Below are 144179 nucleotides of genomic sequence, written 5' to 3'. Positions count from 1 at the left end.
ATAAAAGGCACCACAGACAGAATCAGCAAGATCCTCCACAAACATAACATCAAGACAGCGTTCTGCACAAACCAAAAAATATCCACCATCCTAAGAAACCCCAAAGACAAAATTGAGTTAGAAAATCAAGGAGTATATGAAATCCCATGCACCGCTTGCCCCACCACATACATTGGACAAACCAACAGAAGAATAAGTGCACGATTGAAGAACACAAGAACTCATTCAAAAAGAGGAACCAACTTCTTCCCTGGTCCAAAACCTTAAAGCCACAGGACACGATATTAACTTTAAAAAGACCAGAACTATCGCCAAAACTGAACACTTTAACAACAGAATAATCAGAGAAGCCATCGAGATAGAAAAACGCCCACACAGCATGAACAAATGAGATGATACCTCCGCCTACCAGCCATTTGGAAACCCACCCTTATTGACAAATGAGTCCCTAACACGAGGAATTACACCAGACCCACTCACGAGGTCCACACAGGATGTCACCACCACACATCCACCCAGAAAGCAGACCCAAATCCACACTAATCATGAAGCATGACCAAGGACCAGAAGCCAGACTGCAGCTGCAACATTAGCCATTTCAAACCCCTCCAATCCATACATGCAGCAGACTGACACCCACTATGTAGCACGACCACAAACATGAAGCCAAACAACAGCAATGCAGCTCACCAGCTCAAATCCCCCTGCAACTCAGACTAATCTGAACACAACCAAGCCCCCACCCTAACAGGACACATCCCCAGCCAATCAGAGCACAAAAAACCCCCATCCAATCAGAGCACAGCCAAGCTCCCACCCAATCAGTTCAAACCCCCACTAGCAGTTAAAAAGGAAGAAACAGCTGCAATCACACATTGCTCCCAGAAGCACGAAGCTGAAGCCTGAAGATGACGAATGAGACTTCGTCGAAACGTCGCCAAGACACTTCCAATTTTACATGGGACAAAACCCGAATAACTGAAGACCTACATATATATATATATATATATTCGTAGGTTTTCAATGTATAGTCTTTTTATGAGTTGATGTTATATACAAGGTCTCACTCATGATCTTCAGGCTGGTGTCTTCAGCTTCGTGATTCTTGGCAGCTCCGACCACTCTTCGCTTGAGAAGCACGAAGCCAAAGACACCAGCCTGAAGATGATGAGTGAGACCTCGTTGAAACGTCGCCAAGATACTCTCAACCTTACACGGGAAAAGACCTGAAAATGCCAAGACCTACACACACACACACACACACACACACATTTAACTTGATCGACCATAATACATATAATCTTAATTTAAATCTTGTATGTTTGGATTGGCTCCTAGGAAAATGTATATGTTAGTCTTTGGGGGGGGCTGTAGGATTTGTAAATTTGGACAGCTATAGAGGCCCCTTTTCCAGCTGTACAGCAGCTCCTTTTCCACGTATAGTTCCAGCACAGCTGAAAGAACATTGACATCATCTCCCATATAGGAATAACCTGACTAGTCTGCTCCTTTTTCATGCCGAATCAGCATAGCAACAGGAAGGGGAATGACTCCCTATTCTCAAAAATATTTTTGATGTAGGTGCAGACAAATGATGTTCTGGTAATTTCATCAGCAGGGAAAGAAAAAAAAGGGGGGGGGAGAGAAGCATTATTAGCTCAGCTGTCTTTTTACTCTTCTTTTGATTGCTTGTCTAAAGAAGAAGGTATCATCTTCCCCTATTTCTTTTTGCTTATCCAGGAGACCTAACAACCTTTTTGGAACTATGCTGTGGAGGAAATCTATGTCCAATTCAGTGACGGAGGGTGCTGTGTCAATGAGAATTAATTCTCACTTGACATCCATCCTTTGCTTATTTCTTTGTGAAGGGAAATGGTGGTTGCATTAACAAAATTCCACAAATGCTTTATCCAAGTGTCAAAGCAAGCCGTTCCAAGAGCAAATTGACAATTTGTAGCCAACAGTAGGACTACTTTTGTTAGCAAAGTAGAGAATATATACAGTAGCTCCGATAACTTCTTCCTATCCAGTGCTAAGAGCTTTCATTTTAATCCTAAAAACAAATTGGATTGAGGTCAAACAATGAGCATACAACATGCAGGCGAACTGCCCTGTAGAGGGAATCCTGCAATCCTTACATACAATATACAGCAGTGGTGAAATCTGAACCAGTTTACTACCGGTTCTCTGGCTGCCCATGCACGCATTAGTGCTGCATGCGTGCATGCACAGTGCACATTATGCGCTAAATGCAAGGTGCACACCAAAAGAAGGCATGGGGTTGAGTAGAACAACGCGCGGGGAGGTGATCAGCTGTGGTGCGCGATCTTTTTCTTTTTCTTTTATTTCTTTTATTTGGCCGAATAGGTTGTAAAAAAATGCTTTTAAAAGTAAAAAAAAAGAGGCTCTGATGATTGCGCAGCTCAGCTGTGATCATCAGAGCCTTTTTAAAAAAAAATTAAAAGCATTTTTTAAAAGAAGTGGCAAGCGGGCAAGCAGGTGACTGGGCAATTGGGTGGGCATGAGTGGAGGGGCCAGGGATTTTTGCTACCAGTTCTCTGAACCACTTACGGCCATCGCTACCAGAGCGACCAATCCAGTCCGAACCAAAAGCATTTCACCTCTGCCACACAGTATATCCATAAGCTATCCATAAATTAATATTAATTTGTGAAGACTTTGCTAGGAGATAACCTTATCATGTCTTGAAAGCATGAAAAAATCTCTTAAATGTTGTTTAAATTAACTATAAAGAATTTCTGAGAGTCAGGTGGCATATAAATTCAATAAAATATTGTTACCAATTATTATTAAAATCTGCATACATTAACTTGTATTTTATTTTGTTTGTAATATTTAGAGTGTACCCTAATCCCAACCTACAATGGGCTGGGTACAACAAAAGGGGAAAAAAGGAAACATTAAAAAGTATATCCAGATAACAATCATCAGTAAAAAAGCCTGAACATATCATATGCACCATTTAATTAAACTACTAATTGCCTGGTGGAACAAGACTGCTTTGGCTAGTTTTCAGAATGTTTATAGAGTAGGGATCATCCATACCTTCAGAGATAGTGTATAACAATACAGGGTATTATTAAGGAACGTCTAATTTGGAGTAGGGTTAAGGCATGAAGCTATAAACCGCCCTGAGTCCTTTGGGAGATAGGGCGGTATATAAATATGAATAATAAATAAATAAATAAATAAATAAATAAATAAATAAATAAATAAATAAAAACTGGGAGACCATGAGTTTCAGTCTCACTTTAGGCAAAAATTCACTCAAATAGGCAAATGACCCCAGCAGTGTAATAGTATGTAGCAGTGGTGGGTTGCTACCGGTCCACCCTGGATCAGGTGAACCGGTAGCGGCAGCAGCAGGAGGCTCCGCCCACCTGCCCAGACGCTTCTGCGCATCGCAGAAGTGTTGCACACACACGCGAGCATGCATGTGGCCACGAGCAGACTGGTAGCAACAGGTTTTGAAACCCACCCCTGGTATGTAGGAATGATCTTGAGAGAAAGGAAGAGTCATAGACTAAAAAACAGTGAGAGAAGCAGCAGCTGAGACTACAGAAGAAATGGGGGCGTGGCAAATGTCTCAGAAGGGACCCTCCCTAGTTTGTTGCAGGGAGTCGAGCTATTCTCCAAAGCACCTGAAGGCAGAATAAGAAGCAATAGACGGAAATTAATCAAAGAGAGAAGCAATTTAGAACTAAGGAGAATGAGCTGTGGTGGCACAGTGGTTAGAATGCAGTACTGCAGGCTACTTCTGTTGGCTGCCAGCTGCCTGCAGATCGGCAGTTCAAGTTTCACTGGCTCAAGGTTGATTCAGCCTTCCATCCTTCCAAGGTCGGTAAAATGAGGACCCAGATTGTTGGGGGAAATATGTTAACCCTGTAAACAACTTAGAAAGGGCTGTAAAGCACTATGAAGCAGCATATAAGTCTAAGTTAGCCTAAGCTATTGCAAAGGAGAGATTTCCAGACAGTTAGAACAATTAATCAGTGGAATGACTTGCCTCCAGAAGTTGTGGGTGCTCCAACACTGAAGCTTTTTAAGAAGAGATTGGACAACCATTTGTCTGAAATGGTATAGGGGTTCCTGCCTGAGCAGGAGGTTGGACTAGAAGACCTCCAAGTTTCCTTTCAACCCTGTTATTCTGGTGAATTTTAAAGGCAAGGAAGGAGAGGTGTACTTTCAGACTTGCAAGATTCTGCTAATGTAAATTTACAATAAAGTTGGAATTAGTACTTTTGGATATGCTTCTTAAATGTATATAGGGGATATATGTGATGTTCTGAACAGAATTTCTATTTTGCTACATCCTACTGTACATAAGAGGGGTGACAAGATGAAAACAATCCATTTTGAGATGGGAGGCACGTAAACAAGAATGAATGAAATTACTTTAAAAAAAAAAAAGGTTCCAAAACAGCAATGATTCCAGTGATGCATTTTTATACATTATGAGCTTATAAATTAGAGGTCAGCCTGGTGTAGTGGTTAAAGCATCAGGAAGAAACTGGGAGTTCTAGTCTCAACTTAGGCGCAAAGCCAACTAGGTGACTTTGGACCAGCCACTCTCTCTCAGCCCTAGGAAGGAAGCAATGGCAAACCACTTCCAAAATCACATTAAGAAAACTGTATCCAGGCAGTCACCAAAAATCAACACTGACTCAAAGCCCCCCACTTCCAACTTATAAATTATATATTTATGATAAACAGATAAAGCAAGTATTTAAACAAAATGCTTTTTAAAAAAATCTAAAATATATATATTTCTGCAGAATTATTTTATATAGTTTTATTTACTTATTTAATTAAAGTACAATTCTTCAAAATGTTGTGGTAATGATGTTCATGTCAGTCAACACATTGCTATTTATCATGGCTGTAGAATGGATCAATTCTAATTCAGTGTAAACCACAACCACAACCACAATACATGAGCAAATAATAGATACAAACGCAAGGTATGCTCCAAACTCAATTGCAGAAAATATGAGTTCACTGGGCCTCTGTGGCTCAGACTGCTAATGCAGTCTGTTATTAACAGCAGCTGCCTGCAATTACTGCAGGTTCTAGTCCCACCAGGCCCAAGGTTGACTCAGCCTTCCATCTTTTATAAGGTAGGTAAAATGAGGACCCAGATTGTTGGGGGCAATAAGTTGACTTTGTATATAAATATACAAATAGAATGAAGACTATTGCTAACATAGTGTAAGCCGCCCTGAGTCTTCGGAGAAGGGCGGGATATAAATGCAAATAAATAAATAAATAAATAAAAACCAAAGTGGTCAATGCCTGAAATGCATTACCTGACTCTGTAGTTGTTGTGACCCAGGCCCAAGTAGGTAGTAGGAAACTCAGTCCATGAAAAAAAAAACTTTACTTGAACAGCTGGGAATTATTTCATTCCCAGCATAGTTCAAATTAAAGCAAATTCCTCCCAACACAAATTCCTCAGTCCTATCACAAACCTTGGTCCAATTAGGCAAACTGTCAAAGGCCTTTCTTGGCAAACGTTCAGAAGTCACAAAAATAAATGCAAGACGTAGATGAAGAAGATGACAAAGCTACCAATGTTATTTTCCGGCAAAGCCCAAACACCATTGCTGGCCTGTTTTAAGCCTTTAATCATCTCTTGGCCCTACTCCCAAATTGTCCTTTTTGCTTGAGCTGCTCTTGCCTTCTGGCAGCTCTTCTTATGCAAGCATTAGGAACAGGCTCCTACTGTTCCTCTGCCTCACTACTATCAGTCTCTGGAGGCTCTGGAGTCTCCACCTCACTTCCCGATGGCCCTGGCCTCACCTCAGCCTCATTGCTGTCTGACTCCATTGCCAGCTCCACAGGCTGCTGGCGGACCACAACAGTGGTTTCTTCCCCAAATCCCCAAAACTTTAACCTTAAACTGCCCACCATTGAGCTCACCTCATTCCTAAGTGGTCTGTAAGGGGCGTACATAAGTGCACCAGCGTGCCTACCATTCCTGTCCTAATATTTTTTTTAACTCTTACTCTTTTCATGTATTCAAATTATGTTTATACTTTTACCTGTTATCTTATACTGTATATGCCTGACAAATAAATAAATAAAATAAATATTGATTTCCATTGGTACTGAATTTACGTATGCAGCAGATGCATTATACCGACTTTTGTGCGCACCAAGCACTGCATATCCAAGACTGTTTCAAGGGCAGTTAAAAATAAAGCACACTTCTTACAGCCATTGAGGGGGAAATACTTTCACTTCTAAAAATGGGGAATTCTCAAAAATCTCAGTGTTCACAAATGGCATTAGAATTCTTCTAAGACTGTATTACATGACTTTCCCTTATCATGTTGGCATACTTACTGCTGCTATCAAATATAAGTACAACTTGCTATGAACCAAGTCAAACACAGCCTTTCAAGCCTTTCAAGTACATTTATTTTTTTTTATTTTGTCACACAGTATACATAAGCATAAGCATGAAATAACTATACAATATATGAGCATATATATAAGCATGAGAATGTAATAACTATATTAATTGGATATAACAAAAGGAAACAATGGGACAGGAACGGTAGGCACGCTTGTGCTCTTATGCACGCCCCTTACAAATATCTTAGGAATGGGATGAGGTCAATAGTAAACAGTTTTTGGTTGAAGCTTTGGGGATTTTGGGAAGAGACCACAGAGTCAGGTAGTGTATTCCAAACATTAACAACTCTGTTACTGAAGTCATATTTTCTGCAATCAAGATTGGATCGGTTCACATTAAGCTTAAATCTATTGTGTGCTCGTGTATTGTTGCAATTGAAGCTGAAGTAGTCTTCGACAGGAAGGACATTGTAATAGATGATTAAACTCAGGTCATGTCAAAGGCGGCGTAGTTCTAAATTTTCTAAACCCAGGATTTCAAGTCTGGTGATATAAGGTATTTTGTTGTTTTCAGAGGAGCAGAGAACTCTTCTTGTAAAATATTTCTGCACACGTTTAATTGTATTGATGTCAGAAATGTGTTATAGATTATTACGAGCCTTTTTTTGTGCAGAAGAAGAACCAGGACTTGTCAAGAACAGCACCAAGAAGACAACAACGGTGAGCTGTTGAGCCATGTTAATTTAGGTGGTCATTTGCTGTAGAGTTTTAGTTTAAGTCCATCAACAGCTCCTTTTGCGATAGAGGTACCTTCTATTTTTTGAAAACAACTCATTCTCATCTCCTTTTTCTTCATTCAATTGCCATTTTTGAGAATATTTTCCCCCACAAAGCATATACAGATGTTGTGTGTCTGCCACAATCAGTAGGTTCAGGTAAATAATGGGAACTGGCAGCCCTTGGCATGTACTTGTTTGCCTTAGTGCAATTTCCCCATAATTGCACTTCCTAACTTTTCAGCATCTGCGAAAGATCAGTTTGTGACACAGCAGAATCTGCCTCACACTTTTTTTGGTATTTTGGTCAAGACTGTCCTTTCTGTGCCTTATACAATTTAAGTACAGTTCTGGAGGGTGGTGAGAGGTGAGAACGTTCATCTTTTATGCATAGGACTTAACTCTGAATTTTAAAACCAAGCAAAGGCCAACCCTTGAAGCTCGCTTGGGTACTAGTCAATCTAGTCTTCTGCAGTTTAATCATACTGGGGTAGAGGTGAATGCATACAATAGAATGCATAAAAGGGAGAATAAACCTCAAGTATGGGCTGCACCAAAAACAATTGCAAAATAGCCACTATAACATAATATGTATGTAAAATGTCCGTGGAGGTTGCTTGAACAGGTATCTTTGTTTATGATGTAAAGAAACAGCTGTCATTCCTAGAAGCAAACTGAAAGGAACTAAGATTCAAAGCAGAGCATTGCCATTGCTCCTTGAATCCGGAAATATGAGAAGTACATGAAAAGAATTTGTATTAAAATGTATGGGCAACCTATAGTCACATGCAGAGGGAGGAGCGCATGCAGGAGTGCCATGTGCACATGCGTGGGGCTGCCTGTGGGGGCGAGCACACATACGCAGAGTGGGACACATATGGGAGGGATCTCTCTAGCCTGTAAAATCTAGAGAGCAACATTATGATAAAGTATAGAATCTTTCAGATATAATATCAAAACTAACTTAGGAATCCAAACATAGCACATGTCTAGAAATCCCTAAAGCAACCATATCTTTTCATTTGATTGCAAAGACTGCCCTCATTAGATGTTTTCAAGCGTTCGTGACAGGTACTACATTCATATAGAGGAGGACTTTTGGTAATCAAATACAAAGCATTGCCCAAACCTAGGATATAATCTTTTTTTTTCCTTGCCACCTCATTTATCCTTAATGATCATTCCAAATTTTTGTACAAGTTTCATGGCTGTGAAAAGACTTGAAAATAAGTCTTCCCAGGCCTACATTAAGTCAAGTTTAATTCCAACCACTTGCTAGTTGAAACACACATCTTTTCCTTGATTCTAATTATTCTACCTGAAATTCCATAAGTGTATTAGTATGCCTTAAATGCATATGCCAGTTCTATTGAAATATATATTTCTGATCCTACAGCTTTATAATATTTGGAGAAGTACAAAATCTGAGGAACAGCTAACTTCTGCCTTCTGATGGGGTTTTTGTTGTTGTTAGTTGCGAAGTCGTGTCCGACCCATCGCAACCCCATGGACAACATTCCTCCAGGCCTTCCTGTCCTCTACCATCCTCTGGGGTCCATTTAAACTCATCCCTACTGCTTCAGTGACTCCATCCAGCCACCTCATTCTCTGTCATCGCCTTCTTCTTTTGCCCTCAATCTTTCCCAGCATTAGGCTCTTCTCCAGTGAGTCCTTCTTTCTCATTAGGTGGCCAAAGTATTTCAGTTTCATCTGATGGGGTAGATGTAGTCATTCTGGGCAGCAACAATTCACAAAGAGCAGATTACTCAAGTAGTCTTCTTCTTGATATTCCATTCATTCTGTAAATGGCTTGGTTGCCCATAATTGTGATGTTAAAAACCTGGGCCTTCCACCAGGTTCACCTGGTTCGGCAGTTGCGCCCCTTCCTTGATCGGGATGCCTTGTGCACGGTCACTCATGCGCTCGTTACCTCTCGCCTGGATTATCGTAATGCTCTCTACATGGGGCTCCCCTTGAAGTGCACTCGGAGGCTTCAGTTAGTCCAGAATGCAGCTGCGCGGGTGATAGAGGGAGCTCCGCGTAGCTCCCATATAACACCGCTCCTGCGCAGACTGCACTGGCTGCCTGTGGTCTTTCGAGTGCGCTTTAAGGTGTTGGTTACTACCTTTAAAGCGCTCCATGGCTTAGGGCCTGGGTACTTACGGGACCGCCTGCTGTTACCACATGCCTCCCACCGACCCGTACGCTCTCACAGAGAGGGACTTCTCAGGGTGCCGTCCGCCAAGCAATGTCGGCTGGCGGCCCCCAGGGGAAGGTCCTTCTCTGTGGGGGCTCCCACACTCTGGAACGAACTTCCCCCGGGTTTATGCCAAATACCTGACCTTCGGAGATTCCGTCGTGAACTGAAGACGCATCTTTTTATTTGCGCGGGGCTGTCTTAAATTGAATTTTATTTTTTATCAATTTTTAAACGGGGTTCTTAGTATGGGAATTTTTTAATTTTAGGCTAATTTAAATAAGTTTTTAAAATGGTATTTTAATCTGTATATTGTATTGTTTTATCTTGCCTGTACACCGCCCTGAGTCCTTCGGGAGAAGGGCGGTATAAAAATCAAATAAATAAATAAATAAATAAATAAATAAATAAATAAATAAATAAATAAATAAATAAATAAATAAATAAAAGACAGTAATCCTTTTTTTAATTAACGATTTGTACCAGTTTATAATGAATCATACAAAAAAAATACAAAAGTAAATAATAGGAAAGAGGAAAGGGAAAGGGAAAGAGAAAAATGGGGAAAGAAAAGTGGAAAAAGAAAGAAAAGACATTGACTTCCAACTCCCTTTGGTGCAGTAGAACGAGGTATTAAGATCAAACCTCAACTTTTTACTTTTACATAATAGTTTCTATTAGGCCTGGCACTATTATTCTATCAGATCAAGGGTGGTATTCACTTACTTTCCCTACCAGTTCACAAATGTGCGCACATGCACACACCATCTTCTGTGCATGCACAAGGAATTCTGCACATGCCCAGAACCTCAAAAATGTCAAAAAATGGGACATGATGATGTCTGCATGGGTGGGCAGGGCATCCTGCAGTCACCCCTACCAGTTTATCCGAACCGGATAGAACTGTCTGAATACCACCACTGTATCGGATGCATGTAACTAAACATTTCTATAACAACAAATATATCTAATCGATAAAACCCAAAATCACAGTTTCATTTTCTTTTCCACCTCAAGCACAAAATCCAGAAGTGATTTCCAAGTAGAAATAAAAGTATTTGTATTTTTTTTTCTTTAATCAAAGCAATCAATTTAGCCATCTCTGCTAACTCCATCAGGTTTTGCACCATTTGTCCATTCTGGGGATTGAGGTTATGTTCCATTTCTGTGCATAGAGTAGTCTTGCTGCCATCAACATGCATAACATCAACGTTCCAAATGTTTTTCCAAGTCTTTTTCCATTAAACCCAAAAGAAAACTTTCTGGTTTTCTGTTTATATTCACTTTAAGAATTTTCTGCATTAAGGTATGACTCCTACTCCAATATTTATCACACGTCCACCATAAATGATAAAAAGGTCACTTCTTTACATTTACATTTCCAACATTCATTGCAATGTTTTCTTTATACATTCTTGACAACTTGTCTGGAGTTAAATACCAATGATGCATCATCTTACAGAAGTTTTATTTTCAGTTATAATTGAATGTAAATTTTAGACCTTTCTTTCACATATTCTCCCGTTGTTTGAGCTTTACATTATATCTGTTAAGTTTGGGTATTGACGAGGCAGGAGACCAGGTTAGTGACAACAGCTCTTTAATATAGTGTGACCCAGCAAAACTCTGGAGAAAAACCTCTCCTTATATACACTTCAGCCAGAGGCTGTATCCAATCAGAAGCGAGATACTTCCCGCCTAAAACTCCCGCCAAAACTTACAGTAATACATTACACTCCTCCCCTCCCAGAAGGCACTTTGCCAATATTTGCATATTACTTCTCTACGTAGTCCCGCAGGTACGTGGGGCGTCTCCTGACTCTCCCGGACCTGCGCAGTTCACTTTCTGGAGTTGAGTCGAGCTTGCCGGAGGGGCTTTTCGTTCCTCTGAGCTCCTCCTCCCGGCCATCCGGCCCTGGATTATTCGCCGGCTCGGACCTGCTGTCCTCTAGAGGGACCTGAGGGTGTCGCTGGACCTCGCCTGACTCAGATAAGTCTCTGTTTGGTTCTCGCTTTCTGTTTGTTCTCGGCTCCAGTCAGCTGTGGGGTTAATTAAATCATAGTCAGGGCTGGTCTCGCCTAATTCTGCCTTATCGCTCAATCTGTTTCTTAATTGATCTATGTGGCGCCTCAAACTCTGCCATCGTCTATTTCCACTAGATAAGATTTGGGGCCCGTTTGTCTATGACTATCCCCTCTTCCAGCTTGGGCCGTCGCTGTAATTATGTGCCCACACTGAGTCTCCTATGTTTAATTCCCGGATTCTATCTGGTTTTGTTTTGAACCCGTCCTGCACGTAGTTCGGTGTAGCCGGTCTAGCGGGCACCGTAGCTTCCGCCCCATTAATAGCTCGGCTGGGCTGCGGCGGTGGCCACACAGGGGTCCTGTGTTGGACGGTTAGGAATCGTCGATCTGTGCCTGCCAATCGCGGGGCCGCTTCGTGATAGCGCTTCTTCGCACTCCGAACAAAGCGTTCAGCAAGGCCGTTCGGCGCAGGGTGGAACGGCGCTGAGAGGCATGTCGGATGCCCTCTTCAGCCAGGTACCCTTCAAATAATGCTGCGGTGAACTGTGGGCGTTATCGGACACGAGGGTGTCCGGTAGCCCGTGCGTGGCGAAAAGGTGTTTTAGTGCTGCAATGACAGCTCCGCGGTTGTGGATTTCATTAGGATGATCTCCAGCCATTTGGAGAATGCATCCACCACAATTAGAAATGTTTGGCCGTGGAAGGGCGGCAAAATCAATGTGTATGCGGGACCAAGGGCCTTGGGGTTTCTCCCACTCCAACACTGGGGCCGTGGGTGGTAGTGGTCTGGATTCCTGACATACCTGGCATCGGCCAACCCTGTCACTGATTTCCCTGTCCATTAGGGGCCACCAAACATAGCTCCTGGCTAGCCCTTCATCCTCACAATTCCTGGGTGACCCTCATGCAGTAGTTCCAGGACTTTTTCTCAGCTTCTCTGGAACTACCACCCTATCCCCCAGAGCAGGCACCCCTTGCACAGACAATTCCCTTTTTCTTTACAAACTCTCTAAAACGTCGCCCGGCACAGCGGCCATCCCTTGAACCCAACCGATTACAGTTCTTAAAACAACGTCCCGGTAGGAGGCCGAGCCACTTCCTGCGATGTGACTGGGCCAGAGTCCCAAGAGTCAATTAGTAGAACGGGGTGCCCGGGTAGGGTCCTCGATTTCCCGGCAATGGGCATCTGCTCAATCGTCCGCATGCCCCAGCTCTTTCCAGGTCGATGCTGCAGTTTGTAGAGTAGGCGGCCAGAAAAATAGTCCATCTGGTCAGTCTAGGTGATAGTGCCACTGGCGTTGGGCGGTCGCCAGCCAGTAATCCCAATAGCGGTCTGTGGTCAGTGATAATTTCAAAGTCTCTCCCAAAAACGTATTCGTGAAATTTTTTCACCCCTGACACTATTGCGAGAGCCTCCCTATCTAGCTGGCTGTAATTCCTCTCAGCCGGGGACATTGTTCGTGAATAGAACGCTATAGGGGCTTCAGTGCCGTTTGGGAGTCTGTGGCTAAGTACCGCTCCTACTCCATAGGGGGACGCATCACAAACCAATACTAACGGCAGTCTGTTGTTGTATTGTATTAACAGGCTATCGCTTGATAGCAAACTTTTTACTGCCTCAAATGCCCTATTCTCTGACTTCCCCCACGACCAAGCAGTGTTTTTTCCAAGCAATTTATGCAGCGGTTCAGCAACGGTTGCCTTGTCTTTTAAAAACACGGCGTAAAAGTTTACCAGACCCAGGAAAGCCTGGAGTTCTGTCTTGTTTTTGGGTGCTGGGGCTCTCTTTATCGCCTTGACTTTGCTCTCAGTGGGGTGAATCCCTTTTTTGTCTATTCTATAGCCCAAAAATTCAACAGATTCGACCCCTATCTGACACTTGCTTGCTTTGACTTTTAATCCTGCCGACCTAAAAATGGCCAAAACTTTCCTTAATCGCTTCCCCAGTTCTCTTAAATCTTCCCCTGATACCAACACATCATCGAAATAGGGTACGACTCCCGGTAACCCTTGTAGGAGCCGCGCCATCAAATTTTGGAATAGCCCGGGCCACACTCACCCGAACTGTAACGGGTGCACTTAAAGGCACCCGGTGCGTTACAATGGTCTGGGCTTCAGCTGTGCTAGCATCTACGGGTAGCTGTTGGTACGCTTGTGCCAAGTCTAATTTGGCGAAAACTTGTCCATGCCCTAGTGAGTGCAATAAGTGTTGCACTACTGGAACTGGGTAGGCGCTCTTTTGCAATGCTTTGTTCAAGGTAGCCTTGTAATCAGCGCAAATTCTTATGGACCCGTCTGGTTTTATAGGGGTGACGATTGGCGTCTCCCATTTGGCATGGTCAACTGGCACTAGTATCCCCTGGCTGACTAATTTATCTAACTCTTTGTCGATTTTAGGTTTGAGTGCAAAGGAACCCTCCTTGCCTTTAACCTAATGGGAGCTATTTGGGGGTCTAAATTGAAGGAGATAGGGGTCCCCTTGTACTTGCCTAAACGGTCCTCGAATCGTCTGCAATTCCTCCATTAGGGCGTTTGCAGGTTGCATCCGCTCGGTGGGCGCCAGTCACCCCATTCCCAACGCCCGGAACCAGTCTAGCCCCAGCAAGCTTGGCAAGGTTCCCTCGACTAACGTGATGGGCAGGGTCTTTTCGTATGTCCCGTACTTGACCTCGACGGTCGTTGTCCCTCGAACAGGGATGCGGTTGCCCTGGTAATCCTGCACCCGGAGCCGTTGTTTCTGTAGCTTGCGCTTTGCGATGTGCGGCAAGGCTTTCACAAAAGTGTCCCAGGACATGATTGTGATTGCTGATCCTGTGTCTACTTCCAGTCGGCACGTGCGCCTTCAATTGTCGGGTTTGTGAAGATCTTTTCTTCGATGCGGGTGGCTGCGTGGTCTATGGTAACAGTCATTCGGTTTGACTTCGCGCTCTTTCTTTCCTGGCCAATCGCGGGTCGCCTCGCCGATCTCGCGCTCTGATTGGCTGGTTTGAAATTTCGGCGGGAATGTGGGGTTTGCGTCTCTGACTCAGAGCCGCTCTGATTGGCCGATTTGAATTTTCGGCGGGAAGGTTGGGGTGCTCGGCAGACTTGAGCCAGGTGCCCCTTCCTTTCACACCGCCGGCAAATGGCGTCCCTGAACTTACATCTTTGGCGCTGATGCCGCCCCCCGCACCTTCCGCATTCCTCCGGGTCTTCCCTTGTCGATTTTCCGGTGTAGTGGACTTCTTCCTCCTCTTCGCTGGTTGACTCACGATAGGTTTCTTCGTGGTGGACTGTGCTCGGCTTTGCGCCCGCCATCGGCGTGAGTCGCTTTTGTAAGGTGTCTGCTGCATGGTTGGACATCTCATGGGCTCTGGCTTCGTCCAGGCGTTTGCCAATATCAGGTTGCTCTTGGCTAGCAACCGTCTCCTCAAACGGATGTCTCTGACCCCCGTATAAGTTGTTCCAGCAGCTCTTCGTCCAGATCGCGGTACTCGCAATGCTTGGAGGCTTGTCTCAGGGCTGCCATGTAGTCGCTGATAGACTCGCCTTCTTGTTGCCTCGCTCCCCAAACTCGTACCGTCGAGCGTATTTGGGCGGGGCTGGTGCGTAGTGATTCTTCAGGAGGGTCTGAAGGGTCTGCCACGATACGGAGTGTGGCGGTGTTGGCTCCGCTAGGGCTTCTGCGACGGCGATGACTGCGGACCCACAGTGGCTTATGAAGTAAGCCCGTTCGGTTGTCGGAGACTCCCTGTAGCTCGTTTGCCTCCAGGAAACTTTCGAAACGGGTCATATATATTCCCCATGTCTCCTGGGCAGGGTCAAACGGAGTGGGTGGCGTGTAGCCGGTCATCGCTGCATTCGCCGTCACCTTGCTGGGTTTGATTCTCGTAGTGAGTTCAGCTCTGTTCTGGTGCTCTGCCTCAATATCCCACCTTCGTCGCCAATGTTAAGTTTGGGTATTGACGAGGCAGGAGACCAGGTTAGTGACAACAGCTCTTTAATATAGTGTGACCCAGCAAAACTCTGGAGAAAAACCTCTCCTTATATACACTTCAGCCAGAGGCTGTATCCAATCAGAAGCGAGATACTTCCCGCCTAAAACTCCCGCCAAAACTTACAGTAATACATTACAATATCCATTATATCCCACTCATTCTGTGAATCGCTTGGTTGTCCATAATTGGTATGTTAAAAGCCAGTAATCCTAACTTGAAATGAATTTAAGAGAAATGGAAGCTAGATCAACACCTTAGTTTCATTAGTCTATGTTCCCAAGCAATAGCTGAAGTAGTTTCTAGATTCTGCTTCAATTCTTAGATGAAAAAAAAATCATTTGAAGCTTAATTACTACACATAACCTTCAAGTTGGATAAATAAGCTTCATGAATGTCCTCAGTGTTTGCAACACAAACAACATCACCATCTGCATTTTAGCTGCTGATCAGCAGTGCTGTAGCTTGAAAAATGTGACTTTATTGCCAAGGGCAGGCAGAGAAATGATACTGAGATGATACTGAGCAACAGCATGATGGATTAGACATGATTTCCATTATTTTCTTTGCAAACCAAACCCTTAACATAAAATATTTACTAATAGCCACGTAATAAGAAAACATTAAGGTATATCAGCTTCTGGGGATACATTATCCACTTTGGGATAGACCTTAGTAGAAACCTATATTCTGCCATGTAATGATGTGCCCATGACAAGGAAGAAACCTTAAACTCCCCAATTAACATTAACATTTAAGAACATAAGACCAGCCATTCAAGATCAAACCAAGTCTCATCTTAGCTCAGCATTTTCTTTTTCATGTGGCTAACCAAATGTTGCTGGGATGCTCAAAAGTAGGAGACGGAGACGGAGACATATTACCCTCCCACCACTCTTCCCTATAATTGGCATTTGAAGGCGTGCTGCCATCGCCCCAGAGGTAACAATTAGACTTCAAGACGAAGTGTCCTTGACAGTACGTGACTTTATTCCGTTCCCTTTTAAAGCTGGCCAAGTTAGTGGGCATCTCCACATTATGTGGTAATAAATTCCACAGGTTAATTACGTGTGGGTGAAAAAATACTTCCTTTGGTCTGTTTTAAATCTTTTCCCAGTCAGCTTCATTGGATGGCCGGTGGTTTTAATATTTTGAGAGAAGAAAAAAAAAACCTACTTCTCGCTGTCCACTTTTCCCATGCCATTTCTGCTTTAATGCATTTTGATCATTACTACTTTATTTGCCTTTTTTCCATGCTAAAGAGTTCCCACTTTATTTTCTGATGGGGTTCAAATTCCCCAATCGTTTTGGTTGTCTATTTTGTACTTGCTCCAATTCCATGACATTCTTTTCATGTTTGAGAACTAGAACTGTACAGTGTATTCCATGTATAGCCATAGTGTGGATTTGTATAAGGGCATTACAATGATGGCATTTTTGTTCTGGCTAATTAACTTAGTCAGTTTTCTGCTTAGCGCTAAATCAAGCTCACTTATGGACAAGTTAAAAAGTATTGTTGCTAAAAGGTTGGGACAGAATTTGCTTTTGCTTGCACTTCCTTTTTCCCTCCAAGTGACTAGAATTTTTTTAATCATTTTACCAATTTGCCTGAAAAGAATATTTTTTCCTGACTGACCCATAATCTCCTGGAACTTCCCATGATTCATTTTTAAAAATTGGTGAGATGTTGGCTACCTTCCAGTACTCTGAGAGAGAAAGAGAGGGATGGAGGGAGGGAGAGAGAGAGATGTCTTGCTAGGAGACCATACATCTTTGGCATCGGAATGGTTGCCACCAGTTATTTTTACAGTGTAACTTTTAAGACATCCTCAGAATATATTTTCTTGTTACTTCAACTTGTTTTACTTGATCTGAATCTTTTCCTGAGCAGGCTCAGGTATCTGTCTATTTTTGCTGTAAAGACAGATGCAAACAATAATTACTTTCTCCATATTCTCCTTAAGTATCTCTTTCAATCCATTGACCCCCGGACAGATTTCTTACTTCTAATATGTTGCGTTTGCATTATCACTTGTACTTTTTCTGCCAGATGGTTTGCTCTTTTTTGTTCTCCTCATTAAGACAGTATTTCCATTTCTTCAAATAAATGTTCTATGGCTTTTTCTCCTCTATCAAAACCTTCTTAACTATGGTGGCTCAGCAGACTAAGTCTGTCTGTTATTAACACAGCTGCTTGCAATTACTGCAAGTTAAAGCCCCACCAGGCCCAAGGTGGACTCAGCCTTCCATCCTTTATAAGGTAGGTAAAATGAGGACCCAAATTGTTGGGGGCAATAAAAGTTGACTTTGTATATAATATACAAATGGATGAAGACTATTGCTTAACACTGCGTAAGCCGCCCTGAATCTTCGGAGAAGGGCGGGATATAAATTCAAATAAATTAATTAATTAATTAAAGCTTCCCAGATACTACTAGAAAACCATGCAACCTTTTTTCTTGATTTGGATGACACTTTCTTACACGATGGAATATATTCAAGTTAATCCCAAAAGCTTTAACCAAAAACTTTCTAATATTGACCTCACCCCATTCCTAAGAGGACCATAAGGGGCGTGTATAAGAGCACAAACGTGCCTACCGTTCCTGTCCTATTGTTTTTCTTTTTCTTCTTCTTATATATATATATGCTTATACCTCCTAATATTTACTCATATATATGTTTATATACTATATAATCTTTTTTGTATGATACTTATATATATTGTTGTGACAAAATAAATAAATAAATAAATAAATAAATAAATAAATAAATAAATAAATAAAGTTGCTCATCGGTGTAGTATGGTTTTGAATATCATCCAGGCTCTATGAAAAAAATATGCCTTTTTGTCTTTTCCTTTCATTCTTTTTTTTCTAACAGTCTTTTCACTGGTATTATCATTAAATCTTGAAAGCAATTTTAATCAATTTTAAAATTACAATGTGTCTTAGGGAATGAAATCATTTGAAACAACTCTTTAGGTTCAGTTTCCCAGCCTGGTGTTCTCTAGTATGCTGGATTCCAAAGCTCATAATTTCAGTACCTCCAGTGACCTCACTGATTAGGGATAAAGGAAATATAATTTAATATATCTAAGGAACGCTTGGTTGAAGGAGTCTGTCTTCAAGCATCATAAAGCATTCTTTAAAACATTTATCTATCGTGATATATATATACATGCAAGAGATCCCTTAAAAGTGCTTCTTATTGTATTCTTTCAGCAGCTCTTTTCTAAAGGACGGAGCAGTGCTGATCTGATACAAGTTTCCTGGTGGTATTCCTATTATATAATTGAAAGAGAGATTGGGGGAAGGAGATAATTGTTCCAATTACGTTACAGGTTCCTCCTAAGCTACTTGGCCTATAGTCCAGTACTAACACAAGACACTGGTCCATCCCTTTCATCTTGTTCTCTTAAATCCCCACCAGACTGATTTGCTCTATAAGAGACAGAATCTTGAGTTAGTCAAGAGTCACCTGGAAACAATCTCTCCTAAACCCAGCTCCTTAAAAGCTACAGTCATTCACTTTGATAGTCCCAAATTGCATCTCTTGCTCTCTTTCCAGCCCCCCCCCTTCCCAGAAGACCTGCAAATGGTAAGCTGACCCTCGCTAGTCTAACAAAAGGAGACACAGAGCCTCTTAGGCTATCAAAATGATATTATTCAGGCACAGGTCTTGGACTTGCAGTAGTCAGCTCTAAATTGTGGTCTGGAGAAATACAAGAAATTTCGTACAAAACAAAAGTGATGGGTTTTACTTTGCTTTCTTTTTCTTCTTCTTTTTCTTCCTTTGATATTCAGGAAACTGTAATTTGGTTTTAAAAGTGTCCCAAATTTGTGACTGGGGTAGACTGTGAAGATCAGAAAAAGATATGTATTTAATGTGCGTATTTGACTGAACACAGAAAAAAATTTACAAGACCCATTTCTAGCAGGAGAGCTGCCATTCTGCAGCTGAATAATTATTTTCAATGCAGGACAGATAGCCACACATATACCATGAACACTAAGCAGTAATTGGCCTTCAGAAGAGAAAAAGGCATGTGGTAAAGGAACAACCAATCTTTCAAAGCCACCCTAAAATCAGCTGTCAACATCTGAGTTTGAATTATGACCATTAAAATTCAAACTCTTTTAAAGATTCATAGTAGTTGCCAGCAGATATGATTTCATATCATATAAAATCATTGATATCATATAAAATCATCGAAGAAAGTAACGGGTCCTGTTCTAAAGGTTAAATTTATTGAGTTTTTATTAGAATTTACCTCATCCATAGGAGTCATTGTTCTGGAAATTCCTGACAGAAAACAGTGCTCTAAATTCACAACTACCGACTATTCATGTAATTTTTTTTTTATTCCCATCATCCCTATCTTCTCTATTGTATCATAAGCTACTGAAGGGACTATATATACAACCCTGTCATTTTAATATTTAGTATGGATTGCCTCAAAACGTCTCATATTATCTTCATAGTTCTCTACAGCTATCTTTTTTTTGGATTTGATATCCTTCATAATAAAGACATTACTCGTATTTGTACCCACAGCCCTATACCGAAGAGAAGGCATAGTAGCAGGGGTGAAATCCAGCAGGTTCTGACAGGTTCTGGAGAACCAATAGTGGAAATTTTGAGTAGTTCGGAGAACTGGCAAATACCACCTCTGGCTGGCCCCAGAGTGGGGTGGGAATGGAGATTTTGCAATATCCTTCTTCCAGGAGTGGGGAGGGAATGGGGATTTTGCAGTATCCTTCCCCTGCCATGCTACCAAGCTACACCCACCAAGCCACGCCCACAGAACCAACAGTAAAAAAATTTGGATTTCACCACTGCACAGCAGGTTACAAGGACCCTCTAAGCAACCCTAATGCTATCACAATTGTGTCAGGTACCCTAAAATTTAGAACTATACCTCATGTTATCTTTTCCATCCCCATCTTTTTTTTTCTATGTTTTGTTACTTGTAGACAGGAAGACTAACAAATTGTAGAACCAAGTATAAATACTTAAAGGAAACTTTTTCACAATTCAGTTGCATGCTGAAAATGCTTTGGGGCATTTTTTTTCCTTTGACATTTGACCACTTATGGCCATTATTAGACACTTTCTTGTGCTTTGTTGGTATAGTTTATGTCTCTTTACATTAGTGTATGTCATATTATCTTTTTTAATACTGTTGCAAATTGGCTGAGAAAGCTGTGTTATCACAGGTGGACAAACAACTTAGATACATTTCTATTATTCAGCCATTCACTTATGAGCACTGTATGGTGGCCTTCAGAAGCCACCAGTACTCCTTGTGATAATGTTTGCTATTCAGATAATTGGACAAGCTGCAAGAGCCATGGTGGTGTGGTGGTTAGAACGCACTATTGCAGGCTAATTCTGCCAACTGCCAACAGTTTGATTTTCACTAGCTCAAGGTTGACTCGGCTTTCCATCTTTCTGAGATTGGTAAAATGAGGACTCAAGATTGTTGGGAACAATATGCTGACTCAATAAACCACTTAGAGAGGGATGAAAAGCATTATGAAGCGGTATATAAGTCTAAGTGCTATTGCTATTGCTATAGAGTAATAGTAATGATTGACAGACTGTTTTTGGAGTTGCAGTATCCACATCCCAAAAAACTGGTTTGTTATTGCTGAAAGCATATCAGTATATTATTATATTATTTTTATATATATATATATATATATATATATATATATATATATATATATATATATATATATATATATATATATATATATATATATATATTTGTTTTCTGAGGTTTATATATGTATTGTAGTTGCGCCCCTTCCTTGACCGGGATGCCCTATGCACGATCACTCATGCGCTCGTGACCTCTCGCTTGGACTACTGCAATGCTCTCTACATGGGGCTCCCTTGAAGAGCACCCGGAGGCTCCAGTTAGTTCAGAATGCAGCTGCGCGGGTGATAGAGGGAGCCGCTCGTGGCTCCCATGTGACACAACTCCTGCACAGGCTGCACTGGCTACCTGTGGTCTTTCGGGTGCGCTTCAAGGTTTTGGTTGCTATCTTTAAAGTGCTCCATGGCATAGGGCTGGGTTACTTACGGGACCGTCTACTGCCACCGATTGCCTCCCACCGACCCATACGCTCTCACAGGGAGGGACTCCTTAAAGTGCCGTCCGTCAGGCAATGCCGACTGGCGACACCCAGGGGAAGGGCCTTCTCTGTGGGGGCTCCCACCCTCTGGAATGAACTTCCCCCAGGACTCCGCCAACTGCCTAACCTTCGAACCTTTCGCCGCGAGCTTAAGACACATCTATTTATTTGCGCAGGACTGGCCTAGAATTTTAGTTTTTAAATTTTAGCTTTAAATTTTAGCTTTTTAAATGGGGTTTTTTATTATTTTAATTATAATTTTAAATTTGGCCTAATTCAATAAGTTTTTTAAATGTTGTTTTTATCTTGTATTTATTCTTGTGTTGTTTTATCAGGCTGTAAACTGCCCTGAGTCCTTCGGGAGATAGGGCGGTATAAAAATTTGATTAAATAAATAAATTGATTAAATAAAATCAACCAAATGACTACTGTAGAGCTGAAGTAGATCAGTGGTAGTAGTGAAGTAGATCTGATTGGGTGAACCGGTATCAGTGGCAGTGGGAGGCTCCACTGCCTGGACATCTCTGCACATGTGCAGAAGTGTCGCGCAAGCGCACGAGCACACCCACACCCACACCCACGAGCAAACCAGTAGTGACGGGATTTGAATCCCACTATTGAAGTAGTTGTTATTTAAGCCTGAAGGAATGACCCAACAGATAAAATAACTTTATCACTGATTATATTTGCTGAAGCAGCCAGATTTCAGAAGCAAGATGAGTTGCAACATGCATCCAGGCCTCACTGGTTACTATTCTCCCTCTATTTTGATTTGTTGATTTCTTTGCAAATCTTAACACTCTTAGTCATTCTTTGAAGTAAAACCGTATCATTTTTATACAACAGTTAGGGACTTGTTCCAAGTTACAAATTTCAGTTCCTCATCCAACCACTAATTCGTATAGAGATGTTTCATCCCTTTAGTAATGGGAACCTTGGCTCTGTGCAAGGGAAATGTGGCTTGTTCTTTGTTAATCCAAATCACAACCAGTTTGTATTGGTTTTTACCCTCTCTTTGCGAAGAGATCTTGGCTGATGTACATTTTACAAGCACCATTTTGTTGTTAAGGCAGCTAAATATATTGCTGCAATAAAATAACACTAGGTGCACACAATTTCTGCATTAAAATTTAATTCTTGGCATGAGAATAGTTGTTCAGAGAAAAATTGTGACAACGCAATTTTATTCATTAACTATGATCAGTGATATATACAGTAAATTAATCAGTACTTCTATTTCTACATAAAATCAGTGTACTTCTCAACTGATATTATGTATTTATCTATATAATAAAAAAGTTGTGTATGTTTATAGCATCTCTTTTATCATTAAAACCTCATAATCATTAGGGGGTACAATGACCACATTATCCAGCTCAGATTCTAATGTGGCTTTTTGAAAAATAACTTAATGTGACTCACACTGAACTTGGAATCAATCCATCTAATCTGATTCAAATGTCTCAAGCAAGGTTTAGAAACTGGAAGCTGACTATACTGACTATTGTGATAAATCCAATTTGTGTGTTTTAGTGAGAATAAATCAGGGGTGAAATGCTCCCAGTGCGGACCGGATCGCGCGATCTGGTAGTGATTGGGGCAGGTAGTTCAGAGAACCGGTAGCAAAAATCCCTGCCCCCTCCCCCAATGCCCACGCCTCGCTGTTTCTCTTCTCTGTCCCTGAAGCTCTCAGTGGTGATATAGCTGCAAATGGCCTTAAATGACTGCCGCGGCACTTCAAAGGGCCGCACTACAGCTGATCAGCGCTGTAGGCAGCTAGTAGACCAGTGCCTATTTTTAAAGAAGGTAGACCGGTGCCTGCCAAAAAAGGCACTTGGTAGACCAGGGCCTCTCAGTAAAAGGCAATTGGTAGACCAGGGCCTCTATTTTTAAAGAAGGTAGACTGGTGCCACCCAAGTTTTGTATACTTTATTATTTTTATTATTTATTATTATTGACCATGCCCATTCAGTCACCTGACCACCAAGCCACACCCACCAATTAAGCCATGCCCACAGAACCGGCAGGGAAAATTTTTAGATTTCACCCCTGGAATAAATGCACTTTGTACGCAAAGTATAGTTTTGAGAAAGTAAAACTTGCTATCTTTCAGGTAAATAGGGTTTGGAAATTGTTCACCTTTCTTTAAAAAAATATTCTTCAATAATACAGTTCTAACCCGTTTTACTGCAGATTACCCCCTGCAAATACACTGGGAATATGATTTTATTGAATAGGAAACATCCGATATTTTAAATTAATGAATTTGGACATCCTATTTTAGAAGTTGGTATCTGATAAATGAAATAAGATTAGTACTATGAATGAATGATAACTGGCACATTCCAAAAGCTGCAGAACTTAGCTGCTTAATATTTTATTAATTAACTTATTGAACATCTATCCAAGCCATGGTTTAGAGTGACTAGATGGGGGCTGCCAAAATCCAGATGTTCACTAAGCAAACAGTTACATTTTTTCCCCATGATACCTTGAATTAAAAAATAGTTGGGATTAGCATAAAATTTTAAATCAGAAAAAAATAACCATACTTAACACTAACCAAGTTTTGCACATTGCAAATGCAATATTTCAGCCTTTACCTGGCCTGATTAACCTTGTTGTATGAACACAGTGACTATTACTAGAATTCTCTTGCAAAGCTAAACACCTTGGAGGAGTAGAAATGTACACCTATTCTTCTCACCCTCATAAGACTTTTCTTTGAAAAGTTTCTGGTCACTGTCTGAACCTTGCTTTGTCAAGATAAATATCACAAGCTCATGATTTATGAAGCCTTGCTCTCCTTTTGCTTCAGTTCAGCCCCTATGCAAAGGGCAACTTGTTGAAGAAGGTAATGATATTCCCATTTTTAAAAAAGCTGTCAAAATTGCTGGCTAATTAACCACCAGGCTTCAAGGCTATACTGTATTCCCCAGGTTATACTCTCTTTTTCTCACCAACTTATAAAGAAAGTGAAACTAAATGAAACTCTCCACTCATTTCCTGTAGGAAGTTGTATTGTACTCATTTTACTTCTGATCAAACATGCATTAGGAGTTGCAAGGCTCTGATCTATGTTCCATCTGCATGTTTCCCAAAAATATAACTCAGATGTGGCCCCCAGCCTATTCACAGTGACATAAATGAGTTAATTTTCATTGTATGCTAGGACTAATGGGAAACAGACCCCTGTCTCTTGTAAAACATTAAGTCAATGGGCAAGCGATAATGGTTCACCTGACACATGGAGTCATAAGAACATGTATTAACTAGCAGAAGGTCTTGGGCTCCTTTCCTGATCTTGCAACAGGTGGGCTTTCTGTACTTGCTGTTGCTTTGCCAGTTTCAGAGGATGTGCTGTGTATCACATTGAACAACGGCAAACGTACAGAGGAAAAAGTCATTCTCATATTGATTCCATAATTATCCTTAGCTATGCCTGCAAAAATATTTTCTTCTCTTTGAAGGAGCATGAAAGAATGTCTGAAGAACCTTGCTTAATTTTATAAGGATGGATTATTCAAGATGGTAATAGCAAGGGAAGAGAACTTTCCCACACAGATGTTATAGGGAAATGTCTACCAATTCCAATGTCTTCAATGGAATTACTTCTGTTTAGAAGGCATCCTGGCTCCCTGTTATTAGACTAGAATGTTTTCCCTGTGGCTGCTTCTAAGAATTGGAAGGAATGTTCTGCTAAAGGATGTTAGATAGCCCTTTCTTTTTTATCCTTCTACAGGTAATTTTTTATTTACAATCACAATTGGGCTCAACATTTCTGTTGCTAAGTAAGACATTTGTTAAGTGAGGTTTGCCCCATTTTATGTCCTTTCTTGCCACAATTAAGTGAGTCACTGGAATTGTTGAGTTAGTAACATGGTTGTTAAGCAAATCTGGTTTTTCTCATTGATTTTGCTTGTCAGAAGGTGATCACATGACCCTGGAACACTGTAACCATCATAAATAGGAGTCAGTTGTCAAGCGTCTGAATTTTGGTCATGTGACCATGGGGATGCTGCAATGGTCATAAGGGTGAAAATTGGTTATAAGTCACTTTTTTCAGTGCCGTTGTAACTTTGAACGATGACTAAACAAACTGTTGTAAGTCAAGAACTACCTGTATTAGAAGGCAAAAATCATATTTATTTAGAAGTTTAAAATAACAGAGTTGGAAGGGACCTTAGAGGTCTTCTAGTCCACCCCCCTGCCCAGGCAGGAAACCCTATATCGCTTCAGACAAATGGTTATTCAACATCTTCTTAAATTTTTTTAGTGTTGGAGCATTCACAACTTCTGCAGGCAAGTTCTTCCACTTATTAATTGTTATTAATTGTTAATTAATTAAAAAGTATTTAGATACTTATACATTTATTTGCTGAATTGGTATTAGATAACAGTGGTAAATGATGTAGCCTTTGTTTTAATGTTCATTCATTCATTAAATCAATTTCTATAACCACCTATCTCAGTCAATGTTTCTGGGTGGTTTACATGGGTGGCATCAAGTGGTTTTATTTATTTATATATATATATATATAAATATATATATAAATAAATAATTATATAAAAATATATATAAATTTATTTATATATATATATATATTGTTTACATTTATATCCCGCCCTTCTCCGAAGACTCAGGGCGGCTTACATTGTGTAAGGCAATAGTCTCATTCTATTTGTATATTTTTTACAAAGTCAACTTATTGCCCCCAACAATCTGGGTCCTCATTTTACCTACCTTATAAAGGATGGAAGGCTGAGTCAACCTTAGGCCGGGCTTGAACCTGCAGTAATTGCAGGCTACTGTGTTCTAATAACAGGCTCTAACAGCTTGAGCTATTCCGGCTATTTAGTCTCTAAATATTAGTATCTGAGATTTAGAGACATATGCAAAGGCCTAGCTGTCCAGAGAATGCTGAAAAGATAGAAGAAAAGAGAATAAAAGCATGATTGTCAGTAAAATGATTGGACTTTATTATGGTAGTGAGCACATTATTGGAAGACTTGAAGAACCAGGTTAAGAACAGATCGTTGTGTAGAAAAACAATCTATGTGGCAGCTAAGAGTCAACACTGATTTGATGTCACATAGGCAAGTATGTGGTAGGGAAAGCAGCATATAACATACAGGCACCATGATGGCATGGTGGTTAGAATGCAGTATTGCAGGCTAACTAACTTGTCACTGCCAGGAATTTGATCCTGACCGGCTTAAGGGTGAATCAGACTTCCATCCTTCGAAGGTTAGTAAAATGAGGATCCAAATTGTTGAGGCAATATGCTGAGTCTATATCGCTTAAAGAGGGCCGTAAAGCACTATGAAGCTAAGTGCTTCATAAGTCTAAGTGCTATTGCTATACATATCTTGTTTTGTCCCCCCAACGCTCCCAAGAAAATAAGCCAGTTGAAGGCCTTCTGCCAACAGTTTATTTACACTTGGCCGGATTCCCTTTGGCACAGAAATGTTCTGGCCACGTTTCCCCACGCACCTGCCAAAATCTCTTATCTTGTAGAAGCGAGCTGAAACAATCTGTTACTGAGGTAACCAGAAAATTACAGGGAAACCAAAAGTCACTCACAAAGAGATTCAGTCTTCAATCCATGAAACAGATTGTCCGAGAAGTTTGCAGCTTTTTCCAACACAAAGAGCCACGGAGCTCCTCCTCCTGCTTTTATCCCCTGTGGGGTGTCGCTCCGTGACTCAGCACTCCCTGGGCCTGCCCCACCTCTTCCTCTGCTGCGCGCACCTATCACGTCTTCGCAGTCTTGCATCAAGCCAGGATTGATCCTCAACAACTGACTCTTGGGGCGTTGCCAAGGAGGAAGAGGGCCCGGGGGAATCAGGCCTTGTCAACCACTCCTCTTCCTCCTGGGATGGTGCCAGGGAGGAAGAGGGCCCGGGGGAATCAGGCCTTGCCAGCTCCTCCTCCTCACTCTCTGAGTCATCCTCCTCCAGGAGGCCAGGCCCGGGGGCCTGGGTCACAACATATCTAATGTGTTCTCTCTCATTTCCTCTCCTACTTGACTCAGGCCATCTGTGGAGATGGAGGCCAATATCTGAAGTACTCTAATTAGCTATGACACAACCTTCTTGGGAGTGGCACCATATCACTAAAACGTCTGAGAAGCCTGTAATTCAGGAGAATTCTTACCTCCATTTAGAAAAAGATAAGAGAGCTTTGGCTAACTTTTATAATTTCTGCAATTGTTTGCTTTTGCTGTATTGTTTTTCTATTTATAGGCTGTTTTCAAGAGCTTGTAATCTGATTTTTGGTAGACTGGAAAAATGGACAGAAATAAAGAAGCAAGCCAGGCATCCAAGAAAACCTATGGCCGCATACATTGAGAAGAAGAAAACAGTTTAAAGACTGAAAAACCTAACAATGGTTATGTGATAATCTGTCATAGCTGTGGAGTCAACTCCAGACTGTTGTTGAGTGAGCCAGAGAATCCTATAAGCTATGACTGCATGGCCCACCTACCCATAGTTAAACATCAAGTAACTTAATTTTCTAGGTTTGTCTGCCAGACAAACATAAATCACACTGCCTAGGTTCACACAATAATCTAAGACAAAATGTAGTGGTAATTTATAACAGTGTGCAATGCAAACAGTCAAAATAATGATGCTAAACGCAAAACCTCACAGTCTTTGTGGCATGGTAGCCATTCCTGACATGCTGCTTTTTGAAAGAAAATCATAAATGCCACTCTACATCTCATACATCTCTACATCTCATACAATCATAAATGCCACTCTACATACCAAGTGCCTCTGGTGGCTCAGCAGACTAAGTCTGTCTGTTATTAATACAGCTGCTTGCAATTACTGCAAGTTCAAGTCCCACCAGGCCGAAGGTTACTCAGCCTTCCATCCTTTCTAAGGTAGGTAAAATGAGGACCCAGATTGTTGGGGGCAATAAAAGTTGACTTTGTATATAATATACAAATGGATGAAGACTATTGCTTAACACAGTGTAAGCTGCCCTGAGTCTTCGGAGAAGGGCAGGATATAAATTCAAATAATTTAAAAAAAGTGAACCTATTACAATGAGGTTCTCAAACATTTCAGATAAGTCTGAATTTATCTTTCGAGTATTAATTTTTCCCCAAAAAAATATTTAATTTATTTTTATTTGTCACAACAGTATATATAAGCAGAATATCAATCTTGTTTAGATAGTGGTGCCTAATCCGGAATTTGGCAATATTACTATGTGCTGTAGCAATTTCTAATGATATAGTCACTGATCACCTCAAGCTTTTGACCACTGTATATAAATATTCTGATGTTTTATCCCCTCCATAGTTTGCAGACTAACATTTTTAGATAATTGTTACCATTGAGCCTATGCTAGAATTATACCAAAGCCATAAGCTTTTTAGAAATTATTTTGCAAGCTTTTTTACTGGTTTATAACTGAATAATATGTTGCTTTTACCATTATGTTTTACACTGATATTTAACATTTCCAATTTTCTTCAAAGAATACCTGTCCTTGTTATTTAAATGTGTGCCTTTTTATAAGAAATGAGCCTCACTTGGTCTATTGGGCTTATTCCCATGCAAGTGTGAATAAGACTGTAGTAATAAGAGGTTAGTAAAAAGCCACAATCAAACAGCATGCTTAATTAAGTCAATTAAAGGCGTTACAATGATTTTTTTAAAAGCCATGTAAGCCTAGAATTAATTTTGGTTTGGCTCATGGTGTTATATGACCATTAATCATTACTTTGGTGAATTATGGGATCAAGAACAGGAGTGAATGCAGTAATCAGATTTAGGTTCTTGTGTAGGAAGACCTAACAGTAACAAGACCTAACTTAACAATTCCAATCTAAATTAAAACATCTCCTGCAGCCCTGTGAGTCCCCCACCAGTCGAGGAATGGGGTATAAAAAGCATTTCTTTCCATCTGTTGCATCTTTCATGATGAAGTCTTTCTTCTCCAGAGAGGACCGGGAGGGGGAGAAGGACACAAAAGCACTGATTGCTGCCATAATATAACAAGACAGGAAAAACATTGACTTAAAACATCTTCCTTCTTTCTGGATGAAAGGAAACAGAACTTTCCAGCATCATGGAAAAAGAAAAGTTTTCAATGGGTGCTGGAGCAGGTGAGGAATCACAAATAGAGGCTGACAGCTAGAGCAATTGAAGCGAAGCAGTCCTGCCTATTGAAGAATTCAGATGGGAAACTCTCTTACAATCAAGAAAGTTCATCCATTGTGGCATGCTCTTGAACACCCTTCCTCTGAGACAGAGTTTTCCCCATCCCCAACTTTCCTCCTAAGTTAAATCTTAGTTCAGCCTTTCCTAACCTGGTATTTTCCACAAACCAGGCAAGCCATCTGAATACAGGAATATGTGTAGAAATGACTCCCAGCTCAATGGATTACTGGTATTTCTCAAGCAAATGATGTATAAAGTAGTAGTAAAAAGCTGTTGGTCACCAAGCATGTTTAAGTGAATCAATTGATAACCTACAGCCAAGAGTGCTTCAATAGTGAGATAGGTGCAGGGATGAAATCCAGCAGGTTCTGACAGGTTCTGGAGAACCAGTATTGGAAATTTTGAGTAGTTTGGAGAACCGGCAAATACCACCTCTGGCTGACCTGAGTCGGGTGGGAATGGAGATTTTGCAATATCCTTCCCCTGGAGTGGGGTGGGAATGGAGATTGTGCAGTATCCTTCCCCTGCCACGCCCACCAAGCCATGTCCACAGAACCGGTAGTAAAAAAAAAATTGGATTTCACCACTGGATAGGCGGCATATAAATTTAGTAAATAAATATTTTAAACACATGCTAACCATAATGTCAAACAGAAATGATTATATTTTAGCCTAGCATGTTGGTTTATGGTTCAAGGTGTCTTGCAAAGCTAGAACACTGGCTTAACTGAGTTAACCATTGTTCAGTTCACCATGAAAAGTGTATCATTCATTCCAATGATGCTGACCAGTGGAGGTATTCAGCTGGTTCTCTCCGGCTCAGGGGACCCAGTAGTAGCAACTGTGGGAGGCTCCGCCCACCTGCCCAGATGTCATGACGTCCCATTTTTGACAATCTGCGCATGTGCTGAAGTCCCTGTGCATGCACAGAGATGGGGGGGGGTGCTCATTTTTTTTTATTTAATTTTGTCACAACAGTATACATAAACATTGTCATAGTAAAAAAAAAAGAAAAACATATCATGAAATATATATATATATATATATATATATATATATATATATATATATATATATATATATATATATATATATATATATATATAAAGGATATGCATAGCTATATTAATTAGATATAATGAAGAGAACAATAGGACAGGAACGGTAGGCACTTTTGTGCTCTTATGCACGCCCCTTATTTGCAAACCCCTTATTTGCAAACCCCCCTTTTTTTTTTGCTCTTATGCACACCCCTTATTTGCAAACCGGTAGTGAAAGTAAGTGAATACCACCCCTGATGCTGACCCCAAACTTCCAGAATGGTGATTCCAGCACATCTTGATGCACCAGATGGAAACAAATAGCTAAGATGTTTCCTAATCTGCCAGAACCAAAAATGTTACCAGCACTCAGCAATATGGCTGCCAGGAGATTGTAATTCACTTTAAGAACAGTAATTTCTTCTATGAATATTAATAAAACTGCTGATCGTTTTAGGATAAAAATAATTTCCCTTATTCGGTGCTGTTAATTAACTATTTGCCATGAATGAAAGATAATAGAATAGAATAGAATAGAATAGAATAGAATAGAATAGAATAGAATAGAATAGAATAGAATAGAATTTTTTATTGGCCAAGTGTGATTGGATAAACAAGGAATTTGTCTTGGTGCATATGCTCTCAGTGTACATAAAAGAAAAGATACCTTCATCAAGGTACAACATTTACAACACAAATGATGGTCAATATATCAATATAAATCATAAGGATTGCCAGCAACAAAGTTACAGTCATACAGTCATAAGTGGAAAGAGATTGGTGATGGGAACGATGAGAAGATTAATAGTAGTGCAGATTTAGTAAATAGTTTGACAGTGTTGAAGGAATTATTTGTTTAGCAGAGTGATGACCTTTGGAGAAAAACTGTTCTTGTGTCTAGTTGTTCTGGTGTGCAGTGCTCTATAGTGTCGTTTTGAGGGTAGGAGTTGAAATAGTTTATGTCCTGGATGTGAGGGATCTGTAAATATTTTCACAGCCCTCTTTTTGACTCATGCGGTATATAGGTCCTCAATGGAAGGCAGGTTGGTAGCAATTATTTTTTCTGCAGTTCTAATTATCCTCTGAAGTCTGTGTCTTTCTTGTTGGGTTGCAGAACCGAACCAGACAGTTATAGAGGTGCAAATGACAGACTCAATAATTCCTCTGTAGAACTGAATCAGCAGCTCCTTGGGCAGTTTGAGCTTACTGAGTTGGCGCAGAAAGAACATTCTTTGTTGTCCTTTTTTGATGATGTTTTTGATGTTAGCTGTCCATTTTAGATCTTGCGATATGATAGAACCTAGAAATTTAAAGGTTTCTACTGTTGATACTGTGTTGTCTAGTATAGTGAGAGGTGGAAGTATGGAAGGGTTTCTCCTAAAGTCTACCACCATTTCTACGGTTTTGAGTGTGTTCAGTTCCAGATTATTTTGGTTGCACCACAAGGCTAGTCATTCGATAGAGTTCATCCTTTCTGCATTTTCTTATCACCTTTTTTTAAAAAATGATCAATTTGGAAATGTTGATGGTACTCAGTGAGGACATAAAAAATGACCACGATAGATAGAATGAATTATATTTGCAGCTTAATATGAACCACAGCCCCAAAATAAACAAAGTAGCTGGGTATACTGTTTTCTCCCCCCACTCTCTTTTTTTTTTTTTTTGTTCATTTACAATGTCTTCTTCTATTTCCACCCAATTTTGGCTTAAATTTCTTTGCCGTCCTTTGTTTGTTGTTCCTTTCTCTTATCAAATTAACTTTAATGAGTGAAATCAAAATCACATGGAGAAGAAGCAAACATATCAAATTCTAGACTGATTTTTAAAGAAAAATGAGATATGCTGGTGAAAAGGCTTTTAAGACAGAACTTGATGCTCATCCACAAACAATAAACATCTAACTAGAGTTTAGCGGGACAAGAAATTTCAGGCAACTTATACATCCTCTCAAAAGTAAATGTTTGATATTCCAAGATCAGAATTTTCTTCATCTGCCATTAAAACATATTCTCTGTTTTTCCTGATATAAAGTGTGTACTTATTTTCTAGGCTGGGGCTGTCAAACTCCCGCAGGGCGGATGCATCATGTGCTGGCCACGCCCATGCCCAGTTTAGTGACGGGGAGGTGAAGTCCCAATATGTCATGTGACGATGTGAGTTTGGCACCCCTGTTCTAGGCAGTTTCTTTTCAAATGTCAGTCTACTATTAATCATTTCATAGTTCCCATCACCAATCTTCTTCCACTTATGACTGTATGACTATAACTTGTTGCTGGCAATCCTTATGATTTATATTGATATATTGACCATCAATTGTGTTGTAAATGTTGTACCTTGATGAATGTATCTTTTCTTTTATGTTCACTGAGAGCATATGCACCAAGACAAATTCCTTGTGTGTCCAATCACACTTGGCCAATAAAATTCTATTCTATTCTATTCTATTCTGAGTTGATCATTTTCAGTCACATAAAAGTGGATAGTTTTATATGAATTTAATAACTTTAACTTTAATATGTAAATGCGTCTGTCATTAATATACAAAGTGCAATGTTTTGTCAATGAACTGTTATATAATCATAGATGAATCAACTGATTAGAATCATTGAGATCTCACTTCAATTTTGTCCAAGACATTTTTGAAGTAGAGCCACTTTAGCCTATGGCAGGGGTCACCAACCTTGGCAACTTTAAGACCTGTGGACTTCAACTCCCAGAATACCTCAGCCAGTCTTAAAGTTGCCAAGATTGGAGACCCCTGGTCTATGTGGACAAAAAGTTAGGAGGAATTGGATGTAATTTTTTCGTACAAACAGTTTTGTTAAAAGACATTGCTTTTGTGAGCTACAGCTTTACTTCATCAGATGCATGGAATGGCTAAACTGACATAGGATTCATCTCCCATCTTACTTTCATTTAAATCCCGTATTAGTCTTGATCTGCTGTTTTTTTTAACAATCTGTAAGCCACCCAGAGTCATTCAGTGAGTAGGAAGACTTAGAAGTTGAGCTAATAAAAATATTAGAAGAAGAAAATACCTTCTCTGGGGAATCTTAAGACATCTCTCTGGAATAGCTGATGACAACACTGTTTGACATAATTAATGTGATTGGCAGAGATACCTTAAAATACATTATCTCTTTTACAAGTGTAGATATCCGCATCCCATTTATCAGATTAGGATCTACTTGTCTAACCTCGAGGTTTTCACAGGTGCATTCCCATTAGGAGCACAGTAGCAGCCCTCAGTGTCTCCAGAGAAATCAGTCCCAGATGTGAAGGGCAGACATTTCCTTTCCAGGAAGTCTGCCCTCAGGTATGGCCCATTCGAGGGAAATCCAAGACTGTTTACAAAATGGTGAACCAAGGTGGCTGCATCATGATTAACTTTGCTTTTCTGTTGCTTGGCGCTTCAGAATTATATATTTGTTTGTGCATTCAGCCTTTGTTGTTAAGATCTCTTGTTGTTAGACTCAAGTTTTGTAATCAAATACTTTACATGGGGTTTGTAATCCATCAGTCATTTGTCTAGTTGAGATATCAGTATTTGTATATTCAGGAGCATCATCATGTCATTATCTTAGCACATTATTGCTATTCTGCTGTATCAAAGGGTTCTGGCAATGCTACACAGCAACATCAATGCTATCCCAGGCGCCTTACCCATAGGTCCTAAAATGAAAATAATTCCTATTTTATTCGCAATTACTGTAGTTTTAAATTAAATATAGAAATGGAACATTTTATTTGTATTCATTTCAAGATATCTACAGTCAGGAGAATGTTACAGAAAGAAGGTAATAATTGATACCTTCTGTGTCTTAGAGATGTCTTTCCCTTTCTCTGCAAACATTTTTCTGTCTCTCCCAATATGCAAACACAAGAGTACAACTCTTGTATTGCTCTATGCACTGAAATGTTGTTCATTAGAAAACAATGTCCTTAGAAACAACAGATTAAAATGCTAATTATATTCTGTAATAGAGAAAGCTATGGCCTATGATTCAATAATTCAAAATCCAAAAACAGGTCTAGCAAGAATATAAAACAAACTGAGATGGCAAACTGATTGTTTACAGTGAATAAACAATTTCAAGAAATGTACTGCTTATTTGAAAATAATTATTTAAAAAAATATCAGAATAACAGACTTGGAGGTCTTCTACTCAAGTAGGAGACCCTATTCCATTCTGGACAAATGGATGGCCAATCTATTTTTGAAAGCCTTCAGTGATGGATATCTATGGAGATTCTCAGTCATCCAGGTCATGGTTATCCCAATTTAATGTAATATAAAAAGATTTTTAAAAAGTTTTTTAAAAAAATACATAGCAAAAAAGAAGATTGATTCTTATATAAATGGCCGAGTTGATCAATACAGATCAATTCAAATTCTGAAATATTTGGCTAGGTACATTCTGATTAATGGCATCAGTAACTAAGGGTTGAATGACATGATAATTCAGTAATACATAGCTGGTGCCAACATTCATATGTTATGAATGTTCATCAGTTATTTTTCATCAAAGGAGAAGGAAATAAGTTATTTCTCATCAAAGGAGAGGAGGATTCTTAAATTCACTCTTGGAATCTGTACTCCTGAACAGTTTCATTAATGATTTGTATAAAGAAATAAAGAGCATGCTTAATAAATCAGTTAATGAGCCCAAATTGGATAGGACAGATACATTAAAAGGTGGCAATAACATTCAGAACAATTTTCACTGGTTAGAAAGGAAGAGTGAAAATAAGAGAATTAAATTTAATAAAATATGAATACAACGTTTTTAACTTAGGAAACTTTTGTGAAATCAAATATGCAAGTAATAAAATGTGGCTTGCTAACTAACAATTCTTATTTAAAAAAATGTTGATAACAAATTGAATATAAATCACCAGTGTGGAAAATGGCATTTCAAATTAACCGTCAGTAGAAGCATTCTGGCCAAAAATATAAATCTATTTATTTTATTTATTTATTTTTATTTATTTATTTTGTCACAACAGTATATATAAGCATAATCATGAAAATAACTATATAATATATAAGCATAAGTATGTAATAACTATATTAATTGAATATAATGAAAGGAAACAATAGGAGAGGAACGGTAGGCACGTTTGTGCTCTTATGCACGCCCTCTTAGGAATGGGGTGAAATCTGGGATTTTTATAGTGATTAGCTTTAAAGTAACGTTTGATTGTTTATGTGCCATCAAATTATAGTCAACTCCTGGTGAGCACATAGATTGGTTTTCTCCAAAATGATCTGCCCCTAGTCTGGTTTTCTTAGGTCTTCCATTGTTAAAATAATTTGGCCTGAAAACACTCTTGCATGAAACGTTTATATTCACAAAATTGATTTTTCTTTTACCTTAATATATGGCCCTGTTATATAAAATGGAGCAATAAGTGAACACTGGTTTTGCATAAAAGTAGCAGAAAACTAGGGATAAAAAAACCAATGTGTTTTAAATTTCCTTTTTCAGTTAGGAAGAACAAGGAAAATGTGACTTTGAGGTTTTTTGGATCTCGGAAGAGAACAGACTGAGTAGCTTCCATTCAATATTCTTCTTCTCTTGTCTAATTTAGATTAATTTAGAGCTCTGCGTTGTGCCTGGAAGGAACTGAATCAATACTGAACCAGCCTTGTTTGAACAATCCTATCTCTGTCTATCTGCAGCGTGGAAATATATGACTAGAGCAAATCAATTCCACTTTATATCCCTTTCTTTTACAAGACATGGAGATCCGCTTTAGTGTTACATAAACAGCACTGCACAATTGCATTTTTAAGGCAAATATTATGCCTTTAGGGTTCCGCTAAGGGGAAGGGTCTCCTTAGAAACTCATTAAGAGTTACAAGTCATTTCCTAGAAAGGAAACAGAACAGTACATTTTAAAGGAAACAATTTTCTTAGCTGGTTCTGCTGGTTGGCACGCAGACCTTACAAATAACATTACCATCTTTTATACCAACCTCACACTCTCTTGAGATGTTGGGATTGCAGCACCAGCATTTCCCAGAACACATCTGGAAATTCCCATACTACAGAAGACTGATCTATCCTTTTCTGTGGCAATTGAATTCTGGTGGATCAAAATAGCCCTCACAAAATCCTTAGCACGTAGACAAAGAGTGGGTTCTCTTTTTTAAAAAATTTATTTATTTTTATTTGTCACAACATTATATATAAGCATAAGCATGAAATAACTATACAATATATAAATATATATATAAAACCATAAGTATGTAATAACTATATGAAATTGGATACAATCAAAGGGAACATTAGGACAGGAATGGTAGGCACGTTGGTGCTCTTATGCACGCCCCTTACAAACCTCTTAGGAATAGAACAGAACAGAACAGAACAGAACAAAACAAAACAGAACAGAACAGAACAGAACAGAATAGAATAGAATAGAATAGAATAGAATAGAATAGAATTTTATTGGCCAAGTGTGGCCAAGTGTGGTTGGACACACAAGGAATTTGTTTTGGTGCATATGCTCTCAGTGTACATACAAGAAAAAGAAAAAAAAGCCTTCATTAACACAAATTTTACAACACAAATGATGGTCATAGGTTGCAATTTAACCCTTAATGATAGCAACAAAAAGTTACAGTCATACAGTCATAAGTGGAAAGAGATTGGTGATGAAAACAATGAGAAGATTAATAGTAGTGTAGATTTAGTAAATAGTTTGACAGTGTTGAGGGAATTATTTGTTTAGCAGAGTGATGGCCTTCAGGAAAAAACTGTTCTTGTGTCTAGTTGTTCTGGTGTGCAATGCTCTATAGCCTTGTTTTGATGGTAGGAGTTGAAACAGTTTATGTCCAGGATGTGAGGAATCTGTAAATATGGGGTGAGGTCAATAGTAGATATTTTTTGGTTAAAGCTTTGGGGATTTTGGGAAGAAACCACAAAGTCTGGTAGTGCATTCCAGGCATTAACAACTCTGTTTCTAAAGTCATATTTTCTGCAATCGAGATTGGAGCGGTTCACATTAAGCTTAAATCTATTGTGTGCTCGTGTATTGTTGCGATTGAAGCTGAATTAGTCTTCAACAGGAAGGATGTTCTAACAAATGATTCTATGAGTTAAGCTCAGGTTATGTCGAAGGTGGCGGAGTTCTAAATTTTCTAAACCCAGGATTTCAAGTCTGGTGGCATAAGGTATTTTGTTGTGATCAGAGGAGTGGAGAACTCTTCTTGTAAAATATTTCTGGACACGCTCAGTTGTATTAATCTCTGAAATGAGGTATGGGTTCCAGACAGGCGAGCCATATTCAAGAATTGGTTTAGCAAATGTTTTATATGCTCTGGTTAGTAGTGTAGTGTTTCTGGAGAAGAAGCTACACAAGATTAAGTTTACAACTCTTAAAGCCTCTTTTGCAATGTAGTTGCAGTGGGCTTTGGCACTTAGATCATTTGATATAAAAACTCCAAGGTCTTTAATGGGATAGGGGTCATCTATAAGGTAGTGTCCATCGAGCTTGTATTTAGTGTTCAGATTCTTTTTTCCAATGTGTAAGACAGAGCATTTGTTAGTTGAGATTTGGAGTTGCCAAGTTTTTGACCATTCCCACACAAAGTCAAGGTCTTTTTGAAGGGTAGCTGTATTGTTGGTAGTGTTAAATAGTTTAACATCGTCAGTGAAGAGAACACAATTGCTTATAATAAGGTCACAGAGATCATTAATGTATAATATGAAGAGTGTTGGTCCAAGAACGCTGCCTTAGAGAACGCCACTATTGACAGGAACAGGATTTGATAGGGCACTGCCTATTTTGACCACTTGTTGTCTGTTTGACAGAAACACTGTTATCCAATTGTGGAGGGGTCCGGAGATGCCGTAGGATTTTAGTTTAAGGAGAAGTTTGTCATGTACTCTTCTCTTCTCCTCTCGTCTTCTCGCCGAGGAAGAAATAGCACTGCACAAGATTAATTTGTTCATTAGATTTATATCCCGACTTTATTTTGTACAACTCAAGGCGACAGACATCACAGTCTCTTCTTATTTTCCCTACAACAATCCTGTGAGGTGGGTGGGACTAAAAGTCTGATTTCTGTGAGAACTAAGTGTCTCCCAGTTTCTGGTTGGATCTCTTTTACTGTAGGATAAAAAAAAAAAAAGAACAATTCCTTAAATGACCCAGATGTAAAGGAGAATATAAAACTTACTTCTTATATTTATAGCATTTTTTATTTCCTGCTTTGCTTTAAAACCATGTCAGAGCAGACCTAATGAAGCATTAGATTTTTGCAAAAGGAGCTCAAAATTAGATATGAATTTAATGGCATCCTCTAAGAATATAGATGAATAGAAGAATGTAGTACCACCCTGGAACCACATACAGCTTGGCTTCATTAATTTGTCTGAAATAATTGAAATAGAATAATCAAAATTGGAGACCCTCCTTTGATTGATTGATTTATGTGGCCATCAAACTTGCAAAAGTCCCTTTGGGTGACTTATAATAAGAACAAAGGAACTAAAAACAAAACACAACAAATTCCCAAAATAGACTGAATAACAGACTGGAGTCAACCATTTCAAATTCCATTCAAGGTCTTTCATTTTGGATGGGCTCATCCAATGATCTGGCTCAATGCCCAGGGGACAAACAAATTTTCAGGGTCTTATGGAAGGCCAGCAGGGTCAGAGCCATCCAAATCAGATCCATAAGCTAGGCACTAGAACAGAGAAGCCATTGTTTCAGAGAAGGAACCCAAAGCACGCCCATCTCCTGGGATGAACAGAGATAATTGGAGCAGGTGGTCTCACAAAGAATCGGCCAGCACTTTGAATGGCCTTAGAAGCCTAATGGAATCAATGCAGCTCTCTAAATAGCAGCATTACCTGGGGTCAAAAGTTCTCACTGAACTGCATTCTACACCTTATTCCTTAATATACATTTTGTGGAATTTGAAGTTATTTTTAATCTTTTATTGTACTGAAATCTCAGTCATTTAGAATTACTAGATGTCATCTAGTTCTACAACTTTTAGAGAATAAGGAAATGCCTCACACTCCTGTGGGTACTCAGTGCTTTTCCCTAGAACCATATATATAAACTTTTTTTCATAAGGTAATTGCTCAGCCCCTCAATCATTTTGATTGCCCATTCTGCACTATCCTTTTAGAGGTACAATAACCAGAAATAGTCTTTCTAGTAAGATTGGCGTAAAGATTTGCAATGTACAACAGGCGTTACCCATCTTTTTTCTTTTTTTTTTTAAGAATGAGGTACCGTAGAGCAGCATTCACATATAGGTATAATTAGGACAAATCTTCAACCTTAACTCAAAACTGGACCAATTTTCAAAATATTCTGGAGCGTCCAGCAAAAGGCATGATTCCTTTTATCCAGATCTAATAAAGAGTATCACTAAGTAAAAAGTAGTAAAATGATGGTGAGGTGAAATTTGAGAGGACAGCAGAAAGGCAGACAGCATGTTTGCAAATATTAATATTTCTTTTTTCCACATTGAAAGAAGGCAGATGCAAAACACTTCCATATTGTGGGCAAGAGAAATGACATGGAAGTGTTTCTGAAATCCCTAGGAGTCAATTCTCACACTTTACCATACCTTCTGCCCTTTGTCCTCTTCCATTTATGTTATTCAATTACACCAAACATTTAATAATTATTTAATAATGGCACTGAACCCCAACAGATCTATAGAGCTCTTTAAAAGACATTTCCTGTTGTTATTCATCTGCCTTGTGTCTTCGGATCCAGCTGTGTAGCAGTGTGCTTCCTCCTTCCCTCCCCCTGAATTTTGGACATAGTTGTTATACTGTTTTCAATTGAATCAAATGCTATGCACTGTCTTTAGTGCTTTCACTAATAAGTGTATCAGTAATTTATTTTTGGCATTATATTCTTCATTATTCTGTTTCACTGGGCCTTTTGTAATTGTAGTATTGTAGCCTATGTAGTGTCAGCGTTCCAGAAAAAACCCCAACTCCAAGTAAAAACTCTGAAGCAAGAATTTTTCAAAGTTCTATTTACTAGAATAGGTAAACTAGTACATCTGGGAAAACCTGAATCTGAGAGGTCTGGGTTTTCCCTTAGTAAATCAAAAACCCCGAAATCATCCCCTCAGTCAATCACATGCTCCAGTCACCATCCATCCCATCTCGAGACAGCACTCTGACCACTCCTTCTCCAGATGCAGGATCGGCCTGATCTTGACCGACAGGAAGAATGCTATTATGTCTAAAGACAACCCCTCTACTAAATTCCCCCTCCTACTTTTCCGACATATGAGAAAGTGGCAGCATGGAAGCTTCTGGCCTAGTATGGCTTCCAAAGCTGACAGGCATCCCCCCCCCCTCAACAGAAAAAAACACACCCTGAAAAATAAAACAGAGAAAACACAAAAGAAGGGGTTAATGCCTTGTACATAAAACCTCTTAACTCCCCTTTGCCCCCTCCAGGAGGACCCTTTGCTTTCTCAGGGAATTTATCATAACATAGTTCTACAAGGGCCGGGATAGCTCAGGCAGTAGAGAAGCCTGTTATTAGAACACAGAGCCTGCAATTACTGCAGGTTCGAGCCCGGCCCAAGGTTGACTCAGCCTTCCACCCTTTATAAGGTAGGTAAAATGAGGACCCAGATTGTTGGGGGGGCAATAAGTTGACTTTGTAAAAAAATATACAAATAGAATGAGACTATTGCCTTATACATTGTAAGCCGCCCTGAGTCTTCGGAGAAGGGCGGGGTATAAATGTAAACAAAAAAAAATAATAATAAAAAAAATATAACATAATAACAGAGTTGGAAGGGACCTTGGAGGTCTTCTAGTCCAACCCCCTGCCGAGGCAGGAAACCCTACACCATTTCAGACAAATAGCTATCCAACATTTTCTTTAAAATTTCCAGTGTTGGAGCATTCACAACTTCTGCAGGCAAGTTGTTCCACTTATTGATTGTTCTAACTGTCAGGAAATTTCTCCTTAGTTCTAAGTTGCTTCTCTCCTTGATTAGTTTCCACCCATTGCTTCTTGTCCCTTAGGTTTGACTCCCACTTCTTTGTGGCATGAAATTGCTTTACTGGAGTATCAACATTCACATCCCAACTTTTCACCCAAGTAGCTTCAGACAACGGGTACCCCTTCCAGTGTACCAGTGTACTGTAACCAACCCCTGTATAGTCTAGAGTCAAGGATCTTCTTAACTTCATAATGAGTCTCCCCTTGTACTACCAAAGGAGGCCAGGAGCAGCTGGTGAGGGCCTTAAGTTAGATCCTCTTGCTGGTTTCAATAAGCTACTGTGAAAAACTGGGTGCATTTTCCCTAATATGCGACGGAGGCTACGTTTCACAGTCACTGGGTTAATCACTTTCACTATAGGGAAGGGACCTATGAATTTGGGCCCAAACTTCTTGCTAGGTAATCTCAATCTTAGGTATTTGGTTGACAAATACACTTTATCTCCTATTCAGAAAGGTGGTTGGAAAGACCGGTGTTTGTCGGCCTGGGCTTTATATTTTTCCGCTGATTCAGCTAAAGCTTTCTTAGTATTCTCCCAACCCTTTTTTAATGAGGTCATCCATTCTGTTAAGGACATCGAGGTGGGTGGCTCTCTAGGCAACTCAGGCATCGGCACAAAATCCATGCCCGTAGTTATTTGAAAAGGAGTCATCCCTGTACTACTGTGTACTGCATTATTATAAGCCATTTCTGTGAAATTAACAGTAGTAATTTTGCCCAGTTTTCTTGTTAATAATTTACATAACATCTAATGTATTGTTCCACCATTGCGTTCAATGTTTCAACGGATCCGTTAGTCGATGGGTGGAAAGCTGAGCTAAGCCCCTGGGATGACCCAGTGGACCGCAGGAACTCCTTCCAGAACTTAGCAGTAAACTGGACTCTGCGATCTGATATTATTCTCCTTGGAACCCCATGTAGTCTGTAGATATGCTTCACAAAAAGTTTTGCACAGTATGCGCATTTCCGAACTGGTAAGGAAGGTAAGTAAATTTGACCCTTGATATGAACTATTCTACTCTCATTGCACAGAAATACTCTTTTTGCAGAAAAAGGAGCAATGGGGAGAAGCATCAGTATTGCAAGAGGGAAAAGAAGACATTTTGTTGTACATAGAGAAGTCAGGAGTAGCAGATGTGTCTGAAGAAGCTTCCACAAGAAGCAGAGATGCTATTAGCTGAATTAGTTCCTGTAGAGATAGCAGGATCACAATTCTGTCGTGAAAAGTGACGTTTGGTAGGACGATGGCAGAAGTAAAGGTGCCACCAGATCAGGCTGAATACATTTCAAAATTATAGGAGAAAGGTGCTATGGAATGCAACTTTTCTTTAGAACTCTTTCACTAAGGATTGTAAGAAACACATCTGGTATTTTCAGACATGTCAATCCACAAGTTCCTAATAGCTGAAAAGCAGTTAACAAGCAGTTTCAGAAAGTTTATGGAAAAGAATGAAAATCAAAAGTGTCCTTTTGAAGGTGGCTTGAGCAAAAATATGAGTATTCTCTCATCTCTCGGAGCTGTAAGCCCACCAGAGACTACTATCTTTTGATCTTCTCACAAGAAGATTTGGAGCACTTGTGGGCAATATCACAACCTTTCCTTGTCCAGAAAGGAATTATAAATACCTGGACTATTCTCTGGTTCTTCACTCCACCTTAGTTCTTGGCTCCACTTTTCACAGAGCTGTCTTCAGTTTGTCATTTCTTCCCTAGAAGTCCCCAGAAGTTAATCTTTGCATTTTGATGAAAGCAAGTCCTTTGCTTGTTTAAATCATGCCAGAATGTGGGATATATTAAGACTAATGCATGTGCCAGAAAATCTGTGGGGAACCAATACTAAAGAGTAAGAAGCTATTATAAGAACTGAACTTAGAGAAATAGAATGGTTCAGAATAGGAAAGGGAGTTCTCTATTTTGTGAGACCTACACTGCCTGGTGACTATGAGAAGGAATGATAAGATTGGCAGAGATAATTAGAATCAAAAGGTGAGGTGAACATACTAAAAATTTGAGATATGGACCACCACTTTGTTGCCTAAAAATAATGTTTAGTGAAATGGTGGAGAAAAAAAATGAATGTGATGGATAGTTTTGCTTCCTTGGGTGATGAATAGGTGGAGATTAACAATATGCTGGAGATATATAAGAGGAATCAGTCAGCCCTGAGTCAAATAAAGACCAGCTGCTTCCTTGAGGGAATGGTCAACAAGCAATAAACTATGTACTTTTGGCAGATGATGCAAAGAGATGATGGACTAAAAAAATAATGTTTGTTGGCAAGGCTAAGGGACGTAGAATGAGAAAGTAACCAATATGGAGGATGGGTGCATAAAGGGAATGATTGGAATGTCCTTAAAAAAGCTATACAGTCATACTGGAGACAAGCTTTTTCCAGACAGTTATCAGGATTTGGGCTTGACTTGATATACCCAAGTAATAGTTCCACCTTGGTACTTTCTCATGAAATCTACTATTTTACTGCACATATACACACAGACAGACAATATGTGTGAGCTACTGAATATGCCAGGCATTCTTCGGAAAAGGAAAGGAATTATTCAAAAGTAGCCAGCAAAATTGGCTATACTTCAATTACTATAAAGAAAATTAAAAGGTAAGCAAATTGAAATAAAACAAAATTTCAACCATTATGAAATGAACGTGTCTTTCAAGAGTGAGTGAGAGTTGATCAGAAGTCTCACAAGACAGAATCATTCCTGATCAAGGAAGTAGCAAGATGGGAATAGGATTTCAGTTTCAGAGAGAAGTATCGCTCTGAAAATCTGTCTTGTAGTCTAGGATTATATTCAGGTTCAACTTTGCAGTTGGAAGCTCAGTTGGCAAATAAGTACCTTTGCTTGGCTTAAACTGATATACTAGGTTCAACAGTTCTTGATAAAGTCCGATCTGGCCATGATTATATGTGCTGTAGTTACATCTAAATTGGATCCTTCATATCTTGTAAAGTCTTTAAAACCTGCAGTGGATTTTAGATGCATCAGTGAGATTGTTGGACGCTGACAAGATCAGACTATTTGTTCTGTAAGAACTGCTGGTTTCCTTCTCCCCCCGCCCGATCATTTTTCAAGTAATCTTTGAATAAAAGAAGCAGATCAAGGCTGAAGCAGGAGATGGAGCCAGTAGGAGATGATATCCTCCTAATGGGGAATCACAATCTGAAACTGTTGTAAGTGGTTCAGTTTATACAGTTTCTATTACAAAAGAAAGTGACAAAGAAGTTTGGGTGTATGAAGCTTGGTGAATGAGTTGTAGATTTCCAATATCTACTGCTATCAAATTAGTCTTCCCAGCAGATTGAATAAACCAATTTGCCACATCACCATCCAGAATTTGAATTATACCCCAGCTCAAATACCTTTTCACTCTTACCCAGTGGTGGGATTCAAATAATTTAACAACCGGTTCTCTGCCCTAATGATTTCTTCCAACAACCAGTTCATCAAACTGCTCAGAAAGTTAACAACCGGTTCTCCTGAAGTGGTACGAACTGGCTGAATCCCACCACTGCTCTTACCACAAAACAGGAGACAGGCTGGAGCAATAAAAGACCAGGTGGATTTTCATTGAAACTGGATGGTGTAAATGTAAGGCAGCAGGACTAATTCTCCTTTTTACAGAAAGAGGACAAGCCTGTTGCCCAAAATCTACTTGAAGTGACTAGGAGTAGAACTGGGCTCAAAACACATTCTACCTTTTAAAGCATTGTGCAATAGCCGCTAGCCCACTTTACGTTACACAACGAAGAGCTGTGAAAATGCTTCCTAACTGGTATAAAAAAAGCATTGCCTTCTACTCTGCTACACTCTGAAGGTCTTTTCAATGTTAAAGATTTAGGTGTTAACTCCCACAGTCTGTCATTTTATGACTGAAATAAATGTACCGTATATACTCGAATATAAGCCGATCCGAGTATAAGCCGAGGTCCCCAATTTTACCCCAAAAACTGGGGTAAACTGGGGACTCGAGTATAAGCCGAGGGAGGGAAATGAGGCACCTACCGGTTGGGGAAACCCTCCCTCCCTCAGCTGAGAAGGCTGGCGGCTCCCCCGCCCCGCCCTCTCACTGCACCGGCAGGGCTTCCCCGCGCCGTCCGGTAAAATGTGAAAAAAAGAAAAAAAAACAAAACTCGAGTATAAGCCGTATATACTCGAGTATAAGCCGAGGGGCTTAAAAAAAAAACAAAACTCGAGTATAAGCCGTATAGACCCGAGTATAAGCCGAGGGGACGTTTTTCAGCACAAAAAACGTGCTGAAAAACTCGGCTTATACTCGAGTATATACGGTAACTTCTTTAATTGGCCATTTAATTAATTTGAGAGAAATTAAAGCTTATTAAAGTTGATAAGAATTCAACCCAGAATTCTTCTTTTTTCCATTCCTGTATTCCTTCTCTTTGGTAATATTCCTGGGGTCGGTAGCTGGCCCAAGGTCACCCAGCTGGCTCTGTGGCCAAGGCAAGGCTAGAAATCACCGTCTTCTGGTTTACAGCTTTGTGGCTTTAACCACTACACCAAACTTATGTCTCTTTTTAACGGTTCAATAATTTATAATTTAATATCATAGCAGGTTTTTTGCAAAGTAAGTTTTATACTAAATTAATTTTAAGCATTTAATTTTAGTATTGTATTACTTATATTTAAGTGTATTTTAATCCATGTTATTTCTTTCAATTATTAATGATTATATATGTTGAGTTCTGCAACTCTGCCAAAATTAAATAACGGTTGTCAGTAATCATAACAGCACTATTTAACTTAATTCCTGAATTTGTATAATTGTATTCCTTCAAATATAATATTTTTCTTATTTAGGCTTAGCAGGTAGCGTCAGCTGGTTAATCTTTGCCAATGTCTGAAGCTAAGCAATTATCCTTAGTTATTACTTGGATGCAAGACAACCAGGGAATTTTAGGACTATTTACTAGGCTGCAAAACTGAACAAACATACTGTAGTGCAGTAATACAGTAACAACACATTTTGGAATTTTTTATAAGAAAAGGGCACAGTCTTATCAGTACGGTATATTCACCAGGAACTGAGCTCAACTCAAAGGCATTTCTGTCTTAATAGAGTATTTAAGGACTTGTCTTTGTTAGATAAACATGGTGCTGGAGGGTCATGGAGGGCTGTGTGAATGAGAATACGAACTTGTACATTTCTGACTTCTCCATAAGCCTATTATATTCAGAGTTCTTTGGGGCCTCCAGGTCTGTCTCTTAAGTTTTATATTCTGATCCTATTCTATCAACCTCAGCTACCAGTGGCAAATTGCTAGGGGATTAATGAATTCTCCAAAAGTAGACAGGACTTAATAGCTGAATTGTCACGGACATAATTTAAGTCAGAAGAATCCCATAAATAATCAGAGAGAGTGGGGGCAAAAGAAGGCCTTCAGAAATGTTCATCTTGCATTCACGTTCTGGTTCATGCTGAGCTTTCTGGCAAGAGAGATGGTCACATGTGGTAAATCTAATTTATCAGAGTTTCCTTATCAAATTAAAATAACATTAATTGTGTGTAAGTGCATTTGATCTTTTGATTGCATTATACAACCAAATTACAAGAAAATATTCAAAGAGGTCTTTCTTATAAATGGGCTCATACAGCAGGACCTCTTTTCTTTCTTCATCTGGCTCAGGGGTGAAATCCAGCAGGCTCTAACGGGTTCTGGAGAACTGGTAGCGGAAATTTTGAGTAATTCGGAGAACCGGCAAATACCACCTCTGGCTGGCCCAAAAATGGGTTGGGAATGGAGATTTTGCAATATCCTTCTCCCAGGAGTGAAAAGGGAATGGGGATTTTGCAATATCTTTCCCCTGCCATGCCCAACAAGCCACGTCCAGAGAACTGGTAGGGAAAAATTTTGGATTTCACCCCTGATCTGGATTCAACTAAAGTGCTTCAGGGGTTCCATTCCACCAACAATGTTAGGTCTTCAGGCTTTTATATTTTCTGCTGAAAAAAACTTCCAATTATTTCTTTCTATTTGTTACTCTCATTTGCTACAAGGGTGAAAACTGTAGTTAAAAGACCATTCTTCTGTTGGTTCTTTGCTTTTATGATTACTTGGATACCTCATTTTGATCTAGGTCTCCTTAAAATATATCATCTATTTCTCTCAGCTCCTAAAGTTAAAAACATTCACGAATGAAGGGTTAACAGTCACAGTTCATTTATTTATTAATTATTTATTAAACAGACCACGTGTTATTCTGATTGCAACTTTTCATGAACATTTACAAAATGTTGATGTTTTTCCTGGTGTTGAATTCTAATACATTATTTGGAGTCAAAAACAAGCTGATATAACAGTACAGGGGAGAAAGTGTTGTATGAATGCAGCTTGCTTTCTTAAGGATGTGTTACTTGTGTGTTGAACAATTAGTCTATTACCCTGTTTACCTTTCCCAGTGATATGATTCATTCAGACAAAAAATGGATCAATATAATGATGTGAATTTAGTTTTGTTTAGGTGGCCTAGAAGCATTTGGGACATGTGCCTTGCACAGAATGATGTGTGTGTGTGTGAGAGAGAGAGAGAGACAGAGAGACAGAGAGAGAGAGAGAGAGAGACCTTGAAAGGTGGTGAGCACTAAGAAGTGGTTTTGTCTCCAGAGGGAAAGTATTCTATAGTTACATATCATTTTCTACATGCCATCTATTTTGCTAATTACTAAGTGAAGAAAGAGAAATATATCCAAAACCTGAAAGTTTATCATTAAAGAACCAAATCGAAGTTCATTTTAGAATATTTGAAAACACAGTGAGGTAAATTTGGAACAATTTCCTTATATTAGGTTGATAGACCATCATTCTGGGTTTGTCATTACTTTCTCTTCAAGTTACAAAATATGCAGCAAGAACAAACTGGACACCAGAAATTAACATGACCCAAATTAGATTTTATTTCTATAGTGCATTCCATAGCTTATTGCTCCATGTGGCATTTTAGATTCTATAGATTGGTATCTGAAATACTTCCTGAGTCATTTATCTTGAAATTTGGGTATTCAAACATTAGAGGACTTCCACAACTGAGTATGGCTTTTATCTAGTCAGATAATATTAACTCATTTCAAGAAATAGATTAGTTTTTTGTGATTTTTTTTACCAATTTTTTTGAAAACGGAGCAAAGCTGGCCTTTTCCTTTGCCACTCTAGAATGTGTGGATAAATTGTTCTCCCACTGATGGTAATTCTGCTTTTCTTAATCATCTATGTTTTTTTTTATTTTATCTCCAAAGGATGAAGAAGCAGAACTGAAGTTTGAAACTAATAGAAATAAGGTCAAGAAACATTCATATCCAATGATCTAAGCGCCAAAGTCCACTGCAACTACATCGCAAAAAAGGCTTTAAGAGTTGTAAACCTAATCTTACGTAGCTTCTTCTCCAGAAACACTACACTACTAACCAGAGCTTATAAAACATTTGCTAGACCAATTCTTGAATACAGCTCACCTGTCTGGAACCCATACCACATTTCAGACATCAATACAATTGAACGTGTCCAGAAATATTTTACAAGAAGAGTTCTCCACTCCCCTGAATACAACAAAATACCTTATGCCACCAGACTTGAAATCTTGGGTTCGACAGGAGCTGTGTTTAACTCATAGAATCATCTATTGCAATGTCCTTCCTGTTGAAGACTACTTCAGCTTCAATCACAACAATACAAGAGCAAACAATAGATTTAAACTTAATATTAACTGCTTCAATCTTGATTGCAGAAAATATGACTTCTGTAACAGAGTTATTAATACTTGGAACACACTACCTGTCTCTGTGGTCTCTTCTCAAAATCCCCAAAGCTTTAACCAAAAACTGTCTACTATTGACCTCACCCCATTCCTAAGAGGTCTGTAAGGAGCGTGCATAAGAGCACAAACATGCCTACCGTTCCTGTCCTATTGTTTTCTTTCATTATATCCAATTAATATAGTTATTACATACTTATGATTATATATATGCTTATATATTATATAGTTATTTTCATGCTTATATATACTGTTGTGACAAAATAAATAAATAAATAAATAAATAAAAATAAATATCCCTTTATATGAAGGAATACAACATTTGTAGGACAAAATGAACTATATAGTGAGTTATTGAAAGAATTACCTGATAGTCAAGCCAAGTTTTAAGTATTATCTTTGAAAAGTTCTGATAAATTAGGGAAGATGACTGCAAGAGAGGAAAGGGGAGGGGAGGGGAGGGGGAAAGAGAGAGAGAGAGAGAGAGAGAGAGAGAGAGAGAGAGAGAGAGAGAGAGAGAGAGAGAAATCTAGTAAACTGTAGACTGTCAAATTGATGCTGGTGTTTTGGACATTACCTTTTACTCATAATAAAAAAACATGTGTTCCTCATGGTCGTAATATTAAGATAGTACACACAATTCTTTCATGTTGCTACAATCGGAATTTCACAAATGTTCTCACCCAGCACATTAAATAAAAGCAGTAATTTAAGAAATCTGATATATATTTTTTATGATTAGGTGAAACTTCTGCTTTCTTTTTAAGTAGCCTTTCCATTCCTTTCATTTCTACTGTCAATGGTGCATTTCTACTGTCAGTGGAGAAGGATGACTATGAAGAGGGCTTGGAGGTTCATTTTCATCCCCTTTTCATAACCTGCAGAAGGACATAAACAAGAACAAAGTGATGTATGATTGATCCTCTGCACATGAAATTTCATAAAACAAAGGACACCAGGGTGGGTAGGAGGAGATAAGACTATTTTATTAGTTACTGTCCTATCTCTGTTAAGTTCGGGCAATGAAGAGGCAGGAGACGATACAAGTGACAATAACTCTTTGGTTTATTGTGATCCCAGCAAAAGCCAACAGGCAAAAACCCCTCTTTAAATAGTATTTTGGCTGAGGCATCAGCCAATCAGCAACGTGCATTTTCCCGCCCAAATTTCCCTCCTAAAATTCAAATACATTACACTCCTCCCCTCCCAGAACACATTGTACCATATTTACATAGTTTTTTGCATAACATTTGCATGTTATTTTTCCACGTAGTCACGCAGGTAGACAGGGTGTCTCCTAACTCTTTCTGACCTGTGCAATTCATTCCTTGGGAGTGAGTCGAGCTGGTCGGAGGGACTGTTTGTTCCTCCCAGCTCCTCCTCTGGGCCATCCGGCCCTGGATTATTGGCAGAGTCGTCCCTGCTGTCCTCTGGAGGAGCCGGTTGGCGTCGCTGGACTTCTTCAGACTCAGCTAAGTCCTCCGATCGCCTCGGGGTTGAGTTAGCTGTTGGTTCAAATATTGGGTAGTCAGGGTCTGGCTGTTTGGTTTGTGGATTGTTTTGTATTCTTTTTGTAGCCTTTCCATTCCTTTCATTTCTACTGTCAATGGTGCATTTCTACTGTCAGTGGAGAAGGATGACTATGAAGAGGGCTTGGAGGTTCATTTTCATCCCCTTTTCATAACCTGCAGAAGGACATAAACAAGAACAAAGTGATGTATGATTGATCCTCTGCACATGAAATTTCATAAAACAAAGGACACCAGGGTGGGTAGGAGGAGATAAGACTATTTTATTAGTTACTGTCCTATCTCTGTTAAGTTCGGGCAATGAAGAGGCAGGAGACGATACAAGTGACAACAGCACTTTGGTTTATTGTGGTCCCAGCAAAAGCCAACAGGAAAAAACCCCTCTTTAAATAGTATTTTGGCTGAGGCATCAGCCAATCAACAACGTGCATTTTCCCGCCCAGATTTCCCTCCTAAAATTCAAATACATTACACTCCTCCCCTCCCAGAACACATTGTACCATATTTACATAGTTTTTTGCATAACATTTGCATGTTATTTTTCCACGTAGTCACGCAGGTAGACAGGGTGTCTCCTAACTCTTTCTGACCTGTGCAATTCATTCCTTGGGAGTGAGTCGAGCTGGTCGGAGGGACTGTTTGTTCCTCCCAGCTCCTCCTCTGGGCCATCCGGCCCTGGATTATTGGCAGAGTCGTCCCTGCTGTCCTCTGGAGGAGCCGGTTGGCGTCGCTGGACTTCTTCAGACTCAGCTAAGTCCTCCGATCGCCTCGGGGTTGAGTTAGCTGTTGGTTCAAATATTGGGTAGTCAGGGTCTGGCTGTTTGGTTTCTGGATTGTTTTGTATTCTTTTTTGTAATTGATCTATGTGGCGTCTCCACACTCGGCCATCCCCCATGTCCACTATGTATGACTTTGGGCCCGTCACTCCTACAATTGTTCCCTTTAGCCACGCTGGGCCCTCACTATAGTTATGTGCCCATACCGGGTCACCTGTTGTCATTGTTCTGGTTCCCTTTGTGCTTTGGTACCCATCAGGGGAGTATGTTGGGTTTAACCGATCTAGGGGGCACCAGAGTCTTCTACCCATTAATAACTCCGATGGGCTGCGGCCGGTGGTCACACAGGGAGTTCTATGTTGGACTGCCAGGAAGGTATCAATTTTGGATTGCCAATCTCCTGGGCTAATTCTAGATAGCGCTTCCTTGGCACTGCATACGAAACGTTCTGCAAGTCTGTTCGTCGCCGGGTGGAAAGGCGCCGAGAGGACATGTCGGATGCCCTCTTCTGCCAAGTACCCCTCAAACTGGGTGGCTGTGAATTGTGGGCCATTATCGGACACTAGAGTGTCGGGCAACCCGTGTGTCACAAATAGATGTCTCAATACTGTGATTACAGCTTCCGCTGTTGTGGTTTTCATGAGTAAAATTTCTAACCACTTCGAGTAGGCATCTACCACAATTAAGAAGGTCTGCCCATGGAACGGCCCGGCAAAATCTATGTGGATCCTGGACCAAGGACCCTGGGGTTTCTCCCAATCCCTTAAGGGAGCTGTTGGGGGTAGTGGCCTTGATTCTTGACATGCTTGGCATTTCCCTACCCGGTCGCTAATGTCTTTATCCATTTGTGGCCACCACACGTAACTTCTCGTTAGGCTTTTCATCCTTACAATCCCCGGGTGGCCCACATGCAATAGTTCCAACACATGCCCTCTTAATTTCTCCAGAATAACCACTCTATTCCCCCATAATAGACAACCCCCTTGTACCGACAGTTCCAAACACTTTTTTGTAAATTCTTTGAAACGATCCCCCAGTGCAGTGGGCCATCCCCTCTGCACCCAACCGATCACAGTTCTTACGACAATGTCTTTGTAAGATGCCCTAGTCACTTCCGTAGATGTGACTGGGCCAGAGTCCAAAGAGTCAATTAACAAGACGAGCGTCCCTGGGATCGGGTCTTCAATAGACTCTGGCAACGGGCATCTACTTAAAGCATCCGCATGTCCCAAATCCTTGCCCGGTCGGTGAGACAGTTTATACGAATATGCTGCCAGGAAAATAGTCCAACGGGTCAGCCTGGGTGATAATGCAACCGGTGTTGGACGGTCCCCCGCCAAGAGTCCCAATAAAGGTCTGTGGTCTGTGACTATTTCAAATTGCTGCCCAAACAGGTACTCGTGGAATTTTTTAACCCCAGAAACTATAGCCAGGGCTTCCCAGTCTAGTTGGCTATAGTTCCTTTCCGCTGCAGACATCGTGCGGGAAAAATATGCGATAGGGGCTTCTGAACCATTCGGTAACCTGTGGCTGAGGACAGCCTCTACCCCATAGGGTGATGAATCACAAACTAATACTAGTGGCAACATCCCATTGTACTGAATTAGAAGGCTATCGCTGGACAAGAGATTCTTAACGCCTTCAAATGCCTTAGCCTCAACCCTGTCCCAAGTCCAAACAGATTTTTTCACTAGCAGTTTATGTAGCGGTTTGGCTACCATTGCCTTATTTTTAAAAAATGCTGCATAGAAGTTTACAAGCCCCAAAAATGCTTGTAATTCTGTTTTGTTTTTTGGGGTTGGAGCCTTTCTAATGGCTCGCACTTTGCTCTCAGTTGGGTGGATGCCTTCTTTATCTATCCGGTAACCCAAGAATTCTACAGATTCAACTCCTATCTGGCATTTGTTGAGTTTAACCTTAAGCCCGGCAGACCTGAAAATGTCCCAAACCTTCCGCAATTTGACCCCTAATTCTTCCAAGTTTTCTGCTGATACCAGTACATCGTCGAAATATGGAACTACTCCCGGTAGACCTTGTAGGAGTCGTTCCATTAGGTTTTGGAATAACCCGGGGGCTACACTAACTCCGAACTGAAGTCGAGTGCATTTAAAAGCACCCCTATGTGTGACAATCGTCTGCGCTTCGGCCGTTTCGTCGTCAACTGGTAATTGTTGGTAGGCTTGAGCCAGATCGAGTTTGGCAAAAACCTGTCCCTGTCCTAATGAGTGCAACAAATGTTGCACTACGGGAACGGGGTAAGCACTCTTTTGCAATGCTTTGTTAAGCGTTGCCTTATAGTCAGCACAAATATGGAGTGATCCATCCGGTTTGACTGGGGTCACTATTGGTGTCTCCCATTTTGCATGGTCGACGGGGACTAGTATTCCCTGGCTTACTAATTTGTCTAGTTCCCTGTCAATCTTGGGTTTGAGGGCGAACAGGACCCTCCTGGCTTTTAATCTAATGGGAGCCACCTGGGGGTCCAAATTGAATGAAATGGGGGTCCCCACGTACTTGCCCAAGCAGTCTTGGAAAACATCCTCGAATTCTCTCAACAATTTGTCCTTCAGGTTGACTCTGCTTCTGTGAACCCCAGTTACTTCCATGCCCAAGGCTCTGAACCAGTCCAGACCTAGCAAACTGGGCAGGTTTCCATCTACGATGGTGATTGGCAGGGTTTTCTTGAATTGTCCATATTTCACTCTGACAGACGTGACTCCTTAAACAGGGATTCGGTTCCCCTGGTAGTCTTGCACTCTCAGCTTTTGGGGTGGCAGCTGGCATTTCGCGACGTCTGGCAGGTCCCTTGCGATTGTGTCCCAAGACATAATTGTGATTGATGAGCCGGTATCCACCTCCATTTTACACTGCACTCCTTCGATGTATGTCTTGGTGAATATTTTCTTTTCTAGCCGTGTCGATGCGTGGCCTACTCTCACAGTGGTCTGATTCAACTTCGCACCTTTTTTGAACTGACCAATCCCTGGCCGCTTCGCGGATCCGGCGCCCTGTTGATTGGCCGGTTTGAATTTTGGGCGGGAGGGTTGAGAGGCTCGGCAGGCCTGAGCTATGTGTCCTTTCTTTTCATACCGCCGACAAATTGCATCTTTGAACCTGCAATTCTGTCATTGATGTTGGCCTCCACAACTCATGCACTCATCCCGGTCGCCTCTCTCCGGCCTCCTGGTGTGGAAAACCTCTTCCTCTTCTTCACCGTCTGATTCGGCCTGGATTTCTTCGCTGTGGACTGGCGTTGCTTTCGCCGCGGCATTTGACGTGTTCGGCTTTTGTAAGGTTTCCACCGCTTGGTGGACATCTCGTGTGCCCTGGCCTCATCCAGGGCTATCGCCAGGGTTAGGTTGCTTTTCGACAGCAGCCACCTCTGTAGTCGGATGTCCCTGACCCCACAAATGAGTTGTTCTAATAAAGAGTCCTCCAAGTCTCTATACTCACAGTGGTTTGCGGCTTTCCTTAATGCGGCCATGTACATGCTTATCGATTCGCTCTCAACTCGAACCGTTGTACAAACTTCGATGGCACCGGCGTGTAGTGTGCTCGTAGCGTCATCTGTAGCGTTTGCCATGGCACCGACTGTACCAGCGTTGGTTCCAACAGCGATTCGGCGGTATCGAAGACTTCTGGCCCACAGTGGCTCAGGAAGTAAGCGCACTTCCGATTATCCAATACTCTTTGCAGTTTGTTAGCTTCGAGGAAACACTCGAAACGAGCCATGTACGACCCCCATTTCTCCTTGGCTGGGTTGAATGGTGCTGGCGGTGTATAGCTAGATATCGCTATGTATCCGCCCTTGATACTTTCTGGGTTTGAAATTACATTGCTCCTTCAGCTCTTTTCCTAGTCTCACTGCCTTCAATATCCCACCTTCGTCGTCAATGTTAAGTTCAGGCAATGAAGAGGCAGGAGACGATACAAGTGACAACAGCTCTTTGGTTTATTGTGATCCCAGCAAAAGCCAACAGGCAAAAACCCCTCTTTAAATAGTATTTTGGCTGAGGCATCAGCCAATCAGCAATGTGCATTTTCCTGCCCAAATTTCCCTCCTAAAATTCAAATACATTACAATCTCTTTGCTGGCTTAGCCTAGAACACAGATGTCAAACTCACAGCCTGCAAGCTGGATGCATCACGGGCTGGCCATGCCCACACCCAGTTTAGCGAGGGGGGGGAGAAAGTAGTGATACGTCACATGATACCACCGTGATGATGTGAATTTGATACCCCTGGCCTAGAAGTTCTTTGTCTTGCTTTTATTAAAACTCTCAGCTTTTAGTAAAAAACGCACATTAAAGCAAACTAAAAATATATAGCAATACTAAAAGGTAAAAGTGGAGGCATGAGTTGGAAATTTCCCCAAAATATAGTTCTGTTTTCTTTTGTATTACTTCCAGATCCAGTGGAGTCATTACTTGATTCATGAAATTTTTATGAAAGTTTGGTCTTGAGGTTGTTCTGTTCATTTGAATACATTTGAATAAGAAAGTAAGTGAAGGGTTATAGCATCAGGTTCCTTCCTAATCAGCATGTTTATTCATGTTTGCTTATATAATAATTTCCTTGTTTTGAATTAATATGGCATGCCATTTCTTTATTCCAGGGGTGTAAAACTCAAGGCCCGCAGGCTGGATCCAGCCCACTGGGTGTTTAAATCTGGCTCACGGGGCCGCCCTGAAACGGGAACTTCATTCCCAGTGAAGGAATGGCTTGCACTGCATCTGCCAGCGAAAACAGAGCTCGGGAGGGCAGCCCTCACGAGCTCCGTTTTCACTGGCAGAAGGTTGCAGGAAGCCGTTGCAGCCAGAAATGGAGCTCAGGAGCACGTTTTTGCTGGCAGAGCACTTGGGCCACTCAGGCACCACCGACATGAGTGACGCTGAGCTGGCCACGCCCACCCTGGCCACACATACCCTGGCCATGCTCACCCCAGCCCACCCAGGTCAAACACAACGCTGATGTGGCCTTCAGTGAAATTGAGTTTGATTCCCCTGCTTTATTCTATACAGCATGTCAGGATGTTATCCCAAATAATAAAAGAATGTTATTATGACAAAGTGTAATTTGTTAGGGAATTCTGAGAGGGTAATGTTGATAATGTCAGTTGGAGATAATTGTTTTTTAAAAAATAGTATGGAGATCCTTGGCAATCCTTCACAGAGATTTCAGTGAGAAAATTGTCAGGACACAATTGTCTCTCCAGTGAGAATGGGGCAATAGGAAAAGGATATGTGATCTAAAAATAATTTGTGATTTACAGTGTTTCTGGAGAGACGATATACGGACTTTCATTACCTATGGCATATATACAATGTCTATACAATGCAATTCAGTGAGGTTTTATGTTGCTGTTTGGAAGCAGTTATAGATATTTCTATGCTGAATTTATATATGCAGTCCCAACAGACCAAGTAGTAAATCTCTGTTCCACATATATGATTAAGCGTGAAGTATACATGATGTATGAGAGAGCCATTTTGGTATAATCGTTAGGGCAATCAAATTAGAAACCAGGAGACTATGAGTTCTAGCCCCGCCTTAGGCAGAAAGCTTAAATTGGGTGACCTTGGATTAGTCACTTCCTCTCTGCCCTAGGGAGGAGACAATGGCAAACCAATCCTGAAAATCCTTTTCAAAACAACTGCATGGACTTGTCCAGGCAATCTCCAAGAATCGGACACAATTCAATGGAAGGGGAAAAAGTGTTTTTGAAGTTGATCAGTATCAAAAGCAACCAATTTTTCCCCGAACGCCATAACTCTACTAAACAAATAATTCCCTCAACACTGTCAAACTATTTACTAAATCTGCACTACTATTAATCTTCTCATCATTCCCATCATCCATCTCCTTCCACTTATGACTGTATGACTGTAACTTTGTTGCTTGTATCCTTACAATTTATATTGATATTGATCGTTTCCTGATTGCTTATTTGTACCCTATGACTATCATTAAATGTTGTACCTTATGATTCTTGATGAAGGTATCTTTTCTTTTATGTACACTGAGAGCATATGCACCAAGACAAATTCCTTGTGTGTCCAATCACACTTGGCCAATAAAAAATTCTATTCTATTCTATTTTCTCCTCCCAAAACTCCTAGAATAGGCCAACCTGCAACCTTTCAAGGCTGATATATTAATATATTCAGTAACTGTACAAGTGAGTGAGTAATGGGCAAAGTCTTAAGCTGATTTTGCAAAACCTCAGAACAATTCTCCTATATCACACTCTAGTATGTGGTTAATAAATATATATTCCATCAGCACTCTGTTTCCCAATGTTATAATGATGTGGAGCCACTGTTTCAGTCTGTGGGAAGGACACTAAACAAGTACCTTTCTATAAACATTATGTCACTCTTCAGAATAAAAATGTATATACATCTTTCATTAATGTTTAGAGTTCTGGCATAGCTTTTCTTGTAAGTGGTATAGTTTCTTGGTTTTCAGCCAGCAGTGGGGAAAATTTTTAAAAAGTTGGCTTGAACAGCCCACCAGCGCCAGACATGGAAAACAGTTTGGCAGCAGTTATTCGCAAAACCAGATATTCCCTTTCATCAAGACATTTTCAGTATTGTGCTTTAGTCAGGTTTCCACTTTGCTCTATCAAGAGGTTCACCTCCAACACTTGTCTATGAGATTAGTTCTGCTAATTTTTGAAAGCTTCCAGTGTCAGGGCAGAATGGATCTTTCATGAATTCAGTGGCCAGACCCAACTATTCAAAACCCTCATATGAAAATGTTCCAAAAACTCTGATGCTAGACAGGATCATATTTTCCAACAAATCAGAGGGGTTTTTTTTGCATAAGGCTGCAAATCTGAGCATTGAGTGTAGCTTTGATTTTCCATTTACCAATGAAGCCATTTCAATATAAGTTTGACATGTGTGGTCACATAATGCATAAGTTTATGTGACTGCCTTGTTCTTTCTTCACATTTCTATGTACTTTTATGTTTGGTTTAGTCTTCTCTTTGGTTCTTTCTTTCAGTAAACAGGCCGAACTGCACCATGCTGGTTTGCTTATGTCACATTAATTTCAAATGATATAAACAGTTGAAAAGTAACATTGATTTTAAAAAATATTTTTGAAATAAACAGAGTTTTTTCAGAGTATGGTGTTTTGATGCTGCCTTCTACTTGGTATATTTTACAGAAATTGCATGTATGAGAGGATAAAAAGATTTATTTAATTTCACAGGAGAAAATAATTTTGTGTTCATAATGGGGATTTCTAATGGTTCCATTCTAAGTTGTATTTTCTTCCACAGTAGTTAGTTAATTAGTGAAGTTCAGGTTTGATTTCCTCTTCTTTATCTTCTTGGTGATAATGGCTGCCTTGTGTTCCTCTAAACTGTTTTCATCAGGTTAACTCACTAGACATGAATTCATGCTGGAGTGGATAAAAATAAGTAGCTTACACTATGAGGTCATTTTGCTAGTCCCATTTCACAAACTTGAATCTCAAGAGAATCATGAGAAAACTCACTCTAGCCTTTCCTGAACTTCCTTTTCAAATGCTCATAAAAGAACCTTTCCCTAACAGGACCTGAAAAACAAATCTGTGAGTTTTAGCTCCACCTTAGCCATAAAATCCATCTGGGTGATCTTGGCCCAGGCACTCTCTTTCAGCTCAGCTCACCTCACAGGATTATTGTTGTGGGGAAAGTAAGAGGAAGAAGGAGTATTAGATATGTTAGCCACCTTGAGTTATTTATAAAAATAATACAGATGAAATAAAAATAAAGAAATAAAATAAAATAAATAATTGTCTCATTTCATTCCCAGTCTGAGAATTAAATGGGCTTCAGTTGGAATTTTGTGTATTAGAATAATAGTCTTTTCAATGTTAACTCAACCATGTCCTACGTCAGCTTCAATGTGGAGAAAAACTGTAATCTTTATCACCATTGTCTGGAAATTGAGTCATGGCAACTGAACTCAACTTTCAGAAAACTCTATCGGGATGACTGAGAATCTTCATCAACTTTATCACCCTTATTTTGAAGCAAGTTCAAGTGATTTAATGTGGGAATGACCCATGATATGCTTTAGGCATGTTCAGAGGCACCATCCTCTTTCATACAATCATTTCACAGTCCTCTTTCAGGGATGAGAAACATGAACATTTTATTTGGTTTTCTTTAAATTTAAATTTCTTTACATTTAAACATGACTACAGAAATGTCTTTGCTGGCTAAACGGCCTTGACACAGAGATGAGCATTACCCCTAAAGTCAGCAATGACTAGCAGAGTAAATCTGCAGGGAGTTCTTTTGCCTTATTCTATTTGGCAAATGGAAAGGTTAGAGACAATCCCAAGTACATAAACACAAGAATAAAGCAAAACCAGTGAAATAATTAATGAGTGGAGAGGAATATTTTAAGTCACCCAGAAAGACTAGTCATAAGGATAGTGTTTGTTTCTTATATCAAATGATGTTGTTGTTGTTAGTCGCAAAGTCATGTCTGATCCATCACAACCCCATGGACAACATTCCTCCAGGCCTTCCTGTCCTCTACCATCCCTCAGAGACCATTTAAGTTCACTCCGACTGCTTCAGTGACTCCATCCAGCCACCTCATTCTCTGCCATCCCCTTCTTCTTTTGCCCTCAATCTTTCCAAGCATTAGGCCCTTCTCCAGTGAGTCCTTCCTTCTCATTAAGTGGCCAAAGTATTTCAATTTCATCTTCAGGATCTGGTCTTCTTGATCTCCTCTAGGACTGATCGGTTTGATTGCCTTGCATTCCAAGGAAACTCGCAGGTGTCTTCTCCAGCACCATAGTTCAAAGGCCTCAATTCTTTGACACTCAACCTTCCTTATGGTCCAACTTTCACAGCCATACATTTCAACTGGGAAAACCATAGCCTAGACTATATGCACTTTTGTTGGCAGAATGATGTCTCTGCTTTTTAGTATGCTGTCTAACTTTGCCATAGCTTTCCTCCCCAGGAGCAAGCATCTTTTAATTTCTTGGCTGTAGTGCCCATGTGCAGTGATCTTGGAGCCCAGGAAAATAACAAATGATAAGACCTTCTTTAAACAATTGACACAATGGAACAAAGGGAAATATTTAATTTTCTGATGGAGATAAGTCTACAAGCAAATCATGCCTTCTACATTCCAGATTTACAGGAACTTTTACCATATTTAACGCAGAAGAACTTATGATTATGCTTAATGGTAATGAATATCCTATTCAGAATGAATTAGAAGTTATTTCCAGATCATATAAAAATGAACAATAAATGTAAAGTAGAAACCTTGGCAAGCAGAGAAGCATAATGAATGCATTTTGTAGTCTTGCTTTGATGGGACATGAATGCAGAAAGGATACAGATAACTGTTAGCTGAGATCCCTAGATAACCAGACAGTCTAAAGTGAGTAGTTCATCAGAAATAACAAATAGTCAGAATAGAACTTATCTTGTGCACAGGAACGTATATATACTTGTGAGAACACAAACATCTAGTAACGTGCATGGTGGCTTTTATTCATAATTATTGTAGACTTACATTCACTTTACATCATGGATACTAAAGATGGTAGTTTTAAAAACTGCATGGTCACACAAGGTACTAATTTCTGTATGAGATATTAGTAATAAGAACAGGCAATGGTGATGCATTTAAAGGAAAATCTAAACGCTTGTAAAGTACTAGATCAGAATAGAAAAGCTAAAAGAAAGCGCAGTAAATTATAAAGTGACTGAAAAGATGTAGTAAGTTAAACATATATGGTCAAAATTGCTTATTGTCTAAAGCAGCAAATAAACTCCATATGAATTTGATATAAAGAAAAAATATAAATAATTATTGGGAATTCTGACAACGTAGTATGTATGTATGCTCCAAACAGTGGCCTCGCTATAAAAGAGGATGCCTCAGAAAAGTAATAGTGGATATGATTGAAGTCATATTCTTTCTTTTTGGTTTTAATGTGGCACTATCTTGACTTTTCATACACTGGGATATATATCTTTTCTAGAATGTTTTGGAATCTTCTAGAAAATGTAACAGGAGAAACTATAGCTGATTGCTGTATGCATTGCTGTATGCATTGCTGTATGCAATTTCAGCTGATTGCTGTATGCATTGCTGTATGCAATTTCAAGGTAGAGATTAAAGCCTTCAATCCAAGCACAGATAAAATCAAAACAAGTAGCAATGTGGATTTTGGAAATAAAAAAGAAAACACTTTAATCAGGATATGTTTGTTGCAACAGAAGGGAGGAGAGAGAACTATTAAACAAACCATGTACTTTTCTTGGCTCAGTTAAGTGGCAACATCTAGCCAACTTTCCTTGGCTGACCTCGAAAAGCTAAATAGGATCAGACCTGGTTAGATCAGACTTGGATGGGAGACCATCAGGAAACTGTAGGCTAGACTGGGAACACCCTGGAGGAAGTCAATCACATGCTACTTCTTTATTCTTGCTAAGAAAACAACATGGATGTATCATGTAATTCATCTTCAAGAAAGATCCCATATGCTAGAATTCAGGACATTTTCTTAAATATGAATAGGAAGAGCTGTCCAAAGTAAGAGGCATGAATTTTGTCAATGTGTTTCATTTACTTGGTATTTCTAAATCAATGTTAATCCTTAGTATTTCATCTCCATAATATTTCCTTTTTAAGTTACTTTTAAGTTACATTGAGACTGGTTCATCCAAGAGTTAGTGATTTACTCAATAAGTGCTCATGGCTGATATATCAACCATCCTGATTCATGAGCACACTAATGGCATTCTTACTCTTATCACAACTCTACATACCCTCTTGATTCCAATTGTATTGTACAATATACCAACATTGTATTTCCAGGACAATTGTATTTTTGGCTCTTACTTTGCCTTTGTCTGGACTCCTAATATTTAGACATGGGACTTTTCTAATTCCACTTTTTAATTTTTGCTTTGCTTCTGTTTCAATGGTGCAACTAAATGATTTTTTTTCCTTGGGCAGCAGCAAATCAGAACAAACCTTTTCCATTGTAGCCACTTATCACCTTCATTGCCGGAATTAAGATTAATTGGGACTGTCAGCATAAATCCACCAATGTCAATTTTCCCTTTTTACTTTTCCCTGTCAAAATAAATCGAGCAATCATCACTTATTACCAAGCTCTTGCTTTTCTAATGAGGGAGCTTCGACATGGAAAAGTACATGCCACTAAAAGCGATGAACTTTGGAAAGCACTATCTCAGTCATGTTATTCCTGTGAACTGGAATTTCTTCAGGGGTTTGGCAGATTTAGCAGGGGCTAAAAGCTCATCTGTCTCAAAATCCACCCAACAGCACAATCTCTGCCAATCATCTCCGATATCTGTGATACAGCAATGGGACCAGTCATAGTAATGTGGGCAAGCCACATCTTCCAGTTTTGGTGGGGGGAAAGTCATCCCGGTTCCTTGAATCCTTAATAATAAAAGTGCTTTCACATGTGCAAAACACTCCTTAAACATCACAATACATCATTTAATTTTTCTGATACTCTTCATAGAAGAATAACAGAATTGGAAGGGATCTTGGCAGTCTTCTAGTCCAACCCCCTGCTTAGGTAGGAAACCCTATACCATTTCAGACAAATGGTTGTCCAATCTCTTCTTAAAATGTCCGGTATTGGAGGATTCACAACGGCAAGTTGCTCCACTGATTAATTGTTATAACTGTCAGGAAATTTCTCCTTAGTTCTAAGTTGCACCTCTCCTTGTTCAGTTTCCATCCATTGCTTCTTTTTCCTGCCCTTCAGGTGCTTTGGAGAATAGCTTGACTCCCACTTCTTTGTGGCAACCCCTGAGATATTGGAACACTGCTATCATGTCACCTCTAGTCTTTCTTTTCATTAAAGTAGACATAACCAATTCTAGCAACTGTTCTGTATATGTTTTAGCCTCCAGTCCCCTAATCATCTTTGTTGCTCTTCTCTGCACTCTTTCTAGAGTCTCAACATCTCTTGTAAGATATAAGCTTGCTATCCCCATTAAAAAAAAGAAGGTAGGGCTTAGAGTGAGAGATTAGAACTTCCCCATCAGAGAGGAATTTCAAGTTAGGATTTCTTGCTTCTGAGCTCAGTTTCCAAGCCACTGCACTGTAGCAGTTTTTAATGAATGGAAACAATGAAGGACAAAGTAATGAGTTCCAGAACCTGAGAAAAATAGGTTCAGACAAACAGACAGACAGACAAACAGATGAGAGAGCGCTACATTACTGTTTTTTTCAAATAGTAAATTTAAGTTTCCAGCACCAGTGACTAGCCTCATCCTTGAGACTGAACACATTGGAGCAGAACAAATTAAGTGATTCATTTACTGACATGATTTATAAAAAATTTATAAAAATGAGGACCCAGATTGTTGGGGGGGCAATAAGTTGACTTTGTAAAAATATACAAATAGAATGAGACTATTGCCTTATACACTGTAAGCCGCCCTGAGTCTTCGGAGAAGGGCGGGGTATAAATGTAAACAAAAAAAAATAAAAAAATAATTGTCTGTCAAACAAGGCAATCCTAGGCAAGCATACAGAGGGTTATAACCAAAGCAACAGAGCAACTTAAAAATCAGTAATTCTGAAAACAGTAATATATCACATGCCAGGAGTCAAAACATTATTCCATTTTGAATCACTAAAACAGTAACTCAACTAACCAGCACACATCACCTCCCAGTCCAAATGCCTATGTGTTGTGACCTTGGCTTCCTGAGTCATTAAAATACAGCAGTAGTCCCAAAAACCTCTTTTATTGCAACATCTGTGGATTACTTTCATTCACAGCTGAGTCCCAATTAGTTGCAAAAAGTATTTTGGGAGAAGTCCTTTGGGATAATCACCAACCTTTATCTCCATTGACACACTGCCAAAGACCTACTTGGCAAAGTCACATGGAGTCCAGAATCAAACTAACTAACAACGTAGCTTTCCTGAAAAGAACCCACGTGCTTTGGCTCCTCTTTTAAGCTTTATGGGAGGGGCCAATCATCTCCAGGCCTTACTCCCAAGTCGTCCCTTTTGTTTTAACTGTTCTTGCCTTCTGGCAGCTCTGCGCATGTGCGCACTAGGAACAGGCTGCTCCTGTTCCTCTGCCTCTCTGGTGTCCGACTCTGGAGGCTCCAGATTCCGCGCAGTTCCTGCAGTCCCAGATGGCCCTGGCCCCATCTCTGCCTCTGATGCAAAGCTCTCGTCTGGGCCTTCCTCTGACTCCAGGACTGGCTCATGTTCCTTCCCAGCCTCCTCACTGTCCGACTCCACTGCCAGCGGTGCAGGCTGCTGGCGGACCACAACACTATGGGGACATCCAGGTCTTTGCAAAAGACTATCATGGTCAGGGCCATGTGGACCTCTTGGAGAGAAGTTTCCACAGGGCAGATAAAGCAACAGAGAGAACACAATTCCCATGTCCCACAAGATGACACTAATAGATGGAAATTGCCAACTTTGCCAGTTCAGGACATGAAGAGACAGGCAAATAATCTGGCCCTATGCCCTATAGGTGATAAATAATATACAGGTAGTCCTCAACTTACAACAGTTCATTTAATGACCATTCAAAGTTACAACAGAACTAAAAAAAGGGACTTATGACCATTTCTCAAAATTACAAAAATTGCAGCATCCCTATGGTCACATGGTCCCATGATCAAAATTCAGGCACTTGGAAATTGGTTCATATTTATGACTATTGCAGTATCCGGGGGTCATGTGATCATGTTTTGCAACCTTCTGACAAGAAAATTCAATGGGGAAGTCAAACTCATTTAACAACCCTGCGACTACCTTAACAATGCAGTGATTCACTTAACGACTCTGGCAAGAAAGGTCATAAAATAGGTCAAAAGTCACTTAAAGGATGCAGATTGTAGGGGGCAGTATGCCGACTCTGTAAATCACTTAGAGGGCTTTAAAAAGCACTGTGAAGCAGTATATAAGTCTAAGTGTGATTGCTATTACCATTAACAAATGTCTCACTTAGCAACAGAAATTTTGGGCTCAATTGTGGTCATGAGTCGATAACTATCTATATTGAGTTTATTCGTTTAAAGGAAATATATGCAGGTGGGCTGCTGGGGGTTTGAGAGAACCTCTAGCTAAGATTCTGTGCAATTCGGAGAACCCCCAAATCCCACTGCTGGCTGACCCCGCCCACCCAACCCTGCCCCTCCCAGGAGTCCCCCCGCAGCCCGTTTTGGATGCAGGTAAGTGCAGGGCACACATGGAGGATCAGGGAGGGCAAAAAATAGGCCTACCGGAAGATCAGGAAGCCCGGAAATGGGCCCGTTCAAGGAAAGCCTCCGGAGCCCGGGGAGGGCCAAAACGCCCCCTTTCCCCATGGTGCAAGAGGCCGACTAGACCACACCCACCATGGCCATGCCCACCCAGCAACCAGGCAGAGAACCCCTTGCTAAAATTTTTGAAGCCCACCCCTGAATATATGGCTGCCCATAAACTTTATTGTATTTATTTATTAAATTTATTCATTTTACCACAGGGCAACTTTATGCCCTTATTTTTTTTTAAAAAAAAACCAATAAACCCCAATCAAAAATACAACTCCTAGTGCACTCCTCATACATCTACTTTTATAGTTACTAGCTATCCAGTAACTCAATGCTTGGGAAAAGAACCATCTCTTCAGACCTCAATAAGGAAGATGTTCCACAAGGCAGGGGCCATCATGGAGATGTCATGCTTTCAAAGTACTGCAAGATATGTCATTCAAGGGAAGGGACCTATCTGATACGGTAGAACAGCTAAATACCTTAGGGGAGGCTGCCCCACTGATAACCTGGCCCCATGCCATTAGGGCTTTAAAGGTAATAATTAGCACCTTGAATTACACTTTAAAAGAAACTAGAAAAGCAGCTTGTACAAAAGTAGTGTAACTGTGAAATACCATCATACTAGCTAAGGATTTTTTTATTCTTTTATCATTTATAATTAATTTATAATTATAATTTATAATAAATAATATATAAATAATAAATAATAAAATAATATAATTTATAATTAATATAACTATATTAATTAATTAAGAGTAATTAATATAATTAAAATTAATTTATAATTATAATTTATAATTAATTTATAATTCTGCCAACCTAGCAGTTCAAAAGCATGTAAAAAATGCAAAAAGTAGAAAAATAGGGACCACATTTGGTGGGAAAGTAACAGCGTTCCGTGGACCTTTGGCATTTAGTCATGCCAGCCACAGGACCACAGAGACATCTTCGAACAGTGTTTTGGCTTTGAAACGGAGATGAGCACCGCCTCTAGAATCGGGAACAACTAGCACATATGTGCGAGGGGAACTTTTACCTTTACGTTTATAGCTAAGGAATTCTGAGAGTTAAAGCCCACATATCCTTAAGTTGCTTTAAGAAAAATACTGCTATAGCCTAAAGATAGTAGAATAGAATAGAATAGAATAGAATAGAATAGAATAGAATAGAATAGAATAGAATAGAATAGAATAGAATGTTATTGGCCAAGTGTGATTGGACACACAAGGAATTTGTCTTGGTGCATATGCTCTCAGTGTACATAAAAGAAAAGATACCTTCATCAAGGTACAACATTTACAACACAAATGATGGTCAATATATCAATATAAATCATAAGGATTGCCAGCAACAAGTTATAGTCATACAGTCATAAGTGGAAAGAGATTGGTGATGGGAAGTATGAGACGATTAATAGTAGTGCAGATTCAGTAAATAGTCTGACAGTGTTGATGGAATTATTTGTTTAGCAGAGTGATGGCCAAGAAAAAACTGTTCTTGTGTCTAGTTGTAGGGTTCTTTCCATGTAAATCAGTTGCAGCTCTTCTTAATTTGAACAACTGCCCTTGAAAATTATACCTGGCTATGGAAAACTAATACATAGCAAGATATTAGTCCAAGTGCCCACTTCAATAAGATCATATTAAGCAGGTCAAGAGTGCAGAAGAAGACTATGCAGATCTCCAACAGAACGGGAGATGGAATTACCTGAAGTTCTCACTTCAGGTAACCTCTGCTGTTAACCTCTGCTGTTTGCTTGGAGCAGAGACACCAAGTGGTAAATATCCCTTGTGGATTAAGAGATGAAGGACTAAAAACCATACAAATGAGGGAAGAGCTCAGATAGATGCTAAAAATAAATCAAGCTTGCCAAATAAGCGAAGGAGAAAGAAGGCTCTTGGACAATACAGGTAATCGTCGGTTTACTGTCATTCCTTTAATTAGTGACCATTCAAAGTTAAAAAGGCACTGAAAAAAGTGACTTATGACCATTTTTCATGTATGTCTGTTGCAGCATCCCCATGGTCACATGATCAAATTTTGGATGCTTGGTCACAGCTTCATATTTATGACTGTTGCAGTGTCTCGAGTCATGTGATCATCTCTTGTAACCTGGTGACACAGAAAGTCAATGGGGAAGTCAGATTTACGTAAGAATCATGTTACTAACTTAACAACTGCTGTGATTCACTTAATAGCTGTGGCAAGAAAAGTCATAAAATGGGAAAAACTCACTTAAAACTGTGTCACTAAACAACAGAATTTTTAGGCTCAATCATGATTGTAAGTCAAGGACTACCTGTATAACAAAAATTATCACAATCTTGGAGCAGTATTGACTAAGTTTTTAAACACAAATATTTCACGTATGGGCAAAGAGGCAATTGTACAAGTAACATTCTAGAATCTCTTTGTTGGTCTTTGTCCATATTAGTAAAGCTTTGCATTCCTCACTTTTTAATATCAGGATCAATGCCTATACTCTATGCAAAACTCATCATGAATGAACTTTTCCAAATAAATAATAATATATCTGGTTTGCCCAAACAGGTAGTAAAAAATGCTTTAAAAAGTTCTGACAATCACACAGCACAGCTGATTGTAGCGCAGCTGATCGTCGGAACTTTTTTTTTATTTTTTAAGCATTTTTACTACCAATTTGCCAGAACCAGAAGTAAAAAAATGCTAAAAAAAAGTTTTTTTAAAAGGTTCAGACGATCGTACCGCACAGCTGATTGTAGCGCAGCTGATCATTGGAACTTTTTTTAAACTTTTTTTTTACCATTTTGCTTCGCACATGTGCTGCATGTGAAGTGAAGCAGTAGCAGACTTCAGAGCATTTCACCTATGAGGATTTGATCTAACATTGTTGGGCTAAAATGGGTACACATGTGGACTTTTGAATTAATATTAGAAATTACAGGTTGTGGGTCAAGTTGCAGCTTCAAGAAGGAAATCTGAGTCAGTGAGAACTAGTCACAAAATTAAAACATAATGTGGAGGATTAAGATCCCGGGTGAAACTATCTCAGGTTCTTCACTGGAATCTTTATCCAGATGAAAAAAATACTCTTAGAAATGAATGATTCATATTTGAGAATCTAGTTCCGTTATGAAGCTAGTACTAATTCTAATTGATTAGCTAGATCCAAAGCCAAAGAATATCCTTAATATATATTACCTTTCACAGCTTCCTCCATAAACTGTCAACTCTCTGTGACCTTCTATTATTTCTTCCAATTAAATGCTAATTCCCTGAGGTTGTAACTGCAAATGTTACTGAGTCAACTGCAAGTTATCCTCTAGTTGATGACTCCTAAAATGTTATTTTAATGTAACCTTGAAGATGCTGTAAATAACTTGTGCTGTAAATAATGTGTATCATTATCACTTTGTCTTCTTTATTGAAACTGAAAATGAATTCATTGTCTCACTGCTATTTTGGTGAAAAGTTCCATACAGAATGAAGAAAGATATGAAGCAGGCCAAAATAAGCACAAATAATAAGAATCGAACTTTGAATGCTCTGATGTTAATTCGCTTACTTAGAGGAGATATTCTATTCACACACAGCAAATGTAACAAATTGCACTGAAATCAATGCAATTTAATTGGTGTAAATATAAAAATCTGTTACATTTTCAAATAAAGGAGAATTCTCCTACGTGAATGTTCATAAGGAAGTATGTACTTAATAAATGGTATGCTGAAGAATAAATATGTCATTTATTAGTTACAGATTCAGCCAATCCAATTTAGAAAAAATATTTTTGTTAACCATATCCTATTGAAAGAAGAGAAACGGGAATTGAAGAAATACATGATTTTTTTTTTTTTAAAAGAAATTGATAAAATGAAAATGAAATAGTAAAATGCAGCTTTGTATGTATAACGGAAAAGAAATAATTCCAGAAATAAACAATAAATGAGCCTGTACAGAAACAAAAATAAGCTGTGGGGATTTTTCACTGTTTTTAACAACTGTGTTTACAGAAGGAGCCATGTGAGTCAGGCCAAAGTTAGCTATGATTAAATACCAGTAAAACTAATAGAACCATTCAGTTACAACTATATAAGTCCCCGTTTTTTCAGTAAAATGTACAGCACTATTGTGTAAGTGTCTATTAAGAAGCAACTTTCAGGGAATTCAAATTCTTATTATCAAGAGAGATATGCAGGTCACTATTCTGTTAAGTGTCAAAAGGGTCATATATTCCTTGGGAAAGGTATGCATGTATGCATGTGGGATATTTGTTTGTTTAATCATAAACAGGTAGTTGATGGTGTGGTGGCTTAGAGGTGAAGATGTTCACCTCCCACTCAGAAAGTTAAGAGTTCAATCCTAGGCAGCAGCAGATGTTTCTTTGTCAGGGTGCAAAGAGAAAATATCTGTTGCAAACTCCATGTAGGCGCCAGTAAATGTTCTGCTCCATTCAGTCGCTGCGATTCCACTTCATATAAATGGATTAAAGGGTCATAAACAGGAAAAAAAATGCATATACAGCTAATCCTTGACTTATAGAGCCCCAAATTTTCATTGCTAAGACATTAAGTGAATTTTGCTGCATTTTACAATCTTTCTTGCCACAATTGTTAAGTGAATCACTTCAGAGATCCTTAAGTTAGGAACGTGGTTATTAAGTGAATCTGGCTTCCCCATTGACTTTGCATATCAGAAAGTCACAAAAGTTAATCATAGGACATAAATACATGTCAATGGCCAAGTGTCCAAATTTTGAACACGTGACCATGGGGATGCTGCATCAGTAAAAAAGTGGTCATAAATCACTTTTTTCAGCGCCTTTTAAACTTTGAATGGTCACTAAACTAATGGTTGAAATGCGAGGACTATCTGTACTTATTTACACTATATGAGTTATTTACCACCATACATGTTTCTTAAGAGAAAGCTTGTAAAAATGTTGTTCCTACTGAATTCCATAATCTAGTCTACATTGCACAAAACAGATATAAGTAAGACTAAAATGTCTTAGCCTCCAATGCAGGGGCGGGTTTCAGCAGGTTCTGACCAGTTCTGGGGAACCAGTAGCGGAAATTTTGAGTAGTTCAGAGAACCAGTAAATGCCACCTCTGACTGGCCCAGTCCCCATCTATTCTCTGCCTCCTGAGCCCCAGCTGATCGGAAGGGAATGGGGATTTTGCAGTAACCTTCCCCTGGAGTGGGGACGGAATGGAGATTTTACAATAACTTTCCCCTGCCACGCCCACCAAGCCACGCCCACCAAGCCACGCCCACAGAACTGGTAGTAAAAAAAAATAATCCCACCACTGCTCCAATGCTTTGCTGGATGTAGTTTTTATAACAAGGACCACAAGGAGATGGCCCTGAAAAGAATGGGAGAAAATTAGGAACAGGCAAGTATGCTTGACTCTTTTGGGGATCTAATTTTTATCCCAAGAAACTATTATGACTTTGAATCAAGACCAGAGCAAGGAAAAAACAAGGGAAAGTAGTCTTCCCATTCCTTTCTCATTCCACTGATATTCCTTCTCCAAAAATTTGAGCAGGAAACAAAGAAATGTTGTCATTTTTCTTCATCATAGCTACCCACCACCCACTCCCCCATTTGATTCCCTCGTATTTCTGCCCCTCAAGTATAAAGCAGGCTTTTTTTAAAAAAGAAAAAGAAAAAGAAAAAAGAAAAAAAAGGTGGAGGAAGAAGAAGAGGGCAATTCCTCTCTTGTTTTAATTGAATTATGCAGCTGCCCTCCGGAGCTGACACCAGGATACACCAGACTTTTGTGTGATATCAGCAGGAATTCCACCCGCTTTCCCTCCCCTCCTAGTCCCAAGGAATGGACGAAGGATTTCAAAGGAGAAGCCAAAGGAATGAAGGGAGGAGAAAAGTAAGCTAATAGGGATGGGAATTATTTTGCAGTGCTGGGAAGGGGGGAAATAAGACGGGGGGGGGGGAGAGAAAAAGAAAGTAACTTTCAGAAATTGAAAGCTGATTCCTTCTAGTAGCCCAAGGCAGTGCTCTGACCTGAGGTAGCTGCCCTTTTAGCCAAGGATGCAGACAAAGTTCAGGACAAGGGAAAGCTGGATAAATAAGAAACACGTCTTTGTGGGGGGGCTGTTCTTACAGCAGCAGGACACGCCTGTCTATTTAAAGTGGACTGATGGAAACCTCTCCGGAGACCTGCACTAGCAAGACTGTTGACTCACACAAACTGTGATGGACAAGCTGGGTCTTGTCCCCTAGAGCAAAAAGCAACATAGGTTGGCCTTCCTGTCACCTTGTGGAATCAGTCACGGGGCGGGGGGGGGGGGGGGAATGGGACCAGAGCTTTGTCTATGCAGATGTGTAGCTGTATATTCCCCCCCCAAAAGAAAACCATCCCCCCCCTCTTTAAATTGCTCTTTGTTTCAATCTCTGCCCTTAACGTTCACAGAAATCCGCATCCCCCCCACATGCCTTATGATTTGTGAGATGCATCCTATTCTAATACAATGTGAAGCTCAAGGGAAAAAAGCATTATTTGGAGAAAAGAGATGGTCTTGCAAAGAAACTTCCAAATTTTAAGGTAATGCAACCCTTTACAGCAGACCTTAAATAAATGGACATGTAGATTATTAAATAAGGCTTGTTAAAAAAAATTGTCGAGCCAAAATCTACATTATTATATTACTATTCCAATTGAGTATCAAGTGGGTATTGACCCAAATGATTCAAATCATTCCTAGAGTCATTCAAGTATCAGTATAAAATGTAGATTGTCCCACAAAGGGTATTATTTTGCAATATAAATGGTGTCAAGTCCAGTAAGTTTAGCATTTCTAAATATTTGGCTAATCCTGTTGATATTGCACCAAGAGCTCTAGTTACATTCAGTATAATTTATTTTTTCCTCCATAATTCTACAACCTCGGTGTATAAATCACAATATATTATTTTCTCCAGTTGTTTTTCAAGGTTCTGCTATGTGAATGAACCACAGTTTCCTATGTCTGGTATTATTATATTCTAAGCACCTATCAGTTTGAATTTTGAAATACCACAAAATTTTGACCTCCTCATTTTTCAAAACTTTTCCAGGAACATGGTCCAAATGTTTCTTGCAAACACTAAAATTGAATTTTCTTCACAAATTCATGTGAAATTAATATTAATATTATGTCACCCAAAAGCCCATTTAAGTCTTTCACACGATCCCTACATGAAGAGTACACCAAAGTGCCGACATTATCAATTTGCTATGAATAACTTCCACATGACCATGGTCAAGAGTAAAAGATGAGTGGACTTATACACTATATCATCTAGATATGGAAATGCTCAAAGTAATTGCTAAGTACATACATTACCATATGCAAAAATGTAGTTCACTTGTTTGTGTCTTTACATGCCACAAAAAGGCACAGAAATGCCATAAAAAGGCATAGAGTATATAGTTTAATTATTGTGTGATTTGTGCTCAGTTCATGGGCATTTTTTCAATAAGCCATGACTGAAACAATTCTTGGCTTAATGCAATATGTGAATATAGTCATGGTTTATCTGCTTCAGTGCTGTTTCAGAGCAGAACTTTTCATTAGCTTAGTTACGTAGCAGAGAATACTACAGAAGAGATAACAGGAATTAAACCAGCCTATAATATTATTGCTATTATTACTAAATTTTTGAGTGACTACTAAAACTTTTGTCAAAATACCTTGCAACAGGCCAATAGGATTGAGCTTGCCAAATAGGATACTCACTGTTAGCTCCATTTTTCAACATGACAATCTAAAAATAAAGCTGTGACTTGTTTAAGGATACTCAGTGAATCTATTACTGATTTGGAATTTTATCTCCAGATACCTAAGAAAGGTTGTCCCAAGGGAAGCACTTTTGGCCAAATATCTTAAGCCAAAATTGATTCTGATAAATCAGCAAATTCATGGTTATAGTTGTGATTCATAGACCACAAACCACCAAATATTTCAAGCCTTTTACAACAGATAAAAAGAATTCAACAATCAAGAGCTTGTTAAAAATTTATTCAAGGAGGAATATCTTTAAGGCCCAAAATGTTTTTCTTCCCTGAATTCTGAAGAAACCAAATTCAAAGCTGACAGCTGTACACTGAAATGGGGCTACATCCAAGCCAAATCACCATGACCTAGTTCCCGTAGTATCTCAGGCTTGAGCTTGCCAAATTCCATGTTGGATCTACCCCTGCCCTAGCAAATTCTCACTTTGTTCTACCAACAGCTATCACCACCCTCTATCCTTACTTAGCAGATTCTAACTGAATCCATTTGAGAAGGAATGCCAGAGAGATGGACAAATTGAACCACTAATGTTAAATTTGTTCTTTCCACATCTGCTCTACGTTTTCCAAAATAGCCATGAACATTCATTTGACTCTTACCTGGCATTTCCACAATCAGCATATGTTGTAGCAACTTCCATTTGTGTAGATATATATATCTCACAGAATTTGGAGAAGTCCATAGTCTGAAAGATTATTTGCTTTGGTCAGTTTACAATACTTAAAAACACAGAATAATGCTTACAAATTAGAATTCCTCTTACTAAATCTATTTATGTTAGTACACAGATAAGAGCTGAAATTTTTTGAGGAGGTAATTTTCTTCCCATCTTCTTGTCTTGCCCAACATTCAAAGTTATTCTTTAAAAAAAAAAAAGATAGACATCAACCACCTCCATTTTAAAACAATTGATAAACTGATTTTTCTCAGGGACAATAGGAATTCTCCTTAGCTAAGTTGTTGGGGAGCAGAGGCATGGTATATTTTTATAGCATATAAATTATAAACGTATATAAGAAATGAAGAGACAAATTTGCAAATCATTCTGTGGTCTGTATAGCTCCTACAGCATCTTGGATCAAAGAGTATTCTGGGAGAAGACTGATGCAGTTTCATGTGGGCCCATCTGGATACCAGTTCTGTTGAAGTCTGTGAAGGAAAATGAGATAGCTTCGGTCATAAATCCATGCCTCTAGACATGACAAGTATGAGTTTTATGTTTCAAGAGTAGAAGGAAAGTATGGGAATATTGCTGCCAAGATTATATGAATAGAGAAATATAATAACACATTCCCAACAGATTGGAAACTTACATTTATTAACTTCCACTGAGCAAAGATCACAAAAAATTGGTAATTGTAACTATGAACAATAATCTAGGACTGATAAAACAGATCCAGGTTACTGTCTTTAATAAGTCTTTAAGGTTACTGTCTTATGCATAGAAGGTTCTTCATCAACCACAGCAGGCCATCTGGACACAATCGTGAATTATATTTGCACAAGCTAGAACTCCCCAAACCATGAAGTTGACCACCCTGGACACCCCAATCATTAAATATATATTTTTTAATATATTTATAGGAAAAATACATGGATCATAATTATATATAATTAATGTTTCAACAAATAACGTACACATCAATTAAATTAAACCAGATGGACTTTATGTTGTGAGTCTGCATGTTTTCTTTATCAAGATGCATCTACTTTTCCAAGTTCTGGCATGCATTCAAAATGTAAGAAAATTAATCAGCCCAATAAAGTTATAAAAATCTGTGGTATAACCACATTTCAAATATTATGCAAGGTTTAGATAAGTGCATCTGTACAGGTAGTACTTGAACAACGACCATTCATTCATCAGCCACTTGAAGTTATATCAGTGCAAAAAAAAATATTTATAACGAATCATCGCATGATTGTCTTAGCATCATGGTCATGTGATCGTGATTTTGGCACTTGGCAAACAGCATGTATTTATAACAGTTGCAGCATCCCTAGAGTCATGTAATCATTATTTACAATCTTCCCAGGGGACTTCCAACAAGCCAAGTCAAACAGTATTGCAGTTTTTATATAGTAGACTGGAAAACAACTTTGGGTAATGTGCAATTACCTTTTTCCAGAGGTAGCCAAATGCTGTATTACTACAACATAATTTAAGCAAAAATTTTTTGAATATTTGAAGATCATAACCACAAAAATGTTTCAAAACACGCTTGTTCAGAACTCACATCCATTAGCAGATATATTTAGAACCAATGAGTATTTCTTGAAAATTTTATGGGCAATTCTTATAAAGCGTTTTTAGTAACTAAATGTCATTAAAATCAATAAAGCAGATCAATTTCAATTACCTGTAACTGATAAAAACAGCCTGGTTAAAACACTAAACATGGTCAGTGTTGGCTAGGCCTAGGAGTACGCCCCAACCTAGGATACTGATTCTTATACTATCAGTGTAAGATACTATTGGTTTTCCTACATTCTTAAAGATATATGGTATAGTTAAAGATATATGGTATAGTTTTAGGTAATTATCGTCCGGTCTCCAACCTTCGCTTCGCGGCGAAGGTTGTTGAGAGTATGGTGGCATATCAGTTTCCTTTGCACCTGGATGAAACTGTCTATCTAGACCCGTTCCAGTCCGGTTTCCGGCCCGGTTACAGCACGGAGACGGCTTTGGTCGCGTTGGTGGATGATCTCTGGAGGGCCAGGGATAGGGGTTGTTCCTCTGCCCTGGTCCTATTAGACCTCTCAGCGGCTTTCGATACCATCGACCATGGTATCCTGCTGCGCCGGTTGGAGGGATTGGGAGTTTATCGGTGGTTCTCCTCCTATCTCTCCGACCGGTCGCAGTCGGTGTTGACAGGGGGGCAGAGGTCGGCCCGGGCGCCTCACTTGTGGGGTGCCGCGGGATCGATCCTCTCGCCTTCTGTTCAACATCTACATGAAGCCGCTGGGTGAGATCATCAGTGGGTTCGGTGTGAGGTACCAGCTGTACGCGGATGACACCCAGCTGTACTTTTCCACACGGACCACCCCAACGGTTATCAAGTGCTGTCCCGGTGCCTGGAGGCCGACGGGTCTGGATGGGGAGAAACAGGCTCAAGCTCAATCCCTCCAAGACAGAGTGGCTGTGGATGCCGGCATCCCGGTACAGTCAGCTAAATCCGCGGCTGACCATCGGTGGCGAGTCATTGGCCCCGATGGAGGGGGTGCGCAACTTAGGCGTCCTCCTGGATGAACGGCTGTCTCTAGAAGATCATTTGACGGCCGTCTCCAGGAGAGCGTTCTACCAGGTTCGCCTGGTGCGCCAGTTGCGCCCCTTTCTGGACCGGGAGGCCCTATGCACGGTCACTCACGCTCTTGTGACGTCTCGCCTGGATTACTGCAACGCTCTCTACATGGGGCTTCCCTTGAAGGGCATCCGGAGGCTGCAGTTAGTCCAGAATGCGGCTGCGCGGGTGATAGAGGGAGCCCCTCGTGGCTCCCACATAACACCCATCCTGCGCAGGCTGCACTGGCTACCTGTGGCCTTCCGGGTGCGCTTCAAGGTTTTGGTGACCACCTTTAAAGCGCCCCATGGCATAGGGCCGGGTTATCTACGGGACCGCCTACTGCGACCAGATACCTCTCACCGACCCGTGCGCTCTCACAGAGAGGGACTCCTCAGGGTGCCGTCAGCTAGGCAGTGTCGTTTGGCGACGCCCAGGGGAAGGGCCTTCTCTGTGGGGGCTCCCACCCTCTGGAACGAACTCCCCCCAGGACTCCATCAACTTCCTGACCTTCGAACCTTCCGTCGCGAGCTCAAGACACATTTATTCATCTGTGCAGGACTGGCTTAGATTTTAAATTTAGAGGGGTTTTAAATTGATTTTAATATTCATATTTTATATTTATATTTATATTTTTAATAATTCGGGCGCTAGAATAAGTTTTTTAAGGATTATTTTAATTTGTATATTGATGTTTTATATGCCTGTGAACCGCCCTGAGTCCTTTGGGAGATAGGGCGGTATATAAATTCGAATAATAAATAATAAATAAATAAATAAAATAAATAGGAGATGACCGGGCTAAACTTGAGGGATGGGTGAAATATGTCATCAGTCTCAAGTCCCTTTGTGCCTACAAGAGATTTAAGTTCAGCCCACCTTGAATTCCACTGATTCTTATCTACCACCAATTTGCTTTGACCATTACTAATTCAGATTCTTGTAGAGAGCTTAAGTTTGCAATAAACCCTTATATTCATTTGAACTGCCTGTGTTTCCTGATTTCTTGCACTTGACATAGAACTTCTACTGCAAGTCATCATTGTTAGGTCTCTTGTCAGGTATAACTGTATTTAAGTTCAACATGCACTTAAGTAATGGTCCATTAAAAATAAAGAGAGGAGGAGGAGGAGCAGGAGGAGGAGGAGGAATTTCCAGAAAATTATTGTTCTGCCTAAAATAAAACACAGGAATATAAGAAGACTGTTGAAATACTAAAGGAAACACCATGGGTGATCACTAGGAGAGGCTTTCTATGGCTTTTCTTCTTCTTTATTCAGAATAGAATAAAGGCTTTCATCTTCCCCGTCATATTTTTATTTTATTTTATTTGCTCAGTTGTTGATCTTTTTTCCCCTGCTCCTTTTTTTAGTTGTGGGAGGTTAAGGTCAGTCTTCTGTAGAAAAGAAAGCCTGGAATGTTTTGTGAGGATCTGTTTATTTACACATTTAGAAACTGAGACAGGATGGAAACAAGAGTTAGCAAGAGTAATAAAGGGCCCAAGGCTCCTTGTTTGGTGCTTGATCTCATGCCTCAGACGCATGAGATTGCATTTAATCTCCAGGGTGTATTCCTGAAAGTTACTAACAAGGTACTGAGCTCTGGAAAGGCCAAGGGATGTAACCAAGATGGTTGGTAGATGGTAAACTGGTAAAAATAATAATGGAAAAGGAGAGGGGCCTGCAGATAAGCAGGATGAAATAACTACTTCAGAACATACTGTGAACCTGGGAGAATAAGAAGTGGCCTTCCATAACCTGGTCTCCTTTCTAAGAATTATAATTAAAACACTTTAAAAGCATTACAATTAAAGCACAAAAACAAAACAGACAAAAACACACCAATACAAAGAAATAAGACCCAATAATTTAAAACTACTGGTGCCTCCTTTTATAAGGGGCGTGCTTAAAAGCACCAGCGTGCCTGTCCGAATGTTCCCTTTAGTTGTATTCATTTTATGTATTCAATTCATGCTTATACTTATATATATTATTTAATATTTATTTGACAAAATAAATAAATAAATCAGCTGCCCAAGAAATACCACAGCTGTGACAGAATAATGTTTCCAAGATCCATCTCAGAAAAGCTATTTCAGAAGAATATAAAGATCAAAATCATCAAAATGTATTAAGAGGTCCAGTAGATCTAATAGGGACAAAGTTTTCCTCTATACTATACCCATCACAGCTTATGTTCTTTTTCTCAGGCAGCAAGCAGCCATGTTGGCTAGGGATGATAGGCTATGAAATCCATCTTAAATTGTGGAAGATCTTGCTGAAGGGTGCAAGAAACCCCATTTGTGGACTGAGACTTCGAAGAGGCTATTGCAGAGGACCAACTAAATGGATTAATGTTGTGTAGGTAGTCCTTGACCTACAACCACAACTGAGCCTAAAATTTCTGTTGCTAAGTGAGACATTTTTTGCCCCATTTTACAACCTTTCTTGCCACAGTTGTGAAGTGAATCACTGCAGTTGTTAAGTTAGTAACAGCCACAGTTGTTAAGTAAATCTGGTTTCTCCATTGACTTTGCTAATATCAGAAGGTTGGAAAAGGTAATCACATGACCCTGGGACATCGTAACCATCATAAATATGAAACAGTTGTCCGGTTTCTGAAGTTTGATCATGTGACCATAGACAGTGGTGGGTTACCCCTGGTTCAGACCAGTTCACAAGAACTGCTAGTAAAACCTGCAGGAGGCTCCACCCACTGATCTGGATGTCGTCAGGATGCTTCTGCGCATGCGCAGAAGCGCACACACGTGGTCCCATTGTAAACCAGTAGTAAAGGTAAGTAGAACCCACCCCTGACCATGGGGATGCTCCAATGGTAATGTGAAAAATGTCACTTTTTTCAGTGTTGTTGTAACCTCGAACGGTCACTAAATGAACTATTTAAGTCAAGTACCTATATGTCGTGTCCCACTCCTCCGCTGACGGCCGGGTCAGGGAAATCCGAATCAGGCTTGCCTCTGCAGCTCTGCCCAAAGTCCTAGCAAAGTCCTCAGAGCAGGCAGGAGACCAAAAAGTGACTTCAGCAAGATAAATTCGACTTTGCCTGACTCAGAGACTGCCAGAAAGCAGATCCTTTATATAGGCCATGGGGTGTGGCTCCATGACTCAGCACTCATTAAGGCCTGCCCCTCCCTTCCTTCTGTTGCCTCCGCCTATCCAGTCTTCTGATGCGAGGGTCACTCCAATCAGCAGCTGTTGGAAATAAACTTTCCTCAGGCTCACATGCTGTGGAGGACGGGGAGGGTCTAGCTGCCCGTTTTGCCGGGGCAGGGACCCGGGGCTGGGGCCGGGGGGGTGCTCCCTCCTCTGCAGCCTGCTTGGGCATGGAGCCAGGGCTGGGGCCGGGGGGTGCTCCCTCCTCTGCAGCCTGCTTGGGCATGGAGCCAGGGCTGGGGCCGGGAGACGCCCCCTCCTCAGCCTGTCTGGGCATGGAGCCAGGGCTGGGGCCAGGAGGACATCCTTCAGCGTTCGGAAGCAGATAAGCAGACCCCGGCTGCGGTGAGAGCGGGCAAGACACAACACTATATGCCAATGTAGCTTGCAAAAATATATTTACTGTTTCAATATATCAGTGATGGCTAACCTTTTTCTCTTCATGTGCCAATGTGTGGCTCCCTGTGCATAAGCGAACGACTCTCTCACACACCCCACACACACCCGTGCATGCGCACATGACCCCCCCATGCTCCCCATGCCCCCTCCAGCATTCATGCACAAACCCAGCCACCCCGCTCCCTGTTTTGGGCCTAGTAGGCCTCCCTGCAGCCTCCTGGGCCAAAATTGGGCTGGGGTGGGCCGGCACACACACACCCCATGCTCCACCCTTGCGCATGTTCCCCATACATCCTATGTCTCCCGTGTGCACCCTGCCCCCACACATCCCAAAAATCAGCTGGCCAGCGGGAGATACGCACGCATATGCATGGTGAAACTGAACTGGGCAACAGCTCGCATGCCTGCAGAGAGGGCTCTGCATGCCAGCTGTGGCATGTGTGCCATAGTTTCACCATCACTGTAATATATATTTCTTTTAAGTAAAAATCATGATCATATTAGGACGTATTTCAGTATCTGAATTCCTGTGAATCTATAAGCAAATAGCTGCTGTCCCCAGGCCTACTTTCTTCGTAGGATTTGTTTGGTTTAATTAAGTACTGTTTTCAAAAGCACATTTTAAGTCTATATTCAGTAAATATTCTTCTCAGTTTTTCTTTCTTCATTTGTGCAGCTTGACACTTCTTTTCGGAAGAGCGTGTTTATTTAATGGATCTGACTTGGTTACCTTGGCAAATAATACTTACAAGCATGCCAAAGAAAGTAGGTTAGCAGGCCAAGAGGACAAATATTAAGACAAAGGGGGAAAAAAAGAATGTTTGACAGACAAAAGTAATTGAAAAATGGAAAAAATAGAAAAACTCCCGCTATACACTATAAACATTAACAATGCTGGTTTTGTTTACAATCCTCTATTCTGCCTGGATACAACTGCAGATATTTGTAAGCCCTGGAAAAATCTGAGGAGAATATTTTGGGGCAAATCCTGTGGCTGACTTCATCTGATTCACAACAATTGTCTGTCATAAAAAAAAAAAAATAACCATTGGGAAATAAGGATTCCTTTCACAAGAAAAAAATCCTTTCTGCTTTCTTGTAAATGACTTCAAGTGGAGTCTCAAGGGCCAAATGAACAACCTTGGAATAATCTATATTGCAGTGATTCTCAGAAAGGTTCATTTAGAGAAGGAAGGAGAAAAATACTTGATTTATTATATTTTTCCTTTCTTAAATTCCTCTAGATTTTGAAACTCACTTCAGAGCATGTTAGAGAATTCAATTTGACCAGCTACAAGTAGACCTCAACATATAGCAGTTGGTTTATGACTGATCAAAGTTACAACACCTCTGGGGGGGGAAATAATTTATGACCATTTTTCACACTTAACGACCATTGCAGCATCCCCCAAGGTCACATGATCAAAATTCAGATGCTTGACAACTGACTCATATTTATGACAGTTGCAGTGTCCTGGGTTATGTGATTCTTCTGACAAGCAAAGTCAGTGGGGTTATTAACAATTGGGTTATTAACTTAACAACTGCAGTGATTCACTTAACAATGGTGGCAAGAAAGATTGTAAAATGGGGCAAAACTCACTTAATTCTCTCAGCAACTGAAATTTGCAATCTGTAATGAACCTTTTGTTGAAAATTAAGAAAGGAGTGGGGGAAAAAGGTTTCTGGAAGTCCATGTTGACTAAAGGTCACCATTATCCACCCATGTTCCTTTCTTACAGTTGGCGAATAACACCAAACATTTTTTTAATTTTATTTATTTATTTTGTCAAATACATATTAAATAATATATATAAGTATAAGCATGAATTGAATACATAAAATGAATACAACTAAAGAGAACGTTAGGACTGGCACACTGGTGCGCTTATGCACACCCCTTACAGACCTCTTAGGAAGGGGTGAGGTCAACAGTAGACAGTCTTAGGTTAAAGTTTTGGGGATTTGGGGATGAGACCACAGAGTCTGGTAGTGCATTACAGGCATTAACAACTCTGTTACTGAAGTCATATTTTCTGCAATCGAGATTGGAGCGGTTCACTTTAAGTTTGAATCTATTGTGTGCTCGTGTATTGTTGTGGTTGAAGCTGAAGTAGTCATTGACAGGAAGGACATTGTAGCAGATGATTTTGTGAGCTATGCTCACAACATCTCAGAAAATGTTGGCTATCTGTAGCCTACCTGCTCTGTGTTTTGTAGAAGTTGCCAGAAGGGATGAAAGAGAGTGAGAGAAGTATATGCATGCACACATATCCACAAAGAAAGGCACATAGGAGTGGGCTGTGAGCTAGAAAAAGAAACAACTTTGCTAAGGTCAACGTTCAGATGATGGTATCACATCTTTCTTTCATCCCCGCAGTTCACCCAAAGGCCAAGATCCTTGCTTGGATTTACTTTAAGAAGAACTCTTGCTTTATTTGTTCATTCCGAACTGCTATCAGAGCTCGGTGTCTCGGTATTGTGTTTTAATAACATTAGTTTCCCCAGACCAGATACATATGAAGTCACTTATACAAGCTATAAACAACGAACAGTCATGTGACAGTGAATTTTTGATTCCAAGATAACCTTTAGCAGGGCACATCTAGTGAGACTAAGGCCAGGAGGTTGTTGGGCAGCGGCAAAGGAAAACTGTTAATTTCAAGAGGTTGAAACTAAAATATTTCTTATTTAAGGTGTCGTTTTGTTTTCTCCTTTCCAGCCTAACACAGTAGGTGAAAATCATAATAATTTTCACAGCTTTGTCAGAAAAACATATTTCACATAATTTGCAGAGAAATCATAATTTTCAATTGGTGAAAACCCCTAATGAGATAACATTTTGGGAAATAAATATTTAAAAGAGTTTTAAAATATTCTGAATTTCAGCAATTGCAGACTTGATAAACACTTTATCTCTTTCTGGCAAATATGGGGATAATTATTTCATTGGCAGTGAGAAGCATTTTGATTACTTTGCTCTTAGTTTTATACTTACCATTTGCTCATTTTCTTGGACAATCAGCCCAAGGTCATCCAGCTAGATTTCATTGCTCAGGTGGGCCATTAGATTAGATTAGAACACACCATCTCCTGAATCCGAGACTGGTGCCTGAATCTCTAAACCAAACTGGCTGTCATCTATGTCCACTTTTGTACCCCATAAATGAATTAATAAATAAGTTCCATTTCCATCATATATTTTTTTCTAAAATATTGTAGTTTTTCTATGGAAAGAAATTGCTCAGTGCCTTTTATCGTTATGATGATTCTTTCCTTCATTTTTTTTTCAAGAGTCCTATATCTCTTTGAAATGTCTTGTCCAAGACTGTCTACAAAAAATTTTGGACACAATATTGTTTGCCTCCAATTCACATTCTTTATGTTTTAAAATAAGTTCAAATTCATAAACCTTGGAGAATTAGCATAAAATGTTCTAGAAAAAGGCCTGGTGATGGGTCTATCTTAATGAGAATTCATCTGGCTAGATGGAACAGCTTTGAGTAATCTTGAAAAGACAATCAGGGTTGAATCTTGAAGACCATCAAGAAATTCCAGGTTAAAAATCTCATTGAAAAAAAGAAAACACTTACAAACCACTCCCATGGTGCTAGCAAAGAACTTAAATGTTGTGTCCAGAAAGTCACTAGCAGCTCAGCTGAATGTAAAGGAGATGAATACATATAGTGTTGTCAGTAACTCTAGTTTCCTACACACTTCTTGGTATATGAATTTGTTTTTGTTTCTTATGAGTTTGCATGTAATCTGACGCAGCAAGATCTGATTCTTGGAAAATAGGGCAAGGATACATTGAGAACAGCCGTGAGATTAGCAGTAGTTTTTTTTAATTATGTAGCTATAACTAAGTACAGACAAATAAAGCAACAAGTGAAACAATATTACAATGAATTATAACAACATGCATATAAAAACAAGGAACTTCTGAACTCCTGGGCATATCCATGCCATATAATAATATCAATGTTGATGTGTTCAGAGTAAAATATTTGAAATAATTTGTTCAAATCTGTGTTATTAAAAGCGTCATATTAGTTCCAATGTTCTAAGACAAATCAATGGTAAGATCTTCAGGAATTTGAGAAGCACAACCCTTCACGAGATTTTCCCCACAGTTATCATTTGGCATTATTATATTGTGAGTTTATCTAAACTTCTTCCTTTCCTTTAAACAGTGGTAGGGATAGTAGTCTAAAATTTTTGCTGTTTCAGTATTTGAGTGAGCCTGTATGATCTTTTATTCCATTCAGGGGTCTCTGATCTCATTAACAGCTGTTTACAAGGCTGTACTTTGGCTAGATTCCCTGGATTTTATCAACAACAAACAGAAATAATGCACAATGTCATTCTTCCCTCCTTTTGACTGCATTGCACTTTCTTTAGCACATACTTTTTTGTTCATATGTTTTATAAATAGATCTTTAAAAGAATTGACTAAGCTACCTTACTTCCTCCTGTCCATATTTAGAATATAGACAGATCATAAATGGGGTGTAACTTGATTTTTTGTTCTGCCACATTCTTAATTGAATCAGTCCCTTTTTTTATATGTAAAAATTATTTTCATTAATTGCTCCACAGCAGCAGGAAAACTAAAGTATTTTACCTTGTTATTAATTAATGGATTAATCCATGCTTGCCATACCTGAGTGTTCTCTGTGTGCAGGCTTTAATTTCCACAATCTTTGGGCAATGATCATTCTGGGAGCTGAAGTTCATGTGACTGAAGGGCATTCATGTAGGGCAAAGCTGGATTAACCAATTACTATTTATGAACGTTTCAGTCCTACTTTTCCAGAGTTTTTTGTACCCCAGAGATCAGCTTATGGATGTTTAAAATTATGATTAATCAATCATGATACCAAAATAATAATAATAATAATAATCCAGAAACATAATTATTTGAAGATGATGGATAAAACTAGCAACAGCAGCTGTTGTTGTTTTTAGACTGTTGTTATTTGTGGTTTTACATTTATCACAGAGAAATGAAATCATGGCTGTATATTTACATTAATGGAAACCCACAATAGAACATGATGTTTGTTAAAGAAGGAATAGCAGGAAATCTTCCAGACAAAGACAAAAAGCGGATACTTATATGACATCAGTCCCAACTGATCACATGACATAGCAACTAGGGGACTGAATTGTGACCAATGTAGAAAAGACTCTTTGGTAGTCACATTGTGGACATCCCTCAGTGGAGAAATGTTGGTTCAAGGCAAGGAGTGCCACCTCAGAAATAGAACATTAGTGGTCCCTGGGCTTGAATGAGTTATCTGAGCTATCATCGAAGGGGATTTGAGTCATGTCCCACATTTAGTCATGCCTAGCATTTAGTTGTATGAAAATTAATGAGTGTATGACAGTTACCCAGAAGCCTTAGCTTCTCCTTGAAGCCTTAGCTTCTCCTTGAACAATTAAAGAAACGAGCCAAATGCAGAATTACTTGGATATCCATGGTTGTTCCAACACATAGGGTCTTACGCAAAAAACTCTACAATACTGTATATGTAGGGCAGTGGTGGGTTTCAAAAAATTTTACTACCGGTTCTGTGGGTGTGGCTTGGTAGGTGTGGCATGGCTTGGTAGGTGTGGCTTGGTGGGCATGGCAGGGAAAGGTTACTGCAAAAATCTCCATTTCCTCCCGATCATCTGAGATTTGGGAGGCAGAGAATAGATGGGGGCAGAGCCAGTCAGAATTTTTACTACCAATTCTCTGAACTACTCAAAATTTCCACTACTGGTTCTCCAGAACTGGTCAGAATCTACTGAAACCCACCTCTGATATAGGGGTGAGGTGATGGTGATGTAAGGAATCACCATGGCAGCTATTACATAGCAAAATTAATAATGCCACTAGATAATTCTAAAATCTTGAGTTGACAATTGTTACCGAGAAATGTGGATTGATAATTTGCACCATTTTGTGCCTGAAAAGAATACAAGATTTCAACACAAGATTTTAGCATTATAAAATGAACATTTGTAGTTGGATACATTTCCAGGAAGGATAGTGTAGATAGCATGTTAGACCTGGTCCTGTCTGTTATGTTCATCTCAGGCCCAACATTAATATGGGGCCTGCATGTTGCTCCTTTTTGGCTTTTTATCTGGGGATTCCTTTTGGTTGTCAATCCCTAAATTTTGACCCTAGAGCCCAAACTCTAGATTGAAAGTTACAGCCAAGGGGTCTACTCGTTGCAAGGCTGTCACTGAAAACAGTTGCCTTCTGGATGCAACTCTCCCTGGTAGCATCATATCCACCGTAAGCTGAGTTGGCAACACTTCTCACAGCCTGTTAAGGCGAGAGCCAATGGAGCATGCTTGCCAAGAGTTTGAAAGATGTGTGTATATCTAGTTAAGGAGGCACCAAGTAGCTCTTTTTATTCTTTCATGATGAAATGATGATGAACAGAAATACCAAATGAATGGCTTCCAGAAACAATTGGAAAGTTGTAGCTCTTGTTTCTCTTTGGCATGAGTTTCTCCTTAAAAGAGGGAAGGAGGGGGGAGATACCAAGGCAGAATTAATTTCAAAGGAAGAAAGCATGTTCAACATATTTTTAAATAACTGACTTGATTTACAAAATAGAGCAATGGGGGCCATGCTCATAAATATACATATATGTATATTGCCTAGAATGCAAAACAGTTCCATCTGGGATGGGAGTATTGTTTTTGAACAAAGGGCTTCCACTCAAGCCATTAATAGTGTATTTTATTAAAGGAAAATTGGCTTCAAAAGCAATTGGGGTTTGTGGGAATAAAAATAAAATGGGGATGAAAGTAATTATCCTCTACCCTATTCCTTCCTTCATGTTCACTTCTCTATCCAAGACATAGACAGCAGTACAGCTTGTCTGTCTTCTGCTTCTTCCATATTTGACTTTTTTCCTCTGACTTCATCTCCCAGAAATTGGCACCAAAGGGAAGGTCCAGTCATGTAACATCATGGCTGTCGGGGCAGCTATTCTAGAATGTAAAATAAGCAAAGAATCTCTAAATAGAACTGGCGTTATTTTGACATGAGATAATAATATATAGTGCCGTTCATTCTGCAAGTTCAGTTAGAATCCTTAAACTACTCTAACATTTAGTTGTATGAAAATTAATGGGTGGTATGAAAATGAGATTTTCCAAATTCATATGAAAATACTTAGTTTTTCTTACTTTGAAAAATAAAACATTGGAGCATCACAATGAGAAAAATTACATTCCTGTATTTGAAGATGTACCTTCGACCTTCCATAGTTTTCTGTTTGAAGTTATCAAGCAAAACTGCTGTGTTCCAAATATTAGGAATCAGTTATGAAAAGGAGAAAAGGATAAAACAGTTATGTTTGCTTTTATATGAAGAAGCAAATTGGTTCACTGGATGGTGAATTAACTGCATCATAAACTGCTAGTTGCTTTTCTAAATGCCAATGTGAAACCAGGTAAAATCACACTGATCAAGAAAAAAAAGAGGGTCAACTCTGCAACTTAGGGAGATAGGTATAAAAGATATGCAGCAATATAGTTTCATTGGTGAGTGACTATTTAGATTTTTCTGCCTGTGATGGCTATTGTTGGCTGTAAACCATGCTGATATTTATGATCCAAGCAGAATTATAAATATTTCTTTATTTAAACTAATTAAGAATCAACCTATTTATATGGCTGGGTTTTTTTTGTTTGTTTGTTTTGGTATGGGGAATCCAGCTATATATATCATGGAACTGATATTTGACAACTGCAAACACTATAAAGTGCTATCCAGTTTGTATATGCTGATTGGAAGATGCCCATGTACAAAATTGTACTAAAAAGTTGCTGTAGAACCGTGATGGCGAACCTATGGCATGCGTGCCGGAAGTGGCATGCAGAGCCATCTCTCTGGGCATGCCAGCCGTCATCTGCTGTTCTTCCAGGTTCCGGCACACACATCTGCACCAGCCAGCTGGTGTTTGCATGCACAGGAGCACTGGAAACTGCCGTTGAACTAGAAGCTTTTCCAGTTTCCAATGGTCTCCTTGCATGCGCTGAAAAGGTTCACCAACACTGCTGGAGAATATATGTAACAGTGAATAAGCAGAGCCTGCTCTGAGTTGAATGCAAGGGAGGGGAGGGGGAGAAGGAAACAATCCAGATTTTGCTTGTCAAAACAATTTGCTATGGCTTAGCCAAGATCTTGTTTGAGCTATAGTTACTAAAGTTTGCAACCCCATGAGATCGTTTTGTTCAGAGAGCAGGTCACTGTCAAAAAACCTTTTCTACATGTAGGTAATAATTCAAATTTTTCTATGATAAAGAAAAGATGGTTCCAAAGAATGATCATGATTCACATTTCATATTTTTATGCCACCGCCAATCTTTTTTTTTTTTTGTGTAAGATGCCCCGAAGACAAAGCAGATGCTAAATGCTATCAGACCAAGAACAAAGTCTGAAGGGCTGATTTTGTGGTAGGACACAATGTTGAGATTATCAACCGCATTCAGCTTCAAATGATGTTATAAATTTTCAAAAGTATTCAGAAAATAAGACACCATCAATATTCAAGTTTGGAAAACTCTATCTTCCGAAAGCTGACAACAAATGATATGCATCCAGTTCATCCATCTGCAAGGCCTATACACAACATTCGGAGCAGCATTTCCCAAACCTGTTGCTGTCCAGTTATGTTAAGCTGAGCTACAATTCCTATGATCTCCAGTAAGCATTGGTCATGATGGGAATAGCATATTCAACACACCTGGAGAACTTAGTGGAAGAAAGATGATCTATAACTTGTATTAACTGTCAGGTTGGGAGATATCCAACCTGACATCATTCAGCAAATAGCAGAAAATCAAGCTTTTTAGGCAATTCTTTTGCAAAATGATTTTATATTTTGATTGAGATGAAATTTAAAATGATGAAATGTAAAGTTGTAATGTTTTCAGGACTTTCTCTTGAATCAGATCATTTTGATTGATGAGATTCATCCATAAAATGCAGTAATGGCAGGTGTTTAAAAAAATAAAATATGAAAATTTAAGAACTAATAGTCATGAAAGTTGAATGATATGTCCAGGAAAGTCTATGGATAATGTATTTCTGTACAACAGATAATTATATCCTGTTTGAACTTATTGGTCAAATAGCCGGACTTTAAAATTCTTTGAACCTATGCTGATAATGTATTCAAGTTAAATATAATGCTAAAGTGGGATGTACAACCTAACAATTTTATTTTGCAACATTTTACATGGTTTTTTTGGTCTTGATTAGAAAAAACAAGATATTAACATTCACAGAATTCCTGTTAATAGTGGAATGTCTTAACAAACTCAGATGTTTGTAGAGCATAGCTGGAATCTAGTAAAATGCAAATTTCCAGGTCTGTTGTCCAGATTTCCTGGGGGTTTTTTCCAAGCCACATCCCCTCACAGGGTCTGTCATGGATTATTAACATCATTTAATCTATCCTTCTGTAACCTTGATGCCACAAAGCAGATGGTGGAATATTAAGGAATAAAACACCTGGATGAGGGAAGCAAATATCCTATTATTATATAGAGAAGGACAAGAGTTACATTTATAACTTCACCCACCTGGGCTGGAATGTAAACTTAAAACAATTTACACTGGATTCATTCAACAGAAAAAGTTGCTCAACTGTATTTGCAGTGTAGTGGTTAGAGTATTACACTAGGATTTGAAACATCAGGATTCAAATTCCATTCAGTCAAGAAATTTGGTGCATGATTTTGGGCTCAGCCTAACCTATTCCTTGGAATTGTAAAAAAAATAAAACAGGGAGAATCAGCATTGAAATTATTTGGGGGCAAAGTGGGATAGAGACTATAATGTATAACACTTCTTTCCTCCCTGAGTTCTGTATCTAAGAAAATACAGAGGATATGGTAAAACAAACTAGCAAATCATGAAAATCTCTATGTGGAAGCTAAGCTAAACATTTCCTTTCTTTAGCGCAAGTTGAAACTTTTCCCCCAGGAATTCTCCCTGTAAACTTGGAGACTTGTCTCATTCTAAAACAAAATGGGCAGGTTTTGTCTATCATTATTATGATCAACATTTTATATTGTCCAATTTGGGCTTGCTCTATAGGACTTCCACTTGAGGCTAATATTAATACAATAGATAATCGGATATACTGATGAGAAGAGAAATAAAGTTTAAATACGTTAATGTAAAACTGCAGAACTGTAGAACTGCAGAAAAAACAATTGCTACCAACCTGCCTTCCATTGAGGACCTGTATACTGTATGAGTCAAAAAGAAGGCTGTGAAAATATTTACAGACCCCTCACATCCTGGACATAAACGGTTTCAACTCCTACCCTCAGAACAACAACCTAGAGCACTGCACACCAGAACAACTAGACACAAGAACAGTTTTTTCCCAAACGCCATCACTCTGCTAAACAAATAATTCCCTCAACACTGTCAAACTATTTACTAAGTGTGCACTACTATTAATCTTCTCATCGCTCCTACCACCCATCTCCTTCCACTTATGACTGTATGACTGTAACCTTGTTGCTTATATCCTTACGATTTATATTGATATTGTTTCCTGATTGCTTATTTGTACCCTATGACTATCATTAAGTGTTGTACCTTATGATTCTTGATGAACGTATCTTTTCTTTTATGTAAACTTAGAGCATGTGCACCAAGACATTCTATTCTATTCTATTCTATTCTATTCTATTCTATTCTGTATGTGGAATTATATCAAGAAATTTAGATTTATCAAACTTGGGGCATAACCCCAAAGGAATAAGTACTCTGGACATAAAAGGCCAGACTGAATTTTTTGATCTGATTCTTTATCCACAAAATGAGAAAACTGGTCAATAAGATGATTGGGTTTGGTTGGTATTTTTTGTTTTATTTTAAAAACTTAGTTGCTATTATATATCTGTTTAAACATAGTAATCTGTCTGTATATGTGTTTTTTAACTTTTATTTTAATTTATTATTTTATTAAAATATGTATTGTTTTGTATTCAGTAATTTTATTTCCTTTTTTTAACTATTTGTTCCTATTAATGAATAAAGAATTTTACAAAATTGGAGAGTGGGTGCATTGAAACATGTTTGTATTGAATTATGAATCAGGATATCCTAGTTGAAAAAGAAGCATGAATTTATTAGATGGCCTATGGCTAACCTTTCTTAACATAAGATGTCCATCTATATTTTTGTTATTATTAAAAAAAACAGGATAACTTAGGTTAAAAAAAAGTTGTACGATTGAAGGATCAATGTGAATTATGTGTATTGATGGTTCATGGTACACCAGTAAAATCTTCTACACTTCTCATGAAGATTACAAGCACCAAAATCTTTTAGGGTTTTGGTTTTGGTTTTATTTTTAGTTGCCAATTCTGAAAAAAATATATTATCAGCTCCGTTTGGAAAAGGTTGAAATTTCTGGTGAACTCCTATTGCGTGCATATATAAGGAAGAACTTAAAAATCATTGTAAAGCACAGCAAAAAAAACCCAGTAAAATGAAGGGTAAATTCCATTACTTTTTAGGTCAGTTCAATTCCATTAAATAAGCTTAAATATAAGGGCCCCATGCCTCTTTCAGCTTCTGATGTAAATAGTATTCTCTGTCTGGATTGCTTGCTTGCAGAATTGTATCTTTTGAGCAAACTTCCACATTGAATTAGTCATGCAACACTCCACTTATCATTGCGCTATATGTAAGTGGCAAAATCTCATAGGTATTTCCAGTGGTAGGATTCAAATAATTTAACAACTGTTTCTCCGCCCTAATGATTTCTTCCAACAACCAGTTCATCAAACTGCTCAGAAAGTTAACAACCGGTTCTCCCGAAGTGGTGTGAACAGGCTGAATCCCACCACTGAGTATTTCCCAAAATAGGGGTAATTCAGAAGTGAAGGAATAAAGTACTAAAGTGGGATGGCCTGTCTAAAAGAAAAATAAGTTATTTGGATATTTTAGATTAGAATAAAAGTGGTCAGGGAGAAATACAATTTAATTAAATGAATGCATGGCATAGAATGGAGAGGTTTTTTCTTCCACTTGGTCATCCAATTAAACTGATGGACATAATATTTGGAACAGAAAAAAAATACCCCTGCATACAGCTAATTTAGAGATGGTTGTGACATTGTGATGATATGGCATAGATAGTTTTGAAAGAGGCATGAAGAATTTCAGGATATATAGCATGACAGCTACAAGGAAGCTCTGGATTAAAAGCTTCTCTGCCACTGAATACTAACTACTGTGGACAATTACCTTAATATCTACTCATGTGGCTTCCTTAAGGGATGTGGCTAATGCCATTGGGAAATGAGATGTTAGTCTAGATTTTCTAACCAACAGAGCAGTTCTTTGTGATCTCTGAGAAATTAGGAAACAACAAATCTGAAGTTCACCATAACAGGTTTCTTCATATATATTCATTGTATCCTTTAGATGATAGGCTTAAAGGAATGTGTATTTCTGGATACAAAAGACCACAGTGAGCAGTTTAATTAGCTACCACTCCTAAATGAGTTAAAATTTTCATCCTTGAATACAACAACAGATGACTATCATGTATGTGAGTGTTTCTTGTCACATCTTTTTTTGCCATATTTACTCAAGATGCTTAAGCTTCACTCACTTAATGTGCCAGATATTCTATTATGTATCTTACTGTGATGTGTTGTCAACACAAATTCATATTCCATCGCCTCTCCCACATTCAAAAATACACAGAGGCATCCTTATTTGCTAATCTTTTCTAAAGATTCTTGTTGGATAGTCTTCTTTTCTACTTTTGTGAAAGTATTTCCACCTTTCTTCTCACTATCACATACATTGGCAGCTTTCTTAGGTTAGCATGGCTTTTGCTATTTCTCTCTCTGGCCTTTATATTTATACACACACACACACATTTATACACACACACAAACAGAATAAATATATTTTCCACTTAGAAAAACATTTAATATTTTAATATATAATATTTATTTATTTTTATCCCATATTTATTATTTTTATAAATAAATTAAGGTAGGTAGGACCAGTGCCCTGGTTATGTAGTGGTTAGAATGCAGTATTATAGGCTAAATATTCCACAGTCTGGAGTTCGATCCTGACCAAACTCGAAGTTGACTAAGGCTTCCATCCTTCTGAGGTGAGTAAAATGAGGACCCAGATTGTTGGGGGCAATATGCTGACATTGTAAACCACTCAGAGAGGGCTATAAAGTATTATGGAGAGGTATATACTGTGTTATTGCTATACCTAACATTCCTTCCTCCTTCTATTTTTTTCCACCATAATAACCCTATGAGATGGGTTGAGTTGAGAAAGAGTGACTGACCCAAAGTCACCCAACCAGCTTTTATGCGTAAAGAAGACTACAACTCATGGTCTCCTAGTTTCTAGCCTGATGCCTTAATCACTAAACCAAACTGGCCCCCTCTATGTATTTATTTGAAAAAAATGTAATTTTTTTAGAAAATATACAAAACTCTGTGTTCATGCAAACTTTTTTTTTTTATTTGAATTTATATCCCGCCCTTCTCCGAAGACTCAGGGCGGCTTACAATGTGTTAAGCAATAGTCTTCATCCATTTGTATATTTTTGTATATAATATACAAATGGATGAAGACTATTGCTTAACTTAATTGCCCCCAACTTAATTGCCCCCAACAATCTGGATCCTCATTTTACCTATCTTATAAAGGATGGAAGGCTGAGTCAACCTTGGGCCTGGTGGGACTTGAACTTGCAGTAATTACAAGCAGCTGTGTTAATAACAGACAGACTTAGTCCATTGAGCCACCAGAGGCTGAATTTATACGGTGGACTGCTGTACGGAGGTTGCAGTTATTAAGGTTAGAAATTTCCCTCAAAACAAAATTGACAAAAAATTAGCATATTTATTAAAAAAATGTTGAGACTCTAGAAAGGGTGCAAAGAAAAGCAACAAAGATGAGTGAAGGCTAAAACGTATGATGAATGATTATGGGAATGAAGAATATCCAGTCTGGGTGAGAGCTCCCTATTTAAGCCTGGCGAAAGCTCCGGATTCGAGATCCTCTGCATTAATTTATTAATTTATTAATGCAGAACAAAACGCTGTAACCATCTCTGCTATCAAGATGAAGATCAATCTTAATTTACCTTAAGCAGATGGAGCAAAGTCAGGAGGACAGGCTGATGTAAGCACCAGACCTCATCTTGATCTTTGAATGGTACTTGAGAAGAAAGGAAATAGCGCCTCTGCTTAATAGGGCATAAAAACGAAAGTTAAGGAAGTCCTCGTTAGCATTGTTAGCGCCCTTAACTATGTTTAAACTTGCTGGATTTTATACTTATATGAAGAAATGTTAAAGAGAAAAATTGAAGGACTGCAGAATTGATTTACCCAACCCAAATAAGGAGTTTATGAACAGATTTGACTTTGTTGCAAAGTATAAAGTTTAAGTAAGATGGCTTCTGTGCAATTAAAGCCTGCTGTTTCTAAGGAAACTGGTGCCTCATTAGCTCAAATATATAAACTACAAGAAGAGTTGAAGGAATTTCTAAAGGCTCAAATTTTTGCTATAGACCAAAAGTTTAAGGAAATTGAAGAGAAAATAATGAAAGTTAAAGATACTCTTGAAGCTCAGGATGAAGATATAAAAGAAGATACGGTGGCAGCATTTAAAAGTTTTCTTGAATACACAAATCAGCTGGATGAAAGAGTTGAAGAAGTTAATCAAGTTAATTTGGACTTAAAAAATAAAATAGAGGAGCTACAAACTAAGGTAGAGACTGCAGATGAAGAACGAGTTTTGTTGCAATGTAGAGTAATGGAATCTGCATTGAGAGTGAGAGGTTTGAAAGAAAATAAGCGAGAGAATTTAAAAGATGTCTTTGCAGAGGCTTTTGCACAGATGATTGGACAGAAACCTGTAGATCTTAGAATGCAAATTGAAAAAATCTATCGTGTTAATTCATGGGAAAGAGAAAGACAATTACCAAGAGATGTAGTGATTTATTTTACAACTAGGAAGATTAGGACTGAGATTTTACAAACTTCTTATAAAAATAAAACTCAAATATTAGGACAACAGGTATTAGTGCTAAAAGAAATTCCCTCAAAAAATTTAAGAAATAGAAAAGAGTTTACTTTTTTGGTGGACAAATTTAGAAATTGTCAGATACGGTTTAGATGGGATGTTCCAGCTGGACTAACAGTAAATTATGCAGGAGAGAAATACCGACTTAATATGGTGTTTAGAGCAAGAGATTTTTATACTAACGTATTGAAGGCTGGAACTCCACCACTGCTAGAAGTTAAAATGGGAAGAGAAGTGGAAGTGGTTAAAAAATGTGAGAAGGTAGCAAAGCAAATACAATCTAAAGTAGAGGCTGTGACTAAGGAAGAAAGGTTGAAAGCAGCAGGGGAAGAGCAAAGAATGATTGTAATTACTAAACGTAAAGAACAAGGAGTAAAGAAGCAACAATTTCAAACGAAAAGAGCTTCTTTTTATGGGAAAGAGTAAATCACAAGCAAAATTTTTGGATATAAAAAGTAGAAAGGATAATTTATATTTGGCTTTAGTAAGTAGTTAATTAGATAAGTATAAAACTCAAGGGAAATTTTTTCTTCTTCTTATATAAAATGCTTTATAGATGGTATTTTATACAGATCTTAATCTGTAACTTAAATGTGGGAGATATATTATATTGATGTTATTTTATTATATATGGTGGATTTAGCTATGTTGGACAAAAATTGATGTTGGGTTATATAAAGTGTTGGGGGAAAATGAAAAAAAAAGAAATGGAATTGGTTAAGGCTTGTATGACAAAATGGTTATAAAATATTTGGTAATTCATTGATATGGAAATATGGGGGAGGAAAAAATGGGTTAAATGTTAATTTTATATAAGTTAAAAAGTTAAGAGAGAAAATTTTATAAAATGTTAAAGTTTGGTTGATTATATAAAAAAAATTAGAAGAAGAAAATGTTTATTTAGTAATTGATGTTATTGGGTATGGATGTTAAAAGTACTGAACTGTTGAAAGTGGTGGAAATTTCAGTGTACCTGAATGAATACCCACAAGAAAATATACTGGAATGAAGAAGATGAACTGACTACAATTAGAACAATTATTGGATGAAGAAATATCAAATATCTTATGAATGAACATTTCCTTTTTTATTATTATTATGGAGAAGGAGAGTTGAGGTTATAGGGGAGGGATGGGAATTTATGGATAATTAGTGTATTTTAGCTTATGATTGTTAGATCTTATACCCTGTATTTGGCTCTAGGAAGTCCGGGTGTGTGTGAAGATGGATGGGGGGAGGGGAGTGGGATGTATTGAAAAAAATTTTTTGTAAAACTCTTTAATAAAAAAAAAAAGAATGTCCAGTCTAATGAAGAGAAGAACTAGCAGTGACATGATAGAAGTCTAGCAATATTTGAGGGGCTGTCAAGAGAGGAGGAGGTTGGCTCCAAAACACCTGAAGGCAAGACAAGAAATAACGGATAAAAACTTAACAAAGTGAGATCCAACCCAGAATTAAGGAGAAATTTCCGATTAGTAAGAACAATTAATCAGTGGAATGGCTTGCCTTCAGAAGTTGTGGGTACTCTGTCACTAGAGGTTTTTAAGAAGAGATTGAACATCCATCAGAATGCTATAGGATCTCCTGCTGAACAAGTGGTTGGACTAGAAGACCTCAAGATCCCTTCCAACTCTGTAATTCTGTATTATCCATCTCTACTATACGTGAGCATCATCCAATATTTATTTGTTCGGGGTTAAAAAGGATGTGAGCTACTTTAAAATAATGTTGCTAGACAGGAAAGGGGGTGTTCAACTGAATGGGCGAACATCCAAAATAGGACAAAAACCTACTTGGAGATTTGAGGCATCAATAATTAGAGAAAAAAGATGAATCAAAGCTGTATTATTCACTAACACTTAAAATTTAGGCAGGATCCAAAAGATTCTATAATCTGAAATAGATTATGTAAGTAGAGGAAGGATGCAGGAGAAATGTTGACAGCCAAAACATTATAGCAAGACTGACTATGTCAAAGATCAAAGATTTCTAGCCTGATATGATGAAGATAATGCAATGCACTGAGGGATGAAACATGTAGATTCTTCAAATATAGTTCTACTTTTTCACTTCTTTGTGGATTTATGCTTTAGGAAAGTCCCTGAATAGATATGACAAGTTGGCACTGACAAATGGTTGTCAAAAGTGTAACTCGTATTCTGATGTTGCTATCCTGAGTGTTGAGTAAAGACCTGAGCATACTGTTTTCATCAAGCTAGTATTAGTAGCAGAAGGTAGAGCTCAAATAGTAAAATAGAATATAGACATTTTGACCCTGGATCTGTAATCCCATCCTACTCATCACCAAGCACTATACCCAACATGACTTTGTTCTCATGAAGATTGTTTAATTTAAAAACAAATTAAATAGGAATATGAGCCTCATTGGCATTTAAAAAAAATAATAAAGCTCAGGCTTTGTTTGGAAATGTGGCCATCTGCCCAGGAAACAAAAAAAGACAAAGACAAAGCAAAGTTGAGGTGAGCATTGCTAGCAAAACTGATAGAGGAATGAAAATATATTCTGCTCTATGGATTGTTCACATACCCCATCACAGGCATTTTCAGGAATGCCAGTCATATGGTTTCAAAATTCCAGATGTGTTCCCCAGACCCAGATATTCAGGAGTTCTTGATCTAGATTCTTCTTCCTATTTAAATATTATTCAGAACAGACCCTAAAACCACGATGGTGGACCTATGGCACACGTGCCACAAGTGTCACGTGGAGCCATATCAGTGGGCATGCGAGTGTTGCCCTAGCTCAGCTCCATCGCGCATGCACATGCCGGCCAGCTGATTTTTGGGCCTTCCGGGCCCACCGGAAGTCAGGAAACAAGCTGTTTTCAGTCTCCGGAGGGCCTCAGGAGGGTGGGAGAGGCTGTTTTTTGCTCTCCCCAGGGTCCAAGAAAGCCTCTGGAGCCTGAGGAAGGCAGAAAACAGGCCTACCAGGCTCACCGGTAACCTTTTTGCTGTCAGGTGCCAAAAGCGGGTGGGGGGAGCGCAGGAGGGTTGTGCAGGGAAGGAGGGGGCGCGGAGAGGCACTAAATTATGGGTGTGAACACCGGCATGTGTGACACACACATCCCGCACACACCCCTCCGCTTTTGGCACTTGATGTCAAAAAGGTTAGCCATCACTGCCCTAAAGCCTGTTTTCACAGCTTGTACCTCTTAGATTTTGATATCTGTTAAACTGGCTTGACTGTGAATTATTCTTAGTAACAATCTTAACTGAGTCTCAGACACTCTGCACAGATACAACTCACATCCTTTGCTCTTTCCTTCTTTCGCTCATTTAGTGACACTCAGCTTGTACGAAATGCATTTCCCATTGCAAGGAAAACACTATCATTAGCTGTGCTTTTTTTGGCCTGCATGTGTGTGGTAAAACGTCTAGTAACAGTTGGCAAGACTTCTGCAGGGAGCAAAGTTCCCATGGCTAGATCTAAAGCTCAAATACTTGGAACAAATTAACACCAGCCAAGAAAGTGAGGTTAATTACTGGAACATTTGGAAGATGAAGTCTTTCTAATTGTGGTGTGTGTGTGTGTGTATGTGCTTGTGTGTGTGTGTGTGTGTGAGAGAGAGAGAGAGAGAGAAAGAGAAGGAAAGAGGGAGGGGGGAGGAAGAGAGAGAGATGTCAAATTTTCGTTTCTTCCTCCCTGTTGTTTCATTGCTACGAACGCAGGTGATCTCAACCCAGGTTCCCAACCTAGAGAACTCTTCTCTGTCTGGTCACTGCCACCAAAGGTTTTAGATGATATTTCAAAGCTGGGAACCAGAGGCATAAAGTGCCTGCTATCCTTTCGTCTATGTTTTCTCATTAGTGGTTTTACATCACTGAAAGGCATCTTCATTGGAGGCCCAATATTCCAGCAACATGCTGCTTCAATCTAGGCAGGCTTTTGAAAAAGCAGAATGCATACAATTCAAGAACACAATCCTTGACTTTCCTACTATATTCTCTGGAAAGGGACTCCATAAATCTTGCAGGCTCTGCTAGCACATGCCTTTGGTAACATTTGAATGGCAGAAAATTACTCACTTAACCACACTTATGTTGACCTTTGACACAGAGCTGTATGAAAGAATACAATTTATATCTGGGTATGTATATCACATAGAAATGGAGCCCACACCACTTGAGGTTTATTGGATAATGCTGGATTTCAAAGCAGTTCCTATATCATGTGCTTTGGTAATGGATACAAATTCAAAATTGGATGAAATTAGGTTTGCAAATGTTGACGGAGGAAGAGAAGAATAAAGATAATTTTCAAGTCATAGGTATGGTAAGGCTCACTGAATATTCTGGTTCTGTGAACTTGAAGAACTATGCATATTTCAATTCTCACTGAGTATAATCAAAGTTTCTTCTGTAATAATATGCATAGGGATGTCCTATGGATCCATAGTAAACATTATGGGCAATGTTGACCAGCTTTACTTTGAACAGTTTGAATTAGTAGCAATTGTTGTTTTGATATTTTTAGAGGGTAAACATCCTCCCAAAACATGATTATGTCTTGATTATATCACATAGAAAGCCTAGCTAGCTGGCTGTATTTGTGGAAGAGCTGTCCCAGGGTTGATATTAATGTGCCATTTACTCTATTTAATTGCTTTTAATATTTCTAATCTCAATGAAGATCTTTACAACTCTGTTTACATGCTAATTCTGTCACTAACTGTCTTCCAGGAATAAATTCATCCTAGGGAAAAAAGAGGGGGGATGTTTCCAGAATAAGGTGAATCTTAGTTGAGAGCTATTCAAAATGAAGCAATTACTGGATCCCACCACAAAAAGATAACTGAACAGTTTGTAAATTCATCCATTCTTGGGATATCTAAAGTTGGTTTTCCCAATTATGTCCCCATTAAATATAGAGATATTAAATATTGTGATAGCCTCATCTCATAACACAGTGAATGGAGCACTTAAGGACATAACAAGTCACCATGTGGCATAAGAGCAAAAAAACCAGTATGAACTGTCCATTAATACTCATTGTTGATGTTGTTCAATCACTAAGTCATGTCCAACTGATTGTGATGCCATGGATCATAGCACACCAGGCCCCTTTGTTTTCCCCTGTCTCCTGGAGTTTTCACAAATTCACATTCATTGTGCCGATGACATAATCTAATCATCTCATCTTCTGCTGTCCCCTTTTCCTTTTGCCTTCAATCTTACCTGGTTTGATCTGGTAGATTTTTATCTGTGTCACTAGTACAGATTATTGCATTCAGTATGGAATATTGCATTCAGTTTTGGTCGCCACGATGTAAAAAGGATGTTGAGACTCTAGAAAGAGTGCAGAGAAGAGCAACAAAGATGATTAGGGGACTGGAGGCTAAAACATATGAAGAACGGTTGCAGGAACTCGGTATGCCTGGTTTAATGAAAAGAAGGACTAGGGGAGACATGATAGCAGTGTTCCAATATCTCAGGAGTTGTCACAAAGAAGTGGGAGTCAAACTATTCTCCAAAGCACCTGAGGGTAGAACAAGAAGCAATGGGTGGAAACTAATCAAGGAGAGAAGCAACTTAGAACTAAGGAGAAATTTCCTGACAGTTAGAACAATTAATCAGTGGAACAACTTGCCTGCAGAAGTTGTAAATGCTCCAACACTGGAAATTTTTAAGAAAATGTTGGATAGCCATTTGTCTGAAATGGTGTAGGGTTTCCTGCCTGGGCAGGGGGTTGGACTAGAAGACCTCCAAGGTCCCTTCCAATTCTGATATTATTATTATTATTATTATTATTATTATTATTATTATTATTATTATTATTATTATTATTATTATTTTATTTGATTTTTATACCGCCCTTCTCCCGAAGGACTCAGGGCAGTGTACAGGCAAGATAAAACCAACAATACAATATACAGGTTAAAATACCATTTAAAAAACTTATTTAAATTAGCCTGAAATTAAAATTACCGTAAACTAAAAACCCCGTTTAAAAATTAATAAAATTTCACATTAAAAAATCCAATTTAAGCCAGCCCCGCGCGGATAAAGAGATGTGTCTTCAGTTCACGACGGAATGTCCGAAGGTCAGGTATTTGACGTAAACCCGGGGGAAGCTCATTCCAGAGTGTGGGAGCCCCCACAGAGAAGGCCCTTCCCCTGGGGGCTGCCAGCCGGCATTGTTTGGCGGACGGCACCCTGAGAAGTCCCTCTCTATGGGAGCGTACGGGTCGGTGGGAGGCGTGTGGTAACAGCAGGCGGTCCCGTAAGTACCCAGGTCCTAAGCCATGGAGCGCTTTAAAGGTCGTAACCAACACCTTAAAGTGCACTCGGAAGGCCACAGGCAGCCAGTGCAGTCTGCGCAGGAGCGGTGTTACATGGGAGCTACGCATGGATGCTGAAAGCCTGTTTAATCAATATACTTAAATATAATTTCTCCACCTCATATAAATCGGTCTGTTTGTTTTACTTGGTGGCTTAATGAATGGACAGATGAGCAGATCTATTTGCTCCATTTATCCATCATGTTTCTAGGCTCAATGTGGACAATCAATCAGTGAAAGAGCTTGCCTCCAGAAGTTGTGGGTGCTCCATCACCGGAGATTTTAAAGAAGACATTGGACTACCATTTGTCTAGAATAGCATAGGGTCTCCAGCTCAAGCAGGGGTTGGACTAAAAGACCGCCAAGATCCCTTCCAACCTTGTTATTCTATGTTCTAATAACATTTGCATTGAATCTATATTTTCTCTTTCTTTTTTTTTTTCAATTCACTATGCAATCCTCATAGGTTTTCAGATACGTTGTGCACAACTTTTAGATAGACTGAATTTGCAATGTTTTAATGCATTATAAAATATACATAGCACATGTCGGATCAGGTGCTCGTTCCATTAAAAGTGATAGTGATCCTACAATTCTTCATGTCTGCAGGAGTAAGGATTTTGTGGTCCTATGGAGCCTTTGGGAAATGAGTGATTGATACTCTGAGAAGCATTTTTGTACACAGAATTGTACAAAGAATTTTGCAAAATCATGTCAGGTACATGAAAATAGATTGTTTTGAATCAATCCTTGGATGTGCCTGAAACTTAAAACAGGAACAGAAATCGGAATGTCTTGCAAACTTCCAAAGATGTCTTGTTCAAAAGGATAGCCAAGGATAAGATAAAGCGTCCTTGGTTATTTTTGGAAGTGACAAGACAAACTATAGATTAACTGTGTTATCCTATGGATGTCTAAGCATTGAATAGAGTGGCATAGTATTAACTCTCAAAGGAATACATTTTATCACTGAATCGAATCTGCCCAAGTGGAGTGTGTTTGGACTATGCATTCTCCTTAAAGTAATGAATTTCAAAGTGAAATAGTTGACCTATCAATTCTCCTTAAAGTACTTTGCCACTGTCAGGACTGTTTAATCAAGGCTCTGTTTACTGGTTTTCCAGTGCCTATACTGGCTTTCCAGAGCTTCCTGGCTTAAGAAATGTACCTCCTCATATGCCTCTAGAACAGCTTTCCCCAGTTTGTTGACCTCTAAATAAGTTAAACTGCAATCTCCACAATTTTTAGTCAGTATTTTCCCTGGTATTATTCTTTTGAGGTGTTACTGCAATTGGCAGGAACCAGACTGAATAATACTGTTATTACTGTATTACTATATAAATCCCAAAGTTTGGTCTACAGACTTTGGGATTTATAGACAATTCATGATCTACAGAGGTAACACAGGTGGTCCTTAGACAGAAAAGAAAATGTAGTTATACAACATGTACCTCTTATGTATCATATTTGATGTTTCATTATTATTTGCAAATGTTTGTGATGAGTGCAATATGTATTTGAGGGAGCATAATATATTATTAGAAATGGTTATATTATTAATACCATTTGATATATATAGTTGATTTCCATCAGACCTAGTCTATGCTAAACAAGTCTAAAATTGCTTTCTTATGTGATACTCTGAAAAAGGATTTAAGAACACTATAGAGATCAATTTAAAGAAAAAAATCTTATTTCTATCCCTTTAGAACAGTGATGGCTAACCTTTTTGCTATCGCGTGCCAGGAGGGGGGGATGGTCGCGTGCATGCCCACACCCCATAATTCTATGCGCCTCACCCCCCAAGAATGCATGTGCAACACCATCCCCGCTCCCCGCCCCCCTGGTCCTGGCACGTGATGACCCGGTAAGACCATTTTTTCTCTCTCACCTGGCTCCAGACTCTTTGTTGTGTCTGCGCCCCCCGAGCTGGGGCCCCTGCCAGAAAGTGACTCAGAAATTGAGGGGGAAGGGCCATCAGGACTTACCTCTGGAGCACCGGCTTCCCTGGCTCAGCTCCAGGAGCCAGAGGCAGGTCAGGTGGAGGAGATAATGAGGCCTCCGTCCCCTGACTCTTTCCCCCCACAAGCCACGCCTCCAGACCTGGCTGATGGCAATCAGGCCTGGCTGGACCCTAGGTTTCGTAGGCAGGAGAGGCGGGAACAACAGAAGCAAGGGTGGGGCAGGCCTAGGAAGTGCTGAGTCATGGAGCCACACCCCACAGGATATAAAAGCAGCAAGGGCTGCTATACCCCTTTGTGGCAAGCAAATCAACTGCTTAACTAGAGCTGAAATACTGTTTGTTCCTGGTTGACTCATCGGCATCAAAAGAGATAACAGAGACACTTGCAGACGTTCGTTAGTTTGCTGCCAGAAGCTGATAGTTGCCAACTAATTAAGTCATTGCTCGGACTGAGGCGAGGGGGACAGAACACTCTTTCTAGGAGTCTGGGGAGGGTGAAAATGGCCACCCCCACCCAGTGGCCTTCCGGAGGCAAGGAACAGCCCGTTTGCCAACTACCGGGGGGACTGAAAGGCCCGTTTTTTGCTGTCCCCATCCTCCAAAGCCTCTCTAGGAGTCTGGGGAAGGCAAAAACAGCCTTCCCCACTACACCCCGGAGGCCTTCCAGAAGCCAAAAATGGCCCATTTTCCAACTTCTGGTCTCACCGGAAGCTGGCAAATGGGTTGTTTCTGGCATCTGGATGGCCTCCAGGGGGGAAGGCTATTTTTACCCTCCCCAGATTCCTAGAGAGGCTTTGGAGGCTGGGGACAGCAAAAAACTGGCCTTCCCCACCCCCACCCCCGAGGCACTCTGGAGACAGGAAACAGCTTGTTTCCCTACTTCTGGTGGACCCAGAAGGCCCGAAAATCAGCTGGCCAGCAGGCGCAGGCGCTGAGCTCATATGCCCACTGATATGGCTACGTGTGCCATCTGTGGCAGGCATACCATAGGTTCGCCATCACAGCCTTTAGAATATGCTTCAATCCCCATAGGAAAAACATCTTCCTTATACAGAAAGTCTGTTCTAGTTCTCATTAGTCTATTTTTTAAAAGTAAATTTAATCAAATATTTTCTGGCTTCTCTAATTATCTTCATGTGAATGTAATTTCCAGCCCAACAGCAGATTCTTTATCAGAATGAGGCATTTGTCCTATTAGACTCTGCTGACAGGATATCCTGGGCCAGTATGAAGGATATCGCTTGTGGGATGGCCCCAAGCTGCATATTTTATAACATATGTTTGGAGATACACATGTCTTATTTGAGTTAAGCATCATTTGGATGGGGGGGGGGAAATCGCATAAATAATCATAAAAAAATAAAATGAATATCAGCAATTATGTAATAATTAAATATGTACCTGCCAGTATGTAAATGGTAAATGCCAATCTGGGCTGTATATCATCTGATGATGGAGGAGGAGGAGGAAGAGGAAGAGGACATTGTGGTGAATCGTCTCCATCCCAGTGATCTTTGTCATATATTTGTTAATGTGTGTTTGGTATTATCCCATTCTCTCTTGCTATCTGGGAAGTTATTTATAAGCCTTTGCAGCTACAGCAGTGGTGGGATTCAGCCAGTTAGCACCACTTCAGGAGAACCGGTTGTTAGTTTTTTGAGCAATCTGGCAAGCTGGTTGTTGAAAGAAATCATTAGGGCAGAGAACCGATTGTTAAATTACTTGAATCCCACCACTGGGATTCAAATACATCCCACCTTATATATGGGGCAGGAAAAGGGTAGAAACTGTGGACAGGGAGAATGTTATCAAACCCATAAACCACAAGTGCATTTTTTTTCCAGCAAAAAGTCCAAACTATGTTTCCAATTGCTAGCAAATGTAGTCATTGTCTTTTCTCTAATTAAAAAGATTATTTTCACTATTTCACATTCTGTCATCTTCATCAATTATTCCTCCATTGTAGGTATTTCAAGTCTTTCCATCTTTTTGCATACAATAATCTCACTCTGGTTACCATATTAAAAAAAAAGTCCATAAATATTTTCTAGTTGTTACAAAATATTAGTCCCAGGAAGAAAAGATCTGTTTTCAGTTGAATATTGGTGTTTAGAATTATTTGTATTACTGTAAGTATTTCAATCCAGAAAATTGTTATTAGTTGGCTAATATGGATTGTATTATCTTAACCCAGGGGTCTGCAAACTTGGCTCTTTTAAGACTTGTGGACTTCAACTCCCAGAGTTCCTAAGCCAGCAAAGCTGGCTGAGGAACTCTGGGAGTTGAAGCCCACAAGTCTTAAAAGAGCCAAGTTTGCAGACCCCTGTCCTAACCTATTATACACAAACCAAGATATCAGCAAAAAGTTCAGATGATGGTCATGATTACTCAACCATACACCAAACACTACAGGTCTCAAATGTAAATTAATAAATGCAAGAAGTATTGTAAACAAATTACCTGAATTTATCCTTTTATTAAACAATGGTACATTTGATATTATATTTGTTTGTGAAACATGGCTGAACTCATCCCTCCCTGACTCCATTATTTCAAACAAAGAGTAACAAGTCTTTCGATCAGATCATGAACACCGCAGAGGTGGTGGAGTAGCTATCTTTTACAAAAAATCACTGAACTTAAAAAATATTCAAGTTGCACATAAACTTTCTCTTCCTGAAACTATTGTATGTGACCTGTCCACTAACACCACACTTAGATTCTTACTATGCTACAGAGCTCCTGACTATGACATCGCTCATGAAAATATGTTAACCTCACTACTAACATGGGTTACCTCTTGTCCATATCCTCTCATCTTCCTGGGTGACCTAAATCTACCTTCTATAAACTGGATAACAAATGAATGTACAACCGAACCTACACTATACAGTGTAGTGTAGCGTATACTACACTATACAGTGCCGTTACAAACCTAGGTCTTGAACAACTAGTAACTAACAATACAAGACTCAAGAGCTGCCTCGACCTCATCTTTTGCAATAACACGAACTCAATTTATGGACGACAAATAAAAGAACCCTTTTCCAACAGTGACCACTGCATGATAAACTTTTGTCTAAATATACGCCCTTCCATAAATCGTCATAACAATAGTAATCCAAACTACAATTTTTAAAAAGCCAACTATGACCTTATAAACAATGATCTCTCATTTCTTGACTGGCAAAATCTATTCTCAACCTGTATCACTGCAGAAGACCACTATAAAGTATTCCTACTTGAAATCAATAAAATCATCAAACTATACGTACCACAAATCACCACCAAAAAAAAAACAAACCAAATTATCCATAGCAATAAAAAAGCTTCAATCCAAAAAAAAATCCCTCTGGAGAAGAAACAAAAAGGGCTATGTAGCAAACTTCAAAAACCATTACAGAAATATTTGCAACCAAATAAAAACTGAATGTAACATTTACCACACCAAGCAAGAAGAAGACCTACGCACAAATTCCAAACGTGCGTTTTATAATTTTGTGAACAATAAACTTAAAGAAACAAGATCCATCCCACCACTAAAAGAATCTAATGGCAAAGAATGTACTGATGAAACAGTTAAAGCAAACGTCTTTAATACACTCTTTGGCTCAGTCTTTGTAAACAGTGATGGTTCATATCCGACATTCCCCAGTTGTACTAACAATGAGTACAATGTCTTAACACATGTAGACTTCACAGAAGATAATGCTGAAAAAGCTCTTCGCAACCTGAAACCATCATTATCTATTGGGCCTGATGGACTATGTACATACTTCTTAAAAAAACTTTCAATTAATATAGCAGAACCCCTAAGCATAATCTTTAATAAAGCTTTCACAACTAGTTCCCTTCCCAAACTCTGGTCTCTAGCCACAGTCATCCCTATCTTCAAAAAAGGAGATCCCAGCCTAGTTGAAAATTACAGACCAATCTCTCTATGTTGCGTAACATGCAAAGTAATGGAATCTATCATCAACCAATCCATTACCCTCCACCTAGAAAGAAACAACCTACTCTCTAATAAACAATTTGGTTTCAGAAAAAAATTATCATGTAACTTACAACTTCTCCACTGCAAAAACATATGGACTACTAACCTTGATCAAGGGAAAGCAATAGATGCAATCTACATAGCTTTCTGCAAAGCTTTCGACTCAGTAGTACATGATAAACTTCTCCTAAAACTAAAATCCTATTGCATCTCAGGACCCTTCCACAATTGGATAACAGCTTTCCTGTCAAACAGACAACAAGTGGTCAAAATTGGCAATGCTTTATCAAATCCTGTTCCTGTCAAAAGTGGTGTTCCCCAAGGCAGCGTTCTTGGACCAATGCTCTTCATACTATACATAAATGATCTCTGTGACCTTATCTCAAGTTATTGTGTTCTCTTTGCTGACGATGTCAAACTATTTAACACTACCAACAATACTTCTACCCTTCAAAAAGATCTTGACTTTGTATCCGATTGGTCTAAAACTTGGCAACTCCAAATCTCAACCAGCAAATGTTCAGTCTTACATATTGGGAAAAAGAACCCTAACAATAAGTACAAGCTTGATGGTCATTACCTTACAGATGACCCCCACCCTGTTAAAGACCTTGGAGTTTTCATATCAAATGACTAAGTGTCAAAGCCCACTGCAACTACATAGCAAAAAAGGCTCTAAGAGTTGTAAACCTAATTTTACACAGCTTCTTTTCCAAAAACTCTACACTACTAACCAGAGCATACAAAACATTTGCTAGACCTATTCTTGAACACAGCTCACCTGTCTGGAACCCATACCACATCTCTGACATTAATACAATTGAATGCGTCCAGAAATATTTTACAAGAAGAGTTCTCCGCTCCTCTGAAAACAACAAAATACCTTATACCACCAGACTTGAAATCCTGGGATTAAAAAACCTAGAACTCCGCCGACTCCAACAAGACCTGTGTTTAACACACAGAATCATCTATTGCAATATCCTTCCTGTAAAAGTCTACTTCAGCTTCAATTGAATAATACAAGAGCAAACAATAGATTCAAACTTAATGTTAACCACTTCAGCCTTGATTGCAGAAAATATGACTTCTGTAACAGAGTTGTTAACGCTTGGAACTCACTATCTGACTCTGTAGTCTCTTCTCAAAATTCCAAAAATTTCAACCAAAAACTGTCTACTATTGACTTCACCCCATTCCTAAAAGGATTATAAGGAGCGTGCATAAGAGCACAAAAGTGCCTACCGTTCCTGTCCTATTGTTCCCTTTCATTATATCAAATTAATATAGTTGTTGCATACTTTTGCTTATATATGTTTTTATGATATGTTGTTGGTTTATATCAATGTTTGTGTATACTGTTGTGACAAAAAAAAATTCATATCAACACCCCTTCTCTGTCCATGCATCCAACTCACCCATATATTCCAATGAGCAGGGCTTCTCTTACATGTTATGAGTGCCATGTTGAATTTTTTTAGTCATCCCCCATGAACACCCCTTCACATAACTTTTTCCACATTTTGCTGTGAATGGTTTTGGCTGTTTATAAACTGTACCATTCCCTCTCCAACCCACAGCCTTTTAAATTACTCTGATTTGTTTTACTGTTGCTTTAAAAGATATTCTTTATCTATTTAAAAAGTTCTTACTACTATTGTTCCTTTGGTTTTTTTTAATTTGTTCTGCTTTTATGTATGTGTTTGTTTTAAATAAATAATTTATTAGTTCCCCACAAAAATAAATCTTTTTTAAAAAAAAGATCTGGATTTGTTGCATACATGCAGGATTAATTACTGTGACATTTGGGTGGGGTTGTTTTTAGCTGTTAGCACAAGCAAATGTAGTTAGTATATCAAACTACAAGTCCTTATTTTGTTGATGAGTGATGGAAATGGCAGCTAATACTGCCAAGTAGTCATATAGAAACAACAATGTTTTGTCAATAAGGAATTGATAGTACGGTATGTAATTAATCAATAAATTCTGTACTAAGTGGCAATTCTGAGTTGTCTTCAGTTGAGGCCCTGGAGTGTTGGATCATCGCGCTATCAAAGGAATATGAAAAGAAAATTATTGTTAAGAACGTGAATGAATATTTTGCAACTTCATTACCAAAATATATGAAAGATGTCCATATCTAACTTAACACTATCAGGGAATAGATACAAAGAACTGAATGGTGATTAGAGTCAAAGTTCTACTACTTTGAAAAATTGAAAATAAATCAGAGAATCAAGGAGCATTGGGGGGGTGGATGTATTAAGTATTCAGATTTGAGATTAATAATCTGATAAAAATACGCCATGTTTTTAAAGATTGATCTCTATATTAAAAGAGAGCAAGGTAACAACTGTAACACATTTTGAAAAGAGAAAAAAATTGACTTATACAACAGTATTGAATCAACAAGAGAAACAAGAACTCTGGGAAAGAATCACCCCAAGTTAGAACAAATATGAAAGCACAGATAATCATCATCCAGTCCAACTTGAGTGAGATAGCTGGGCATTGATGGACACTTCCTCCCAGATGCAGAGCAAACACAGCAGTCTCACCATAATGACAGTGATGGCTCTCCATGTACAACTGCGAAGAATTTTTTGGCTTTCTTAAGAATGACAAGAACATCAGAAGAGTAGATGACATCATCCCTCAGTCTCTCGCCATCACTACTTCTGATCCTCTTATAAGGGCTCTTTGCAAAAACCGAAGAAAGAAAAATATGAAATACCAAGTAGGAAATCAAATTCAAGGTTATAGGAGAATTCAGGAGAGGAAAACTAAAAGAAGAATGCAAAATATTTGTTTGCTTTTTTTCCTTCATGCAAATAATGTAACCTTTACTGTATCTCCATAATTAATTTTATTTACAATAGACATAAATATAATGAAACCTTGTGTTTTAGCTGGCTGAAGATTTTTCATTAAAATGTTGCAGGTTATATTTGTGAAGTCAGAACCAGGTACTATTGCAGTGATTTCTGTCAAATTTTACTTTCTAGTACCTCTGAAATGAATTCCAGTCATGCTGATCCTAGTATATATACCTTATATTATTAGATTTATATGTAGAGCCAATTTGGTGTGGTGACTGTGGAGTCAGGCTAGAAACTGTCCTGCTTTAGATATGATTTAAACTTCTGTGTCTCTGCACAAGAGGGAACGTATGTTGCTGTCATTCTGAGATGGTTGTGTAGCTGTTGCTCTCATACCTCTGTGAATGTTAATGTTATGGCTAGTGGGCACTCAAAACAAGTTGGAAGTAGGACACGCATCTCCAAATAATGTTTATTTATTTATTTTATTTATTATTTAAACTTATATACCACCCTATCTCCCAAAGGACTCAGGGCGGTTTACAGGCATATAAAAACATCAATATACAAATTAAAATAATCATTAAAAGACTTATTCTAATGCCAATAATTAATAATACCAATTATTAAAAATAGAAATATAAATATTAAAATCAATTTAAAACCCCTCTAAATTTAAAAATCTAAGCCAGTCCTGCACAGATGAATAAATGTGTCTTGAGCTCGCGACGGAAGGTTCGAAGATCCGGAAGTTGACGGAGTCCTGGGGGGAGTTCGTTCCAGAGGGCGGGAGCCCCCACAGAGAAGGCCCTTCCCCTGGGCGTCGCCAGACGACACTGCCTAGCTGACGGCACCCTGAGGAGTCCCTCTCTGTGAGAGCGCACGGGTCGGTGAGAGGTATCTGGTCGCAGTAGGCGGTCCCGTAGATAACCCGGCCCTATGCCATGGAGCGCTTTAAAGGTGGTCACCAAAACCTTGAAGCGCACCCGGAAGGCCACAGGTAGCCAGTGCAGCCTGCGCAGGATGGGTGTTATGCGGGAGCCACGAGGGGCTCCATCTATCACCCGTGCAGCCGCATTCTGGACTAACTGTAGCCTCCGGATGCCCTTCAAGGGAAGCCCCATGTAGAGAGCGTTGCAGTAATCCAGGCGAGACGTCACGAGAGCGTGAGTGACCGTGCATAGGGCCTCCCAGTCCAGAAAGGGGCGCAACTGGCGCACCAGGCGAACCTGGTAGAACACTCTCCTGGAGACGGCCGTCAAATGATCTTCTAGAGACAGCCGTTCATCCAGGAGGACGCTTGTTGCGCACCCTCCATCAGGGCCAATGACCCGCCACCGATGGCCAGCCGCGGATTTAGCTGACTGTACCGGGATGCCGGCATCCACAGCCACTCTGTCTTGGAGGGATTGAGCTTGAGCCTGTTTCTCCCCATCCAGACCCGTACGGCCTCCAGACACCGGGACAGCACTTCGATAACCGTTGGGGTGGTCCGGTGTGGAAAAGTACAGCTGGGTGTCATCCGCATACAGCTGGTACCTCACACTGAACCCACTGATGATCTCACCCAGCGGCTTCATGTAGATGTTGAACAGAAGGGGCGAGAGGATCGATCCCTGCGGCACCCCACAAGTGAGGCGCCTCGGGGCCGACCTCTGCCCCCCTGTCAACACCGACTGCGGCCGGTCGGAGAGATAGGGGGGGGACCACCGGGAAACGGTGCCTCCCACTCCCAATCCCTCCAACCGGCGCAGCAGGATACCATGGTCGATGGTATCAAAAGCCGCTGAGAGGTCTAATAGGACCAGGGCAGAGGAACAACCCCTATCCCTGGCCCTCCAGAGATCATCCACCAACGCGACCAAAGCCGTCTCCGTGCTGTAACCGGGCCGGAAACCGGACTGGAACGGGTCTAGATAGACAGTTTCATCCAGGTGCAAGGGAAACTGATATGCCACCATACTCTCTACAACCTTCGCCGCGGCGGGTTGGAGACCGGACGATAATTACCTAAAACAGCCGGGTCCAGGGAAGGCTTCTTGAGGAGGGGCCTCACCACCGCCTCTTTCAAGGCGGCCGGAAAGACACCCTCCACCAAGGAAGCGCTCGTAATCACCTGGAGCCAGCCTCGTGTCACCTCCTGCGTGGCCAGCACCAACCAGGAGGGGCACAGGTCCAGTAAACACGTGGTGGCATTCAGCCTCCCTAACAACCTGTCCATGTCCTCGGGAGCGACAGGGTCAAACTCATCCCATAAAATGTCACCAAGACCACCCTCAGCCGTCTCACCCGTATCACCGCAATCTTGGTCCAAACCATCCCGAAGCTGAACGATTTTATCGTATAGATAACCGTTAAACTCCTCAGCACGTCCCTGCACCGGGCCACCCCGCCCCCCCTGGGGTGGGAGGGAGCGGGTCACCCGAAACAGGGCGGCTGGGCGGTTATCTGCCGATGCAATGAGGGAGGAGGCGTAGCTACGCCTCGCTTCCCTCAATGCCACTAGGTAAGCCCTAGTATAGTATAGGACTTCACTAGTGTCCGATCAGCTTCTGAACGGCTGGACCTCCAGGAACTCTCTAGGCGTCTTCTCCGGCGCTTCATCCCCCTCAGCTCCTCGGAGAACCAAGGAGCCGGTTGGGACCTGCGCCGGGTCAGAGGCCGCAAAGGCACGACCCGGTCTAAGGGCCCGCCGCCCGCTCCCAGGCCGCAACAAGTTCCTCAGCCGAGCCGTGAGCCAGACCTCAGGAAATGGCCCAAGCTCCGTCCGAACCCTCCGGGTCCATCAGGCGCCTGGGACGGAACCAATGTATCGGCTCCGTCTCCCTGCGGTGGTGAATGGCGGTCAGAAAGTCCAGACGAAGGAGAGAGTGATCTGACCATGACAAAGGTTCAGTGACTATTTCCTTTAAGTCCAGATCTCTCAACCACTGACCAGAGACAAAAATCAGGTCCAGAGTGCCACCCCCAATGTGAGTAGGGCCATCAACTACTTGGGTCAGGTCCAAGGCCGTCATGGAAGCCATGAACTCCCGAGCTGCCATCGATGACGAGCCGGACGATGGCAAGTTAAAGTCCCCCATGACTAAAAGTCTGGGGGTCTCAACTGCCACCCCGGCCAGCATCTCCAGGAGCTCGGGCAGGGCAGCTGTCACGCAGCAAGGAGCCAGGTACGTGATCAGCAAACCCATCTGGCACCTATAATGTGTAGTTGAGATATGGGAGGCAGGTGAGTCAGCCCATCTACAACCATCTGCAACCTACAATTACCCAACAAAGCCTCTGGTGGCTCAATGGACTAAGTCTATCTGTTATTAACACAGCTGCTTGCAATTACTGCAAGTTCAAGTCCTACCAGACCCAAGGTTGACTCAGCCTTCCATCCTTTATAAGGTAGGTAAAATGAGGACCCAGATTGTTGGGGGCAATTAAGTTGACTTTGTATATAATATACAAATGGATGAAGACTATTGCTTAACACATTGTAAGCCGCCCTGAGTCTTCGGAGAAGGGCGGGATATAAATTCAAATTAAAAAAAAAACCCTTTGCAGTGTAGATATGCATCAATATGCAGTTACGAACACATCTAAATCACACTTAAAGCACAAAGCTAGCTGGATGAGTCACTCTCACTCAGTCCTAGGAAAAAGGCAATGGCACACCACTTGCAAAATGTTGCCAAGAAAACCACAGGGACGTGTCGAACCAGGCACTGATAGTCAACAATGACTTGAAGGCACAGGGGGGAAAAAGTCTAGGTGTATGGATGTTTACTGAATGTCAGCTTTTACTATATTCTACAGCTGATATAAATACGTGTAAAATACTGGTTTCCTTTTAGTACAGATTTCACATTCTAGCATTGGTGGAATCATATTTTATCAGGCTGTAAACATTAATACTTTATGTGTTTGTTTGTGTATTTGTTTATTATTTATTAAATTTGTTTGGCAGCCATCTCACTGCAAGGCACGTTTTCATGTTCTTCTGATTCACTTATAAAAACTGCTCTGGTTGCTAAGTGCATTTCTCCAGTAAATCTGAATGTGTTTATGAACTGGAAAAGTGTTTCTCCATCACTGCAGGAGAATAATGCTAATAAGTCAACAAGTTACTGGTGGTTTTCTCCATTCAGATTGAATTATCAAGTTTTTTTTTTCCTTGTCACTGCAGGATGTTGCAATTTTCTACATAAGAAAAATCAAAATCAGTAAACAGCACCCACACCCTCACCATCATTCCCCCATTAAGTCTGCAGCTAAGAATTCTTTGTTAGCAACCTTCTGGTGCTTCTCCTTCTCCTGGAGACCAAATGAATTGCTTGCAGTGTTGCCTGTTGGCATTACTAAATTGAACTTTTGAGTTTCTAAATGCTTTGGAAAGAAAGAAAGGAGAAAGCCAAGCAATAAACAGAACATAAAAGCTGTTTAACGGGTACACAACAAAGCAAAATACAGACATTCATTCAAGGGCTTTCTTTTACATTTCACAAATTAAATTAGAAACTTCTTTTCACCAATTGAAGTTCTTTGATAAGTGTAAGAAAGCAACTGTTGTCTATAACCAGCTGAGTGTACATGGGAAGAAAATGCCAGGAAAGAATCAGTTCTGTGTGGACATTCCAAGGCAAAATTATCTTCTTATAAAGAGGAAGACATGATGGAAATGGGTGTTGTTGTTTTTGAAACCTCAATTAGAGAATAAGAAGAGTTGGAGGAAAATGAAAATAAAGTTACAGCAAAATTTATACTGACCCCATTTTCCCAATCACCTCATAACACCTTATGAAAGGCTACCACTTTATAAATTTTATCACTCTGCCAGGAGGGTATATATTATATACAGTAGAACTATAATCATATTTTACAACTGTAGGTTGAACTCAGTGAGAAGAACTGTAGAGTTGTTTTTAAATGGCAACAATTGAATAAAATAGATTTAACCAAAATTTTAAATGAGGGATAGGAAGAATATTTATTCATTCAATTATTCCTTCATTCAATTTATATATTGTGTTTCCCATTAAGCAGCATATATAGTATTCTCTTGTCCATTTTTCCTTTCCAGAAATAGTCATGTAAGGCGGGCTGAAGAATAGCAAGAAACCCAATATTAGCCAGCAAGTTTCCTTCCTAAGCTAAGATTTTAGTCAGGTGTTAAAATCTTTGGTGCATTTATGTTTCTCTGGCTAACCTAAAATTCCAAAGCAATAGAAGATATTTTAAATTGATTTATTTGGAAAATCAAAGAGGAACAGAGAATATTATGTCAATCAGTTGTTCATTGTTATCCATTTATGAGGTGAAATTACATATGCTGAAGCTTTCTGCCTCTTGAGATACCCCGAATCCAACAACAATGGGTTATCATGCCATTTATTTGTTTGCTTATTTATGTGTTCATTCATTCATTTTTTCATTCATTCATTTATTTATAAATGGATTTGTAACTGAAATTGATTTGCAAGATTGCCACAATTTACAGCTGCAGCATGAATATGAAAGTTGAATAGTAAAAGCTACATACCAAAAATGTTTGTGAGAAATCTCTCTGCAAAAGAATATTTTCTAAAAGTTGGATGCAAAAAGTAAGAGAGAGAATAAAAGAGTTTGCCACAGAGAAAAGTCTTTTCCAAAAAAAAAAAAAAACCCCTGCAAAAAGGAAAAAATGCTATTTTAAAACACTTCATTGGGAATTTGTGCTATACAGTATGCAAAAATTCTACATATTAGGGAAAGTTGCAGGCAAAATTGGTTGTGGAGTTTTTAATAGCTCTTTTTAAAATAAACATGTAAAAGAATCTAACAGACTGGAATATTTCCCTATTGATACAGACATTGAAAGAGGTTGGATTTGTTCTGTTCCATGTGTTTTTAGTTGTCAGTACCATATTCTAAATATCTTTTGTCTTGTGTTTTCTGAAGAAGAAATAATGTCTTCTGCATCTGCAATCTTGTAGATTCATAAAAGTCTCATCAATACATTAGCCAATTGTTTCAGTTGTATCTAGATTTATTTTATTCGTATTTCATGTTTCTAGACCACCCACCCTTAAGGAGAGGCTTCAGGCAGTATAGTCTGATCTGCTTGTTCTCACCTGAATAATGGTGATATCCTAGAATGCTAATCATTACCATTCTCTATCAATAATTTCTTGATGTTTAATTGTGATTCACGAAGAATAAATGTTAGCTGGTGCCATCGATTTGTAAAATCTGAAATAATTTTTTTAAAAAATGACAAGACAGATTATCTTCCTTTTTAAATTGCTTAAATGTGTTTAGCCCTGCCTTTTTCATCTAAGAGGGTACCTAATGTAATCTCTACTGAAAATGAAATGTGCAGTATGTTAAAAAGAGTAACACAGTCAGTAAAAAGTTTTCTCTTATCACAATATAAAACAATTCCTGCAATAAAAATGACAAGATGAATAAAAGCTTTTCAAGCTTTCAAATTTCATAAGCAGTATTTATTTATGAAAGAGTAAGAGCCATGATAGTGCAATGGTTAGAATGCAGTATTGCAGGCTACTTCTGCTGACTGCCAACTGCCAGGAGTTCGATTCTGAACGGCTCAAGGTTGACTCAGCCTTCCATCCTTCTGAAGTGGGTAAAATGGGGACCCAGATTGTTGGGGGTAATATGCTGACTCTGTAAACCATTTAGAAAGAGCTGTAAAGCACTGTGAGGTGGTATATAAATATAAGTGCTATTGCTATTGCTATTTCTCTTGCTATTTACAAATGGTACTTTCAGTTCCTGAAACAGTAGTTTGCTCCAAGGTGAACAACTGAAATGATATATGGCTAGAATGCTGAAAGTATCTAACACTGAGGATTTTCAAAACGTGATAACATTAAACACTGTTTTGAATTGGACAACCTCTGCATGATCCCTTCCTCTACAGATGCCAGAAGCATCATTTCTTCGCTCTCTGAAAAATCATACATACATATGGTACATATGGCCTTTTGTATGTCTGTTGCTTGGATCAAGAATTTCAATAGCTAGAATTTACACTAAGAAATTAGGCTAAACTTCTAAAGGTATGCTACTCATAAGCTTGCATTAATTAGGGAAACCTTAACTTTTGGTTGAGTCCAGATATCTACCAGTTTAAAGCTAACATCGAAAATCAAAAAATTACAATACAAAGGCAATTCATCAGGATGCAGCAAAGTGTAATACAAAGGGTTTCTAGGAAGAGTGTCTTTGCCCTGACATATGATTGAACCCTGAACCACTAAATTGGGTGAGTTGGCCCAGGGCAAAAGGTGAAACTTAGCCACTTGGGACCCACATTACTTGGGAAATGAACTAATTAGGAACTTACAACCGTGACGTCAAAGTAGTTTTTAGTTCCACAGCTGGCTTGGCACTAGCTAGGTTAGTAGAGAATCAGAGGGCTAAAAAGGTCAGCTCTTCCAGGACAACTGTTCCTTTCCCATTCTTTTTTTCTTCTTTCTAGGCTCAGGATACCCACAGCATTCAAACAGACTTGAGAAAGAAAGAACTCATTGGTTATTGGTGTTTTTTTTTCTCTTTCTCTGAAATTCAGGACAAGGAAGGACCACTTCCACGCTGTGTAATTGTTAATTATATGAGAGGAAGTTGACTAACAATCAGAACCGTTGGCATCCTCTTAATTCCATGGCAGCTTTCCCATATTAAATTATTAGGGTCATTAGTTCTCTATTTGTGACTCTCAAAGGAAGTTGTGCTAAGCTTTGATTTTATTGGTAACCTGATGACAAAAAGCCATTGATCATCTATATCATGTTCTCTCCATGGAATATCGGACATGCACTCACTGGTGAGTGTGGTTTGTAAGAATAAGCCTAGAGATCAGGATGTGCACTTCAGTTGTAGAATAGCTCTTATTACAGCTCAGGCATTCTGAAATGTGGAAGCATTTTATTACAGTCTCTTGTCACCCATTCATCTCAATTAATGTCAACCCCAATGTAAGATCGTTTAGTGGTAATTATTACTAGCCATCAGTAATTCTGTAGGATAGATTTCAAACTGAAAAAAATATAATTCTGAAACACAGGAGCATAATTTGATGCCACATTGATACAGTCCTATTCCCCAGACCTTAAAATTGATTATAATTTTTCATATGACCAAAGAAAGACAAGGTTAAATACTCGGAAAGAAATCCTATGATATTTATTTCATTACCCTTATTCAGGGGATTCAGTATGGTTGCTCCTGCCATGACCCTGCCTCCTTTTTTGTGCTACGCTTTTAGTTTTCTAGAAAGTGACCCCAACTTACTTCTGTCCAATTGCACAATTCTTGATTTCAAGTAGTCATTGAAGCCTTATTTACAAAGAGGAAAGTAGGAATCTATTCACATTGATTCCTGTGCTGTCAGAATTCCTGAATTATCTGCATTTTTTCCTGGGTTCAGATTTTTGCTAGGGAGTAGAATAGCGTGTATTATAGGAAGTCATGGGTTGTAGGCAGGGGTGGGCTTCAAAAAATTTAGCAAGAGGTTCTCTGCCCAGTTGCTGGGTGGCTGTGATCATGGTGGGTGTGGTCTAGTCTGCTTCCTGCACCATGGCAAGGATGTTTTTGCCCTCCCCGAGCTCCGGGAGAACAAAAACGGCCTCCCCAGGCTTCAGAGGCCCTCTGGAGGCCTGTTTCTAGCCTTCCCAAACTTCCAGTAAGCCCATCTTTTGCCCTCCCCGAGCCTCCATGCATGCTGTGCACTTATCTGCATCCAAAATGGGCTGTGTGTGGACTCCTAGGAGGGGCAGGGTGGAGTGGGCAGGGCCAGCTAGGAATGGGATTTGGAGGTTCTCCGAACTACACAGAATCTTAGCTAGAGGTTCTCCCAGACCCCTGTGAACCCATAGCAGCCCACCCCTGGTTGTAGGACGTCATGGGCTGACTGAAGACAGTTTAAAGCTAACATAGAAAATGTTAGACATTTTGCCCATATGATATCCAGTTCTTCTGCTGCCTTTGTCAAAAGATAACATGGTACTTCTATTCCATGCATATAATCTAATACTGGTTGATGAAAGGCCAACTTCTGTACTATGTTTTTTAAAAGAAGCATAATCAAATCAAATTACAGTTTGGTCCTTCAGTACATTGCTGATGTTTATATTCCCAGTATTTACTACCTGAAGTAGCCAGTACCTACTGATATTATAGGGTTTGCTCTGCTTCTCTTCATTGGTATTGGATTCATTTAAGTACCTTCCATCACCTTGCCACTTGAACATTTTTCTGAATTAACACAAGGAAATGAATCAGTTATTTTCTACAGGCAAGGCAGCTGTTCCACCACTGCGGTATGACAACATCTCTTCTTCCTCCTCTGATCTCACTCACCCGAAAACCCTATGAAAAATCAAGGATCAGTTAAAAGTAAAGGCATCCAGAATGACATTTCTAAAACACTATCATCTATTTTCCCCCCTGGAGCTACTTAACCATAAACAATATGTGGAAGAGCACTATTAACCTGGGGAGGGAGGATCTGAAATATTCTTCACCCAAAAGGAGTAAGAGGTAAACAAATTTATCAGTACAAAGCTTGCCCAACTGCGAAAGAATGAAGATTGCAGAGACGCAAAGTGACTTGGCTCTCTCTTTCATCCCATTCCCCTCCAAGCAACTATGCTGAAACAAGGTAGCTTGGTGCAGGGCGTAACTTCAGACAAACCATTTTTTTTTAATCCTTTTCTGTTTCTGCTGGGCATTCTTCGGACAGATTTCAAAAGACTGCATTGCTAATGAAAAACACACTGGCTGTTAAAATTAAGTTAACTCCTTTTATATATTTTTTTAAAAAAAGAGAAAAGATGAAGATGAAGAAGAAAAGGGGGAAAAAGGAAAGGAAAGACCCTCTTTGATTTCATTGGTATAGATATTAGAACCACATTGTTCATCAAGATATATTTGGCCTTACAAAAATACACAGTAGTTCTTATAAGCACGGAATCAGTGGTTTTATATAGAATCTTTTTCTCCTCATTATTAGGGGGAAAAGCATGGAGGGATGGCTTAGAAAACATTGTGTTGAAAGATAACTTGGAGAATTGTTTTCAATATTCAAATATTTTATAGCATATTTGAAGCAGGAGTGGGAGAAAAAAAGAAACTTTTTTTGTGTTTAAATATTTGTATGCTCCAACTCTGTGGCTTTAGGTGGCTTAGTTACAAAATTCACACACAATATTCAAACAAACCATTGAATTCCAGCCACATAAAACTTCAAGACAACATTCTATGCATTTTTTAGATTTTTTTTTTCAGTTCGCTAGCTTGGACTAAACCATTCCTGTCATACTTATATGTTTACTAGATCGGAAAGCAGTGATGAAACTCTATGTGTGTATGAGAAAGATGGGGGTGGGGTGGGGGGAGAGAGAGAGAGACTATGTATATGTGGTATAATGTGCATAAAAGAGGAAAGCTTGTGTTGCGTCAATGTGACACAGCTTTCATCATTTGTTCTCCCTCAGCTACCCTCCAGATGACTCCAATAGAATGTTTTGTGACGCATTGTTTTTGTGTTAGCATTAACGAACATCAAAGGAGTTTTATTAATTATGGTATTTGGCTAATATGTTCAAGCAGTGCCCTAGGCCTCTTAGGGATCCCCCTCTCCCTTTCCCGGTATTTTAATCTAGTATTCTTCAGATAAAATAATACAATCAGAAAAAGAAGGGTGTCTTGCTTCTCTTACCTGTTTCTTTGTTTTCGGAAGAATGTGGGAAGTAGATGGGTCTAAAAATCTCTCCTTGTTATGATTTCTAGAACTCCTGCTGCTCATAAATTTCTCATCCTCCTTACTTCCTTGCTTCTGTATAACATATGTAGGACATTTTTTTATCCAGGAGCCTTGGAACAGTTCTTGCTTTAGTAACTGTGTAATACAGCATAAAGCTTCCAGTGATCAGAATGCTCATTTTTCTAAAACTGCAAATGCTGCTGCTTACCATTAATCATCATCTGAAATTCATATAATTATTGAAAAAGAGACTCAGGGACAATCTTATCATTATTTGTAACCTGAGACTGTTCTTTCTCCTTAAAATGTCTTCATTATATAATCCTCTCTAGGGGTCATTATTAACAACTGTAAAGATTCAATAGATGGTATTGATCACTTGTTTCCAAAATGGTCAGGGGAGACTTTAAAAATCACTTTAAGGTTTTAGTTATACCTTCACAAACAGGATACATGGATAGCTGGATAGCTTTGTAAAGAAATATTTTGCAAATAAAAACCCAACCCAACTCATGATTGGTTTGCATTATGTGTATGTATGTATCTTTTTAGTCCTAGCACAGAGGGCAGTGACGCACATGGTTAGGACCCCGGGTTGTCGATCAGCAAGCCCGCATTTGAGACTTAAGTGCTGCTGTGTGACAGGGTCATTTCCCATCATTTGCTTCAGCTCCTGCTAAACTAGCAATTCAAAAGCATGTAATTGCAAGTAGATAGATAGGTATCACTTCAGTGGGCACATTAAGAGCACAAACGTGCCTACCATTCCTGTCCTATTGTTTTTTTCCCTATATATATATATATATATATATATATATATATATATATATATATATATATATATATATATATATATATATACACACACTGAGGTTTTCGCGGGTGTTTGTATGTAGGTCTTTGGTTATTCGGGTTTTCTCCAGCGTAAAATTGGAAGTGTCTTGGTGAGGTTTCGACAAAGTCTCATTCGTCATCTTCAGGTTTCAGCTTCGTGCTTCTGGGAGCAATGTGTGATCCCAGCTGTTTCTTCCTTTTAACTGCTAGTGGGGGTTTGAACTGATTGGGTGGGAGCTTGGCTGTGTTCTGATTGGATGGAGGTTTTTTTGTGCTCTGATTGGCTGGGGGTGTGTCCTGTTTGGGTGGGGGCTTGGTTGTGCTCAATTTAGTTTGTGTTGCAGGGGGATTTGAGCTGGTGAGCTGCATAGCTGTTGTTTGGCTTTGTGGTGGTGCTACATCTTCATAGTGGGTGTCAGTCTGCTGCATGTATGGATTGGAGGGGTTTGCAATGGCTAATGTTGCAGCTGCGGTCTGGCTTCTGGTCCTTGGTCGTGCTTCATGATCAGTGTGGGTTTGGGTCTGCTTTCTGGGTGGATGTGCGATGGTGACATCCTGTGTGGACCTCGTGAGTGTGGGTCTGGTGTCATTCCTCGTGTTAGGGACTCATTTGTCAATAAGGGCAGGTTTCCAAATGGCTGGTAGGCGGGAGGTATCATCTCGTTTGTTCATGCTGTGTGGGCGTTTTTCTATCTCAATGGCTTCTCTGATTATTCTGTTGTTAAAGTGTTCAGTTTTGGCGATAGTTCTGGTCTTTTTAAAGTCAATATCATGTCCTGTGACTTTAAAGTGTTGGACCAGGGAAGAAGTTGGTTCCTCTTTTTTGAATGAGTTCTTGTGTTCTTCAATGCGTGCACTTATTCTTCTGTTGGTTTGTCCGATGTATGTGGTGGGGCAGGCGGTGCATGGGATTTCATATACTCCTTGATTTTCTAACTCAATTTTGTCTTTGGGGTTTCTTAGGATGGTGGATATTTTTCGGTTTGTGCAGAATGCTGTCTTGATGTTGTGTTTGTGGAGGATCTTTCTGATTCTGTCTGTGGTGCCTTTTATATATGGGAGGATATATATTATATATATTTGTTTTCTGAGGTTTTCGCGGGTGTTTGTATGTAGGCCTTTGGTTATTCGGGTTTTCTCCCGCATAAAATTGGAAGTGTCTTGGCGACGTTTCAACGAAGTCTCATTCGTCATCTTCATGCTCCCAGAAGCACGAAGCTGAAGCCTGAAGATGACGAATGAGACTTCGTTGAAACGTCGCCAAGACACTTCCAATTTTACGCGGGAGAAAACCCGAATAACCAAAGACCTATATATATATATGCTTATACTTTCTTGTTTCTCCTCATATATATATTTATATATTATATAATCTTTTTGTGTTATGCTTGTGTATATTGTTATGACAAAATTAAATAAAGAAAATAAAGAAATAAAAATAAAGAAAATTAAGGAAAGGAACCCCCAGTTGGGCATCCCCAGGCAACAGTGAAGTCACTGGCTAATTCTTTCAACCTAGAGCAACCTAGGGATGTCAAACTCACATCGTCATGGCAGCATCACGTGACATATTGGGACTTTTTTCCTCTTTGCTAAACAGGGCATGGACTAGTGGGTTCCACTTACCTTCGCTACCAGTTTGGAATCGGGAGCACACGCACATCCGCGCTCACTTCACTCATGCACAGCACTTCTGCACATGCACAGTGCATCCATGATGACGCCCGGGCAGGTGAGTGGGTGGAGCCTCCCACCACCACCACTACTGGTTCACCTGAACTGGGGAGAACTGGTAGAAACTCACCACTGGCGTGGACATGACCAGCATGTGACGCATCCAGCCTATGGAGTTTGACAGCCTGCCTTAGATGCTTCTGGCACAAATGTGAATGTGTTCTAGTGCAGGGGTCTCCAACCTTGGTCTCTTTACGACTTGTGGACTTCAACTCCCAGAGTTCCTCAGCCAGCTTTACTGGCTGAGGGACTCTGGGAGTTGAAGTCCACAAGTCTTAAAAGGGACCAAGGTTGGAGACCCCTGTTCTAGTTCAACACTAAGATTTTGAAAAGCACAAACTTTGCACGTCATCAGAAATGCCCAAGACTGAAGTAAGAAACAATATACAGCAAACTGTGTTTTATAACAACACACACAACCACCCCTACAATGGAGTTATAGAGAAATTTGGAACATAAACTACCATCTAGAGAAGATCTCTGGACTTCAGCCATATGGGCTGAAGCCATTTTGGGATCATCGCTTGTAATCCAGATCAGGAAGTCAACCTCTCTATAAAATATACCTGTTAGTCATGCCACATTCCTTCCTTGACTTCCCTCTGAGGTTCCACCTAATTGCCTTGCTGTTCTCGTGCCTTGGTGATAACACAGAGTAAGCAGTGGCAGATGAAAATCTCAAGTAGGGAGGGTATCTCATCACTGTACTCAGCTGAAGAAGCAGTATCCATGTCAGGGGAACACACACACACAAACACACACACACACACATCCTGCTGCTGCTGCTGCTGCTGACATCAAAGCCAACCCAACCAGCTGGAATCAATATGCCAGCCTGGGGTTTTATGTATTCATGGTGGAGCACCCTCCCAAAACAGTGGTTGTAGAAACCCTAAGTATAATGCAATGCCATATCTGTGACACAAAATCGATTATTCCCATCATTATCGAGCAACTTTCAAAATAGGTGGCATTTGGACAAGCACAGAACTAAGTTAAAGATGGCTTAAATCTCTTTGAAAAGAAAAAGGAAAGGATTGATTGTCTGCTTCATCTAACTGTATGTCAAGTTAAAAACTCTCTTCCAAATCTCCCAAATATTTATACGCAGAAAATACAAAGCACATCAAAAATACATCTGAGAAAATGGGAAATTTATTTCCAATCCCAAATAAAATCATTCCATATTTTGCAACTTGTTGAAATCTGGCTTGCAAGTGTGAAACCTTCCAGTATAGATATAGTGACCGTATTTTAAAGGACAGCTATTTCAGAAAGCTGTCCTTTATGTTTATTTTTCTAAAGCTCAATTTTGTCCTTTGTTTTGTCCATATAAGGTTTACAATACAAATGGTACCATTTAATGCCCAGTCTTTCATATTAATGTGAAAAATATGGAAATTGAATTGTCTTTTTAAAATAAAGTTACATAATGTTGTTTGTTTTTTGATATTTTTATTAGAAAATATACTTTTGTTGCTCCTACACTTGATTTTTTCTTTGTAAAGCACAGTGATTAATTTTTTTGTCCTTATGAATTTCCTTCAGATTTGCCCCCTTTTCAGATTTGTCCTTTATTTTTCCAAGAAAATATGCTCAACACAAGGATAGGCACAAAATAAGGCTCATGCACATTATATAGTGTACACAGAAACTACACGGTATAATTTGACTCCTTCTGTATCATTTTAAGAGAACATAACCAACTACATGCATTCAAAACAATAGCCTTTGCATTCTAGTCTGATCCCAATTGATTCATATGCCATGGATAATTCATGGCACTAATTATATTAGATACTAATTAGGCTGGGCAACATTTGTGAACATTTCCATGCAGATACTATTTTTTTTTCAGCACTGAAAAAAAATCAATAAATAAAGCAAACATAAATCGGGAGGAATAATCAGTGGTTGAAGCTGTTGTAGCTCAGCTGTACTGTCAACAACACCAAGGCACATAATGAGATGCCGAGAGTGTCATTACAGTATCATTGACTTACTGTACAAGAATACTGAGAGAAGGGACAGCAGCAGGGGTGAAATCTACTTACCTTCCCTACCAGTTCAGAAGCACACGTGCACCATGGTCACATCTGATTTTTTACCCTCTGCGCATGCACAGAAGTCATTGCGCATGCGCAGAGTGTTAAAAACCAGGAAGTAATGACGTCCGGGCGGGTGGGTGGAGCCACCAAACCACATGGTACCGGTGCTACCAGCTCACACGAGCCGGACAGAACCGGCAGGATTTCACCACTGGACAGCAGTGTCCTGTTGTTGGACTGTTATATATTTGGAACTATATATTTTGGAACTGGATCAATCCTAAGAAAGTCACAAATGTAAACATATGTACCATACACCATAGACCATACATAAGTGCATGTACCTGGGCAAATACATTACTTATCTATACACTTATATAAACACAAAACTGCATTCACATGTCCTATGGTTTGTCTGCATCTTGCTAAGCCATTGGCAGTTGAGTTGGGAATTTTGTCAATTTATGCAGTGTAGATGTTAAGCACTATTGATTCATTAATTAGCTTATAATTGAAGATAAATAGTGGAATGGAAGATGGTCATATAGATTTCTCACTGTCTAAAAAAATTATTTTTTTCCAAAAATAACTTTCCATAGTAATTACACTGGAGATGCACTATGGCCTCATAGTTCATTTTTATTAGTTTATTCATACTGCAATAAATATTGACTTTTCCCTGTGAACACCAGAAGTTTTAATTCAGAAAACTACAAATCCCAGAGGGGTTTTTAAGAAAACCATAAGTTGTTTCCAAATGAAGCTTTTTTATACAATGGTCCTTCTGCCTCACTCTTAAAATGTTCCAGGAAGCAAATAATAAGATCTTATTGTAATACTCTGTGTTTTCCTAGCTTCTTGCCTTTTTTCATTCAAAGATGGAAAGCTGAAATAACTACATTTCTTGAAGTTTTAACAGCTGCCATTTGGAAGATGTTAGGAGGTGGAGAATTAAAAATCAGATGGAATTATAAGAGAGGTACAACTATAGCTTCTTGTAGCCACATCTTTCCCCAGATTAGTTGATGATCTTCTAAATTTCATTGTTGTGGATACCTATTTTTATAATTAACCATTCTATTTTTAAGCACCATCTGACGATCCCCCCTACTTGTTTACATTTTCATATGTGCCTCTTGTCTTTGGTCAGTTTGATCTATCTATGTAGCTAAACTCCTTTTTCATCAGATACATGACTTCTGGTTTTCTTGGCTTCAGATTTTGAATGTTAGTCCTTTTCCTATGCACATTATTTTCATCCTTTTGGTTCATGAAACTATATAACCTCTATGTTCTCAGAATATCATAAATAGTCATTGATCAAGGCATTCTAACAATAAATGGAGGCATTCCAATGTTCACACAATCTATGTATTTTACCAATTAGCAGATACAAGACTTCTCCAATTAATATTTCTAAATGTTGATTTTATTTCTTTATTCAAAGTGATGATAGTAAAAAAAAAACTGTTGACACTAAGGTATCTTTTCTCCTGATCTAGATGTCATGGGCAAACTGCATTAATAAAAATAAGAAATGGTCCCAGGGTTAATTTTCTATTTCAAATTATCCCAATTACAAATTAAAGATAAGGTACTAAACAAGTGGCAAATACCAATACCTAATTTTATATGATCTAGTGGAAGACAAAAGATCAAGCTTAAGATTTTACAAGATTCAAAATTACAGTGTAGATTGGCAGTACCTAATTTCAAATTGTATTACCAAGCTAGTTGTTTAACTTGGATAGTACATTGAATTATATCATCTTACAGCTGGATTGTTTCTGTTGAAGGAGCAGGCCTTCCAGATGGTTTGCATAAATACCTTTGGTTTGACATAAATAGTAAAATACAACCTATAGGAGATCATTCAATAATAAGCAGCATATTAAAAGTATGGGATAAACACAGAAAAAGAATTAGTCCAAACATATTCCCATGAAAGTGAACGTACAAAGATATTTGAACAATGGAGATGGAATAACTCATACAGACATCAAGATCTAATTATTAATAAGACAAAGAGGAAATCCTTCAAAATTCTTTCTCTGGAATGGTCAGAATCCCTTCACTGGTTTCACTACCTCCAAATAAACATTATAATTCTGAAGGAATTACAAAAACAAGGTGGAACATTCAGAGACCTGACTGAATTTGAAAAACATAAAAGAAAATTCAGAACATTTGCTGGGCTTATCTACAAGTTCCAGTTGAAATATGATTCAGAGACCAATCAAGGACTATATGATTAAACGGATGCCAAAATAAACGGAACAATACAACAATGGGGATATCAGTGAAAGAAAATATTTACAGTGAATATTTCACTTACAGAAAATTGATATAAGCTATTTAAACTAATGATATTATTTCTCCAATATTAATTGGTAAAATTTTTGGAAATGTAATAAGCAGATCAGGTCATTTGTTTTTCATTTTGATAGCAATACTGCAAAGCCAATAATTACAGATAATTATTTTATAACAAAATGAAACAAATTCTAAAGGTTGTATTCTCTGTGCAACTTGCTATTTACCCATTAAATATTACTCATGTTCCACAAAGTATGCAAAAACTGGTTTTATATATGATTTTAGTTATGAGGAACACTAATTACAGAATGGCTTTTATAGAAGATTGGCAAGGCATGTTTTAGAGAATGTATCAATGTCAAAAATAACTTCATTTTTTTTAAAAAAACTGATATAGAATTAAAATCAATATGGAAACCAATTTTTTAATTATATAACATGGTATTGTACTGTGTTTGATGCTTTCATTTCTTCCAATAAAAGAGTAGCATTTAAATTTCTGTATGACTTTCAAAATAACAATACATTATTTACACTAGTCCAAAATTACTATAAACTTGCATCTTAATTTTAAATACTGATCTTAAATCTTAATTTTAAATACTGATATTTTAAATATGAAATCATTTATATTTTATTGGTTACACTTATTAATGGTACGTTATGGTATGTTATTTTGATTTTAATAATCCAGTTTGAAATTGACAAATATTTTAGTATATAAAACAAACTAATGTTCTTTGACATTTTTTATTCAGTTATATAGCTTGTAAATAGTTTCTCTATAAACTTTTTGCTTTTTTTACTTTCTTTACGATTTTAAATATTTAATAAAATTAAAAAGCAGTAAGAGACAATATGTTAAAATCCCTATGAATATGTTGTGTTTCTGTTGTGTACATAGATGGATATTTACATACATTCTGTGAATAATGGGATATCTAAGTGAAATGGAACTCATATGACTATGTGTTCAAATTTTGCTTTAGTTATCTGTACATTTTTATAAAAAGAAATTTCCATGTATATTTTTGCATTAGAATGATTATATCAGGACATCTTTCAATCATTAATTCTAAGAGAACATGCAAAGGTTCATATAGTAATCTCTATTAGTTAGACAATCTTAATTTGGAGTTGAGGTAAACCAATGTCTGATCAATCTGCTCGAACAAGTAATTCACTATTTGATTATTACTGTGAATATGAGTAATTACATTTATTATTATTATTATTATTATTATTATTATTATTATTATTATTATTATTATTATTATTATTTATTAGATTTCTATACCGCCCTTCTCCCGAAGGACTCAGGGGGGTGTACAGCCAGAATAAAAACCCAAACAATACAATATACAATTAAAACAAAATTTAAAAACTTATTATACAATTGGCCGAAAAACTTTAAAACATTTAAAATTCTAAAAACCCATTAAAATTCATATAAAATTTAGAAATATAAAATATAAATTTAAAAATACAACAAAATTTAAGCCAGCCCCGTGTGAATAAATAAATACGTTTTCAATTCGTGGCGAAAGGTCCGAAGGTCAGCTATTTGGCGTAAACCAGGGGGAAGTTCGTTCCAGAGGATAGGAGCCCCCACAGAGAAGGATCTTCCCCTGGGGGCCGCCAGCCGACATTGTTTGGCGGACGGCACCCTGAGAAGTCCCTCTCTGTGTGAGCGTACGGGTCGGTGGGAGGCATGAGGTAACAGTAGGCGGTCCCGTAAGTACCCAGGCCCTAAGCCATGGAGCGCTTTAAAGGTAGTAACCAAAACCAAAACCATTAAGAAGACATGCATGCATTTCTTTATTGACTAAATTGAAGAGACCTTAGATAATAATCTGCAGAAATGTATATTAGATCAGTGGTGGTATTCAGCCAGTTCTATCCGGTTCAGGCAAACCAGAAGCGGAGGCTGCGGCAGGCTCCGCCCACCTACCCGGATGTCATCACATCCCATTTTTGACATTCTGCGCATGTGCAGAAGGTCCTGCATATGTGCAGAGGTGTCGCGCATAAGCGAAGCAAGCGCGCATGCATGCACGCTCACATTTGCAAACCAGTAGCGAAGGTAAGTCAATACCACCCCTGTATTAGATGTATAACTGACACTCATCAAATGTGGACAAATGCATGTAAGAAGCACCAGCTCAAAGTCAAAGTGGAGAAAACTTGACTGCAAAGAAAATCTCCAGAGTATCTCCAGCAACAATGAATTGCAATGTTTTTTTTTAGTTTGAAAGATTAAAAAAATGGATAAGGAATCACTGTGTGGTATCTGTGTGGTATCAAGAAGCTGGCTCAGAATTACAAATATCCAGGTTCAATCAGGCAAATCTTTGAACGAATTGAGGCCAGTCATTTTCCATCTGACCAGTCTAACTTTCTTCCTGGTATTAGAAAAATGGGAAGAGGGAACACTATTTACTGTACGCTGCCTTCAAGAAAGGCAGAATATAAATCCAACAAATATTACATCTTGCTTTCCAGCATAACTTTTTTTTCTTAAGGATTCTCATTTCAAAGACAATAATAATACCAATACTGACTTCAATCAAGAATAAAGTATAAAGGTTAGGAAATATTAAAATATTTCTATAAGTAGGTAAGCCTGGGCTATTTCAGCATTCAAGATAGAATGTTTGTGTGTATCAAGTATTTACTTTATAGATTTAAGCTAGTTTTCAGAACTGATCCACACAAACTTAACCGTAAAGCTGTTTTCAGAGTACTCTTGACTAGTGAATTCTAACTATGATCTGCTGCATTCATCAATCTAGGTGTGGTCATCATTACATACCAGAACACTGTTTGTTTTCCGTAATGTTTAAATCTGAATCATTCATTATTATTGTAGAAAATGCAAGATAGATTTTATGTTTGCAGTCAAAAATAGTCAAATTAGATAAATTTCAGTAGGTGAGAATTTTAGTCAAATTCGTAATTTTGAAAAATAAACTTTCTCTTTCTTGTTCTTTTTAATTGCATTACTTACTATTTTTCTGATAATTTTCGTTCTGAACAGTGAAATCCCAACAAGAACTTTTCGTAATATTTTTGTGAAGTCAGAATATATCCTACAAAATACAATTTAAAATATTAAGAATGCTACCACCAGATCTGTAATTTGAAAACTGAAATGCCATGCCTAAAGTATCAAATATAAAGTTGTTATCATTTAAAAAATAGTGTCATTCTATCACTCACTTCATTAAATACTTTACATATGAGAAAATAATATTCTAAGACAAAAGCACATCTTGTTTTAGATGGTCAAACAGATGAAATATTCACTGAAATATTTAAAATAGGAGAATCGTATCACAGAAAAACATTAAACGTTTAGAAGCAAAGCAATATATCTGGCAGTATTCAAGGCACAATAATCTTTTGCAAAGTTGATTCCTGTAATGCTGTATCTATACAGAGATCATCTTTCTAATGCAAATTTCATTAAGCATGGTAAGTTCTATAATAAGATGTATGTCTCCTCATAATACTTCCTTTTTAAATTTTTCTCTACCAATTTTTGAAAAAAGAGGCAGTCTTCCTAGAAATAAGAAGAAAATAGTTCCAGGTTATTTTCAGAATATTTTTTAACACACACCTCTTCCTACCATTTCCATCACTACTAATGGAACTTCAATTGAAAAATGCATATTATACACGTATTGCTAGCATCATTGTTAAAGTTTTTTTAAAAAAATAGAAATAGTTTACAGTATTATTAACATTCCCTCTTCTTACCTAACATCTTTAAACATGCATGCGCACCAGTGATGGGTAGCGGTGGTGGCGGGAGGCTCCGCCCACCCACCCACCTAGACATCTCTGCACACGTGCAGAAGCATCACAAGCAGGCACAAGCACACGCGTGTCCATAAGTGAACCACTAGCGATGGGATTTGAAACCCACTACTGCTGCGCACATCCAGAAAATAAAAGTTTTGAACCATAAGGAAAGTGGGGGCTAACAGGACATGAAGGTGCAATGTTTTATTAATCCAATATTCAGGAGATAGGATCAAGTTGATTACCTTATTAAAGTTTCTTTTTAAAGTCTCGAAGGCTATTAGTTGCATGAATGAAGGCTAAAAAGTAAACATCAAAGCTTACAAAACTTGATACAGATAATCCACACAGAGAAAACTGTTAAGTTCGGGAAGTAACGAGGCTGGAGACCAGGGTAGTGACAACAGCTCTTTAATATAGGGTGAACCCAGCAACCTGACTGGGGAAAAAACCTCTCTTTATATACTGTTTAACCGGCGGCTTCAACCAATCAGCAACGTGCTTGTTTCCCGCCAAAACATTTAAAGATACATAACACTCCTCCCCTCCCAGAAAACACTTTACCTATATTTACATATTATTTACATGTTATTTTTCGACGTAGTCACGCAAATAACCTGGGCGTCTCCTGATTCTTTCGGACCTGCGCGGTTCAGTCCTTGGGAGTGGGTTGAGCTGGTCGGAGGGGCTGTTTGCTCCTCCCAGCTCTTTCTCTAGGCCATCCGGCCCTGGATTACTTGCAGGCTCTTTTTCTAGGCCATCCGGCCTTGGATTACTTGCAGAGTCGTCCCTGCTGTTTCCAAGGGGAACCTGATGGCGTCGCTGGACTTCCGGGGACTCAGCTAAGTCTTGCGCCTCTCCCGGGTTAAAGTCAGCTGTGGGTTCAAATAGTGTATGGTCATGATCTGTTTCATTTAGCTCGGATTGTTCGGCTATTCGTTTTCTTATTTGATCTATGTGGCGTCTCCATACTCGGTTGTCTTTTAACTCAACTAAGTATGATTTTGGACCGGTTGCTTTTATGATTTGCCCTGCCAGCCAACTTGGGCCATCCCCATAGTTTCGTGCCCACACTCGATCGCCTATGTCCATTTCCCTAGTTTTTCCAAGTTCCCCCTGGTAACCCTCTGGTGTGTACTGGGGATTTAACCGGTCTAGTGGGCACCGGAGTTTCCGTCCCATCAATAATTCGGCTGGGCTTCTACCTGTTGCGGTGCTGGGGGTTCTATGCTGGACCGCTAGGAAGAAATCTATCTTTGTTTGCCAGTCGCCTGGCTTGAGTCTTGACAATGCCTCTTTTGCGCTCCGGACGGAACGCTCTGCAAGGCCATTCGACGCAGGGTGGAAAGGCGCAGAGAGGGCATGCCGGATGCCCGCATCTGCCAGGTACTCCTCAAACTGTGTTGCCGTGAATTGCGGGCCGTTATCGGATACTAGCGTGTCGGGCAGCCCGTGGGTTGCAAACAGGTGCCTTAGGGCTGCGATTACAGCCTCGGCTGTCATGGATTTCATGAGAATGATTTCCAGCCATTTAGAGAAGGCGTCGACTACCACTAGGAAGGTTTGGCCGTGGAATGGGCCAGCAAAATCAATGTGGATTCTCGACCAGGGCCCTTGGGGTTTTTCCCATTCCCTGACTGGGGCCGTTGGGGGTAGTGGTCTGGATTCCTGACAGGCCTGGCATTTCCCTACCTTCTCAGCAATTTCTAAGTCCATTAGGGGCCACCACACATAGCTTCTTGCTAACCCCTTCATCCTTACGATCCCTGGGTGGCCCTCGTGGAGGAGGTCCAATACCTTTGCCCTCAATTTCTCCGGGATCACCACTCGATCCCCCCACAGCAGGCACCCCCCTTGAGCCGATAGTTCCCCACGCTTCTTCACAAACTCCTTAAAACGCTCGCCCGGCGCAGCGGGCCACCCTCTTTGTACCCAACCGAGTACAGTTCTCAAGATAACGTCCCGGTAAGACGCCCTAGCCACCTCCTTAGACGTGACTGGGCCAGAGTCCAGAGAGTCAATCAGTAGTACAGGTGCCCCCGGAGTGGGGTCCTCGATTGCCCCTGGCAGTGGGCATCTGCTTAATGCGTCCGCGTGCCCCAGGTCTTTTCCTGGTCGATGCTGCAGCTTGTAGGAGTAAGCAGCCAAAAAGATAGTCCATCTGGTCAATCGGGGTGAGAGTGCCACCGGCGTTGGGCGGTCGCCAGCCAATAACCCTAACAGGGGTCTATGGTCTGTGACAATTTCAAAGTTTCTGCCAAAAACGTATTCGTGAAACTTCTTGACCCCTGACACTATAGCTAGGGCTTCTTTGTCCAACTGGCTATAGTTCCTCTCGGTTGAGGACATCGTTCTTGAATAGAATGCTATTGGGGCTTCTGTGCCATTTGGGAGTCTGTGGCTGAGCACTGCCCCCACTCCGTAAGGGGAAGCGTCACAGACTAGAACCAATGGCAAATTGCTGTGATACTGGATTAGCAAGCTATTGCTCGAGAGTAGGTTTTTTACTGCTTCGAAAGCCTTTGCTTCCGCCTTCCCCCAAGACCATGCAGCATTCTTTCCCAACAATTTATGTAGCGGCTCGGCAATCGTTGCCTTATTTTTAAAAAGACCGCGTAAAGTTCACTAAACCCAGGAAAGCCTGTAGCTCTGTTTTGTTTTTGGGCGCTGGAGCCTTTCTTATTGCCTTGACCTTGCTCTCGTGGGTGAATTCTCTTGTCAATTCTGTAGCCCAAGAATTCTACGGATTCTACCCCTATTTGGCATTTGTTCACTTTAACCTTTAGTCCGCTGACCGAAAATGCCCAGAACTTTTCTCAATCGCTCCCCAATTCCTCTAAATTTTCTGCCGATACCAAAACATCATCAAGTAGGGGACTACCCGGGAGCCCTTGCAGAAGTCGCTCCATTAAGTTTTGAAATAGACCTGGTGCCACACTCACCCCAAATTGTAATCGGGTACACTTGAAAGCCCCCTATGAGTCACAATCGCTGGGCTTCGCTGTGGTTTCGCTCACGGGTAGTTGTTGATAGGCTTGTGCCAAATCTAATTTAGCAAAATCTGCCCTTGTCCCAATGAGTGCAGCAAGTGTTGCACCACGGAACTGGTAAGCGCTTTTGCAAGGCTTTGTTTAACGTTGCCTTGTAATCAGCGCAGATTCTAACTGACCCATCTGGTTTTACTGGGTGACGATTGGCGTCTCCCATCTGGCATGGTCGACTGGTACCAGTATCCCTTGCCTTATGAGCTTGTCTATTTCCTTATCAATCTTGGGTTTAAGGGCAAAGGTACCTCCTTGCCTTTATTCGGATAGGGGCTACCTGGGGTCTAGATTAAAGGAAATAGGGGTCCCTTGTACTTGCCCAGGCAGTCCTTGACCCCATCTTCGAATTCACCCATGAGTTCATCTTTAAGGTTAACGTCACTTCGGTAGATGCCAGTCACTCCCATGCCCAATGCACGGAACCAGTCTAGTCCCAACAAACTTGGCAGGGTCCCTTCGACGATCGTGATGGGCAGGGTCTTCTTGTGTGGTCCGTACTCGACTCGGACGGAGGTGGTCCCTCGTACAGGGATGCGATTCCTTGGTAGTCGTGGACTCGTAGCCGTTGTGTTTGCAGGTGGCGCTTGCGACTGATGGCAAAGCTTTCGCAAAGTGTCCCAGGACATGATTGTGATCGCTGACCCGGTGTCCACTTCTAGTCGGCACGGCACTCCTTCTATTTTGGGCTTGGTGAAGATTTTCTTCTCCACCCGGGTTGAGGCGCGGCCTATTATCACAGTCGTTTGATTCGAGTTCGCGCCTTTTTGTTTGAGCCAATCACGGGTCGCCTTGCCGATCCCGCGCCTGATTGGCTGATTTGAATTTTCGGCGGGAAGGTTGGGGAGCTCGACAGACTTGAGCCAGGTGCCCTTCTTCTCGCACCGACATGTAGCGCCCTTGAACTTGCATTGTTGGCGCTGGTGTTGACCTCCGCAACTTCCGTGATTCGTCCGGTCTTCTTTGCCACGTTTCTCGGTTCGACAAACCCTTCCTCATCCTCGCCGCCTGATTCGGTCTGGATCTCTTCTTGGTGCACCGGGTTGATTTTGTGCTCGCCGGTGTGAGTGGCTTTTGCAGGGTCTCCGCCGCTTGGGTGGACATTTCATGCGCCTGGCTTCGCCCAGAGCGCTTGCCAGCGTTAGATTGCTTTTTGATAGCAGCCGCCCGCAAACGCATGTCTCTGACCCCACGGATGAGTTGCTCCAGCAGCGCCTCGTCCAGGTCTCGTACCCACAGTCTTTGGAGGCTTTCCGCAGGGCGGCCATGTAGTCGCTGATGGATTCGCCTCAGCTGTCGGCGCTCTCCAAATTCAAAACGCCGCACGATTTGGACGGCGTTGGCGCGAAATGGTTTTTAGCAGGGTTTGCAGAGTTTGCCACGATACCGATTGTACGGCGTTGGCTCTGCCAGGGCTTCCGCGATGTCGATGACCTCGGACCGCAGTGGCTCAAGAAATATGCCCTTTGCGGTTGTCTGGAACTCCTTGCAGTTCGTTTGCTTCTAGGAAGCTCAAACGGGTCATGTACGTTCCCCATTTCTCTCTGGCTGGGTCAAACGGCGCGGGCGGAGTGTAACTGGCCATCTCCGCGTTTCTGCCCTGGGCTTGCTGGGTTCGGTTCTTCCGTGCTTCAGCTCGGTTCTGGTGCTCCTTAGCCTCGGGATCCCACCTTCGTCGCCAGTGTTAAGTTCGGGAAGTAACGAGGCTGGAGACCAGGGTAGTGACAACAGCTCTTTAATATAGGGTGAACCCAGCAACCTGACTGGGGAAAAAACCTCTCCTTATATACTGTTTAACCGGCGGCTTCAACCAATCAGCAACGTGCTTGTTTCCCGCCAAAACATTTAAAGATACATAACAAAAACAGCAAGAAAAAAATGCTTTAGACAAAAATGGTGACTTTATTTATTTATTTACTGATGGCACCAGGAGAGAACAATGCTTGGGAAGGGGAATCACAGCAAATAGATCAAGTATGTCAAGGACAGCATAGGAATGTAGATGTGGGTGCTCTTTAAACAAAATCCCAAGTAGCTTTCTGATGATGCCTGAAAGGATGCCCTGCCAAGCCTTCAAAATGATCCAGGAAGTGATAGAACAAAACTCATCTAGGAGCCAGTGGCAACACAAGTGAGCAACAAGGCAATGGGTGGACTATTCTCAACAGCAAAATGCTATTATTCCATCCAGGGTCCAATTTGTATAAGGAAGTATTTTTGTTGAAGAGTCAAAGTCCATTGTTCAAAGGCCTGTCTGGGTATACTAATAAGATATCTGCCTCAGAATACCTTTGATCTGAACCAAGAGTGCTGTTCAGCAGGTTCTGACAGGTTCTGGAGAACCGGTAGCAGAAATTTTGAGTAGTTCGGAGAACTAGCAAATGCCACCTCTGGCTGGCCCAAGAATAGGGTGGGAATTTTGCAATATCCTTCCCCTGCCACACCCACCAAGCCATGCTCACAGAACCGGTAGTAAAAAAAAATTTGAATTCCACCACTGATCTGAACTAGCAGATAGCATTCTCTTAGGTTGATGGTCATACTGAAGTCAGATGGATGGCTACTGGCCCACTGGAAATCATTCCTTTTTTTTCATGTGCCCCAGTCCACTGTATTTAAAATAATGTATAATAACAGACCTATCTGCTGGCCAGCCCCCTCAGGTAGGGTTGGCTCAGTGGTGGGATTCAAATAATTTAACAACCAGTTCTCTGCTCTAATGATTTCTTCCAAAAATCAGTTCCCCAAACTGCTCAGAAAGTTAATAACCGGTTCTCCCGAAGTGGTGCGAACTGGCTGAATCCCACCACTTGGTTGGCTGGGCTGCATGTGTTGTCTTAGGCGTACCTTGTCTGGTTTTTCTCCCAAACCTAATGCACCTGATGAACAACAGTTTGGAACATCCTTCAAGAACTTTTTCTACAGATTCATAAATCTCTCGCTGACATTTTCTTGAATAAGTCCAAGTGGAGTTCATCCTGTCCTCAAAGAGTTTGTAGTCTTCCATCTCATATCTTGATTTCTGCCAAAAAAAAATGTTGCCACTGAAATATGGATAGATAGCATATATGGGAACTTTTGTAGGGGATGTACATTCTCTAAAAAAAATGATTAAGATGTATCTCCATTTCTGTAGCCAGAAAACAAGTCTTTCTCTGGGAATTAATAGCATCTCTTACCTTTATCAGCTTTGTGCGCAAGTTGAATTCTCTTTTTCTCTCAAAGTTAGCTTTTCTCGTTCTCATTTCAATGGCACCCTCTCCATCTCCAATACCATGTCTAGGTGGAATTCAAAATATTTATTCCACAGGACTGCCTACCTCCCTTTCTCTGGGCTGCTGGCTCACACCTCTCTTCTGCAGGAGGACTTGTGAGTTGAAGCAATTTGTTTGCATTCAACTAATTTCTCTTGCTTATGCTTTTTTATCTCGCAAAAAGGTTTTTAAAAATGAAGAAAGAGAAGGAAAAAATGTTTACACAAACTGCATTTACTAGGGTTGATTCGGAGAGGATAGTTTGAGGTGAATATAGCAGTGATTCTTTGACTGCCCCAGTCTTCCTTTCCACACACACTCCATCCCCAGTTCCCATAACAGCAAAACTAAAAGAAGTAAAATGCCATTTTTCCTTTCTATTAATAAAGGAACACAAAAAATCAGATTAAGCCCAGCAACTAGAAGTCAATTTGCAAAGGCATGTTATTAGGTTACAACTCCCAAATAGAAACTGGCACTAAAAATGACAGTTTAAACCAGCTTTTACTAGAAAACACACAGGAGCACAGAGGATCGCAGGTGTTGGGCTTAAACCAAATAGGATCGATTCAAAAAGGGTAAACAAAAGCACAATTTGTATGCTCATCCAAAATGGAGGTTACATTTCATATTAAAATAGTTGTGAAAGGAATTAGGCTTTGAATTCACCCAAAAGTAAAAGCTAAATCTGAATATAATCTGGTTACTTACCGATTCCAGAAGTCCACATGTGGTTACTTCTTTCTAGATTCCTGGAAATTTATCACCACCATATAAACTGAAGCAGCCCCTATTGTCTCTTTTCTTGTCTCGAAAAAGATTCTAAGACCAAAGTCTCTTGGCATTTTTTTAAAATTATTTTGCTCCTAGGTAGACTATTTATTTATTTATTTATTTATTTAATTAAACTTTTATACCGCCCTTCTCCCGAAGGACTCAGGGCGGTGTACAGCCTTCATTTAAAACAATTAATATACATATTAAAATAACAATTAAAAAGCTTATTCAATAAAAGGCCGAAATTAAAACCGTCCAATTGACCATATAAAATACCCAATAAAATTACAATTTAAAATTTAAAATTTAGAATTTAAAAATCAGGCCAGTCCCGCTTGGATAAATAAATAAGTTTTCAGTTCCTGGCGAAAGGTCCGAAGGTCAGGCAATTGGCGTAAACCGGAGGGGAAGTTCGTTCCAGAGAGTAGGACTACTTTGGACCATTCTAGTTTTTCCCCATTTCTTTATGTAAAGGTCTAGCCTTTTTTGGCAACACTTTAAAATCTGCCTCTCATGGTAAATTTGGAAGCAATTTTTTAAAAAGAATTGGGGCAGATCTTTATCTTACATTACTACTAGAGACAATTTCAAAAATATCCAAAAACATATATTTAAAGAAAAAGGAATTTGCTAAAGGATTTGCCAAATAATAACTTTAACCAGTCACTCTTTTAGAGTTATTTTGCAGTCTCTTTAAAAATGATACTGTCTCATTAGATCTGGATGAAAACAGTAAGAGATGTTAAGTTAAGGGAACATATCACTAATTGCTCCTCTTTTTCACTTATTTGGATTATATCAGCTAACATTTAAATATTCTGGCAACGTGAAGGAATAGGGTTTCTGAATATAAATAAAACAGAGATGCTAAATACTAATCATCTAGTTTATATGGAGCCTGAATAAATAGAGTCACTCCCAGCAATCAAATATCTTAAGGGCATCCTAAGATAAAAAAGGATGTGTTCGTGTAGAAATAATAGCAAAAAATTATCGCATTAGGATATGCCTAAAATTGAGTGTATATGCCATTTGATAAAATGATACATCCATTTTGCCAATACATGACTTGTAAGTTCAGCATTAAATTAATAGGATCAAGATTAATAGGATCCACTCTTTATTTTCATTGATGGTTTTTAATGGTCATCTTATTGCTATCAAACAAGCTTTTGTTTAGCTTGTATTTCAGGGTATAATACATTCTTCTCTGTGAATGGATAGACCGTATAAGGTAGGCTTAAATAACACCCATAGAAATTTCTATGGGTTAGTTTTTTTATGAGTAGACTTGTTTTTGGACAGCATATAGTATGATGGCTTTCCATATTTAAACCACATCAAATCTAAGACATATTGACAATATTCAATCAATTTTAACATAGGTAATATTACAGAAAGAATGATTGCCCCAGATATCTGAATTCCAGTTTCTCTACATATAAGTAAATACATGTTTCTTTAGTGTTTAAAGTGCTAACTGCATGACCTTTGAGGCAGCTTAGATATTGCACCTAAATTTTGATTTCTGACACAATTTGAATTTCATTGAAGCAAAGAGAGCTAAAAGAACCCAAGCAAAAAGAAGAAGAAAATTTGTTGAAAACTAATATCAGCTGCAAGTTAGACTGTACAAGTAGGGAACTTCAGAGTTTGGACAATAAGAAAATGCATAGGCCACGCATTAGCAATTGTAGGCTTTATTTTAATCCTGACAGAATTACTACTTTCTTCAAAAAAAATTAGCTGATCTATTATGTTCAATTTAAGTTAAACTTTCCCATTTCATTTTCAGTTGAGCTGATTTTTGCAAGCTGTCTGAAAAGTGACATTTGGAAATGAGGAACAATATTCATCAAAGTAGATGAGGAAAGCTGGTGTGACACCCCCTTCCTAATATTCCATAAGCATGAAGACATGCAACTTTAAATACATGGTTAGTTTTCCAGATCTTCAATCTTATTTCAGAGAAACTGAAATACCAAAGTGAACTGGCAGGAAGTTTAGGCATAAAATTCAAGTCATTACTTGAAGGTGTTAGTTTCATGTTAAGTAATCATAAAGCTGTAACAAAATTGTCTAACTGGGAAACTGTTGAAAAGGATTGAAAGAGAAATTTATTTATTTATTTATTTATTTATTTATTTATTTATTTATTTATTTTGTCAAGTACATATTAAATAATATATATAAGTATAAGCATGAATTGAATGCATAAAATGAATACAATTAAAGGGAACATTAGGACAGGGACGGTAGGCGCGCTGGTGCTCTTATGCACGCATTGCAAAGGACTTTGTGATCACACATTAGACCCATAATTCAGGATGGCTATAGTAACTAAAATGTAAGAAAAATCTCAGTCACATCAAGATCCAATAAGTTTGTTCAGAGACAGCTACACATTGCCACAAATAATATCATTATTTCAGCTTATATCAAGGCCATGAATGTTCCATATCTGCTACTTCCAAAAAAATGAAAAAGCCCATTCTGATCCTTATTGAGGATGTCATTATGAAAATAAGAGTTCATGTGATGGTGTATCATCCTACAGGATAACTAGCCAACATCTGATTAAAGAGAAAATACCTTCAAGCCAGAAGTTGGTCCCATCCATCACTGGAGTTTCCTTTATAGAAAAGACTATATAACACCACTGTGCTTGATTCAGAGAACAACATGCAGGGCAGATTAACTATTGCTTACTAAACATCTTCCTTCCCCAGATTTTATTTATTTATTTGAATGGAACAATGTTGTGTTGGGAGGAGCTTTTTTTTGGCATCCTTTCCATTTTCTAAGACTGCCTTGCATACCAAAGAAGCACTGCAGAGAATCCAAATGATGGGATAGTTCCTTGTTTGAAAACATGGCCACCTGCCTGGAGGAAAAAAAAGATAAATCATGTATGGAGGGGAGGAGGCTAGAGAAGATGGCGAACTGTTTGTCCTGTTGTTTTTAAGAGCAGCCATTTTGGATAGGTATCCCATCCCCTGGTTTTTCAAGAATACCTGCAGCATCCACTTTAAGTGTTTGATATGCCCATTAAGCCAAAATGTTAGCTCTTCCAGAGCTTATCTGAGGAAAATATCTTTCCTTGCCCTAGTACATTCCTATATTTTCTTGACCTTGGTTCTAACTTGAGTCCAAGGCTCTGCCTTCTGACTTGTTGCTTAGTTCTGACCCTTGCCTGTTGATTGGCTCCAGTCTTTGGTATAACTTCTCATCTCACACTCTGGACTAGTAATCACATCTCAGACCTCATAAGACTTCTTTCTAATTATTTCTACTGCTACAACTAAATTGCATTCGCAGGCTTGGATTATTGAAGGTTGCCCCGCTTAACTTCGGGTCAAACTGAAGAACAGAGCCTTGTGGTCTATGGCTGGTTTACAAAAATAGAAATAGAATCCCAGGTTGAGAAAATAGGGTGGGAGTTTTCCCAAAGAAAAACATATTCTGTGCAATGCAGCTGTTCTGGAGAGAATCAGTGAAAACACGTTGAGCTTACGAATAGGAGTTAAGATATAACCATTGTTTTTGCAAATTTTTCCAGGAAATGCAAATCATGTTTTGTATCTGAATTTCTTTGATAGATTTGCAAGAGAAAAAAAATTATCTGTCCAAGTGTCAAAAAACTATTTTTGCTCCCTATTTCCAAATTCAGGTCTATTTCAGTTGGCTAATAATTATTTGTATCTACATGGCATTCAGTTGTTTTTCCAGATTCAAACATTCTATAGAATCCATTGGATAATGCATAGGACTACATGTGATATGTGGTCTCTCAGAATACTTTCTGAGTCTACCCAGCGCACTTGTGACATGGGGGGGCGGGAATAGAGCTAGTTTGGGGGAAGGTTTTAATCCACTTAATGAATGCACTATTTTCTCACTATCAACTGATCCTAATAAACTGATCTTTTGCTACTTTAAGGATGTGACATTCAAGGTGATGTGAAACCTTGAACAATTTTTGGCTAGTTAGGGTTAGGATTAGGGTTAAGTAATTTTTAGAAAGCAAAGGCCTTTTGTTATATATGTATGTGCATGTGAATTACTTTAGCTGTTTTTATTATAATTTTTATACATAACTTTTATTTTTTCATAAAAGTTCTATATTGTAGATGGGCGAGTTTTAAATAAATACATACACACATACATTATACATACATACATATATTAGAAATCGCCCATCTCCTTCATAGAATTGGCAAAGTGTGTGTTTGTGTGTGTGTGTGTGTGTGTGTGTGTGTGTGTGTTTCATCCAGTCTGAATAGAGCTAGCATATTAAATCTCCAAAGAACAAATTAATTAACATGGCATAAATTTAATCATCCATGCTTGATACCTCATTTTGAATTTTTGCATACATTTCTTAAACATAGAATGAATTGTTGCCAATAGCCCAGGCAACAATCTGTCCTTTATCACTCCCTTGCCATTTTTGCAGAGTTCAGTTTAAGCAAATAACTCTTTGAGGAATAGAAATCATTGTTTCTACCCTTCACATTCAAATCGAGTTTACTGTGGATTTAATTAAAGTTAAATGACCACAGAACTTCTCTAGCCAATAAAGCATATGAAAATCCTTTTAATACTAGGTGAAGCCAATACAGCTTAATTTTACTGTAATACACATTAAAGTGAGTAAAAAAAAAATTGTTATGTATAACTCTTGAAGAGAGAAAG

General features: G+C 39.4%; 1 long non-coding RNA gene across 1 annotated transcript; it reads right to left on the bottom strand.

The window, feature by feature from the left end:
- Positions 1-51081: 51081 nt before the first annotated feature.
- Positions 51082-110804, bottom strand: LOC131187438 (uncharacterized). The gene is made up of 5 exons (XR_009152551.1): positions 110663-110804; positions 101045-101155; positions 74486-75035; positions 51623-51815; positions 51082-51188 (listed from the first exon to the last, which is right to left on the bottom strand). It is a non-coding gene; the product is annotated as an uncharacterized LOC131187438 (long non-coding RNA).
- Between the last annotated feature and the right edge of the window lie 33375 nt (positions 110805-144179).

This window comes from Ahaetulla prasina, chromosome 1, assembly GCF_028640845.1.
Source record: "Ahaetulla prasina isolate Xishuangbanna chromosome 1, ASM2864084v1, whole genome shotgun sequence".
Taxonomy (NCBI): domain Eukaryota; kingdom Metazoa; phylum Chordata; class Lepidosauria; order Squamata; family Colubridae; genus Ahaetulla; species Ahaetulla prasina.
This window is presented reverse-complemented; position numbering and strand designations above follow the sequence as displayed.